Below are 130,143 nucleotides of genomic sequence, written 5' to 3'. Positions count from 1 at the left end.
ATTTTGTAGATCAACTATTCACACTAAGGACTGTGTAGATTAATAGGCCATTTTTGGTAATTAATGGAAAAACCACTTTAGTATAATTAATTTTAGGGCTTTTAAATATCTATCTAGGAATTCCCTTTGATTTTAATGAAGTTATTTGCATGCAGGTAAGAATGAAAAAAATAATGACCAATCATGATAGGGTAGCAATGCGTTTCTTTCATTTAGAAATACAATGTATCCACAGTTTGGCAATCATAATTCTAGTTATACTGCAATGCATTAAATGTGTACTTTAACTGAAGTTAAAGGATAAACACTGGATCCTTCAACATTGTAGTCAAAGGAAGGTCCTATATTTACTAAGTACTTTAAGTAAAATTAATGGGGAACCAAGGATTTTTTTAATCTTGTGCACACAGAATACTTTGGAGATGAATAGCCAGATTTTTACTACTGTTCTCAGTCATACAATCAATTTCAACATCAGTTAACTAGCTTGGACCTCTTAATTATACCATTTAAAGTGCAGGTGGAGGCCACATTGGTGAATGCTGGGCATACCCAAAGCTAGCCTTCTGACATAGTTTTCTAATTCACTTCTTAATTTCCCTTTATTTTCTTTCTTTCTTTCTTTCTTTCTCTTTCTTTCTTTCTTTCTTTCTTTCTTTCTTTCTTTCTTTCTTTCTTTCTTTCTTTCTTTCTTTCTTTCTTTCTTTCTTTCTCTCTTTCTCTCTCTCTCTCTCTCTCTCTCTCTCTCTCTTTCTTTCTTTCTTTCTTTCTTTCTTTCTTTCTTTCTTTCTTCTTGGCATTCAGAATTTGATCCTCTATCTAACAAAATATGTGTTTTATATTTCATGGCATTCTTGGGGAATTTCTTCAGTTCCTTTCCCAAAAGCTTGCTTTCTTCTGTAGCAAATGACTTACTGAACCAATTCTTCCAGTGTTAAAATGCACAGTACATGAAAAACTTCCCCTGAAATTGGAGTTTGGCCAGGGACTAAATACATAGGATCTGATCAACCTTTGTAAACTATACACAGTTCTCAGAAGCTCCCAAAGTCTAACCTTAGGGAGCTAGTCTTCATAATTTACACAGGGCTATCAGGATGCATATTTATATACAAAAAGTTGTGTGTGTGTTTTTAAATAATTCATGAGTTTCTGATCATGCCAAATAAAAAAAAGATTGTTGAAAATAATGGGAGCTATAGACTAAAACCTCAGAAAAATACAGTACTTGCTTCACGAGCAATATGCAAGTCTTCCAATTTAGTACAATAAATGGAGAAAGAGGGAAAGTTCAAAAATAACTGTAAGTAATCGTTAATTGGTTATAATGGGAACAGTATACCCAAACCAGTGGCACAAAGGCAACAATATACCCTGTTCAAATAACAATGTCACACTGACGTTTCTGTGCTAGAAAAATGCTACATGATCTAAGAAGATATTTTCATTTTCTCATAAATTTTCCATCCAAAAGAAAAGTAGCCCCAAATCCCCAGGGATGGAATAGTGTTGATTTGCAAGGTTACAGAAAACATAATCATATAGTGTAAGTAGAAAGAAACAAAAGAGAATTTTAAAAGTGTGATTGCAAGGAAACTGAATACGAAGTAAATAGAAATGGTATGTATTTTATCAAATTATTAATATGGATAGCAATACATACAATTTATATCATTACAGAGACTAGCATTCCCCTTTAAAGGAAAAGTGATTGAACCAGGGAATGCTTAATTGGTTTAAGTCAGTGTTACTGCTCAAGGAAGAAAGGCAGGCAGGCAGGAAGGGAGTCTGAAAGAATTTATGAATGCATTGTGTCATTTCTTGTATTTCACAAAGTACCTGAATTTAATGCCCCAAATGCAACAATTAAATCATATTTATATTTTCCAAAAGAAATATGCTTTTTATGGGATGGGTGGGGAGGTTTTTGTTGTCTTTTTTGAATGGTCTGTAAATACGGTTTATTTCTATGTGTCTATTGATGGCTGATTTGTCTGAATGCCAGGCTTCCAGGAATTCCCCAGCATTTTTGGATTTGGCTTGGTCTAGAATGCTCACAGTTTCCCAGTTGAAATTGTGGTTGAGTCTGTCCATGTGTTGCGAGATTAGGGAGTTTTCATCATGTCTTCTGACTATTAAATGGTGTTCATGGATGCACTCTGCTAGTCTTCTGCCTGTCTGTCCTACGTAGTGGCTGTTACAGTCCTTACATTGTATGTTGTAGATTACTTTTTTTAACTCTTGGGCTACTGGGTCTTTTGATTTACTTAAGATGTTTTGGAGGACTTTAGTTGGTTTGTGTGCTGTAGTGATGCCATGTGGTTGTAATAGTCTGTTGGTCCTATTCCATGTCCAAATTTGTGGCTTAGGACCAAGTATTCGAAACACTTATCCTCATATGAATGTATTTTCCATAAAGATCTTCAGTGGAGACTGTTTTAAAGGAATCACTGTCATCTGCGAGACCTATTTGATAGTCTAATTTTGAAACTGTCTTCTTGTACAGACTTCTTGCCACTCATGATGGACTTTCTAGGACCAGATAGGTGCAGCTTTGACTGTTCTGTTTTATGCTCGGTAGATAATTCTGAGTGGTGTACTGCTCTCTCACTATTTCATTTGTCTTATTCTGATAAGCCACCTTGGAATATAACTGAGCAGCAGTATAAAATACCTACAGAAATAACAGATATAAAGTGCATCCTACTGCTGACTGTATTAAAAGATGGACATGCATCACAGACTTGCTATACATCACAGGAAGAACTGCTAGCTTCTTATATTTTCTTCTCTGTGTTTTTTCATTACTATCAGTTGCATCTGTTGATTCTATTGTTTCCATGGCATTTCCTATTTTGGGTACTTTGTTCATTGCAAAGTGAAATACGGCTTCATTAATCAACCAATTTCATAGCAGGAAGGGAGAGATAGAAAACTTCCATAAGGATAGCCAACTGTGTTTGCAAATTTGCAGAGGTCTGGAGGAAAGAAATGTAGGAATGCCAGTTCTTGAAATAACAATAACACTAAAGCAGATTGAGTCTGGGGGTGGGAATCAGGGTGCTTAGCCCAATAATTTTTGGCAAATCTGAGTCAATTCCCATTATAAAACCTGCCTATTTATTTAAACTCTACAGTCTGAAATGGTTATGGGAATAAAAACAGCCTTATTTTTTTATAAAAGCTGGCTCAAAACCTAGGCTTATCCCCCTCACAACTCCTTTCTACTGGCACCAGGGAGAACAAAAACAATTAGAGAAATTAATTCTTAATCATCTTAATCCATTTTATTTACGTTTTTTTTTTTTTTTTTGCAGATTCTCCTGTTGCTTATAAACTATTTCAAATTTAGAGACCTACTTATCTGATCCAAACAGATTTTCAGTATAAATCTTGTATCATGTCTGACTGTTAATATACAGTAAAACTGGTCAAGTAGGGATGAAAATGTCATTTATGGGTCCACTGTCTTTTCGTGGGAATGTATAACTGCATAAAATCTGGTATACATATATAGCTAACCATACTGAACTCCAGTACACTTTTCACATGTTTTAGTAGAATAGAACTGCACCTTAAAGCTGTGAACTAAAGAATCTCTCCATAGAGCAAGCATGCCCAAATTAGCAAAGGCTTCCCCACTTTTTCCACAAGGCCTGTGAGCTATAAATGTACTTCTAATATGGGGAAGTAACTTGGTTATTGAAATGTTATCATAAATGTTGAGCCATTCTATGTTGGGGTATGAAACCAAACAGCAAACTACCTTGCAGAAACAGGAGTAGGCCTAAAAACAGTTTTCTGACAAACATTTAAATAATCTTTGCCAAAAGAAAGGTTAGCAGCTACACGTACTTACAGAAAACATCAATATGTAAACAAGAACAATTTGGACATAGGCCTGACAGCCACTTGATTAAATGAGGCTGCCATCTGACCCAGTTTCACCGATCATTGATAACTGATGTGCTACATTATTAATGAAGTGCACACAGCTGTTAGACATCAAAGAAAGAAGGCAGAAGTAGTAAATTTAGATCATAGTACAGGAGATAATTTTCTGTCTTAAAGGTAAGGACCTGGGATTAATGCATTGTCACAACAGCACATATAAGGGAAAGCCATAAAGCCTCTTTGCCCCAGCACAAGGACAAGTCACTAACCATTTCCTGACTACATGTCTGTACCTCTCCACCTATATAGAATCATAGGGTTGGAAGGGACCTTGGAGGTCCCTTGTCCAACTCCCTGCCCAAGGCAGGAGTCCTCATACCATCTTGGACAAATGGTTGTCCAATCTTTTCTTGAAAACCTCCAGCAACGGGGCACCCACACCTCCAGGAGGCAAGCTGTTCCACTGCCCAACAGTTCTCACTGTCAGGAAATTCCTCCTTGAGGTACCCCACTGCATACTTCCCTCCACATAGATGTAGTTCCATTAAGGACCACACACTGAGTCCAGTTGGTCAGCCAACTGCAAATCCATGTGGTAGTGGTACTGTCTATCCCACATTGTTCTATCTTACCAAGAAGTAAGCTATGGTCTACTTTATCAAATGCCTTACTAAAATCTAAGTATACTATATCCACAGCATTTCTTTGGTCCACTAATTTAGTCACTTTATCAAAGAAGGTAATAAGATTTGTTTGGCATGACCTATTGTTAACAAACCCATGCTGGCTTCTAATAATCTTCTTGTTCATTTCTAGGTGCTCATAAACCCACTGCTTGATTACCTTTTCCAGGATTTCCCCAGGTATTGATGTCAAGCTGATTTGATCCACTTTTTCCCCCTTTTTAAAGATTGGAATCACATCAGCATTTTTCCAGTCCTCTGGCAGTTCCCCCAAGCTCCAGGAGCTCTCAAAGATTAATTTAGTGGTTCTGAGATCACATCTGCCTGCTCCTTCAGTACGCTGGGGTGTAAACCATCCAGTCCAGAGACCTGAACTTGTTCAGAGCAGCTGGGTGTTCTCTAACCAATTTCTTACCTATTTTGCCCTGCATCCCTCTTCTGTCTCCCACGGTGCTGATTTTGGCAGGTTGGACTATGTTTTCCTTTTGCATAAAGACAGATGCAAAAAAAGGAATTAAGCAGTTCCGCCTTCTCCCTGCTGCCCATCATCTTCTTGCCATCTTCTTCTACTAGTGGACCAACCATTTCTTTGTGTTTCCTCTTGCTTCTTACACACTGTATCGAAAGAAACTTTTTTTGTTATTTTTGGCATTAGTTGCAAGTTTTAGCTCATTCTGAGCCTTGGTCTTCCTGACTTCATACTTGCAGATTCAGGCTATATGCTGGTATTCTTCTCTAGTTATAAGCCCCTCTTTCCATTTTTTATACTTGTTCTTTTTGTCAGCTTGACAGAGAGCTCTTTTTGCAACCACACTGGTCTCATCAGGCATCTCCTGTTTTTCTTTCTTTGTGATATTGTTTTTGTTTGGGCCTTTATTATGTTGTTTTTCAGAGTTTCCCAAGCATCCTGGACTGTTTTTCCCTCTAGGATTTCCATCCATGGGATCCTTCCTATTCTTTCTCTTAGTTTGTTGAAGTCAGCTCTCTTAAAATCTAGAACTCTAGTCTGACTTTGTTCAGTTACCCTTGCCTGCATTATGGTGAATTTTAGGATGACATGGTCACTCCCTCCCAAAATTTCCTACAACTGCCACTCCCTGAACCATTTCATCCCTATTAGTAAGTATCAAGTCCAGTATAGCTGATCCTTTAGTTGCCCTCCTTCACCTTTTAGATGACAAAGTTGTCAGCTAGGCACATTAGGAACCTGTTCGATCTCCCACTTGCTGCAGAGTTTGTTTCCAGTTGATGTCAGGGTAGTTAAAATCCCCCAGTACTACAGTGGTGTGTTTCCTGGACACCTCAGCTAATTGATTTACAAAAAGTTCATATTTTTCCTCTGCTTTGTTGGGTGGTGTGACCTATAGCAATGTCTTTTTTCCCCCTTAATATTCACCCAAATACTTTCAGTAAGGCTTTCCTCCTTGGTATCATGCATCTCTGTACAGGTGTAGTAATCCTTTATATCTCAGCATCCTTTCACAGATGAGGCAGCAGAAAGATTGCTTGAGGTACTAGAGTTTGGAAGTGTGTTTTCGCTCTTATCCTGCCTCAATATGCTGTATGCAGGCAGTGTAGGGCATGTTGATAAGCACTGGGGATGTGGCATGAAATGATGTGCTTTGTGGTGACAGACTTGTGGCTCCAATTGGTTCTACCTGTTTTGTATGGGACTACTCTCTTCAATTTGATCCCTTTGCTTAACCATCAGTCCTGTGTCACTCTGCATTTCTCCTTCCACTGTTGGGGGCAGGTGGGTGTATGAGTTATTTCTAGTAGGAATAGTGACGTTGTAGAAGATAATATTTGATATTACTACTGGTAAGCTCTACCAACCCCCATGTGACAAAACCTACCACTAGCTCTGTGGGGTAGCAGCGCTCATGCTCTCCTGCTGTCATCAGGGATGGCACTGATACTCTTCAGCAAGCACAGAAGTAAGTGCAGAGATTGTGGTGGTAGAAAGTGTCAAGGGACCGATGCCTTTGGGTAGAAAGGCAAACAGCAGAAAAGAGGAACAATCTTCCTACTTCTCACTCTCCCAGCAGCAGCAGCAGAAACCACACCCTGGCCTTTGTGGGAAGTATTGGTCCTGTTTCCAAGATGTTACAAAATGACCACTGTGGTCCTTTCCTCTCAACTTAAGTCTGGGAAGAAAGCACATCACCTGAAGTATGGGGAAGAGCCCGTTGTCTTCCATAGGCAACCTTCCCATGCTTTACCACTGTTTCTCCCACCTTTTCTTTTTTCTCTGTTTCTCTTTTTTAATCCATGAAGAAGAAGAAAAAACTGGAGAACAGTCGGTCTTTGTCTTTTGAGTGGTAGTATTAGGAGCCCTCTAGCTGGAAACACCTTAACTGTACTTGCTTCTTGCTGTTCCTAATATTGATCGCTATTTTCAAAAGGTTACAAGGCTACAAGGAGGATCTGATTTTGCTTCACCCCAATAAGCTGCTGCTGAAGGGTGAACGGTTGTAGCTGGAAAAGAAAATCAGCAATGTCCATCTAGGTATACATGGAAAGCCTTTCTGCTCATCCACAGGAATTTTGATCTCAGCCAATACAAACAAGGGATTGTGGTTGTAACTGAAGTGCTTTTCATTATCCTTTAAAAAAAAAAGATGAGTTTAATGGATTGAAATTTGGCACAACCTTCTGAAAACTCGCATACTTGTATGTAGTTGTCTAAGTTTTATACCAGGAACATACAGCCTCTGTGTCTTTCCCCCAAAGCCTTCATTGTATCCACTACTCCCAATTACAAGTGAATTGGAATTTTTATGGTGACAAAAAATGAAAGTTATTATCAACTACATTTAATTTATCAAATTAAATGTTAGATTCAAATTTAGTTTTTGGCCTCGCCCCTTTTCCTAGGCCCTATTGAGAGTATATGTCATACATACCATGCAAGTGTGGCCTAAGACTTGAAAAACTATCTACCCTATTTCAAATAATCAGAACCCAGTAGAATTTTCTGGAAACCAGTTTAATTGGGTTTCTTCCCAGTAAATAGACTGTTTCTTATTTATTTTTCCCATGAATTTGCAGAATTCTATGCTATTCTTAGCATCTTCCCTGCTCATTTTCTTGATTTCATCTTTGCATTTGTTTATGGAATTTCCACCTGAGATAAAACACTGAGAAGATTTCTTTAAGCATCAGATGTTGATATTTTAAGAATCAAGAATTCAGCACAATTAGCTAAAGTAGCTATTTTTCAGCCTGAACTCTTAAGTGCAGAGATAGAAATAAAAACGTGTCCAATCGTCAGAGTTGGTTTATACCTTAGGTACATGAATACATTGCTCCACATGGATACAGGAACTTTGTTTAGATTGTAGCTATTCATCTGATACTGCCTGTATAAAGAATATAGATAATCTGACCCTTTCAGTATGAAATGGGATCTCCTCATATTTGTAGTTTGCCAATAAAGTATGTGCACCATTCTGAAGAATTTGTCTAGATAGCACAAAACACAGTTGATTATAAACATCTTGTGATCATTTTTAGACGTGATTGTTAGACATGCAACACTGTCACGTCAAAAAATGTTTTTGCATATGCACAAAGATGATAACACAAAGAAAATTGTGATGTGAGCAACTTTTACAGGTGCAATTTTTAAAAAATCATATACAAAGTGTGCTGTGGTGCTTAAGTGCTGTCATTCATAAGATATTGGACTAGAACTGGGAAATTCAGGTCAGCTATGGAATAATTTCTATATTTTTTGTGTTAGATTTATATGTTGGAGTTCCAAATCCCATGCACTACTTCTTCTGTCTCTCATGGCCACAAAGGGGCAGTAGGGTGTAGACAGAGCATTAAGGATTCAACTCTTTGTCTGCCTTCTTACTGCCCCTTTCCTAAGAGATTGCTAATCTGAGTACACTTCTTTCTGCCTTTCTTCCCAGGCACACATATACATAACTGCTCTCCTGGTAAGATGTAGCTATTTACAGTAGGTGCTAAATGTTTGCCTACCCTGTAATGTATTTCTTGTAAATAAATTTCCTTCCTGTTATAGTTATAAAACCTGCTTCACTAAACCTTGTTCAGATTAGATTCTCCCTATCAGGAATGTTCACATGCATGCACAGAACATTTCAACCTCCAACACGTACCTCACCCTTGCTTCATGGGCAAGGCAACTGACATGGGGATTTTCTTTCATTCAATCCCAAAACAATTTTGCAGTGTTGTAGGATGAGGTGAGAGTGGTGGCCCAAAGTCCCTCTGTGAGTTTGTCTGACTGATAACAGGATTAAATTGGGCCTCCCAGCATTAGTTCAACACTTTGACCTGTATGCCATATCAGATCTCCTTCCAGCGGACTAATCCACCAGGATCCACTACCTGCTTTTTTAAGGGCTCCTAGTTAGTTGGCTCTTGGGTAACCCTGGGAGTCCAAGAAAGAAGAGGATGCCAAGCAAGTGATCCCAAACCTTTTCTAAAATTAGTAAATTTGTGAGTCAGATAAGAATAGGGATCAAAGTTCCATTTACTGCCTAATTTCCAAATTCCTTATTACTTAGCAGTAGACCTGATGAAACTCTGTAAGGCTTCCTTCTGAATAAACATAATCTGCCAAATGATCCTTTCAATGAAGTTGTAGTAGAAGTTCAGTTGCTCTGGATATTGTCAAACCCATTACCCCTATGAAATTCTCTCTCATCTCTCCTTTCCAGGGAACTTGAGACATTGCTTTATATTTCTAAGTAATTATGGTCCACGTTGTCTTCCCATGTGGTTTACAAATATTCTTTAGCTGAATAACATCCTTTGGTGTCCTAGAAATCATGCTAAGATTCAAGAATCATGTTACCAAAATATCCCATTACCTATCCATTTCACATTCGTTGGACAGAATGGTCAACACATGTCCATGGTTTTGGCAATGTGTTAAATTATTTAAGAGTTCCACTGAAGTTGTTAGCTGTGTTCTGCTTTTAACGTGAGATGAGAAAAGGAAGGAAAACAAAAATTATATTACCACCCACATTATTTCATATACATGAGACCATATCTAGTGAATGGCATGAACAGAATTTCTAGGCCATCCCTCACTGAAATGTCTGCATATGTTTATTGCGCTGATAATTCTTTTTTTTTTTTTTTATGGAATGCACAAATTATATCTGCTCAAAGTCCTGGGTATAATTTTAATATGACAAAAGGAGAACATTCTTAACTATATGGCAAGTAAGACTGTTTTGATTAGTCTAATTTAAATAACAATGATATCGGTGGGATTGCTTCATTTTTATCTTTACACAATAGGCATGATTACACAAGTTACACAATGGGCTATTTTTCCATTACATACAAGGCAGAATTCCTGTTTTAGGTTGTTGTCTCCAAATTTATGCAGAACTCTGAATCCACACACCCTCAAGCCAACACTTTATCTGCTACACAACAGAAAGTAAGATTCAGGCTGAATATTCAGATATGAGAGCAAAAATACATGCAGAGGTTCCCAAGATGCCAACGAATTTGGAATGGGAGTTGACACTCTTCTACTGATTTACTATAGAAAATACTTCAGTGAGTGCTGAGAATATTTCAGATATTATTTACTTGATAAATTAACTAGGTAATTGTGTGGATGACTTATGTGGCGATTCTTATATTTCTAGTAATAATGAGACATGTTCCATCTGTACTAAGATAATATTATTAGGTGAAAAAATATAGATGAAAAATGTGGTATGAAAAATGTGATTTTTTTATAGGAGGCAGCCATTGTGCTTTGGAAAATAAAATAAAACTCATCTACATAAATATTCTGGTCCAAGATTCTGCACTGTAAGCAAGTAATACTAAGGGAACAGTACTAGGTTGTCTTAGAGGATAATTGACAGGCCATGGGATTTTGTAGAACAAAAATAAGCCAACTACGTCACCAACCTCATGACGTTTCAAAGTCCATTTTTTTCTGTAGCCTCTGGAACCCTTTTAGATGGTGCTGTCAAAGTGGTTGCCAAGTATTGGTAGAGGTGCTTCCCATTATTTTGAGATGATAAATGCACAAACGATAAACGCTAATCCTAAAATATGCGTGCATCAAAATATATAAGTAAATGCCCGGGTGACATGGCCCCCACCAACTTTGTCTTGTTCCCTTGCATTACAGACCTCATTTCTCCCATAAAATATTAAATTGGACTTTCAGCCTAAAAAGTTACCTGCTCATCTTGCAGACCTCTTTTTCTGTCGGCTACAAATGGAACTCATTAAAGATTTTTTAGGGCAGGAGAGAACATCTTTGCAATTTTTGCTCTATTACACACTGTGATCTATTAATGGATCCACTGATCTGTAGGATTCCAAGCTTTTCCAATTATAGAAAAACTTCCAACAGCAGAAGTTTTTATTTTAAGTCCTGCCCCTCCCCCATGTCTATCAATCAAAGATAAGAACACAGAACACTAAATATGCCACTTTAATATTTTGCCCTGAACTCTCCCACAGTCACTGCAACTCTAGTCTTACACTACTTAAAGATGCAATTAACATGTTTTAGCTTTCTAAAATTAGCCAGAAAACATATTCAACTTTTGTACATATTGATCTGTGGCAGATACAATAAGGACCATAGTCACCCATCCTCTGTCGTAACTATCACAGGAATGTCTGATCTAACTGTAGAGCTTGTTCTGAAGCACTGAAGACATTAAGGTCAAGAAAGGACACTTTACAACCCAAGCTGCTATAATTCTGTCTCCTCCATTGCCAGCTACCAGAAGAAGGGAGTGTAAATATTTAAATTAACTGACAAGGTCACTCTCCCTGCAAAATTCCATACTTCATGAAACTATTCAGCCTTAGGTCCAGGCCTATGAAAGCTGCCCATATGCCTCCTGAGGATTTTAAGCTAAGACCTGATCCCAAACCTGCATGCAGTTATTTGTGACACGATGGGCAACAGCTAAGGTGACAGCAAATCCTGCTATTCAGCAATAGGTAGAGCTTTGCTTTTAAGGTCCAGAGATGTTCAGGAAACTCCAATGCAGTGATACACATATTGCTATTACCATACCAGCTTAAATTCCTATGACATTGTAAAATAATGCACTTGAACACTCTAGGGGCTTCCATTGTACCATTCCTATTTTATGTGAAACAGCTGTTTGAGCAACAATGAATGTCTATTAGTAGTCAGGAAAAGAGAAAGATTTCGCTGAGCTGAACTGGACTTCCAATATATTTTCCAGACAAAAATACAGAACTGGCTTGCCACCACCTTCTTCTGGGATGTTTTCAAACTTCCAAGTCTAGTCAACAGCCTTGGGATCTCCTGGCAACGTTCCACCCAAGTACTACCCAGGTTTAACCCTGAATCGCTTTTTCAAGATCAGCTAAGGTCAGCTACTTGAGCTGTGCTGGGAGTCAGAACTGTAGCATTAAAAATTCAGTTGAAGATGCTCAGTGAACTCCAGTACTTTATTTATTCATTCTATACCTATGTGTATTCCAGGCTCAAGAGTATTTTTTTTTCCAGATATCTTCTTTAAGATCTTTTTTTTTTTTCGTTCTTGGGTAGATTGTTTAAATTCCAAAATCCTTTATGCATGGCCATGCTTCCCACAACTCTTGCTTTGCTGAGAACAAGGAAAGCATTAACTACTCAGTGTGTCAATTTCCACTTCAGTTGAGCCAAATGTAAGCAAATGTTTCTTTTTTTCCACACTGAGATCTGAAAGGCTTGGGTTTTTTTTTTTTCCTTTACTTTTGTGCATGCCAGAAATAAACAGGTAAACAGATCAGCTTTCCCCAAATTGGTGTCCTCCAGATGTGTCAGACTTTAACTCCAACATCCCTGGCCAGCAGATCATCAACTGGAGAAGGCCAGGATATCTTATGATACGTCAAAGCAAATGGGGAATTAAGATCAAGCTACACAATATGCTAATAATATAATAATAAACATAATCATCATAATCATTTCTGCTCTTTTCTATGTTTATTTATACATAAATAAATGTAGATGGCATGTTTGGCATCAAAATATCCAGAAGATTTGGGAATATCCCTATAATGTGTTTAGCACACTGGTTTTTAGAATTTCAAATATTTCTACTTCTGCAGGCAGACACTGAGAGTCTTAAGTCACCAACACTGCCTAGAATTGTCATAATGGTAACCAATCTCTGTGATAATTTGTATATACACTTTGTATATAATTTGTATATACACTTTGAAAGGTACTTGGTTTCACATAGGCAATTTTCACACAGAGGAAAAACACACAGCAGCATGCTAATTAAAATAAATTTGGAATAAAAGTGCCTTGAAGATGTCTTTCTGAGTTTTAAAGCCCTGTTGTGTCCCCCTGATTTCAAAGGAAGTATTAAGCAATTTTTTTTTTTACTGAACTATATGTGCTTTCCTTCACAAAACCCTTCAAGCAATTTTGCCAAGCAGCAAAATCAAGCCACAGTGTCTCTTTGTTCCAAATTTTCAAGCAAACTTCCAAAATAACATACCACTTTTCCCCACATATTTCTAGGGTGTGTGAGAAAGGTGATTCCCTCTTCCACACCCTGAACTAAAACATTTACCCAGATCATTTCTGCAATTACTTCCAAGAGAATTTTTCTATGACTATTTCAGACTTGCCACAGTAGGGAAAAAAGAAATAAGGGGGAAAAAAAAGAACCTGAAATGCTTTCCTTGACATTTTTGGCTGTGATCATCTTGGTTTGGTCTGGCATGTGCAGCTGGTTTTACATAATACATACACAGCCCCACAGCAACTCCAGTTACTCAGAAATGACTTGGTCTTCACAATGTACCTCTCTGTTTTGTGTCCAGAATATCTTGGGAAAAAGGAGGGGAGCGGGGAAACGCGAGAGAGAAGACACAATTTGAACCCTGGAGAGCTTTCTTAAATGAATCTCATGCCTTCCCTGCCTGATGAGTTAAAAATGGCCAGGATAAAGGAGATTTTCCCAACCTGGTGTTTTCCAGATGCATTGAACTGACCACCCACAATTCCCAGCCAGGATACCAGGTTGAAGAAGAGTGGGATAGAAAGAAAATGCTGTAAGTCAAAGAAAATGCAAACATGTATAAATGGTAGTAGGGAGAGAGAAGAATATAACTGTACATAAGGAAACACATATTTGCATAACTAGAAATCTTTATTTGATTATAAAGTACATTTACAACATATTAGCAGTTCAGTTCTGCCTGGATTTTTTAGTTCTTGCACAACAGTGAAAGAAAACTCTAGTGCTAAGTAAGTATGGCAAGATGCTTAAAACATCTGCCACTCTACCTCTTATTGCTCATGTAGTCATTGGCTATTTTGGAACTGAAAAACATGGAAAATGAATCCAACACGAGTTGCTTGTTCTGAATAGGGCTGAATGGAAAGATGTTACATTTTCTGAATATCATCAGCGTACTGATGATCAGCATTTCTTTCTTCACCTTATATGGCAAAAATCATCAGAGGGAGATGTTCAGAACATCAGCCTGAGACAAGAATATAAGAACCTTTTCCTCCAATTTTCTAGACTAGGACTGAAGCATACATTTCATAATACAGGCTACAATCCCATATATATTTGCCTGAGTTACCTTGTGGAGCTGGTATAGCTTACATGCATTGGCAAGGTATTTCTTTCATTATCAGTTATAAACATAATAACTGATCTTAAAATACTGTATGCTCCGATTCCTGCTCCTCCTTTTCACTGTTAGGTAAAAACAATATTGTTTTTCTATATAATGTAAATATATTATACTATATAATAGCGTCTAAAGCAGTGTTTCTCAACCTTGGCAGCTTTAAGATGTGTGGACTTCAACTCCCAGCACACTGGCTGGGGAATTCTGGGAGTTGAAGTGCACGCATCTTAAAGTTGCCAAGGTTGAGAAACAGTGATCTAAAGCCTGGATTTCTGAACACAAACTGTATGGAAATCATTGCTATGCCTCTTCATTGGCTAAAAACATGGAAAATCATAGGGGTAGACCTGTCTTACAAAACAAAAGAGCATTTCACATTTTGCCTTACATCTTGGCTTGTAGAAATACTGATGATAACCCAGACATCTGGAAATTATGGTCATGGAGAAGCTACTGATACCATAAATTCTCACAATTCTATTTATATGATCATAGGATCATAAACATGATAAGAGTAATGGGCTTAGTCCTGGGGTTTTTTTTAGATCAGGCAGGAAAATAAGGAACTTCCCTGCAAATATATTTCCTTAGCTGAGTTGATGTCTGAAGTGCCAGCCATAATGCAGACGTATTCTCTACCCACATCTCATAGACAGTGTTATTATTCTTAGAATGTCAGACTCCCAGTTCGTATTCATCCATTCTGAATTATTGATTAGAATAAAAAGCTATTTAATAAGTTTACTTGACAGAAATTGTTTGGTCATGCCCATGGGGAAAAGACTATTAAGGCTTCATTCTCTTCTCTTCAATCAGATGATAGATGCATAACCTTTTAATATACAGATATAAGACTTCTGCCTAAAGGTTACACACAATCAGTAATGGGATCCTTCTTCTGCATATTTATATGAAGGTTATGCCCAACCACACACAATTAAATTTATGTTACCTATTTTATTATCTTATGCTAGACCATACAAAAGAATAAAATTGTACCCCACTTTGAACTGACACTTTTAATTTGTCTCCATATACTGTACATTCTAATTCACCTCACAGAATTAGTTTTGACTCAGATGTTGTTACAATACATATTTCATTTTGGAAAATGACATGCCTTCTTCACCATAGTCCATTGGAAACAGAATGACTAGGAAGCTTCTTTAAAAGGGTAGAAACGGAAATAAGTTTTTAGCTCTGTCTGCTTTTAACTTGAGGAATCAAATTTTCAGTTCATTTAGATGCCATAGGCACTGGAGCACACTTTAGTTTTATTTTACTATTAATACTCAAAGATAGATGACACCCAACATTTAGATATCTAGAGCTCTCTTCTGTTTTCTATCAGGCAAGGAATCTTTTTATTTCATACAAGATAGGGACAGTTTTTATGTTAACAGCTAAAATATACGTTTCTAAAAATGGGAAACTCTCACTTAACAAAAATGTGTTTGTCTCTTCTTTCCAGTGATATTCAGAAGAGCTTCTAATGCAGCCTAACAATATTTTGTATCTGATAAGACCCAATGTGCATCTCTGGATGGTTCCTCTTATTCTGTCCAGAACTGTAAATTGGTACGGAAATGGTTTGAAGATAATATATGGTTTTCTTTCCCCCTGCTCTATGTTCCTTTTTTTCTGATTTCTAACCATCTTGCATGATGATGATACTTTTTTTTTTTTTTACAAAAGTATGATAGAAATCCAAGAAAAAGCAGTAATTATAACATTCCATCATGTAAAGTAGTTCACAAGAGCTAAAACCAATAAATATTGACATTAGAACAAACAAGTAAAACACATGTTTAAAAGAGCCTCTATGATACAACAAAGAATGTCTACATCCGTAATAAAAATAAAACACATATTAACCTAGGAGCTACCAAGCTTACTGAGGGTAAGTTGGGATAACTCAGTGTTACACTAATCCACTCATCAAATAAAAAAAGTCTTTAAAGCCATTTAAAAGGGATTGCACACAAACGAAGGAGGGACTGATTCCAGAGTTGCTGGACTGGGTCTCCAAAAACCCGGAACCTGAGGAGCGTGAGTTAGAATAGAAAGCAAGCGCAGCTCCTCAGAGAATTCCCCTACACAAGTGTAGGGAGAAATAATGGCAGAAAAAAAATGGCTGTGTGAATATCTAAGCACAAGCACCAGTAGTTTAAAATGGACTCTGGATTGAAAATGAAGAGTCTTGCCCTTTAACGAGACAAAAAAGTAGTGTGGAAGATTCAGAACATCCCATCCACCTCTTTTCTGGACTAAGATCAGGGGGCAGAGAGAGGAAGCAAGAACAATTGCCAGAAGACTATTGAAATCTAGCCATGAAACAATTGAGGCATGCACAATTTCCTCTGTCAGAACCACCAAGATCATCTGAATGTTCATCAAATAAAAAATTGTCTTCACTCATTGCAACTGCCTAGACAAGTCCCTGCAGCTTTCTTGGCAAGTGGTTTGCCATTGCCTGCTTCGTAGGGCTGAGAGAGAATGACTGGCCCAAAGTCACCCAGTTGGGTTTGTGCCTAAAGCAGGACTGGAACTTGCTATCTCCCCGTTTCTAGCCTGATGCCTTAACCACTACACCAAACTGGCTCTCTCTATATTCTATATTGCTTTTCTTTGAAGTTCAGAAGCTTGCAACTCTTTTGTAGAACTTTGGCCTAATAAATGAACTGCTTCTATGGTTTATGGTGTTTTTTTCCCTTGTAGCTGACATGGGAACTACTGCTTTTCCTGTTACCATTCTTCTTCATGCAGCCGAAAAAGGCTGATCTTCAACTACCAAATGCTGATCAAATAGAATCAATACAACATAGGCCTCCTGTGCCTGACATCTAGTGGTAGCTTGATCAAATTACAGAGGACAGAAGAAATCCCATCAGATGGGCTCAAAATCGCTTAAAGGAGAAAGGAACCAGGCAGTTGATCTGTTTACCATCTTTTCCTTGGATCTTCATAATATGCTTCTCTCTCTCTCTCTCTCTCTCTCTCTCTCTCTCTCTCTCTCTCCCTCCCTCTCTCTCTCTTTTTTTACAAAACTATACATCTGTGTGTAACTAGAAAGCAGCTGGTTATGCCAAAACTCATTTCTTGTTCTTTGAAAGAGCTGAATTCTTTTATCACCCATACAAACATCTAAATGAGCACAGCTATTATTTCAAAAGGAGAATTCAGCAGATGACAGCTTTTTAAATCACTGTATGAGAAATTGTTTTTGCTAAAAGATGCCTTTCTTTACACAACTTTGCATCTTTACAAATTCTACTTCCCAAGCAGAAATTAACAGAAAATTTGCTCAGTTTCCATTTTACTAGAAAGTGTCAAGAAATCCACAAATCCATGCATCTTGATTAGCAATGATATGGAAGTAGTTTTCTACTGCTTCATCTAAGATGTTTTTTTGACCTCTCAGCCTTTCCTACAGCTCTAATATCAGTTCAAAGATTAATCAGGGCCAGCCCTGCTTAACTTTTGAATCCAGCCAAAGTTGGTCAGGTACTGCCATCTGCTGAGTCAATTTTTATTATATATAAATTAAACAAACTTATACATCAATACTTGCATTTTTGAACACATTTTGTGTACTTGGCCTATTTTAAAAAGTTCATGTGTTTCAGGAAAATGAGCACAAAATACATTGTGGAAAGTACTTATTAAAACAAAAAACAAAAAACAACCCACGTGCACACAAAAATATGCATAATATAAATAATGAGTGCCAAAAAAATAATAGAGTGTGAATAATGTCTACAAAAATATGTATGACTTAAGAACAAAAACAAAAAGCAAACCAAGGCAGAAAAAAAGCTAGTATAAACTTAAGAGCGGCAGTGTTTGTGGGGAGGTGGGGTGGGGGTGGTAGGTGAGTGTCAAAAAAGTCAAGATGGCAGTTGTTGGAGCACAATCAAAGCTTCATCCCTTTGAAGGTGGGAGCGATGCTAACACATCCACGAAAGGGCAGAGCTTTGATTGCACTTCCATAACTACCACTCTTGACTTTTTTTTTACCCCACTTGTGAAAGCCACTGCTTGAGGTTTGAAAGCAGAAACAGTGAAATTAAGCCTGTCAGATTTCTCCATGTGTGCTCCTGAGAACACTGCAAACCCCCCGCAACACTTCTCCAGAAATTAGAGGGGATTCTCATTTCTAGAAAATGTGCAGCCACCTTGGAGAAAAGAAAGACCTTGGTTGAGGCAGAGGCACTGCTTTTATTCTGTTTCAAGGTCATGTCCTGGCAGGAGATGGTCCCCTAACCACCTTTCTTTTAACAATGGTTCAATGGCTGATCCCAGTTAGCTCTGAGGCATCATTTCGGCAGTGCACGTCTTTAAACGCTTAACAACATCCACATGTTATGATGTTTCTTGGCTTTTATTCTTTTCCTTGGATGTGTTTCGAAAAGATTTTGGCTCCGTAAATCAAGTAGTTATCTCAAGCCATCAAGTTTTTTTTTAAAACTTCCTTATTAATTTTGGCTTTTTGCCCTCATTGCAACAGAGTTAACCTTTAAAAAAATGATACCATTTATTTTCCCAAATTGTATTTCTGACTGAAAAACAATGTCACTGTTTTATTCAGCTATATTAGCATATTTTATGTATTCTGGTGATTTAAGGAATGAAGTACACAGCTAATAGGCATGTAACGAATCTTAGTTTTTGCCTGAAGTGGTGGAAGAATGTTTAATAATTTAATGTGCAGGACTACGGCTCAGTGGTGGTATCCGTATTACATTTTTAGATAAGACTGAGGCCATCTCTGCCCGAAGGGCTGGTGAAGCCCCCAGTCTGACTGGGTTCACTCATCGTATTAAACCATAGCTAACTATAGCTAACTGAATAAGCCATAACTGGCTGGATTCGCAAAGTACAGCATGCCATTAACTATGGTTTACAATTCACAAGGGTTGATTAAAACCACACTGTATGCATTTACTTAGTTTAGCATGTGAATCCAGCCTCTGTATAAATCAGGAATAGATTATCTTTTGGGACTGAAGGAGAATTTGGAATCTTAAAACACTCTGAAAAACATTCATTTATGAGAAGACAAACAGTGAAGTTGCCCTTTGTCTGTCTGGAATTTTTCTGGGCAGGTTGACTAATTTGCAACCAAAGCTTGCATTCATCCATGTTGGGGTTCTACGTTAGTGTGGAAGGGCTTCTGTTGCTTTTTCCCCATTTAGCATTGCCGCCCCATTAAGACTTCAGGCCATACTCTTCCATATAATGAATAGTTCACTGGAAAGAACATAACTATGCAAGAAATAGATCAGGCCAGTAGCTAATTTAGATTCCCACACTGGCCAGCTTAGTGCCTCTGGTAAACTCATAAGCAGAATGAGCAGTCTCTTTGTACTTCTGTTCAAAGCAGCCTGCTTTAGATTTTGGATGTAGTTTATAATTGTGATTAGTAACCATTTATGGCTCATCCGCCAGGAATTGCACTAATCCTCTTTTCTGCATCACTTCTTCCAAGGGGCCCTAGTCTTCCAGGTACTTTTTCTGATCTCCTATCAACAATCCTTAATTTGACTAAGTTAATACATTGCATGCCAAAATATGGTTTCCTCTGTTTTGGCATAAATGATGTGTGAATCCAAGTTTCACAGTTTGTAAATCATGGTTTGCAGATGCATGTTGTATGAACTCAACCAACTGGTTATTCAGTACACCATGTTTTAGCAAACCATGGTTTAGTTCAGTATGTTAACCAGCTTACACTGAACTATGGTCTTTCTGCATTAATGCTTGTGCTTTAAAGCTGAACTATGAGTTTGGGTAATACAAACACCAGAGATGAACCACTCATACTAGAAACCACAACTCCTAACATTGCAGGCAGATGATCTTACAAGTCAGCTTTTCCCTCAAAGATTACTTTGAGCTCTGGCAGATAACCACTCAGCAAGCTAGAAAAGAGCAATCAAACAGAAATTAATGTCCTACAAGCTTTTGATAGAATTCCTTATACTTACTGTGTATGAACAGGCTAAATAGGTTTTGTCCCAGGGCTAAATGATACAGAGTATCAGAATGAGGTTAATAGAGTCTTGCAATGTAGGAACATGTAAGTTATGAAATTTACCTGGAAACCTGCAAATTACTTGAATATACTTACTTTCCTCAGATTGAGCAATTAATTTTTAGGGCTAGGCACAATGTTCTCCTTTCTGCATTTTTACAAAGTAGATAATTTTAAACCCCATTGAGCTGAACGTTCATGGGAGATTAAAACAGTACAGCACATTCTATTATACTCTGCTTTGCAGTACTTGACTGTACACACCAATATCCACCAATATCCAAAATGGGCAAGTTGCTGCTTCTTTTTGACACAAAGTATTGTGATCTGCACGATAACAAAACTTTGCATAGCTGCAGCAGAAATGAAGGCAACAGATAATGCAAACGTGACCAAGCATTATTTGACTGATGTATTTTTGTAATGTTGCTGGTTATTGATCCTAAATACCCATACATTCATATATATAAAGTGCACATATGTGTATGAGAGAATGAAGAATAAATCCAGTACATATTACAATTTTCTACTATTTTCAGATATATCATGGTCCTTTTTTAAGGGAAATAATTCTTCCTGGAACCTCAAATGAAAAGGCTTGTGTGAATTTGCAACCAAAGCTTGCATTCATCCATGTTGGGGTTCTACGTTAGTGTGGAAGGGCTTCTGTTGCTTTTTCCCCATTTAGCATTGCCGCCCCATTAAGACTTCAGGCCATACTCTTCCATATAATGAATAGTTCACTGGAAAGAACATAACTATGCAAGAAATAGATCAGGCCAGTAGCTAATTTAGATTCCCACACTTTGAGCTCTGGCAGATAACCTAGATAATTCCTAGAAAGAATTAGTCATTCTGAGAACCTGTGCTCTTCAATAGACCAGGGTTCTTGACATTTATGTCTTTCACTGATGTGTATAAAACTGAACATTTAAGCAAAGAGCTGACTTTGGATTGTTTCCATGTTTTTCAACATATAGAAAAAGTGCACATTAATTTCTGCCAGGAAAATTTCATGGACATGTTGATGAAGACAGCGAAGTCAAGAGGAACTCATAGGACACTTTAAAAAAAATGAAATGTGCAATGAAATATGGACATCTTGAATATCATCTTCAGATCACATGCCAGCATAAAGGTTCTCACAAGTCTTTTTTATTTATTTATTTATTTGTTTGTTTGTTTGTTTGTTTATACTTTTATGACTCAGGTGCCTGGAGTTCATCCTCCTGTTGAAAGAGATTCCAAACAAAAGCCAAAGGTCAGATTTAGCCTATCCAATGCAGCACTTTTGGGAACCATTTGCCAAAGATAGGAGTACAGTAGCTTAATGTTTGAATATCCTTCTTTCTGCTGAAACTCAAAGACAATTTAAAGCTCCTGGTTTAGGGCTCAGAAAGACCACTTCTTCCTGTGCTGATGTTTGAGTGTAGGAATTTGCTCTTTCCTTATAGCTAATTTTTTAAAAAATCATAATTATTTTACAATTGCTGTATTAATGAACGAGTGGTGATTGTATTAGGATCATAACAGGGAATCTGAATATTGACCCAGTAAGTAGAAACAAAAGAATAAGGAGCGTTCAATGCCCCACCACCGACACAGTGGCACAAACTGAGTCATGTTCCCACTGAGAAGCAGCAGTCTCTAATATTTAGAATCCCCTTTCTCTATTAGGTAGCTTTAACGGGCCACTGAGGGGAAAGTGAAACAGCTTGAAGGCAGCTGTATGCACAAAAAGCATTGATCTTTTGCACTTGCTTACAATATATCTGGTCATTTGAGATAGGAACGTAGAGGCGTTTATGAATCCCAAATAATTTCCTTGAAGCAAGATGAGCAAAGGGAGGAGCAAGGAAGGAGAACGTGCCTGCTTGTGGTCCTACACATGAGTTTTCATCCAGGTCATGAAGAGTACAAATGGCAAGGTTATGATGCAGACGGTAAAAAGAAGTTGAGGTATACATTCTCTTGTTCATTGCCTGAATCAGTATGGCAAAGAAAGAAAATGTATTTCTTCATTTGGCCCAAGGTTCAGTTAGCTTCTTTTAAAATATAGTGCAAATAGATGTTTCTGTTGCATTGTCACATCTCTTTGTAAGAAACTTTGCAATTATTGGGTTAGGTCAAAATTCAGTATTTTCATTTCCCTATTTTTCACTTACCTTCACTTGATTTCTGGCCTAACAAGTATGAATTGTGTGCTAATATAAAACAAAGTACAAAGGGTGTATTTCAGTACAAATACTGAAAAACAGTGATAAAACCTACTCTGAGTATTTTTGTACAAAACAGTACAAAGTATACTGTTTATTGAGAATAAACTCAGTTTATACAACATTCATTACATATACATGATATATTATAAAACAGATTTAATGAATCATTATCTAATTCTTGTGGTCTAATTTTTCATTAAAGGTTTATTGACTTGGGTTAATCAGCTAAAAAGTTATTATTAAATTGTAAGAAAAAAAATATGAAAATGCTTGCATATCTCAGTATTTGTTGTTCTTAATTATCTGACTTCAGTCTTCAGCAGAAATTGACCTTACGCTGACTTAAATTTCAAGGCCATGCAATAAGCAGGAGAAATCACAGTGGAACAAAATAAGATTTCTTTGGCGAGCCAGAAACATGTGTGTGTGTGTTTGTGTGTGTGTGTGTGTAACAAAGTTTCTAGATTCTGTTTCACAAAATTGAAAGATTCACATTATACACTATATAAAACAGAATATAAATAGTGAAAAAAGGAACTTTATAGAAAACCAGGAAATATACACATTTTTAAAAGTGATATTTTTTTATGAGAGACTACGACAGATCAAAATAATCAGGCACAGCCTGCTTTTTCTGAGCAATTTCACATTTCATAAAACTGGTTGAAATTATTTCAATTCATGGAGTATTTTAGCAAGAGTGTGTGCAGCAAAATCCAAAGATAAAGATTGTGATATACTCATTCTAATTCAATGCCAGCCCAACCACCATAAGACCACTGTTTCAAAGAATGATAGTTCAGATTTTCCCCACAATTTAATTTAGTTTAAATTAATTTAATGAGTTTAATTTCTGCTCATCAATACAATGGGGGATTCATCCACTGTGTTACTGTGTGTTTTCATTATAGCATTATGAATGCATTAATTCAGCTAAATGATACTATATAGGAATTATACCATATACAGAAGACACTCACCAAACTAGAATTAGCTCTTATAAATCTATACTGCTTGAGATTGCGTTCAAAGGAAATATTTCCTACAAAAAACTGATGTACAAAGCTATGCATTGATCCAGGTCCAGTTTGTTGACCATACACATAGAATCTACTCATAACTTTTCTGAAGATTTTGGAAGCTGTAAAGACAAGCTAGATGGGTGAAAATGCAGTCTTATATTGGATAGGTTTCACAATAAATATCATCAGAGATTTTAAAAGCATTCTTTTCTATAGCTATTATCCTACTAGACTGCGTGAGGATGAGTATTGAAGAAAAGATAATTCCTCTCTTCCTCACTTGAATGTACTATGAAGAAAAAACGTACAATATGTTTATGGGCACATAATTATTTTTCAAAGGCAAAGACTGGGATTGTATACAAGTCATACACCTATCGCTCATCTTACCACAAACAAATGATCTGATTTATTAGATTTTTTTCCCCTCAAGTAGAAATACATTTGAAGCCAACTCTTGTTCTTCCTAATGCACCAGATGAGTTTGACAGCTGTCAAGATAGAAAGAACATCCAATAAATTATATCTGTATGGCTTACTTCATTTATTTATGTACGCTTCACAGCTGCAGCATTCATACACAAACATTCATTACTTTATAAAAAGATTAAAAATGGTTATATAGATTTTATATACAAAATTATTTACTTTTTTTAAATTTTATTTTACAAAACGTAGGTCTATATATCTCCATCTTAAAATGCAGAGAGCTGTAACATAGACCCATGATTAGTGTTGGAAAAGCTGTATTTTTAAAAAATGTCCCTGGTTGAGAATTAATGTATTAGCCTTTATTACTATTATTATTAATATTAATCCTACAGGCCCTCCTTGTCAACTTTTCTTTAAGAGTCCTCAAGTCCTTCTTGATCAGTACCAAAGCTGGAAAGGACAAAAGTCAAGTTCCATATTGCAGTCATTTCTTCCAAGTTTTCATGCTCCTTGTGAAAGCTTTTCATTCCATAGATTCTACGGCCCTCCATTAGGAAATAGCTATGTTTCTTAAGCAAAATACTACTTTCACAGTACATCTTCAGCTTGTAATAGCTGCTTCTCCCATGTTTACAAAATGAGAGCAGATAACAATTTAAAATTATTTCCAGCCTTGTGAAGTACCTCCAAGACAAGCAACATAAATGATTAAAGATCTCTGAAGCCAAATGGTCATAAATAAGCCTGAACTTAGTTTGACATCTCATTGTATATACAGTTTTTTTTTTTAAAATACAACACACTTAAACACTATTAAATCATCTTATTTACATTATCATTGGTGCTAAAATGGAAGAGTTTAATTACTACAGGTGCTGGGGTAAAGAATCAAATAATCCCTCACCAATGACATATAGAAATTAACATACTAGATAGGCTGGAAATGGTTCCCTTTTCAATATTTTCATTTGTAGCCATCACTGATATGTGTTGTAAGTACTCAGGTCCATAAGCATTCCAAAATGCTGAGTAATCCTTTTTTTTTTTTTTTTTTTTTTTAAGGCACAGTAAATTAGGGCATTCTGGCATGGCAAATGTCCCACTTTCACCAGAGTGGGTTCAGCGCCTTGAATCCTGCCATGTCCTGATCCAACGATGAAAATGTTTTGATGAATTTAATGAGTTTACCTTTCCTGGTGAAGAATTTTTATAATAATATTTCTTAGAATAAGTCCTTTGGAATGAGGATGCTGAAAATAAAAGAAAAAAAGAAAAGCTTTGTAAATGTGCTAACAGAAGTATAAGCAGGAGGAAGGAATGCAATGTGTAATATATACAATCAGATTCAGACATTGTCTACTGTCCTATAGTCTCTTCCAATAGTAATAGTAACTTTTCTCCTCCTAAGCATCAAATCATTCAGTTGCCCAATTCACCCAATTCTTTTAACTCATAAAATAAAGAGATTGAATAAAGGAAGTTCAGTGGTCAGATAGCCATATAGAGTAACGACTGAAGATACTTTATGGGAAAGAACAGAAAAGTTGTCTTTCCTTCATCTTGTGGAAACTTTCACCAGGATGGTAAATGTCTGATTTAAACATAATCAATCACATTTTCCTTCATATAATCTACTCACGATTCATGCAAGTAATTTTAGGTAAATCCCATCGTCCATTTCCTTGGCATCTGATTATTGGAACATGGCGCTGGATGAAACCATCTTTACAGTGGTATCTGATCAATGAGTTAATTTCATAACGGGGCTTCATCTTTCCAAAAGTCTTTGCATTTTCTACCACTGGGGGCTGACCACAGGCAACTGAAATTACAAATTACAACTTTTATAAATTGTATATTTTTTTTTATATCAATCAAGCTCAACCTTCACTTCATCAAGCCCAGCTACTCATCTATCTATGGATTTTCGGCCCATAGATTTTAATGAGCCTGATTACAAGAAATCTATAAACATTAAACCAATCATAAAACTAGAAACTATGGAAAAATATATCCTCAGGTTTAAGTGCATTTTTTGTACAATTCCAGTATAAATTGTTTGATTTTTTTTGGGGGGGGGGGTATATTGTTTCACTAGAAAACAACTAGTTTAGAAACTTTTTAGAAAGTTTCTAAAAAGCTGCATTGGATATATTATACTGCATTACATTACATATTTGAATATAGCTAGTACTTCACTCTACTGTAAAGATTGTTATTTGCCACATTATACAAACGATTAACTGCTCATACATATCTATACTCCACTACCACATGAAACTTCCACTAATTAGCCCAATGTACAAGCAATTCAGGAATTCAAAAAAAATTACTTAATGGTGCTGATATAGCACCTCCAGTGGCCAAAATACAGTATATGAATATATAATGGTTCCAGGTTTTGGTAGGGAAGCTAGGATAAATTGCTCAATGTGTATCACATGTGCTTATATCGAATGTCATATGCCATTTCAATACATATTCCTTCAGGCTGGAAAAATAACAGAGCTCTTTGATATTCCTTTATGTTATGAGCACACTAAATAATTTGGTGTCATCAACAAACTTGGCTATCAGCTTCTCAGCTTTAAATGATTTATGAAGACATAGTGTTTCTTGGCCAGGCTTATTCCTCATCACATCTTCCACCATTACACCTTTCAGTTGCACATAGACCATTCTTTTTCTCCATTTTCTGTTCTTTAAGCAACAAAGGAACCATAAGTTATTTCCATGATTACTATGTTGACCCAAACTGGTGAATAATTTTGCTCAAAATCTTTTGAAATTTCAAGTAAACAATGTTCACATGCTTACTTAACTGTAAGAATTGGAAAAGGTTGGTAAGGCAAAGCTTAGTTTTATAGAACCCAGGTTGATTCTTCTTCAGGAAAATCTTTTTATCTTTAATAATGCTTTCCATCAATTTACTTATAATAGAAATTTAACTAGCTATGTTTTTCTGACTCCTCCTTATCCATTCCAATCTTCTGGTACAGAAACCAATTCTAATTACATTACTTTTTAAAAACAAGGTAAGTAATTTCATATTTATATTCTTTAAGAGCTCTTGGGTGGGTAATCTAAGTTCCTATATCTATTCTTTTTCACAGTGCTGCCAGAGCTCAACTTGTAACAAGTTGCCTGCTCTTCAAACATCAAAATCTTGCAGTCATACATTTGCTGAAACTTTAAAAGCAACAGTGCAACATTTATTGTATAGATCTAAACTGGAATTCTTTACCTGTTCCTTTCTTGCATGTGTAAGTAAGGTGATAATTGCATGGTACATCATTCCACTGACCATTTTCATGCCAAATTATAACAACACAGTCTTCTCCAGAAGAAAAGAAACTATCTGGCTGCTTTGGTCTCCAGTTTTCATATTGCTGCAGAAGACAAAAAACAAAACATCAGAATGTGAACCCTGACAAAGTTTATATTTGAATAAAATAAACTGAGCCACAGGAAGTCAGACTGAGAATGTTGTAAATATTCAGAAGGGAATATTTAGGTCTGCTACAGACATACTTTTTAATCATTTAAAGGAGAGGCTGAAAATCACTTTTACCACAATAGAAGGAGAATGTAATCCTTTCTATTCCTGTTAAGTCAAAATTAACTTAATCAACCACTGCTGATATTGAAAAGCAAAGAAGAGCTTGTCCTAGATAATACTTTCATGAGACCTCAGATAAAACCCCAGGCTGCTAGGTTAAACTGGGAGCCAGAAAAGCAAGCTACAGTGGATGGCTTTCAGATTGTTGCCAGTAAAACATGGACATGCCCATAAAAACTACCAAAATTTGAGTGGACTCAAGGGAGAGTCTACATTTCTCTATTTAAGCTACTGAACATTATCTTTAAACATAATGGGAGTCCTCCCACTGGCATCAAGAGCAGCTTTACTCCCAATGCAAAATGCAGCTCCAAAGGAAGAGTTTATTTTAGTAACCCAGGATCAGAGAGATTATTCCCATTTGCTGCCAGTCCTCCTAAAATAGATAGGTAGCTACCTAATTTAAAAAGTAAAGTCCTTAAATACAAAAATTAACTCTTTAAATTAAAGCAGTTTTCAAATCAGTACATTTTAGGTTTGATTTATTAGGCTTTTGGTTTTTAAGCATTTGAGATTTTTGCCTTCATCTTTTCAAGTCTTTTCTATGAAATGATAATATAGTTACAGCAAAATAAATGTAGATTCTCCAGGTTCTTATCAAGACAAATCTGCCACGAATGGCCACATAAACATGCTGTACTATCTTGTTTATAATGTTAAAATACTAAAGTTTAACCCTACCCCGCTCCATCCCCAAAAAAGAGTTTGCCTTACAAAAGTAACCCCTTCATAATTCTGGTTGGGTGCATATTTCCAGATAATGTTCTTGACTTTTACTCTAATAGTTATCAAGAGCCTTTCTTAATGGCAGAGCTGCAGTATATTATTTTTGCCTTGATTCTTCTTTTAAGAAAAATGATCAGGAAAGGAAATAAAGAAAAGGAATTCTGGGGAATTCTGGGAGTTGAAGTCCACTCATCTTAAAGTGGCCAAGTTTGGACAACACTGTCTTAGGATGTTGTATTTTTTTCCTTTACTACTTGAAATTAATGGAGATAAAAATAAATTTCAAGCAAAGCAACCATCTCTATAAATGCCAGGCACTTATCTACCAACCCATCCCATAAATGGATAAAATGACAAGGATTTCAAGTGCTTTTATTTCATTTCAGGGCTTATGACTTGGAGTTGTTCCATTTACGCACTTGTAAAAGGTTCAAATTGTTTTAATTCTTTATATAGTAAGCCAAACACAGCATTTTTCTAAGTACATTTTTTAATAAAGTTAATGACCTAAATGTGCTCTTTACTTACTGGAACCACCAAACATCTTTACGTATACATATTCCTTGTTTATGTTCTTTTTTCCAACACTAAATCAGCTTATCAATTACAGTGTTTTAATTATCTAAGCAAGTTAATTGCGGCATTCTAATTTGGGACACATTAAGCTTATTGCCAGTGCCAGGTAATAAACCACTGTAAAAAGATCAAGCTGTTTTCTCCAAGACTTGATCAAACCTCAGGCTGACTGGGCTTTGAAGTTGCAGCTGAACACCCTGGAAGACACTAGATTTGGAAAGGCTGGTTTACAGCTGTATCCATTTGCTACTTATGTGGTTCTTTGAGTTCATAGCATTTAATGACACATTACTTCATATTGCAAATCTTGTTCAGGACTGAGTTCTAGTTGTTTCTTTTAAGATAGAGCTACCCATTTATTTTTCAGGTTCTTTGCTTGACTTGCATTCTCTATATTTTTAGCTCAACCTCAGCTTTAGCTCAAGAGAGCTAAATCATTGTCTCCCACAGAGTTATCTCCAAGGTATGATTTTCTTCAGACCCATATAAACTGTATTAGAGTGAGCATCTAACAGTGTTTCTCAACCTTGGCAACTTTCAGATGTGTGGATTTCAACTCCCAGAATTCCCCAGCCAGCAAGGCTCTAACATCATGTTTCTAAGAGTAGTCAGTCCCACTGCTTCAAATAAATTTTCATCCCAGATATACTATCTCTAAGCAGGAAGGATTCATCAGCAGAACAACCCTAAGTAGAGCTGTGGACAATTAAAAGGGCAGACCATCACTAACAAAACCTTGGCATTTTGTGTCAGTCAGAAGGGGCATCTGCGTGACTTTTCATTTTCTTTCTGCTTTCATAACAATATAATATCAATAACAATTCAGCGGCATGAGATGTGCCTATGTAATACCACTACTTTATAAGCTGCCCTTGCTTCCTACAGGTATCCAAATACAATTCAAGGTGCCGATTATCACATATACAGGAGGAAACATATCAACTCTGGTTTACTTGGAATAGACAAGAGGTCCAATTCAGGGGCCCCCTGAGTGCCAACTCCATATTCCCAGAATGCAGCATTTTGTAGTTTACTACTGACAGAAACAACAGCAGCAGATGTTGTTGCTCATTGAGTTAACAAGATGTCATTGTAGTAAATGTGGCTTCCAATATAGGAACTTTGTTCCACTATCAGGAAAAGAAAAACTTTTAAAATAGGAAGCTTATCCACATCCCACCCCTTTTGTTTAGTTTTATAGTCTGTTGCTTCCAATTCTTCCTGACCTGGCATCATTTTGCCAGGGTTATCTTTTCAATGATTCTTGTCTTCACATTTTGTGTCCAAAATATTTAAGCTTTATTTTTTTTCTTCCTCCAGTGAGAAGTTTGGTTTTCCTTCTTATAGCACTGAAGGATTTGTTCTTCCTGTAGTCCGTGGTATTCTGAATGCTCTTCTCCAGCATCACTATCCACAGGCATCAATTTTCTGATCGTCCAGCTTTCCCAGCTATATATTACAATTGGGAAGACATCATCTTGACAGTACATATCTTTGTATCAGTATGACATGTCTGCACTTCAGAATTTTGTCTGAATCTGTCACAGTTTTTCTCACAAGTACCAGTATCTTTATTTCACTTTCTCTTGGAATTTTTGAGCTTAGAAATATATCACTTCCTAGGCCTAAGATACCACTTCAGTTTCATCTCCACTTATGTGTGTTGATTGGTAGTTTTGCCTGTTGACTGACTGACTGATTGATATATACAGCAGACTAGTTCTTGCATTCTTTCATCAAGAGATTCCTTAAGTTTTTTTTGTTTCCAACCATCAAAGTGGTATCATCAGCATATCTGAGGTTATAGATGCTCTTCCCAGGAATTTTATGTATTCTATATATAAGTTAAATTAATAAGGTCATATTATATAACCTTAGCACACTTCCTTCCAAATGCTGAACAATTTAGTTGCTTGTACATCCTATAGCTCGCATTCTGTATATTGTTGAAGTCTGGATTCTAACATAAGGAGCATTTTCTTACTAGAATGTGACATTAGAGCAATTGTTTGATAGTTTCAGCATTCCTTAATGTACTCCTTTTTTTGTACTGGGGTACAAACTGATATTGCCCAGCGTTTTCTATACCTGCTTACAAACCACACTTTTGTGGCACTTCATTATCTTGTAAAGTTTTAAATAATTCTGTTGGGTTTTCATTAATTCCTGCAATTCTGCTGTTAGTATTTTTTAGGGTTCATTTAATTCACTTTCAGAATGTTGGTATCAAACCTCCTTTATAGTCCATACTATCCAAAATTTAGGGAACAGCTGAAAAAAGTGGTAAGATACTGATTTACTGTATATTATTTCAACCATACCTTTCCAGTTGCACAAATTGCTTTGGTTGTGGAACTGTGTTGACTGTATTTATGAAGTGGGGTTTGTGTAAAGGCCTGAAGTACTATAACATTTAAGTTCCAGGCATATCTCAGAGAGTACTTTGCAGAAATGCTATAGCACAACAAGCATAGTGAAGCTGGCAAAGCTTTCCAAAAAACATTGCCTCATATTTGACATCATCACTATGCACATTTGCTTTGGCTTTCTAATTCTCACACTGCTCTTACTAATGCCAGACCCACTTAATACAGGCTCCTTAACTGCTTTCTTAACTCCTCACCCTTGATACAAACTACTTTTTTTCTTACCTTATTTGGGCAAATAAGCTTCAAAAACAGTTACTTCAGCTTCAAGTAGAGCATGGTATAATACAAATTCATTCAATATTTTAAAATATGGGCCAAGTCTTTGTGAGAGAACTAGATCTGATTCTCTTTTTATAAGTAAAAATGAAAATCAAATTTACTGACAGAGACCAATTTGTTGAAGGATCTGCGCATACCAGGTAGGAAGATTGTAAGCAACAGTAACAATCCATATAAACCCAGCTTTTAAATTCTCCCACTGTCTGAGAAATAGATCACACAAGATAATGTGAGGAAAATGAAGAGAGGTGAATAACATTCTTTGATGACAAGATAGCATCTCTTAAACTGCAGAGCTGCAATCCTGCCACATGACAAGTCTGGGTTTGATTAAAGAAAAAAAAAAGTACAAATGCAATACAAAATCTATGGTGTTAAAGTCAGCTTGCATTTAATTGGGGTTGCTACCAAGCAATATGAAAAGCAAAAGATCCTATATTCATAACTCTGTTCCTAAGTCTTTCTGAAGGCATAGATACTGTGACAACAGTAGGCAAAGTAGAAATGGATAGTTTCCATGGATTGTCCAAAACAAAGTAAAAATGAATGCCCCACAATCTGTTAATTACTTCATTCAATGAGTCAAAATATCTATAGATGTGTGGAAACTCAAATCAGCTATTCCACATTCATTACAAATTTGACTCAGGTCTTCTCAACCCTGACATAACTGTTAAAAGTATCAGTCATGCACCAATGCACCAGCAGCTAAAAACATTAGGACCTCTTGCATTATTCTAATTATTTAAAATATTGTTATACCAACTTTGATCTTACAATGAAACATAATCAAACCCTATTTTACATTAAAATCAATAAAACATTATCAAGCACAATAACAGGAATTATATAAAACAAGATAACTCACACCAACTGCTTTAAGATAAATTAATGTAAAATGCTAGAGCCATTAAATTAAATTAGTTTTTGACCCCGGAATGATGAAATACTGATGCCAGTCACATCTCCATTTGAGGTGGGGGAGTTCCACAGCAGAAGTTTTTTGTCATTATAATTGTTTGAGAATGTTTCCAGAGCCCACATCTTCTGAATACCATTCCATTATTTTTTCAACATATTGCTTGCATTAGCAATAATGGTCAAGCTAGAGACTCTAGTCCCTGGTCCTCTATGACGAACCCAGGCTTTCTGTAACACAAGACTGGTATGCTTTGGCATTCATTTAAATCTAACCCTCCCTCCCCCCTCCCAAAAGTAATAATCAGCACTCCTGTCCAATTTTTAAAAAGTAATGTAAGATACTTAGGTTGCTAAAGCTAATTCAGGCTGATTAGGAAATCATCCAAGAGGTTGTGGGACAGATGGATCATTTCAAAAGAATAGCTACAATAGGTATGGACCAGGGAAGGCTAGAGACTGGAGGAGGGATGGATATCCCTTCAAAAGACAGTAAAAATAATTTCCTTTTGATGTTTCAAACACAGGAAAATATGCCCCACAAAGAACCAATAATAAACTATAATTGGAAGTGTTGATTAGGATACTTCCAGAGTCACGGAATGGAAATTATATTCCAATTATATTCTAATTATATTTCCCCAGATTACCCTTTTTCAAAAGAACTAAAAACTGTGTGCATGTTTCTTTCTCCATTTTATCAACCCTAAATGATAAATTATGCTGAGAAACCCTGACTAGTTTAAGAAACACAATAAATTATATGCTTTAGTAGAGATCTGAATCTTGGGCTTTCTAGTCCAAGTCTAGTTCCATATGTTATATTTTTTCCACTATACTGTAATACTATTTATTAGGCAAACTCTTTGTTAGTTATATGACTATATTCCTATTTTTATCCACTTTGTATTCAGTTAACTCATTTTCAATAAGTCTGCCGTTTTAACAGTTTAGTTATTTGATAATTAATAAGTAATCCTCATAGTTGTTCAAACTTTGAATATTGCCCAAGTCACAACTGGTATCTAAACAATGGAAAACCATTGAATGATAACAAAAATCCTTTTGATCTCTAAAATGCCCAACAAGTACCTGGGATTGCTGCCAGAATTTCACATTCAATATAGCCCTGCAGGATATAGTGAAGCTCAATTTAACTGCTGCTGCAAAAACATAAATACTTACTCATTGTGTGAAAAGCAAATAAATCCACTTTACAATTAAAGTCAACAATGAATTTATTATACATTTTATATATACAGTGGTACCTCAGGATACGAACTTAATCCATTCCGTGACTCTGGACGTATCCCGAGTTGGTCGTAACCCGAAGCAAATGTTCCCATAGGGTTCAATGTAAATCCGGTTAATCCGTTCCGCCCTCCACCCGAATTTGGTCGCAACCCGAGGCAATTTTCTCTTCAGAGCCTTACTCCTGCCAAGCCTGCATTTTCTTTGGAGCCATGCTAACACGCACACCAAAAACCTTCGCAAAACACCGCAAAACACACCACAAGCCTCACCGAACGTCTCCTTGCTACTGCGACCTCGCCCAAAGGAAGCCGCAACCGCGTGGCAGCAGGGAAAATGGCCGCGGATCTGGTTCGTAAGTAGAGGCAAGTTCATAACCCGAGGTAAATTTTTCCTGCCAAAGCTGGTCGTAACCCAAAATGTTCGTTAGTAGAGGCGTTCGTATCCCAAGGTACCACTGTAGATATAGATGGGTGACTTAGCTTTCAATATGCATCATTGAGAAAAATAAGGTTTCCGTTCTCTTCCTTCAACTTTTTCTTGTAGGGGCAAAATATAAGATAAGCCTGCCATAAAGCTCAGGGAAGAATATTTTAGGAACTAGTTAAACAATTTATCAGCTGAGTAAATTAAAACTAAGCCATTGTTAAATAGAGTTTATTAGTAGCAGGTTTAAAACATGGTATCAGCAACCTTAATTATATGGTGCGACCGACTAGTGTTTCCTTTTCCATAATCCTCTCTATAACCTGAAAAACACTCTTCCATTGTAGCAGAAAAACTTCTGGAGCTGGTTATCTAAACAGTGGATTTCCTATGCTGACAACGTGTTCTATAATTTAGTTACAGTGAACAAATATCTTCCACTGACCACATTCCATCTATTAGACAAGCAACCTGCCGAGATTACCACAATCCAAGGTCTTTCTTAAATTTGTTTTCTTGCATCTCTTATTATCACTTTTGGACTATTTAGGGCTCCCACTCCACCAGTTCCATTTTAATTTTTGCTCTTCAGTGAACATCCATCCATATATATATATATATATGTAGTATATTTTAAGGGCCATTCCCATACTGCACAGCAACCAATCCAGGTTTACACAAAAAATATTACATCTTACTTAACTCTTTAATGGAAAATTGTCTCCTCTGAAGCAAGTCCCATTCTTTTTAGGTAACGACACATACAACTTCAATCTTTTAGAACAACGTTATATAGAAACAAGAGATGGCTTCATGTAAAAGGATAAGCAGAGTTAACAGTCTGCACCTGGAAATCAGTTCGAATACACAAATCTATTTTCTCTTGAAAACTAAGGAATCTCCTTAATCAGCGCCATTGAAACTAGCCAGTAGATGGTGCTGTTTAATCATTACTAATCTAGGATAAGCAATGTCCTTGATTAAATCAGGTTAAGAACTTCATTATACTGGAAAGATACCATTCCTTTGCTGTTAAGTAAAAAGTCCACAGACATTAACCATATGATACCTTGTGCCTTATGTGAATGTTCTTATGCTTAATAGTATCTTTTGCTAACTGTGCACAGGATAATCAATAAGGGAAGCAAACAAACAAAACACAAAAATAATTGATAGGCAAGTTGTAATTAGTCCAAGTGTTAATAATTCATACATTTATATAATGTTTTCATTGTTCTTCTTTCTTTCTTTCTTTCTTTCTTTCTTTCTTTCTTTTCTTTCTTTCTTTCTTTCTTTCTTTCTTTCTTTCTTTCCTTCCTTCCTTCCTTCCTTCCTTCCTTCCTTCCTTCCTTCCTTCCTTCCTTCCTTCCTTCCTTCCTTCCTTCCTTCCTTCCTTCCTTCCTTCCTTCCTTCCTTCCTCCCTCACATTTCTATGGCTGCCCATCTCGCAAAAAGTGACCCTGGGTGGCATACAACAATTGTTGGGCTGGTAGTTTGCACAAAATATTTAGAACATAGTCTTAGAATTCTCATTTGCATTATTTCCTACCTTATAAGTGCTAAGAATGAATGGACACTTTATTTTTCTGTATAATGTAATAATAAAGATGCTTATGAGTCAAGTTCAAATTCTGGAGACTTAATGGGCACACCCATACAGTTTTCCTGGGCACTGTACAAAACACAGTTGCCACTGCCTTCTGCAAGTTTTTTTCCATCTACAGTATCTTCCAAACCCACATGCCAGCAAGTTGCAGAAGCATTTCATGCAACTTTGGAGTCCTAACAAGGGTACCAAAATCAATTTGCAAAATAGGACAACATATATTATTACCCCAAACATGAAAAACTAAGACCATAAAATTAAAAGGAACAGAATTAAAACATTATATCACATATTAAAAAAAGAATAGTAAATGGAATATTTTCACTGTCCGTCAAAAGGCAACCAAGATGGTGTTAGGCTAAAAGGAAATTCCATAAATTACTTTTACTAGAGATATCTGTCTGTCTGTCTGTCTGTCTATCCTTGCATTTAGATTATTATCATCAACTTTGCAAAAAAAAAAAAACTTATAGATTAGTTTTGTCTATGCAATCTCTAAAGTTCTGCCTGTGGCATACAGTAATATGAATAAAACCAATACTAATTAACACAATGAAAATAGCACAATAAAAAAAAAAGCTAATCCCAGTATAACTGTACAGATATAAAACACACGGGAAAAGAAAAATGAGTGGTACCAACATATGATGCCTGAGAAGGCACCCACAGCCAAACAGCCATTTCCTTTGTGACTCCCTACTTAATTTTATTCATATCACATAGAAACAATAAAATGAAATCTTGCAATGTTTCCTAAAAATAAGACAGGCAGGACAGAGAAATCAGTTCCACAATCTCAGTATAAAAGCCTTATTTTTATACCAGACAATCTTATACAGCACAGCTTGATTTGAGAGACAATTAAAAATAGGACCTTGGACTGGCTCAGAAGCACATGAAGAAAATGTAATTGGTGTATTTCAGGCAGGAGGTGTCTATGCTTCCCAACATTAATTAAGAGACAAGTAGCACCATTTTCTATAATTCAGAACTTCTGAATTAAATTCAGTCCAGTATCACATAGAATACAGTATGAAAGTCGATAACAAAACTTATAAAAACATGGGTCAGGATGGCCAGACCCTGGAACCTTGATGAAGTTGAAGTACTTCCCTTGGTAACAGCCTTCTTACTTATCAGAAAGCAGTCACATCCAAACTATGACTGTGCCAAAATAAATCATCTGCCATTTCATAGCCACTAAAATTTGGTTGAACTCTGTAGATTCAAGTTAGGTTTAGGACCAAATTCATTCTGGAATGGCCTTTGGCTATTCTTCTTGTGCATGGCAGTTGGTGGCTACTGTTATTTTCCAGAACCCCTCCTGCATGTGATTGCTAAGAGTGCTAGTGGGACTAATGAGTGATCGGCTGTATTAAATCAAATAAACAAATAAATAATGTTGCTACAAAGGCACAGAGGGAGGGAGGGAGGGAGGGAGGAAGGAAGGAAGGAAGGGTTATGTATGTCTCAAATCATCTGCATAATGCTTCCAAATTCAACTGCATATAAACTGAATTTTCAGATTACTATTCATCAAAATCAAAATCTCATTAGTCACAGGCATATTTTTTCTATAACTAATCCACTAATTTATTAATCTATCCTTTATTCTCCAAACAGCTTAACTACATGGTGTATATAAATTTAAGATCATAGTTAGGCAACAGAGTATCCCCATATAGGGATTATGGAACTATAGTTTCCATAATCCCTAATCACTGGTTGGGCTAGTTGGCAGTGGATGGAATTATATCTTCAACATCTGAAAGGCAGTAGGTTGCCAAGTTATATTTTAGAATATGAATTAGAATATTTAATCTTGCCTTTATCATTAAATTGCTATAGGATCTTAGACTTTGCTTGTTTTCTAAAACTAAGCCCAACCCATGTTCCACACAGGGAAAAATACTGATTTCCTTTACAGTATTATGGAAGGATTACAAATATATAACACTACAACTTCCAAGGCTGGTCCTTTGCATTAATGTGCATTTCAGCCCTCACTGTAGAATGACACTGTGCTTCTTAAATCAACACGATCATTTCCAGACCTGGTCACTATCTAGATATGCAGGTGTCATCTCCCAGAAGTCTCCAGACAGCATAGCCATTGTGGAAAATTCTGGGAGTTTATTGTATGTCCACATATCTGGAAATTGCACAGGTTGGGAAATATTGTTTTATGCAAACCACTGGATCCCAAACGTTGCTTTCTCCTGGCAGTATCTCCCTCATTTTTAGCACTATTGTAGAAAACAAAGCTCAGGTACCAGTAAATAAAATGCACCTGTTCTTGATTCTCATTCCTGATTCTCAATGTTTTTCGTAGTTCTATTTTTTCTATTCGTACATCTATTTTTTCTCACAGGTACAGGAGAAAGATTTGGTACTGTTGTAATTTTTTTTTATTTTTACTGTCCTGCCTTGAGATTCCTTTGAGATTAAGATGGGAACCTGAAAATATTGGATCACCTAAAAAACAGAAATCCTGGTCTCTCCTATGAAATCATTATAAAAATTAAATAAATATCAATGTTACATCATTGCAATTGCTAGGGTGTTATATTACAGTTAGATGAGTTGCATATTTGAGAAGTATTGCTCATGCATAATAAAAGTCATAGATTAATCTCTGTTTTCTGTGGAGAATATTGAGATGATTGCCAAAACAACACATGTAACTTGAGAATTTCATTAAGAAGGTTGATAAAAAGGCTGCTCTCTGTTTAAAAATAAATAAAAATGAAAGATTGCTGTATACAGGTGTTCCTTGCTTAAAGACCACTCATTCAGCAACTGTCCAAAGTTACAATGGCACTGAATGTAACTTTCATCAGTACTTACGACAGGTCCTCGTAGTTGCGGCCATCGCCAAGTCCCTGTGGTCATGTGATCGTGATCCAGGCACTTGGCAACCAGTTCACAATTACAACATTGCAGCATCCCATGGTCACGTGGATGCCATTTTCAACCTTCACTGCCAGCTTCCAACAAACAATGTCAATGGGGAAGCTGGCAGGAGGCTGCAAATGGCAACCACATGACATTGTGCTTAATGACAGCACAAGATTTGCTTAACAATGACAACCAGAAGTGCTGGAACTGCCATTGCTAAACAGTGCAGTCTTGTGATGTCACACTTTATAACTGTGTCTTTTAGCGATGGAAATTCCTGTCCCAATTCCTGTCATTATCCAAGGAATACCTGTACCCACACAGATATGTTAAAAAATGCTTCCTCTCAAAATTGCTCTCATTTTTTAATTTCTTCTCATGGGTATTGCAGTTTTAAAAAACAAGTTCCAGGCCAAAACTATTTGTAATGCCTCTTGAAGATAAGGGCCTACCTTGTTTCACTAAGCAAAAAATACAAACAAAAGCCTATGAGCCGGGGACATGATTTCGGCATTAAATAATGTATTTTAAGTAATTAGAGCAATAGGTTTTCACCCTTTTCAGAGGAAGTCAAATGAGTTATTTTAAATACCTCTATCTTTTGAAGACCAAATTTTCTGTTAAGTTTTCAAAATCCCTTTGTTAAAGGATCCCAAGAATCTCTGGCACAACAGGCCTTTTGTGTGCAATCTGTCCACAGTACTCTCAAGCTCGTTTATTTGTTTTATTTAATTCTCATGGGCAACTTTCCTCTACAGCAAGCTTAGAGGTTCTCTCAACCCCTCCTTTATGCTCTCTCTGAAAGAAACACATGCACTGATTTGCCAAGGGAGAAAGAAAGAAAGAAAGAAAGAAAGAAAGAAAGAAAGAAAGAAAGAAAGAAAGAAAGAAAGAAAGAAAGAAAGAAAGAAAGAAAGAAAGAAAGAAAGACTCAGTTTTAACATATTTTTGTTTTAATGTTGCCTCTTTCTATTGGCACACTGAAGTCCCATGTTACAAACATGTTAAATGTGTCTACGTTGAAAAGGAAGGCAAATCAGCAGAGGTCTCTGGACAGCTTTAAAGTGGCAACTAGCCTGTTTACTGGCTGCCAGCAAGCCAGAAGTGAGACGCTATCTGGCTGCAGAAGCTGGCTTGTTCATTTAATAAAGCCCTAATCTTGTGTAATGTGAGTGAGCTCACCACCATACAAAGTACTAATTATCAGCAGCATTTTCCAGAGGATATGAATAACTCCCTCCTGTGAGAAAGAGGCCCAAGGCACAACTCTGAGTAGCTCTAAGTGCTTAATCCAAAACATGAATGGCTCCGGTGGACTCTTAGACTGCCATGCTTGCTTGCAAAGGTCCTGAATAATGAAACAAGTTCAGTGGGAAATGCATCAGAAACAATACCTGTGGGGGGTTTCCCCCTCTTTACATAGTTAAGCGTTGCTGGTATCAGCGTTGGCACTCAGCAAACTTACTGCATTATTTGAAATTCAGTTTCCCAACAAAGTTTTTGAACACATTCTAATGATGTCTGAAGGGTTGCACTGATTCAGGGTATACATATATTATTCTGCTTTTAAAGATGCCTAAGCCACTGGAAACCAGCTTCAGGAAAACTTCAGGAAAACATACTTGCCTATCCCACCCCTATATGCTCGTGTAGTAGTGGAATTCCCCTGGTTTTGGCAAGAATCCAGGTTTGTCAAGATTTGAAGCATAGTTCTTTCCTATGCTTCTAATGAAGCAATGAGAAACTCGGCAAAAATAAAAAGGTAGCAACTCATTAGGTTGCATGTAAACCTGAAGAGACTTTATGTCTTTAGCTATAATAGAAACTCATAATTTTTAGCGGCCTGTTTCTAAAGTAGAATTTAGGCTACATCCATAATCTCAGATGAGCCAGCTGAAATATCAGGCTCAATGCTTCCTTCTCATTGTCTGCAGTCCTAAGATTTCTACTGAGTTTAGTTTCAGTTTTCAGGAAAGTTTCTGTTGTTATACCAAAATCAAATATAGTTGCTTAAAATAAACTTTAATCAGTAAACAAACTGACCAAAAAAATACTTTGTAAATTAGTTCCCAATCTCTGAGGCTTTTGACTATAACAAGCTGGTTTTTGTTAAAATCAAAATCGGCTTGGCTGTTTCTTCTGTTTGGAAGCATGACCTGATTCTATTTCAAAATCATTTCCACTGGATATTAGGGTCTGCCCTTCACACCACTACAGAGCTCCAGAGAACAGCCAGGTGGGTTCATACTGGTGGTCTTTACCTAGATAAATTGAAATCTCCACCTGTCCTGCTGTACTGAATTCCAAACACCTACAGAATGGAAGACACTGTAAAATTCTCTCTGTTTCTCTCTTTCTTGGGTGGTTTCCTCAGTCTAAAAACATGTTGAGAGGCATTATTGGGCAGAGAGATACAAATAATCTTGCTTAACCCACCTGCTTTTTTCTTAATGAACATCTTTTACTATTTTACTTTTTAAAATGATTGCTGTTATTACTTAACACACAAAAAATCAGTGTGATGGCTTGTGGTTGGCTCTGGAATGACCTAAGCATTTTTACCCTCCAAAGCTTTGCTTGCTAATCAGTCCTTATTCCACTTGCTGGAACTATTTTTGGTACAGTGCACTCTATAAAAAAATGCATTGCCAACTGCTATTTTTATTTCAATTCTGGTATATTGCCAACAGCTGATTATTTCCCTGAGAAAATATAACCTGTAAATTCTAAAAATGAACAGATAGATAACACTTAAGAGTGTTATACTTCATTGTTGTATGAAGTATTACTTTGATCATACTCTAATCCTCTTATATGTACAAAAGCATTTCAGACTGAACCTTACTTAATGAGGAAAACAGATGTTCTCCTGTGTCAGCTGTCTCTAATCTGAAGTGTCCCAGATGTGTTGGAACTGCAACTTCCAGAATTCTCTGCAATTTGGAGAGCACTTTATTGGGAAATACTGTGCTACTTATTTGCTTAGGTGCACTCTCAGAATTTGAATGCAGTTACTAGCACAATATGATGGTAACAGAACAGCAATGAATAGCTAATAAATAAAATTGTTTCTAACATTGAATGAAAATGCTAAAATGAAAAACAAATCCATTTTCCCACTGCAAAAGGAATTATATTTTAATTTCACTGTTCAAAATTCAAATTGTAATTTTGCTGATGTTCATATGCCTACATTTGATTTTATCATTTTAAATCACAGACATCAACTTCTTTCACAAAAACTAAGGTTCATCTCTCTTAAAATGTATGCCAATTCTAGTTAAAATATCATCAGTTTTGAATCTTACAAGAAATAAATTTAATTTCCAATATCCTGTAATTAAAATACAGTTATCTGGCCTATATGTTGGGAAGACCACCCCTCACTACCGATTATACATTTTGATTTTCATGAATCTTTAATTCTACACTTGTACTGATAATCAGGAACAGATAAGCAAGAAGTGAGACATTGGCACCATCCTCACCAGTAATGGAAGCTAGTCCTGCAGTACACAGATGTCTACAAGTTCATCATCCCTTATTTAAGTGATGATGGATGGATCACAGCAAGCTTCTGCATCCATACTTTCACTCTCCTTCCTTGTATACTTTAGGACAAATGAGAATTATGCACAAATTTCAAGGACAGCAATTTGTCTAACCTTAGTTAATTACCCAATGTATGAACCCATAAGACTGTATTATATTGTTTGCATAACTTTTCCTTATCGTATACTGAAAAACCAGTGTCCCAGGTTTTAAGAAACATCAAGCATATTAATTTTGATTTAAAAACTATGCTAGTCACTTGCAGTTTTAATTGTGAAATTATATTTTATACATCCTAATATAATGTTACATACAACTCCCCCAATCACCAGCAATTAACAGCAGTTTATGAAGTGAAATAATTGTAATGATTTTTTGTGCAAACGTATGTTGTTCAAATATAGGTTACATTTTATTTCATTAAAATTTAATGACACTAGATATTATTTCCATGGAACAAATTATAAGACGGAGGGTTGTCTCTCAATCAGTTAGGGTTAGGGTTAGAATTTCTCCAAGTGTTAGTATTCTTGGTTTTCCCACTTCCCTCTTTTAATAGGAATAAAAGCTTTAACCCAGGTTCAGAATTCTTGACTTCTCAAGGTATTAAAGTCCTTGGACTTAATAAAGAACTTGAGTACACATAGTACCATTCAGAAACTCATACTTGCAAAAAAATGCCCTATATGGACAAAAATGAAAATGTTAGGGTTTCCAATTACATCATGAAAAAATAATGCACTGAGCCCTCAGTGCTTATTGTTTAACTTGCCATTGTAATTTTCCAAGTTCGCATTAAGTTGTCTAAAAAACAAAAACAGAAGCAATAGAACTAGAGCCATAAACTGTTGAGTCCAGCTACTTTTACTCTTGCATTGTAGAACTGAAAAAAAGACTGGTTCTTGGTGTAAACCTAATACACCAATGTGTTTCAGTGATTAATCTAGTATGGAACATGTAATAGTTCATTTTGACCCAGTCAAAAGAATGGAAAGAACAATAGCTTGTGGAAAAGAACAAACATAAAGAACACTTTACCATATAAAGCTATTGAAAAATCAGTACAAATGAAAATGGAGAGAAATTGTTGAAAAAGCATGAAAAAAGTGGGATGGAAATCAATCAGAAAAATGTCTGTTGGCAGATAGCCATATCCTTCTCACAAAATGCCTTTTCTTCTTCATCTCAAGCTTAAACTAAAATTTAACACCCGAGGTTTTCTACAAGCTTGAATTAACATTTCATTTCCTGGAGTCTGGAAGTTATTGTCATGTGGTTCTTGGCTCCCTAACACTGGGATTTATCACATGTTTAATATTGACTAGTCTAAGGACAGAATGCTCTTCTGAATAAAATATTAAAGAGAGATAACATACATTTGATCATGAAAGGGTGGAGTGGAAAACAAGGTTAATCGAGTCCACAAGAATGGTGATAGAATGATGGGAGGGTGTGCTGGGTAGTAACAGCTCCCCTCTCCCACATTCCAAAAGAAACTGTGCCTTGAGACATAATAAAGCATATTAGTTCTGGCCATAAAATATCCCAGCACATGAGAGAGTAAAGCATGCTTGCCTTTTTCATTTTCCACAGTCATCTACAACAAGTAGCAGCTCTTCAAAAAACATGAACGAAAACCTTGCTCCCATGAAAAAAGTCAACACAACTCAACCCAAACTAAAATACATTACTCTTAGATTAATCCAGTGTTTCTCAAACTTGGCAACTTTAAGATGTGTGGACTTCAACTCCCAGAATTCCCCAGCCAGCATGGAACTAGCATGGCTGGCTAGGGAATTCTGGGACCTGAAGTCCACACATCTTAAAGTTGCCAAATTTGAGAAACACTGGATTAAACTTTATGTGGAAATCAATCAAACCAGATTTTTTAATAACGTATTTCTAAAGCTGACATGTGATATGCAGAAGTGAGCCATTCTTATATGCCTGAATCACAAGAACCAGATGTTTCCTTCGATGCTTAATGAGAGAAGGCAAATATTAAGCATAGCCTTTCAACGGTACACATTCAACTCCTATAAAGCATCTGTTTTCTGTCTGGAAGGGCGTGTTCTGATTGGGATAAAAATGAGCCTACATATTAAAATGAAAAGGACCACTGAATGCATTGAAGTCTTGTTCTCTTTACTTTTATATTCTGTTTTATGCTGTGTAAAGCAAAGTAATGTTTTATTTTAAAGTCTCTGTATTTACGGTAGTGATGAAACTTCATCTATTCAGTTCAAACTGTGAATGCTGCACACCAACCAACTGAACTAGAATAAAAAAAATCCCATTTTCCAAAGCAGAACATGTGCAATACAGCTGTGGTAGGATTACACAATGAATCCCTGTCCCTAGAACTATAGGTAGACAATTTTTATACAATGCAGTTGTGTGCTTCATCAGTGATACTTGGCCTGGGAAGCAGCTCTCCATTAAAAGCCCAAACAAGTGATTGCACAGGAAATAATGCAAAATAGTGCCCCTCTAGAGCTTGCTTTCACCAGGATGCAAAAGAATGCATTCAGGCTGGTGTCTGTGATAGAAAAATGTTGGATTAAGGTTTTTATTGAAACTGCAACTGATTATATTTTAGGTTCACTTACAAAAAACAAGATTAAAGTGACTAAGTGAATGTTCTAAAGTACCGTGTAAAAGATATCAATGGAACCATGTTGACTATTTTTAAAGAGTTCAAGGAAAGAGTTACTGTCATTATTCTTATTTGATATTATCATGTAAGTTAAAATTGTCTCCAGGGCTACACCATCCAGTTTAGATGGGTAGGACAACAGAGACTAGCAAGGTAAGAGAATGCAAAGAAGAGGTGGATTTGATCAGGATATGTTCTTGCCCTTTCTTTTAACACAGGAATTATATTCCCATTTTGGGGGCTGGGGGGCTGGGGAGGCAAGCTCCATTTAAATCAAGAGAACTTACATAGTTTAAAGAAGCATGTTCAGCTAGAATTTGAAGAAGAAAATCAAAGTTTGAACTAACAAAATGGACCAGGAAAGAGGAAGGTTTGTACAAACCTCTCAAATCTAAAATGGTCTGTACATTATTATCTGACAACATAAATTACAGTAAGAACAAACAATCATGTTATATCACACCTGGTTAATATACTACAGCCAGTAATATCACAATCATTAAAATATTTTCCAGAACTGATCTCTTACCAGCACGCTGCCATCTGTCCAGCGGAAGTCATTCTCATACATCTTATCATTTAGGCCAATCCACTGATAGTCATGTCCTATACCTACAGTGAAAATTTACTTTAGTAACTTTTTACCATTAAAGGGAATTATCTGAAAATGAAAGTAATGTCATAGTCTGAATCAGCTTTCCCATTGTTTTGGTAAAAATCATTTTTATTGTTTCTCTTAGAAGAGTTTTCTCGTTCTTCTAAGAGCTGGGAATATTTATAGAAGACATTCTTACTAACTATATTTTAACTGATCTATTTTTCTTGCTGACTGCCGTAAATGACAAGATAGTTGCAAAAAGCAGTACACCACCCCAAAATACAAGGCGGTAACAATTACTTGAAAAAGCTTTAAATAAATGTAACATTTGCCTTGCTACATAAATCAAAGTTTCTCTATAGACTTTTAGGTATTTAAACCATAGCGATCTCCCATCCTAGCACTGACCAATCCCACACGTACCTGCTTAGATTTCATTAGATGGCTACTTCATGTCTCTACAGATTATGCCTGTTTTAATCACGGCTATACTTGCTTATTTTTGTTGTCACTGATGTTGTCCTTTGCTCACATTGTGACATAGCACCTTCAGCACATATACAGCTGTGCTGATATTCGAAGCCTTTCTTGCTGTCTTTGCAATAGTGAATGCTATATGTGTGATAGAAATTCCTTCTGTAAATAAAGCATTCACTGCTGCGGATAAAAACACACAGATGTCTAGGTTGATTTGTATGTTCAGTGCAGAAACGGAAAAGCAGCCATCATAATATCCTCAGCTTGATTTCCTAATTAATTTGTTGCTCTGCTATGGTGTATGCACTGTTCTTTTCAAGCATGTATTGCTAATATGAAGCAGTTTCCAGGGATATGGATACGCCAAATGGCTTGGCAGAAAATCAAATCATCGCTTCTCAAAAGAGAAGTCAGACTTGATACTGAGAACAAATACATGTTTCTTCTGAGAAAACACTTAGACTGAATATCTTACCCGAACATTAACACAGCTAATGAAGAGTATTTAGAAACAAAGCTTATGTGCATTAGGTTTTCAGACAGGACTTGTGACTGTAATAAATGCCAGTTATTTGCAACAGGATATAAAGTGACCCATAGTACCTGGCCTCTGAGGGTCAGTATTTTTAAAGTGCCTGATGATGAAATTGTCTAAGTGACAAGATCAAAATAAAAGTTTCATAATGAACTGCCTCACTCAAGTTTTCTACTATTTTTTTTTCTCATGAACTAAATTATTCAGGAGAGTAAAGAATATTTCCCTCAGGTATCAGCAAATTCTACAGTCCAGCTATTAGAGAGCTGGAATGAAAAGAACAGATCAGCAATCAATGATAAAATGTATCTTTTAGGGATAAAAACGATAATGAAAATGTTCGGAGTCCTGTGGGTTATTTTACAGCCATTTAGTCCCTCTGCACTGCAACCAAGGCACCTACGGTTTACAAACAGCTGTTCTTCATGAGACAGGATGCTGGTTAGATGGGCGCCCTGCAGGCGGCACTCTCTCTCAGCTGCATCCCACGTCCGGCGATGGGCGAAGTATTTGTAGCATTGCCCTTGAAACTTATGCCATCCATAATCGCAGGTCTCAGTGTCTGCAACAAACAAGCATAAAAACTTACAGCAAACATGGATAGACTATGACCAGGATTGCCCGTTAGCCATGTAAACATTTAAATAAATCAAACAGAAATACCCAGTGACCAGCGTTAGCATACTTGTTACAGTGTATTTGAGATTTCTTTCCACCTAAAGAAATCTCAAATGCACTATAAAAAAGAATATGGAAGTAGCACATGCTAATTTTGTAAGAAATGTGTGTCATTTATGCATTTTATTTAACATCAGAATGTACTATTTGATGCCTGGCTTTCAACAAGATATAATAGGGTAGAAAGACAGAACGTTCTGGAAAAGAGATTTTTATTGTGGCCTGGAAATTAAAAGGCACATTGCAGATCATTGTGGTCTGGCAGATAATCTTACCATCTAGAACAGACTTCTCCAACCTGATGCCCTCCAGATGTGTTGGAATAATGGCAACTGAAATTCAGCATATCTGCAGCACACCAGGTTGAGGAAGACTGGCCTAGAAACTCCAAGCCATGTATATAAAAGCCTGTGGAGAACAAGATGTTTTTATATAAGTACTGCTATTTCTGGAGCCAAAACTGTAAGCTCTCGATTTAGAAGCAGAAAGTTTCCCAGTTTTAAAAGGAAATGGATTGCCTTTTCAACAGAGTTGCTGTTGCAATGAAATGTGTAAGGAAAGCAATGTTCACGTACAGCTTTTTGCCTTTTTATCTTCCAAATGTATATCCTTCTATCCTGTGGTAGAAAATTTTACACCAGGTACCAGACATTCTATTTTGTGTATTGTTGTTGGGTGGGGTGGAGGGAGAGCATAACCCTAGCAAAAATTAAGAGTATCACCATACAGTGATTTAAACTTTCATTGCTGGGCAGGAACAGAAATAAAACTGTAAACCTTGAAAATATTCCACAGTTTAATTGTAAAATTCTACTTTAATTCCAATTAAACATTATTTTTTCATACATTATTCTGTCTTATGTATAGAGGATGGAATTAAACTCTCTGGGTCAAATTCCTACATTAAGGCACCTATCATACTACCAGATTAATACCAACAGCAACCACAGGATAGCATATTTACTTTGTGAGAATGCTGAAAAACAGTAAGGCTGAAAGTATAGATGATACAGCTGGAAAAATGTTAAAATATAGATGTAAAATAAAATAAAATAAAATAAAATAAAATAAAATAAAATAAAATAAAATAAAATAAAATAAAATAAAATACAATACAATACAATACAATACAATACAATACAATACAATAAAATAAAATAAAATAAAATAATGTGTGATTTGTTTAAGGAATGTGTGATTATCTATACATGACAACTGGAAGACTGCTATTACTGTTGCTTTATTAAAAAAGGAAAGTAGCAAGAATGAATCTAAAAGTTGTAACAGAATTAGTTGCTAAGTGTGCCCAAGAAGGTGCTTGGCAGAACTCTGACTAAAACTGAAAAAGAAGTGACCATGAGCAAAATGTGTGATGCAACTTTATGTTGGGTAGGAGACACACAAACTTTTGTTCTTCAGCAAGTCACCACATTTTTTTCTTCAGCAATGTATGAATGTGAGAAAGAAAGTCTATTATGTAGTATCGCATTGTTTGTTGATTTAGAGTAACTATATAAAACAATGAATAGGTTTTAATAATAGGTTATAAATATTTTATGTAAATATGTATTGAAGGTTAATTGCTAAATACAGTATATTAGTATATGATAAAAGGAATGCATGCATGAGAATGGAATGCTTAGAGAATGGTTCAACACTGCAAGAAGACAGACAAGGATGTTATTGTTTCTTGTATTCATGGTAAATATATAAGAAATGCTTATAATGATGCTAGAGGTGTTTCAGTCAAGGATGTGAATATGTATGTGCTTTTGTATGCAGATTGTGCTGTGTTGTTGGCCAAGAACCCAAGTGATTTCTAGTGAATGTTAAGAACAAGGAGCATCAACCTGAAAATAAGGTCATGTTTGACAGGGAAAACTGAGTCAACTATTCCAAATTACAAACAAATGGAGAAAAATTAGACCAAGTAGATGAATTTGTGTAACCTGGCAGAATGTTTACTAAAGAGAACATAGATTAGGACATTTTAATACATACAAATCCTGGTAAAAAGATATTGCATAGTACAAAGTCTGTGGCAAGCTTTGAATATTTGTTGAAAAAAGCAAAAGTGGGTGTGTCTCTCTCCTATGGACACGCCAGAGTCAGAGAGCTATTCAACTCAAACCACTGGTACATAATCAAAAAATGTTGCATTAAATGAGATAGCTGTAACCATTGCAGCACTTCTTCCAAAAAAAAAAAAACACCTTTACCAAGAGCCAAAAAACAAAGCAAAGGGTTAATTTCAATAACTATCAACGTCAGAGTCTAAATCTGGAATAAGGAAACTTGAGTTCAAATTGTCCTCAACTGTGAAATTTACTAGGTGGCCATGGATATTCATTCCATCTAATCTACATCACAGGACTGTTCAAAATATTAAAGATTATGTATCCCATCTTGTATCACTAATAGCATTATAATACATGATATTAAAATGCAATAAATACCGTTAAAAGTTTTGATGGAAAAATCTGAATGTCAAGCTTTCTTTTTATTTATGAGGCCTCTGAGCCTTATTATAAACTCCATAGGTATTCTTAGGAAAGAAAATACTTTGTCAAATATGCCCATTTGTCCAGGGACAAAAACCACATCTGGCTCAGCAGAGATGATGCTGAAAGACTAGAACAGGAAACATCACCAGCTGCTCATTCGCTCATCTAGCAAATGATATTTTTTTTACCAAACTACCATGTGACTGTCAATCACGTTTTCAAAATTCCAGATATGTCCACCTATTCAAAAAGGTTGTTGATCCCTTCTGTTGATGAAAGCAGGACTCATCCTAACCTATATTTATTCAAATGTGCAATTTTTATGTACAAAGACCTCTCCATGGGAACAGGAACCATCATTTCTGCTCCATGTTACAGGACATGAACAAGAAAAAAGATCTAAACTGGGCATGAGAAAAAATTTTCTGACAATAAAAGTTGTCCATCAATGGGCTTCCTTGAAAGTGATGGATCCTCTCTTGAAAATACTGAATGGTATGATTTCCAACTTCATAATTCTCTAGGTGTGTTCCAGTGGACAATTTAGGTGGTTGTTTGATTGTTCCTTAGTCAGGAACATTGCCTACATGCCCATCATATCTGATTACACTATCCATCTAAGGAGCAGAGTTACTAAGAAACTGCTACTGATATCTGCAGTTTGAGATAAAATGCCTCTGCATATCTACAGTGCAAGATCTTGTAACACCTTTAAAAATCGGCATGGTTTTCTCCCAACCTCTGCATACAATCCTTCTCAGCAAGAAATTGAAATAAAGTAATGAAGAGAACTGCCTTTTCTTTCCCAAACACCAATAACTTTCAAAATTAAGCCCATAGGCAGAGACAGTAATTGCAAATATTTTGAAGGGTAACACTTTAAATAAAAGGTATTGCTTTTTAAATGAAGAACAGAACAAAAAAATAAATGAAATTAAATGGTTGTGTTTAGCTACAGTGTCTCAGGAAGATTTGTCTTCTTGCAGTTACATCTGTGTAGTTGAGCCTAGCAGCTTCAGCTCCGTATCTGCATTCAATAAACACTATAAACTACTCTAAGTCAAATTTTCTTAGACTGCCAGGAAAAAATGACACACACACACACACAAAATCAAACTACAGAAGCAAAGTGAAAAGGATGAAAAGAGAGAGAAAGAGACAGAGAGATTCTAATTTAAACTGCGTTTTCTATTCTGGTTCAGAAATTCTTGAATAATTATACAGAGCATACCACTTTTCTTCAGGGTATGAAGTTACTTTTTCCAAAAATTGCCATCTAAAGTCAAGTACATACATTTAACCAGTAATGCAAATGTAAAGAAATAACAGCTATAAGCCAGATTATATGTCCCTTCATTTCTTGTCCTATTAGGAAATTTAGAGATGCCGTCACTCTTGCTCCAGAGTTCTTGATAGTTTGCACATGTTCCAAGAAACTACCCATAATGGAAGTACATGCAAAATAAACATGATTATTCAACTGTCTACCACCACCTTTGCTGGTAATATCTTTCTCTTTTCATGCTTTTGAAGAACATACTGGGGAGGAGCAAGGTGCTAACAGGAGACCTTCAATCCTTTGGCAAAACACCCTTCAGATCTCTCCTCACACAAATAATAGGGAAAACTGCTACCTGGTGCCCCAATAACCCTCCTTGACACAAAAGTCAGTGCCTACTAAGGAGCTGCAGCTTCCACAATGCATTGCAGCCATCTTTCTCGGTGGAGCTTACTGCCAAAAAGGCCGCAATCATTGTAATGCTTTTAAAGGCAAGGCTATTACGGGCACCACTCCCAATAGCTATAATTACTGTACTGCCAGCATTGGGGCAATGTGATTTTTAGAATTAGCTGCTGCAGAAAAGCAGAAAAACATTAGTGTGTATATCCTGCCTGAGAGTTTCTATGGTCAGCAGGCTGATCATTGTGGGATTGGAAGTGTGGACAGGAACTCTGGCCAAGACTCTGACCTGATTCAATAGTACCCTCAGCATGTTCTTAAGGGAAAGACAGCTGTTACTTCAGTGAGATGACTGAACATGTGTAAGTAGGATCAGCTACAATGTCATTCCGACACAGGGGATCTATTCACACGCTGCCATGTAGCACTACTGAAAGCATTCACTGCTTGTGTCTTATGCTGGCTGGAGATAATGGGAAAAGTTGTAACAGAAAGCTTCCTTTTAGCATCAGCAAATCTCTTAAAGGAACCCATGACATAGCCACTGCTACTGAGTAGTAACCAAAGATGACTTAGGATTGAATTTGACTAAACAGCAAAAATGACCAGACTGGGGAAGTAAAGTAGTATTGCAAACTGGAATACAAACAAGTTTAGGCACTACCAAGTACCAGTCATGAAGTTTACTGTCATGTAATCGACCCTAGTAATACTATCATCTTCCCTTCTACCAATTTGATTAATAACAAGGGATTTGGTCAGCTGATTCACATTACCACCCGCCTGTAAAATTTGATTCTCTATGTCAGTGTTTCTCACACTCAGCCACTTTAACGTGCGTGGACTTCAACTCCCAGAATTCCCCAGCCAGTTGACGTACATACATCTTAAAGTTGCCAAGTTTGAGAAATGCTGTTCTAAGTTATGGGAACTTAATACAGAGACTTATCTCTCTTTGCGCTTAACATCTGGGCTGTGTGGGTTGAAAGCCACAGTGGGTTGGGGTCATGATCCAGAAGAGAAAGCATATATCATACATATATGCAGCACTGGGATTTTAATTTTGCTAAGGTTTTGTGGGGACGAAGGTTCTCTGGAGTGTATAAAACTAGTCTTCAGCCAATGTTAGATATTTCATGGTTTACTTCAGTGTTTCTCAACCTTGGCAACTTTAAGATGTGGAGTTCAACTCCCAGAATTCCCAGCCAGTGTTGTGGCTGGGGAATTCTGGGAGTTGAAGTACACATATCTTAAAGTTGCTAAGGTTGAGAAACACCAGTGTAGTGATTTCCATTTCAGAATTACAGAAAAATGTTAAATTTGAAGCCACAGCAATGGAATCTGGGGGCCTGATTGGCCAAGTGTGAATATACAGAATCCAGTATTATTCATACTTAATATCCAACACCGCCTACTGCAATAGGTGGGAAAAGCATGTTTTGAAAAATACAATAAATTACAGCAGAGTGTGAAATTTCCTTGAGTCAGTTCTTCCATCTTTCTAACACGGAAATCAGGATTAATTAGCTCTTGCCTCATAGTCCAGGTTAATGGCATGGAAAACATTAAAACTGACTCATAGCCCTGCATATAATTATTTCACGTGTTTTAATACATGTAAAAATTAGTTGTGAAGATCTAGAAGATCAAAACTTTGTAAAGTCATTTTTAGATCCCTTTGCATAGCATGAATTCTGAAGAACAGAGCAGTTCAAGTTGCAAAAAACCAGTCATTAACAGCAAGCTTCATTGCACCCTTTCTGTAAAACAGAATTATATGTTCTGCACTTTTTTGGCTTTAGCTATAATGAGACCAGGTTCAATGACGTGACATTGGGACTGCTTGGCAACAATGATTTCATTAACAAATGCATCCTTTAAATTACTTTGAGGAATGGAAGAGTTGGCATTTGAGATCCTCCAGAGCTTCCAACCCATGGATGGAAGAAATTATCCCAATGTAGATTGCACAAAGGTCCTTGAACAAACTAGGAAATATACTAAGTATCTCACATGAACCCCTCAGTCAGTAATTGTGAATGGAGTTCTTCATCAACAAGCACAACTCAGGTATTCCTCAAATGCATCCCCTTAGGTAGATATCTCAATCCATATCTGCACAAGGGACAGTTGCCTGCTCTGAATCATGTACAAAGTCAGATTACCCAAATTCCTCTATTTCTGTTAGTAAGGAAAAATTATTTTTTGTTATTTTCTATTAAGCACAGAAATTGTTCAATGAGAGGTTGAAAACATTTAACATCTTGCCTCAGCCTCAGATTTAAGCAGGAATTTGCAGGAGGGATAACTGTCCAGGTAACAAATTGTATTCCAGGGGTCATCTAGTCTCTAGAGAAATGGGAAAACATTATCTAAGGCTTGTGCTAAGTTTAATTTCTACATCTGCTAATCAATGCTTTATTGTCTCTGGCATCTTTGTTTTTATACAGGCTTGGCCATTGCATGTTTTTTTGTGCAGCTTGGGACCTCTTTGTATCAGAGTTGCCTGTGGTCTGTCATATCTTTATCTTTTCCTGTATATTTCTCCATTAAAGATTCTTCTAAGATGCTTTCTGTGAATTTGCTGTGGTCCATCCAGTTAACCCTGACTCCTGGTGACTCAAAAACAAGACCATGCAGTTTTCTTGGCAACATTTTTCAAAGTGACTTGCCAGGACCTTCTTCATAGGGCTGGAGACAGTGACTGGCTTTCATGCCTAAGACAGGACTAGAACTCATAGTCTCCTGGCTTCTAAGCCAGCACTTTAACCACTACACCAAACTGGCTTTTGTCTACAATTTTAGCAGCTTTATATTTTTAGCTCCTCCACCGCAGAATGTCTTGCGTGTGACTATTTAAAGGTGTGTTTTTTTACCTTCCTTTTTTTTCAGTTTTATTTTAGAACAAAGCTTGATTCTATGTATACCTTATGACACTGACCCATCTCCTAAAGGGGAGGGGATGATCTCCCTAATCATGCACCTAAACTCACAAGGCCAGAATTTGTCCCTTGTATCATTTTTTCCCTTTTAATCTCCCAATAAAACACACCAGCTATGGTAGCCCCATTTCTCTCACATGCTGAGATGGGGGGAGGAGCCATCCCCCAAAAGACTGATGGTGGCAGCCATAATTACCGAGCTGCTATACAAAGTAAGAGGCAGACTGAAGGTGTTAGACCCACAGGGCTTCTGAAGACAAATCCAAAACTTCCAAACTTTCACCTACGCACTCAGCCCTGTCCCTGTAGTCATAAAGTAGAATTTAAAGCTATAATGATTTCAGACCTTTTTGGATTTTTTTACAGAAATGTATTTTCGAAATATCTACTACGAAAAAAACTGTTGTCAATGTATGGTCTTACATTAAAGAGCTGAATTCAGAATTATTTCCATTCTTAACAAGACTACTAAAAATGAATTGCAAATAATCTAATCCTTTGCCTTAAATTTAAAAATTAATATATCACAAAAGTACTTTCAGCCTCATGAATTTTTTTCCCCCCAAAAAGCACTTTCAAATTCACAGCCTTTCACCCAGTGGGCTTAGGATGAAAGACTAGCCTGAAATCTGCCAGTATGCAATTATACATGGAAAATACTTTGTTCTAGAGAGAATAAATCCAGGCAGAGATGGAAAAATAAGACACTGTTTTCCTACATTTGCAATTATGAGCAAAGGAGTACAATTTACAGAGCTAGAATTTTCATTCCGTTCTACTTTTTGGAACTTTCTTTATCACCTTTGGACAGGACTTCAACCTATGCTAAGAAACTTGTAATTATTCTGTAATGTCATCTTGACAAAAATAAATCAGGGAGATATTTCTTATAACTAGAGGAGTTAAGATTTAGAAGGAAAAGAAACATTGTGTCAACCCAGAAATGTTCTTTTGTTTTGTTTGGGATTCAATTAAGTGATAAATTTGCAGAGTGGAAATATTATATTTATCATGGGTACACAGTATAGAAACATCACATGGGGTACCACTATTAAAATTTCACAAAGTCATTGTTAACAGCTTTTGAAAATTTAACATGGCATTTGGGACAAAAAGGTGTGATTATTTTGATCATCCTCCTTATGTTGAACTTTATATCAGCATCCTGTAAAAATCCCCAAAAGACGCAAACTCCAGATCTCATTAAGCCTTATCAACATTCTTGATTAAATACCTCACAGTATTTAGTGAAGGTTTGTAAAATAAGCTACTCTCTTCTCTAAACTAATTGTCAGCAACAATAACAGTTAGAACACAAAAACAAGAAAATAAAGCCTACCATAAAGAATGAGTCATTTTTATTTACCCTGTTGTATACAGTTGTGAAATCTGGTTCAACAAAGGCAATATTAAATATTTAGATTAAATAATATAATAAACAAAGAAAATGCATTCATTCCATCCCTGTGGCAAATGGATTCTCTTTGCCACATTTGTGTAGATTACTTTGAAAATAGGATTGAGTTAACTATACATTTCAAACTGATCTCTCACCTTTTTCACAAAGAGCTCCAACATAGCTTGGGAGACAAAGACAAGTAAATGTGCTGACGCCATCAATGCACGTGGCACCATTTCTGCAAGGACTGGATTGACATTCGTCAACATCTATCCAAGAAAATTACAAATAAATAATAATGATTTACAACAGTTGTTCTCACTTGCAAGTTAAAGGCTTCTGTATGCATATTAATTGTAGCAAGTAGAAGAATTCATTCATGGATTTTAGGCATCCTGATATAGTGTGGGGCTGAATTGTGATTGTGGGGCTATAAAACAAACTATAGTGACAAGAGTGCCAAAACAAAGCCTATAATGAAGATTTTGTTGATTTCCTGGTTGTGACAAATGAAGTAAAAAATTATATTTGTAATCTAGACATACGTTTATAATTTTATAGTTTATATTTTGTATTTTATCTCTTGTGTTTTTATTCTACTGACTTGTGATATGAATGTGCCATATGATAAATAAATAAAATCCTAATATATAAGTTTAACAATTTCCTTCAACATTTGAATATATATCCCACACTGAGAACTCTTCTAAATACAATACACAAACCTGCACTTGTTAAAAATTATCCTTGATCTCTAACCTGCATCCTCAGTTTACCTGTCACCACTTGTACTGCTAGGGGAAAAGACATTGCAGCAATTCCTTTTTTGAAAAAGAAAATCTGGATAATTATTGCTGCAAAGAGTCCAACTTGTTCTAACTTGTCACTGTGAAACACTGAACTTCTGTATCCTTTAGTGGCTGTAGGCATTATCATTCATACCATTTATTTCTTCTTTATCATGCTGTCCATTCAAAGAAGTCCATAATTTATGAAATAATATGTAACAATTTTCCAAAAGAAGAAATCCAGGTGATATTGACTAATTAAATAGCTGGAAATGAGCTTCAAAACCCATCAGAATAAGGAGATCTATTATTACCACAATTGCTTCATGCCTTTGGCTGAATCAATCCAACAAACAAAAAGACCAATTTTTTCATTAATTCAATGAACACTCTCATAATATGTCTTCAAAAGCCACTCTTGAGTTTTTAATAGATCTTCATTAAATAAGGATGACATAGAAAAATTCTGAGTAGAAATGGGAAGGGATGGGCATTTTTGAAGTATCTTTCCTCATTTGGTACCCACTAGATATATTAGATTAAAATTTCAGAATTTCTACCTAGGATATATTCCATTATATCTGCAGAGCACCAACTGAGAGGATTGTTTCAGAAAAACATAAAATTTATCCTCCTGTTTCCAAGGCTCTACTAACCTGAAGCTATGTTTGGAAGCAAATTGTGTGGAACTATTGATGGCATGCATAAATTTGAAATGGGTCAGTAATTTTTCCTTACGGTACCCATTTATCAAAACCAGATATTAACATGACTATATTTTACTTCTGTATCATTTACACCTGATCACCTAAAAGTCTTTTATTTATTTAAACAGCAAAACACAGATAAGATTTCTTAATGTGCAACACTGTTATATAGAAAGTGAACAGAAAAGTACAGTGAATAATGCATGTTTTATAAACATAATGAATATCATTTTTTAGATAACTCATTTGTATACATACTGTATAAATTGCATTTGCTGAATGGTTAGGTAAGTGTCCATCAAACTGATTAGTCTCAGTCTTCTCTGAACCTTAAGGTACATTATTGAATTTCTTCTGCATGATAAAAAATTAGTCAAAAACAACGAAACGTTTGTTTCTTACCTACTTCACACCGATCACCACTGAAACCTGGCATACAAGTGCAGATATAGAAAGAGTCGCGTGGGTAACAAGTGCCCCCATGCAAGCATGGATTGCTTTTACATAGATCTTGGCCTGTAAAAATGAGTTCATTGAAAATAGCTGTATTTTTTTTAAAAAAAATGTTTGTTGGGTCAGTTCTCTCTAAGTAGCAAACTGTTTCCTAATTTATCCCTAGTGCTGTCAATCTGCTAAAGTTACAGATTAAACACCATTAACGTGCAAGCACATATAATCAATTTAGCACAGTATGTGGCAGTAACAATAAATCAATGATCAGTCTTTCATAATAGTAATGAAACTAAACTACACCAGGGGAAATTATTTTCAGCAGTATTTTGTTTACTTCAGTGATACTTTGTGTTGATTTTGGCAGTCTTAATATTCTGTTCGGGATTTAGCTGATATGATATGACAATTAATTATAGCCAAAAACAGTTAAAACATGTACATGGTGAATGAAACATGTATTATCTGAACAAAGTTAGTTTATGTGCAATGACTGGGTATACAGAACAACCATTCTTACAGCATACATTTTGTTTGTTATCTTCCCAATAAGACTTGTGACCTTGGATAAATGCAATCATTTAGTTACTATTTTTAATCAATTTATAAGCACATTTTATTTCTTTAAATTTATCACCCAAAAGAACAAGTCAAATCACTATTTGAATCTTTTGTCTTGGCAAAGAAAAGTTCTACGATTTAATTCAGGTTTCTTTTTGTTTTTGTAAGTGAAGGTTACATATATGTAAAACTATCACTCATTACTAGAATATGACACCCACATATTAAGTAATTATATGAATCTGCTGTGTCCGAAAGTAGTACATCAGCCCCAAATTGCCTCTTTTAAGTTTTTAAATGCAACTACTGAACAAAGATTCTATCCCTTGACTTATTTTGTGCAAAACCTTCAACAGAAAACTATGAGAAATCTTAAGTTTACAAATTCTTACCATAGGGAAAAAGAATCTAAGCTAAACATGGTGGATGTCCACAGATAATAAGCAAAAAAAAAAAAATCAAATTCCACATACTTTGAATATCCTACAGAACTAGCTATGCAATTCATGAATACTTTATCCATAGTAACACTGGTTTCACATATACAAACTCACCCTGAATCACATTGTACATGGGCACAATAGTAAATAAGAGAATTAGTGCAAATCCAGGGGAAGGGAAGGCAGACAAGGAGAACTGCTATTCATATCTGCTGAATATGTATTGAATAGCTTTCATCCTAAGATCTGGATACGAAAGCGAATTCCATCAAAATGACTAAATGTTTCTCTTTCATATTTAGCTAGACATGGATCGCTCCATCTCTCAATATCATTACAATTCCATGAATTCCAAACATCTGCTAACATTATATTAATAATCATTTTTCTATCCCAAAATATTGACAAATATTTCACATATAACTCATGCAATATCTTTTTTTTTTTCCTTCATGCAATCAGTCCTGAATTTTTCTGGACACACATCTGAATGCACAAGTGTACCAGATAAACTAGACAACTAATACCAGCAATAATACCTGAGAAAGAGCTATCATAATATAAACCGCTATCACCATCCCAATGATGGACAGTTCACATACTACAGTTGTTCATATAATGCGACATGTATGATTATCTTCATAGTATCTTCAGGCAAGCATTTTCAGATAAATGATAAAAATAAATAATTGTGACAGAGGAAAGGATGCCGTTAAACCATTTTTCCCTTACCTGAGATCTGAACTGCTGAGCCTTCAACTGAACCTTCACCTGGACCAATCAGGAAATCTGATCCTTTAGTAACATCCAAAAGTAAAAATGGTGGGGTTACAAGTTCATTTGCATTTACGTCTTCTGTATTTATTGTCTGTCTGTTATAATCAGAAATGCTTTCAAGACCTGTATATTGATTTACAACGTTAGAAGAAATAGTTGTTGACTCTGGCTGAACAGTTTGGGCTTCTGCAATTTTATCTGTAGATGGCGGGGGTGAAATTGGCCACGCACTGGCTTCATCATCAGCACCAAATACTCCACCTGTTTTACTCTCATGTGGAACCGAAGAAGGTATGCTATGCATCCACAGCAAACTTCCATCAGCACTACTTCCATCTAACTGATTTAGCTCCTTTACCTTCTCAGAAGTTTCTTCTTCTAAACGATCTTCTAAAATTTCAGCACCTGAATGTATAAAGCTTGATGGTACCACTCCGTTTGAAACAGATTCTTCAAAAATAGTTGTTTCTTCTGTAGTAGTTTTTGATGTTTCTATTATATGCCCATCAGATGTAGGTACACTTTCAAGGAATCTGTTCTCCAATTCCACTTTAGGAAAAGCTGTTTCACTGGAAGAATCTTTCAAAGCAGGTTTGTAAGTTACTGTTGTGTCAGCACTAGCTTCTCTAAAAGTTTCTGACACTGGCAAACTATGTTTGTTAGAATCAGTTGATGATGATGTACTTTTCATGGTTTCTTCTGGGTATTCAGAAACATCATTGAGTAAATGCACAGTCACAGGCAGTTTTGGTGTTTGTGTTGTAAGAAGCAAGTTTTTCATAACTGTTTCTATGGATTGTGTGGGTGCAGTTTTCATTCCTTCAAACACCTTGTCGCTTGTTTCTTCAGACTTTGTTACATTTTGTGAAACAAGCTGACCTGAAGCAGTATTTTCTTCAGGTTTATGTGTTGTCAAAGTTTGTTGTGTTTTTATAGGCATGTATGCTGGAGTTGAAGAAAGAACCAGATGTTTCTGTTTATCCATCTGTACTTGTTTTTCTCCTGAAAATGTAATTTCATTTTCCTCAGCTACTATTTGATTGTCTGACAGTGTTGGTTGTTCAGATATGGGTTGTATTGTTTCTTCAGATTCTGTATGTTCAGTTTCATACCCTAATTCAGTGGCCTTTTCTTCAGAACTCATTGGAGACAATATGGTAGAACTGACAAGAGGAGCCATGGTTGGAAGTAGAGTGGATATTTTAGGCAGGTCCTGAGAAATTGCAGTTTCTATTGTGAAAAATGCAACATCTCCTGAACCCACATCTGATGTTGGGGTATGTTCAGATAATATAGGTTCACTATGTATGAATTTACTACCCACAGAACTTCCTTGATTATCTATACTGTTATCATCAATTAACATTTCAGGTGTTATATTTTGAATTTTCATTGCTGATGTATAAATATCATAAGTTGAGTGTCTGTCGGGCTTTACAGTTGTATAATCTCTAATGTCTTCAACATTTGCACTTGATTTCAAATAATCAACATCAATAATTGTTGTTTCATCAGATATTACTTCATGCCCTGTTCCAATAATATCAATAAAGCTAGAAATATCCTCAGAATAATTTCTTTTGAAACCAACTACAGGGATAAGATCTTCATAATCCTTTATGTTGTTTGTGGAATTCTCATATGAAAAGCTCTCTGAAATGTCACTTTCAGATGTTGCTGTGTCTTCCTGTTTCTCTGAGTAGATGAGTAGTTCTTTTGGAGATCCATTCACTGTGGCACTTGTGTTCTCAATCTCTGAATAAGGGAGGGTGTGTGTTATAGGTGGCATTTCCCAATTGGGCAACTGGGTAGATGATTCAGATTTTTTCCCCATTACATCCTGCCAGCCAGATCCTTCCCCAGAACCATCATGGCTTGCAACACTCAACACTTTGGGTAATAAGGTGATTTTTGGTGTTTCTATTGTTCCAGCAGTAAGGGGTTCAATAAATAATTCTGAAATAGGAGTTTCATTTTCATGCCCTGTCAACACCCAGGCTTGCCCTTGGGAAGTTCCATCTGTTGCAGCTAGTATATTTTCTTCCTCTTGGGAGGTGTTTTCTTTGTTCTGATCATCTTCAGGAATGAACCAATTTATAGAAGATGTTTCAGTATCTACAATAGGTAACAGTGGAACTATTTCATCACTGGCTTCAGACAAATTGTCTTCTATAGTGGGTGGATATTTAAATTCATATCTAGAATAGTCAGTGTGCCTTTCAAATTCTTGTTTTTCCTCTGAAAAAAGTTCTTCTGAACTTTTAGGATGAAGAGTATCAAGTTTTAACATGTTGGAGCTTTCTTTTAATATAGCAGAACTCCCAGGTGCAGTGGTAGTCTGAACCATAAAGAATGCATTTTCCAAGTCTTGTTTTGACAAAAATGGAACATTAATTGCTGTGTTTATTGGTCTATACATTGTAGATGGGGGGGAAAGTGTGTGACCACCTTCAGTAGGTTTACTATTTTCTTCCAGCCATTCTTCTTTCTCTACAGTTCTACGTGTTTGATCATACGAAGGGGGATATTTCTGTAAAGATTCAGTAACAGAATTAATATCAAATTTTATTTCTTCTACATGTGGATTAAATGTAGAAGTACCAGAAATTCTTGGCTGTTCTGTTACAGATTCTGTTTGTGTAATTTTTCTTCTTTCTTCATAATACATGTCTGCCTCCAAATGGGAGGTTGTATCAGAAGCTCTTGTTTCCAATATATTTGACACTTCCTCTTCCATTTTTGATTTGTTAATGGACTCTCCTGTAATACTTGGGTTCACTAATGTGACTATAGTAGTACTACTTATGTCTAACGTTGCAGCTACATCTGTAACTAGTGGATACTGAGATGTCACGCTGCGTTCTTCACTTTCATTTATTTGAATTCTAGGTCCTTGTACCAATAATTCAGATGAAACTGGGTTTTTTGTAGGAGAATATGTAAAAGAGTCTATGTCTCCAGAACCAGGTTCAATCAATGGAAATTTACTATTATTTTCTTTTTCTGTGGGAGTATAATGCTCCAGTACCATGCTACTTGTGTCATTAACTGATTCTTCTCCAGAGCCTACATCCACAAGATCCATTTTTTGGGCAAAGGTAGTTGGAGAAATGTTTTTTCTATCTTCCAGCTGAAGAGATTCCATTGCTTCATTTACTATGTATTCAGAACTTCCTTTCTGCAGAGTTATGTTATTTGCCACTAATGTGGAATACTGTGGAGTACTGGTGGAATGTTCTACAGTGTTTCCAGTTTCACTTGATTCTGTTACTAAGTTCATTCTTACACTGATGTCAGGAGAAATGTTTGCTGAAGGTTCCAGAGTCACTGTCATACTAGATGTTTCAAACAAGTCTGTTTGCTCTTGTACTGCTATAGATGTTATTACTTCTTCATTTGTCTCCACAACAGACTTGTCATTAAATGGCAATAACATACTTGCATCTGATTCATCTTGTAGTGCTCCTTGGCTATAAGTTGCATTTTTTGATACTTGACTTTCTATTCTAGTGTCTGTAGCCCCCCCATGCAATTCAGCATCCAACACATCTACTGTATGATTAGTAAGAATTGCATGATTCACTGGTGGTTTACTTGAAACACCACCTATTTCCTTTCCTTCACTGCTTCCATATTCAGACCTCACTGGAAATGAAGTCAGGGTAGTAGCTTGAGTCATACTATCAATTCCTCCAAAACCTGGATCTAGAAATTGGGAGTCTATACTTACCACTTTGCTGGTAGGACCCCCCAAAAGTATTTCTCTATTAGGTTTCCTCCAAAATTCTGTGGATCCATCACCAGATTCTTCATTAATGGGCAATCTATTTCCTGTGACCTCTTTGGTTTTGAGAGGGGGAACATCTGTTACAGAAATTGTTTTGGTGAGAGTTATCGATCCTTCACTCACAGCTCTGATGTTATCACTGAAGTACTCAGTGTTACTAAACAATTTTTCTGTATTGATGGCAGTTGAATTCTCCATATTTAAAGAAACAGTGTTTGTACTTTCTTTCTTCTCCTCCATATTAACTGGATTTTCAGTAGTGCTCAAAATTATTTCAGTAGAAGAGTCAGTAGTAAAGGATTCTACAAAACTATGTTCAGTAATAAACATAGTCTCTTTATACAAAGAAGCAGGAGATTGTGAAGCAGAAGGGATAGCTTTAGGTGGAACTGGCTTTTCATCAACTGAGAAAATTTCCTGAATAGGATCTTTTTCTTGTCCTCCTGGTTTTATTAATGCACTAGTTGGTTTAAAACCATCTTCTTGAACATCTCCAGACCCTTCTGGCATATTCAATAAATTAGTACTTGTAGTTGTTGCCAATGAATTTATATAAGAACTAAGTATATTATGTCTACTTGTTGTATTATAATTTCCTTGCACAACAGAAGTGTCATGTTGAGCTGCTATGTCATCTCCAGTGGCTAAGGGTATAGTGGTAGAATGAGGTAACCAACCTTGAGTAGAAGCTGTTATGGTTAACTGTTCAGAGTCTTCTTTTAGCTCTGTGTTCATTGTGTGGGGAGAAACAGAACTTATTAATTCAGGCTTGGCAGTTAAATCTTCTAAGTGTTCTGTTTCAGACTGTATCAATTTCTCAGTATTGTCTGATAAAGACTGGCCATGGAGAAATATTGTTTCATGAATTTTATGTGTAGTTGAAACTTCTAAATCTCCACTAAAGACCTCTTCTATCATGTCAAATTCTGCCATTAACTTTTGTGTAACAGCAGTATCCACAGTTGATTCATTTGGCTGTATTGTGGCCAAGAACTCATTCTCAGACACCATGTTAGTTTCATTGATATGCAGAAAATTTACATTTTTGGAATGTGCTAAAATTTGGTCACTCCTTGCTTCTTCCGCTTTTATATCTTTAGGTGCAGTGGTCACTTGCTGCTTTCCATTAATAAACTGCAAAGGTGGGGGAGTTGTGATAGCAGTAGTATTCTCACAGTCAACTTCTTCACTATCATCTTCTTCCAGATGATATATTTCAGGATAGAAATGGTCAACAATTAGGATATCTTCAGGAACATCATCAGGGCTTGCTGTACAGGGTTCATCAGTTGTTGATTCACCATCTAGTGGGGGTTCATCTATTTCATGATGGATTTGGTAACCAAATACATTCCAAACTCCAGGCAATGAATCTGTAGAAAAAAAAGAGCTTTTAATAGTAATTTTAAATTTTTGATTTGCCATTGGTAGTAATTAATATCACAATAATATAAAATGCATTGAAAAGAGATATATATCAAATCATGTCCATCCACTAAAATCCAATAGCCTCAAAATACTATAAAATTTTCAGTATCAGATTTTTAGAAAAACTCAAACTTTGTTTTCTGGTATTATTGAATAAAAATAAAATTGCTATTTTAAGGCACATTTTCCATCAAATATATTGAATAAAAAGATTTAATAAAAGATTTAATAAATGGAATAAACTGTTTCTTATTATATCTGCTGACAACACATATAGACCAATACAGAACATTACATATATTTTATCATAAATCAATCTCCCCTAGAAAGTAGATGATAAAGATAAAAATGTAGACATAATCCAGCATTATAACATCTTATTGAAAAGATCAAGCAGCTTTTCATATACATATTTTATTTTTCAACCAGTCATTATTTTATCACATTCAGATGGAAACAAGTTTAAGAAAGTCTTTATTGACTTTCACAAACAACAAGTTCTCCCTGAAAGCAAAATTTAGTGCCCTGTCCATTTTGAAAGTATCATGGGGACCTTGATATGTTAAGTTCTTTAAAAGAGATCACCACCATCCAACCATTGTTGAGATTTGTACATGAACATCCCTGTAAGCAAATAAGAAGGAACCCAACACAATGCATATTTTTGGAGAATAGGTCTACAGTCACCCATGAAAAAGTGGCAGGATAGAAACTAGAAAAAATATTTCATATACACATCATACAATTGCCTTCTCTTGCTCCCACACCATTCCAATCACATTCTATTTTGTCCACTCTTCTTCTCCATTTGGGGTACTGACAATGTAAAACTGTTCAGCCTGCCAAGCTGAACCAACTTTAAAAGATTTTCATAGAAAATTAAAAGTTGTAGGAAAGTCTCCATAATAGACAAAATAAATTGTTTCATTACCTGATGCAATGGCAACAAAACAGATTGTGATATAAAAATGGGAGGGGGGGGAATCAATATTTATTAAGCTTTTTATTCAACTGTCTAGTCTTGTGATTATGTAGACTTACAGCCACTCAAAAATAAGTCTCACTGACTTAAATAGGGCTTACTTACAGGGGACTGCAGGATTTCAACAATAATGACTAAAATTAGAAATTGTAAACTCAGCCCCGTCTGAATATGTAAAAACATGTAAGGTGGTAGCAAAATGAATATTTTGACTATTTTTATAACAATGCCTGCAAAAGAAATTCATTGGGAGCTACTTTGGCATAAACCCGGCCTATACAACACGCAGCACACCAAGTGGCCTTGGGCGGCCCACCAGCATTTTTGGAAAAATAATCATCACTGCTGCCAAATGTTGCAGGAAGGCTCCACTGATGCCTCTTTGCAGCCACTTCTGCTCTGAAAGACACACTGCTGAGCACCTCCAAGACCTCCAGACCTCACAGACACTGCCAGCTCCAAGGCCACCACTGTGCCACAGGTCTTCCTCTGCAGCCACAATTACTTTTAAGATATCAGTCTGGCCCTTTTCCCTCTATCAGTTGCGCAGACCTGGTCTAAACATTAATAGTCGGCAATAAAAACTTCCATTTTAGACATCTGCAGAAGATCTAAACTTTCAAGAAGGTATCAAAGATCTATCTACAACAAGCTGGCATTTATTTTTCCTAGCCTTTATCATACTGAATTTGTAAAAAATGCAATTTCCACATATAAACTGGTCTCGGTTGATGTTTCCTTTGTTTTAGACAAACTTACAGCCATGTTTTCTTTTGTAATATTAAAATAATTCTTCTTCACAGGTCTCCTATAAAGAAATGTTGATATATAACAGGCATGATTATAGTATCACCTGGGGCACCTTTTGCTTTTGAGTTTGCACGTAAAGGAACAAAATTCTTTAGAATTCTAATTTATACTACTAGTGAATATCTGATTTACAGTACACTAGGGATTCTCAAACTTTGCAATACCATGGTCTCTAAAATGATAAACATACCATCAATGACCTTATTTGCTAAAATATGGTTTCTTACACTGCTTTTAATCAAAGAATTTTGTTTCTTGGGAGGGAGGGAGGGAGGGACAAAACTGATAATGAGATAAGCATCCAGTCTCTTAAACACTGTATGTAGATATATTGTTCCAAAAATAAGTTCTCGTTTTGACAGCGGCATATATAACTATAAAATAAGGAAATCAGGGTTCTTGTTAGCTCAGCATCTTTTATACGGCATTAAGTCTTGACCTAAAATGTTCAGCAGAATTTCCCAGACAGTTCAGCATTGCATATTATGGGTGGTGAGTGAGATAAATCTAAGAATCCATTCTCCATGGAAGCAGTTAACACTTCAATGACACTTAAAGGATCAGTGAACTCAATAGCAGATTTGAATCTTTACAAACATTTTTTACTAAAGCATATGAAATCCTTTACATTCAGCAACCTTAGTAAAGGTTTCTAGATATTTTCCCCCTTTAGTTAATCATCTATCAAATACATTCATGGTTTAAGTCAAAATGACATTTAGGAATATCAAGCATCTAAGCACTTATTACACTTAGAATCGCTCGTGGAAATGGTGTTCAAAGCAGCCACTTCTATATTTATTTTAGATTGAAAGTTGAAAGTCATTTAAAATTCCCAAAGCTGAAAAAAAAGCTTAATGTTGCTCGTCAGGTTAATAAAGAATCCTGAACAGCTGGTTATCTGCTAAAGTCACAGGAAGGAATCCAAAATCCATTGCTTCTTCAAAGAAGCCTGTTGTTAATATATCACAGAAGTCAAGGATCTGGAAAATATTAAGGAAATTAAGTGTCTTCATCTCAAAAGCTGCAAACCTGTGCCTACGTGTTTGGAAGTAATTCATTCAATTCAGTGGGACCTACATCTGAAAAGACATACATAGAATTAAGTGGCAGTTAATCTAGTAAACTAAAATGACATTAAAATGTTGATTTACATTCTAATAATATAAAGCAACACTTTATAACATGACTTGGAAACTGCTGGTGGTCCACGAAAATAGCACCCTTGGTTCTGGTGTGGGTTAAAATAAAGTAGCACTATACATATGTTCTGCAATACTTCAGAGCATAATGTAGCACACCTCTATAATTCTTTAAACCATGGATAGTTTAAAATCTTATGCAATTACCAAATATCTCAAGTTTTTGGCATTCTTGACCAAATCTCACAATATTTTTGGCAGGGATACTAAAAAATCATGACACTTGGCAATCCCATGAGAGTTGTATCCTTTTTAAAAAAATTGAAAGTAGAGTTTTTGTCTTCTATATTCACCTTTGGGGGCTCCACTGCTTTGCCTGCATTGTTATCTATCTATATACTACTAAAACTCTCATTGTTTTATCCGTTTGTCTGTTTGTACCCTCAAATTAGCCCAAACGGCACATTATACATTAAACGGCAACAATTTTTGAATCAAGGTACCTAGAATCCACTAATTTAAAGAATGCATAAAAAATATGGGACCCATTACTCCTATGGAATTGAAATGTCCACAATGTCCACACCAGTATTATTCGCAAAGTTGTGGCCATTGGAATATCCCTACAGTCATGTGATTGTGATTTCCGATGTTCCCTGCCAGCTTCTTGCAAGCAAAGTCAATGGGGAAGCCAGCAGGAAGTCAGAAGTCACTCCCACTGCTTTTATTGAAGTTTGTTTGCCGCTACAATTATTTTTCTATTTATGATATATACTCTTCTTAGATGACCATGGACCATCCAGCATTGGGGTAAAAAATATGGTCAGCCTAAAATTTAATGTTCATTCTGGCCACATCAGATTGCACTACCTTTCTCTCAAAGGATGACCCAACAGGTCACAAGGTTGTCTAGTAGTTCTTAAAAATCTTTCAATGACTGTGTATTGGTTTATATAAGGAAAGGTTTGAAACTGTTGATATAATACAAAATTAAAAGTACAAAAACTAGTCTGAACCCTAAATAATGGAAATATATTTCTTATTTTGAACTATTGGCACAGTCAATAACTTCACAGAAAAAGTAAGGATGGAAACCATAATATATTCAGTAACAGGTAAGCTCATGTAGCACATGCAATATGCAATTCATAAATATGCATATTACTGTATTGCACATATCTAGGTTCTGTTTATTATTTAAATTGAGTAAAAATTATTTATTTTTTCACTAAGCATTACCTGTTATGCAATCAATCAAGCCAAAAAGTTAGAATTGTTTCAGGTCAGGTTGAGATATTTGTCTCAAACTCATAAAGTCATATCAAAGAAAAGCCTGAGAAATTCATCCTTTCTGAATCAGGAAAAAGCAGGTTCCGTGTTTTTAATACAAGAACATTACTCTGTTATAATGAAATGATACCTACCCCTATGAAAATTAGGTGGCAAAATTTCAAATAAAGTTGTGGTTGAAATAGTTATATTTTATCAAAGCCAAAGCCTAAAATAGCTTATCAAAGTTAAACATCCCATTGTAAATTGACAATATTAGACATCCTAGTAAATTAAAAAGAAAAAGAAAAGACAAGGGTTGTGCCATATATAGTTCACCAGTTCAACTATGATTTTGATTGCTGGCTGTAAAACCAAAGGCTTTCTAAGGTTAATATCTGAATTTAATATAAATAGTTCAGAAAACCCTTAGGTCACGAAATGCTGAAAAAGTTCTAACAACTCTTCACAGCACATGAAATAATCAGAGTTTCAATATTATAGGATTAAATAAACAAAAAAAAGGAATATTACAGTGGGTTGTAATGATAGGCCGCATTTTTGTATTTGCATTCTTAATCTATTACTCTTGATTTTCTTTTCTTGCCATGCATGTCAGAAACTACATTTTTCAGTTAGTTAGAAGTAATTTGTCAATGAGCCACCACGCTGACTCCTAATATTTGCCATACTAAATATAAGCTCTATAAAAGTTGATAATTTCCTAGAACAGAAAAAAATTACTCTTACTACTTCAAATGTGTTCATATACATTTTTACAATATTCAGAATGGTAACTGATTTATATCTAGATTTTTAAAAACCTAGGTCCCAAATAACAGACCATACTTTTCTTTTTTAAAAAATTACTGTGCTATTGTGATGATCCTCGCAAATAGAATAGACCAGATTAAAATGGACAGATAATATTTCCACTTTCATATAGCCATTTCCCTGTAATAGGAAGCATTTTGAAAGGATTACTAAAAGTAGAGTTAACCTCTTTAGATCCCTTTTAGTTCTTTCTTGCACTGCTTAACTGTCATCACAAAATTTGGCAGGAATGACTGAAACTTTCCCCTTGTGTCTGGAGGAGTTGGATATTCCCATATACACTGTATGATGGCAAGAAGCCTTACTACAAAGTTAACTTGAGAAAGAATTCTGAGATATAACTCTGTTCTAAATGTTTATACCTATATTGAGTCAGAACTTCAAAGTAATAAAAAGCATGGCTGTATAAATTAAATCACATAAATAAAATAAATAAAAATAAAATAGCCATTTGATCTATTGATGACTCCCTGATCCTACCACTCACTAATTGAGCTTCCCAGCTAAAACAAGCACTGTTGTCACTCCTGACCCATAATACTCTCTTCAGCTGCTCAAAACAGTTGAACAACAACTCTTCCAAGCTCAGAAAATCTGAGTTATTCAAATTATGATTTCTCTGGGAATGGAAGGTGTTTCATTTTACTACTTCTCCTAAGATATTGATATACCAACCAAAAAAAGGTTGATTTATACCAATACACTATCTATATAATAAACAATCCTGTATCTTAGAAGTATTTCTTTTAATTTTATTCTTAAATAAGTTAAGCATTTATTTCTCAAACGATGCTTCTCAAGCAAATTTTAAAAATAGCTTATTAAATTTTGTTTGAAAAGCACTGTTTAATAATCATTTAAGTATTTGTACTGCATAACCTTATTTGCATTTATAGCGCCACACAGAACATTTGCTCTGAATTTGGTTTAATGAGCACTGACCCATATCTGCACTGCCTCGGGATATGATTAGCTGGCATTGTTTGTGTCAGACCTCTTTGGTTCACAAGACAAAATGCTGCAAGAATGCATTTCCCAGGACACAAGGGTTCAGGTAGCAAGACTATGAAGTCATTACAAAAGAATTCCAGGGACTGCTATTATCAAATGTGAGCACTATTTATAATCATTTTCATATTTCTTGTGTCTCCTTCTCTTGCTCACCTTATAAGATAATTTAGTTTGGACAGGGATGGAAGATACAGTTTCCCTCTATTCCTTGATTTGGTAACATCTTGCTCTAGTATCAGGTTGTTTACCTTTGACCATGTTTTTGCACAGTTCATAATATGCAAAAACAATAGAACATTTGTGTTGTAATAATGTCTGAAAGGAGAAATGTCTTGTTCAAGTTACAACTTTCCCACAGTGGAAAACAATATTAAGAGTTATCTTAATTATCTTATTAATCAGGTGAAAGGAATGACTCTTAAAAGTAGTATGGTTTTATGAATTATTTGTATTTTTTTAAAAATAGAAGTGTTCTACTATTAATTATATGCTTGTTTTTGGAACCTATCCAGAGTCATCTGGGTGGTGGTATGTAAAGTTGTAAAATTTAGAGTCATTATTATTTAATAATCATAATGAGTTATTGGGTTGGCTGGTATGGGTCTTCCGGGCTGTGTGGCCGTGTTCTTGAAGTTTTGTTTCCTAACGTTTCGCCAGTACCTGTGACCAGCATCTTCAGAGTGCAGGAACACAGACAGGAGCACTCCTGCCCTCTGAAGATGCCGGTCACAGGTGCTGGCGAAATGTTAGGAAACAAAACTTCAAGAACCCGGCCACACAGCCCGGAAGACCCACACCAGCCATCGTATGCCGGCCGTAAAAGCCTTCGACAATACAGTTATTGGGTTCATGAATACCTAAAAAGCTATAAGGAAACCACTAGTATTTCTATATAACAGTCATGTTTTCTTGGCAACAGTGCAAACTCCAACATGAAATATGTATATACATTATAACATGTTACATAACAATGTAGTTTCATAATTACTATCAGTAACCTGAAAGAATATGAACATAATCATTTTATAATATGCTTCTCAAAAGCAACTTACAGTGGAAGGTAATGGGTTATTTAGTCAATTATTAAACCTTAAAAACCTACTGCTTACAGTTGCATGAAAAATGGGAACAATAAATTCTCCAACAGACATAATTTCTCTGTCTCTCTCACACACAGAGATATATGCGTGGATGGCTTGGTCCTAAGTCTAATAAGCAAATAATAAATTGGTATGTTGGATTCATATAATCACAATGTATCTGTTATTAAAATATTGATATCACCAACCACACTATCCTGAAATAAGACAACACTTCTGGATACATAGACTATGTACTTTAGTATTAAAGGCCTCAACCTGATAGGTAATATCTGGCATCTTACATAAACAAAAAAAAATGTCCCAATTTGGAATATTCCATTTCAAAAGATTACATGTCTGTTATAGCCACTAGGAAGAAATCCAACTAGATTCTTTAATACATCTTTTTCAGTTTCCCAAACGCATTTCTAACCCTGTTATAGCCTTTAACTAGAGACTGAGTTGTCCAAAATTAAAGCTAACGTTTGGTTATTCTGACAGCTTGGCTAATGCTTAGCCTGACACCAATTGGATTGCCTTTGTTAATATGATCTGACAACCTTAGATTCCCATGGTGGAAAAGCATCACAAGCAAATCGCCTTGTGACAAGTATCTATTATCTCTAGAATCAGAAAAGTTTAAAGGGGTTATCAAACAGAGGATCCAGCACACAGAATTCCAGAATGATTTAAGTTCTTTAGGTGTTTTTGATTGGCACTCTAATATACTCTGTGTCTATGTGATTCCTTTCTTTTCTCAAGAACTGTAAGTATCAACTCTTATTTTTTTAGAATTTTGCTCATGATTACTAACAGAGTATTTGAAAAACTTTCGTATTAAATATGAATGAAAGAGAATAGAGTGATATTCAACTGAATGTTAGATGAAATTCAGTCCTTACAATAGTAATGAACTTTCCAGGGTTAGTTCATAAGTGTGCTTTCAGAAACAGTCCAGAACTGTATTTGGGCAAGTCTGTATGTCTGGCCATGGTACCCAACCTTTGGAACATCACCCTGCCTCCCCCTGCACTGAGGTTAGCTCCAACCCTACTAACCTTACAGAAATCCCTCAAAACATTGTTTTTTCAACAGGCTGGGGATCCCCTGGTATCTGGAGCTATGTATTTGTATCTGTATCTGTATTTGTATTTGTTTGTATTGGTTTTAACTGTTTTTATGATTGTTCACTGCCAAGTCACTTATTTGGGATGAGCTGCTTATAGAAATTGAATAAAATAAAATAAATAAAATAAAGTAATTATCTTAGAACCAGAAACAACAAAACAGCTGCATTCAGCCTCAAAGACCTTGGCTTTCTAAGTTATGTATGAGACAGTTCTGTTCTGGCACCAAAATTATGGAATTAACTTTAAATTTTATATGTTCTGGTCACCTTTTAAAATTTTCAGTTAACATTTAACTTATCAAACACACACACATCACACACATACACACACCAGTATTGGTGATGCTGTTTTCCCTGTTGTCAGTTTTAACGTACTCCTTTTAATTTTAACTACGTTCTTAAGTACTACCATTTCGGATTCTTTAACCAAAAAAGTGATAAATACTTTTATAACTACATAAATAGTAACTAGGAGGAAGGCAGCTTCTGTGCTGAACCCGGAAGACCCACACCAGCCACCTTCAAACTAGAGTTGGAAGAGGTGTTTCAAAATGCACAGGACCCACAAACACAACACCCCTCCTTGATTCTGCTGCAATGGAAAGGGTTCTTCTGCATATTCACCATCCTGGAAGCAAATATAACTTTCCAGGGCATTGGATATACAGAGGAACCCTTTCCACAACAGCCACGCATCCTGGAAAGACATTTCTGCTTGATGAACTGTAACGGGGTATGTTCACACTCCCACATGTTCTGAAGCACCTTTTCCAAATCAAATCTGAAGCACTGCACAGCCCTAATTCTGACTCATTCCTCTCCTGATAATTCATGAAAAAAATTGTGCTTTTGAAATACATTTTTCCCCAATGATTCTCGAACTCCAATTTGTTCTTATAAAATAATGCACTTATTTTCTCACTAGACTGGACAGATTTAAAATGAATTGTTGGATCTGGAGAAGAATATATTTTTGTATAAATTTGGATCCAGATTATGGATTATGCTTTAATCGTATTATAATCAATGAACCTTGAAACAAAATAACCTTATTATGACTAAATGAATATTATTCATCATGTAGATCAATTTATAACATCTCTTTTAATGGAACTAAATTGTAATTAACTTAGTCATGATCTAGCTGTAAGGTTCACACCGATACTACTCACCCACAAACACAGAGGTGCAGTTCACACAATCTGTTAAATGTTAATGTGGTTTGTTTGGATTTGCCCTAATCTGTTTACGGGCATGGCTAAATGTGGTTTATTGAACAAACCATAGTTTAGCACAATGTGTGAATTCCAGTTACTTGTATACTCACACACATACATAAACACAGACCCATAAAATACTGAGACTCTTTAACTACTTGAAAAATATCTACGTTCCTTGTGGCAATACCTTAGCATAAAAGATTGTAAACATTTTAATGTAGTCTATCATACCAGCTCATCTAATTACAGTTATCAAGACATATTTACCATATATACTCAAAACCAGTGTTGAAAATGTATCATAAAACAGAAACACAGCAGCATAAAAATAGTTACTACTTTATACTACAATTAAATTACCATGAAATCATATTTTCCAACAGCTCTGTTCACCAATAATGGCAAAAAAAAAAAAATGCTGGAAGAATCTTCATTAAAAAAAAGTAAAGATGTTTTCATATCAAATACAACTCTGATGAAGCATCAATACAGCTTTCTTGACAGTGTCACAGAGGTGGTATGTCATTTGCCATCTTCCAGGATATTTTAAGTTCCTAGTCTAGCTTACAACTACTGATAAAATTTTATGCTAACTACTATATAAACCATGATGATGTTGACATCTTCAACTGGATGCATTTCATATCATTGGGAAGATGTAAGAAACTCTTTACTGAAGAGTGGGAAAGGCACTTAGGGATTCCAGGGGCAACAAACTAATCCAGTTCAGTTGAGACTTTCAACTGAATTATAATTAAACTAATATAAATTAGTGCTTAAAGTAATTCTTGGTTAAGCCAATCAACTCACATTCACTATGAAGAACAATAGACATAGCTAACAGTAGATTTTCTATTTATGGAATAATCAGAAAGGAATATTCAAGTGAATTTTACAAAGGTAATGTACTGCTTAGGAAACAAAAGATGAAAAGGATATAATGTATGGCAATTGTACAAAACAACATCACTAATATTTTTTTCTAATAATGTTAGATATATTCACCTTTTCTCTTAAAGCAGAAGAAATCACCATATTAATTCAGAGTCTGATGACATCTCTGTTCTGAATACCCAGATTAAAGCTGCACAAACAGTGCCCTCAGCTAAAACTGAATAAATAAGAGGTCTGATTATAACCTTCCAATTTACATAATATTATTTTCTTTCCCCAAATTTCATAGTATATTTGGGTGTAAACAAACAAACAAAAGAGGACCTATCATTTGTTTAGCTGATAGCACTGCAAATGCTATGGTTAATAGCTAAAGACTAATGGAATGTTAACATATGGCAATGCTACACTCAGTAGTAATGCATGGTGTGGAAGCCATGAAATTATAATGTCTTGTTCCACAGGTAATGAATGTCAATCAAATGATATGGTAACATTAAGCAATAAGATCAAATAATATTATTGTATCAATATCAAACAATGGTGATAATTTCCATATTCACTTAATATCCAATTATGCAGTATTTTCAACATTTGAGATAAAAGATGCATAAAATACTTGAAGACTAGCTTATATATATAATTTCTCATATATTTTCAATATGTCGCTGAGCCAAAGATCCATGTTATGTTGAACATCCAGCTTCATAAACAAAATCTTACCTGTATCATTGTCTGGGATAGCAACAACAAATAGGTGTATGTCAGGTTGGTTTTCCAACCCTGTATCAACCTCTGAAGTAGCTGGGGGCTCTTCTGGAAACTCTAAAACCTCTGTGGGTGGCCCTGTGGGCTGGGCAACTGCAGTGATAGTTGATGAGGTAAAATATTCAGTATCAATTTCTGGCTCTACCGTTTTGCCTGTAAAATCATCATCAATAGTGGTTTTAATGGGGGAAACAGATTCATCAATTATCAGCACATCCTTACTCGTATCCTCATCAGGTTCCCTATCAATCAAAGGTGGCTGTGTTTTGGTAATTAAAGGTTTGGATGCTGAAGTTGGTGGGATTTTGTCTACTGCAGTATCGACAGCGGTGGCAATGCCAGTTACTGCCATTGGTTTGCTTGTTGCACTAACTGAAAATGAAATGGGTCCCATTCCTACGTCCTCTTCTTTTGTTCCTGATCCTTCTGGGCTATGAGTTGTTGAAGTATCTACTTTCCCCACATCAAACTTTCTAGTGACAGGAGCAACTGTTTCTGTAGAGATGGGAACTACCAATTTGTCCAAGGATGACCTGTGTTCACTTTTGGTACTTGGTTCTATGGGAGGAACACCTGTTGCTTTCAGCTTGGGATCAATGATTCCAGGAAAAAATTCAGACTGTGTGACTGTTTCATAATCTTTTATTTTTATACCAGGACTCGATCTTTCTGTAGTGGTATAATTTATTTCATATGCGGATCCTTCAGCAGCTACATCATGTTCAGGTAACGAATGTAATTCTGGAACAACGGTGGGAGAACCTGGGTCAATGACAAATTTTTGCACGATTTGATCTCCTGTAACAGATTCCTGCTGAATCGTTGGTATAACTTCTGTTACAGTTTCTGTGAGCCCTGCATGAACAGTAACTGTAACCGAGCCTTTAGAAATTTCATCTTCTATGGTAACTGGAACCAAAGAAATGCTAGATTCTTTCTCTGAAATTGCAACAGGAGTTGCCATCTTTGTGGCTTCTGTAAATATAAAAGATTCTTTTATTTCATTGTCTTCAGTGACCATTGCTGGGGAACTTTCTCTTGAAATGTCTGGTTGCTGTTCAGTTGTTTTCTCATTAGTCCAATCATATTTTGCATCTGTTTCAATTGTCTCTTGTTGCAACTCTGGTGTAGCTGTTATTAGACGATGACTTGACACCTCAGCTCCATATTTGGTAAAGAGCCCTTCTACTTCATTTACATCTGTGACAACAGGTATGAGCCCTGTGGCAAACTCAGACCCAGACATGCTTTCAACTGCTGCTGTGTGCTCTTCTTTCTCTACTGTTGAGTGTACCACTCTAATTGTGTCAGATGTTGTAAGCACTGGTATTTCATAGCCCTTTGAATAAGTCGGGGTAGATATTTTTTTGCTTTCAAATGAAGTTACTATTGAATCTGGTGTATCTGTAGCAATATCATCTAAGATTGTCTTAGAAGAAGATACAATTTTATCTGGTTTAGGAATGGTACTAGGTGTTAGCTTCTGATCAGGCAAAACAGCCTTTTCAGGTTCATAAACACTAGTGAGCAATTCTTTTGGAATGACAACAGTTGTGAGTTCATTATCACTTTTTGCTTCCACTGATGTTTTGGTGGGTTGGGTGCCAAGATCTGTTTCTTCCTTTCTTAGAACCTCTGTTCCTAAATGTACACTCAGGTTATTCCTTGACGGAGCATCTACAGAAGTTCTTATTGGAGCCACTTCTATTTGTTCAGTTGGACTTTCAGAACTTGCTTCAATGAAATCAGAGATACCTTGTCTAGGTGTAATCTCCACTAAGCCACTTAGCACAGTCTCTGGTTGTTTCATTTTTGACAAATCAGAAATGTCTGTAACAGTTTGAGGTAGAGGGGTGGATAAATTAATGATCGGAGGTGCCTTCTTTTCTAGTTTTACCTTAACCATTTCTGATGTGACTGAAGATACATAAGGATGAAGTGTAGCTTTTGGAGATATTACATTCAGTTCAGTTAACGATTTGGCAGATCCACTTTCCAAAGGAATATTCAGTTCAACAGTTGCAGAATCAGATATATTCTCTTTACCTAACAAAACAATGATAAAAAATTAGAAATATTTAAAACTATAGTTTTGCATTTTTTCATTGCAGTATCTTGAATCCAAAATGTATTTTAGAAATAGATACTGAACACACATCCTTTATCTTAGCCAATAACCCTAAAACATTATTTGTTGAGCATGCTTTGAAAAAAATAATAATTAAATGAATCCATTTACTGCAAATGTAAAGCAATAAAGCAATCTGTATCCTATTTGACTTAGATGACTTATGGAATGGGTTTTTAACCTTCTTAGGTCACAAAATCAGAATGGAGTTATCAATACATTGTATCATCATCATCACCATCATCATCATCATCGTCCCTACTAGAGGAAACTCAACAAAGCAGCTTTTTTCATACTATAATAAATGGTACTTAAATAATTGATATTTAGGCCTTTTTTAAAACTTACTAGTCTGAAAAACTGAATTTATAAACTTAAATTCAGTTATATTCAGCCATGAAGCTCTTTGATTGGTTTAGTCTACACAAGTTTCAAATCTACACAACTGTTATGAGAACAAAATTAATTAAATTCATACACATTGCCCATTATTCTTTGGACACAAATTTTATACAAGACTGACATATAAAGCTGCTGCCCTTAAAGTTCTATGAACTGGTGGTTATTCTTGCTCATCTGAAGTCCATGTGTTTCTCCTACTATTTAATAGAAGCTTTAATTATTTGTATTACATAAGGTTCAGAGCAGGGATAGAATGAGTTGAGATGCTATCCACCTCTTTGCAGAGGGACCTATTACTGTCTCACTTTTTTTTAGTGGGCATAAATAACCTTGAACTAAGCTCTTTGTTCTGTACTTTAACAATACTGAACACAAAAGCAAAAAAGCAGAAAAATAAAAATAAAAAATCAGGAATTCTGCATTAATAAGCAATTTGTGTTTTATAGACAGAACACTAAAATTATTGGTTATAGCCAGCACATTAAGAACTTGGAGAAAGATTTGAAGGCTGGATGCTTTGCTGAATAAACAGTTCTGCTTCAAGGTTTTAGAAATTAATGTAATAAACCCTCCTACAGTTGGTAGAAGCAGTCTAAACAAGTTTGTTATGAGACCTTTCACTTTATTTCAAAGGAATGGCTATCTTAACAGTATCTTCCACTGTAAGGATGCACATACTGTAAGTAGGGATTTCATTGACTTTGGAGAATGTCCAGTTTAGGACACTGTAACCAGCACTAATTCTAATAGGACACTGCACCTTGCACTAAGTCCTAATCATGGTTTACAGAATAGTTTCATGCAACATGCTATACAAAAACCATATAAACTATAGCACGATGTATATAGACAGTGCCCTCAAACCAAAGAATGACTCAGAAGCAAAGGTATATAGAAATAGAGCCAAATAATTTTCTTCCCTGACTAGTTTGCCTCACTATTCCTCTTTGCACAAATTTGCAGTAGTTAGGTGGCAGACACAGTGCTGTAAACCAAGCCCCGCCCTTTTGTACACCCGTGTCATATCAGCTGAGCTTGCATCGCAACACTGCATCCAGCGTCTTGCCTATTTTGAACACCTTCCACTTGGACACTGCTGGCAATAAAAGATATATAACATGGATAATGCCCTATTCCAGTGTTTCTCAATCGTGGTGGCTGGGAAATTCTGGGAGTTGAAGTCCACACATGTTAAAGTCGCTAAGGTTGAGAAACACTGCTCTATTCTGTTAATAGCTTACGTTTTTTGTTTTTTCCTTTATTTCCTCCTGCTAAATTTCTCACTACACTACACTAAATTTTCCACAGGGACTCCATATTTGGAACTTGGCTTATTACTCTTATTTATCCTTAATATTCATGAATTTTTTTTTTTTTTTTTAGAGAAAGTGATAAGTTGGAACACAAAATGGATTTATTTAAGGTTAAATATATATGTTATTTCTGGTAGTTCTTAATGGGCTTTTGGTGATTAGGGCTGAATGACAAATTTTTCCAATTTGTTTACTGAAATATATACATTTTGGGGTTTCTGGTGGCTATTCATGGAATTTTTTTTTTACTAGGACTGAATGACGAGGCCTCAAAGTTTTGTTTATAAACAACAGATAAGATATGGGGAGATATTTCTTTTGCTTTATTTTTCAGAGAAGGTGATAAGGAGGGAGTGGGAAGTCATTTCTTTATATATCTTTTTCTTTTTGTTCATTTTATTATTCTTTTTTCTTTTCCTCTGCACCTTTTATTTTTTCTTTACTTTTTATATTCTTCTTAGTTTGTAATAGTCTTTTATCTTTGCATTTGTAAACTTTAATAAAAATATTATAAATAAAAAGAAAATGTTTAACAAAACCCAAAATTTCACATTACAAGTCCATTATGAGAAAAACTCCTTTAATTTACATTTTTTTAAAAATAAAAAGTGCCACATTCCTGTTGGCCCAGCAATCCAAATAGTAAAATAAATTCCAGTCTTTAACTTTTCAAATAATATTCAGCTAGGACAGAATTTAGTTTATTCCAGCTTAGCCAGATGGTTGGGTGGATTTCAGCCGATTTTTGCCAATTTGTAAAAAAGATTTTAATCCAGGTTTCTTTCTCTATCGTTACACAGTGTTTCACCAACAGCATTATTCAGAAAACAGAATTTTATGTTTGTGAGCTAAAAAGGGTTTATGTTAAAGCTGTTTCTTCTCAGAGGAGACATCCACTACAATTAATCTGCCTTTTGTCTAAAAGATGATCTACACAGAGGTTCTTTGTTTCTTTTTTTTAAGGGTTTACTCCAGCTTTAACCAACTTGCTCTTGTACAGATGTTTTGCATTACTGAATTCCTTAATTCATGTGTTCAGGAGGATATCTTTTTGTGCTCCTTCTGATGCAGTGCATGAGACACTTGTTCCTAATAAAATATCCAGATTGTTTAGAGCAAGAAATCAGATTATCTTACTAACAATTTGTTACATCAAAGACTGTCCTGAATTTATATACTTTTTTTTACAACCTGCAAAAAGCTGGTTTGGGATTAAGTCTTTTGGAACTGGAAGAGGCAGTCCTGCATTTCCTTTAGAAACTTAATGTAGCATACAAAATGCAATATCCTCTCATTTTTTCCCATGACAAAAACTTGGTAATGTAGGCTGGGTTGAGCAACCATTTTCTGTACCAGCCAGTTCCACACCAAGACAATTATTTTGTGAGAGCATCCACAACATGCTCTTAAAATCCGAGATGTGCTTCAACCCCAAATAGTTGTCTATTCTAGTACCATCTAATCTGTTTTAACAATATCCTATGCTGCAATATTCAGGTTTCATGATTCTTTTCCAACTCTCCTTCAAGGCATGATGAAGTCAATCTGAGACCCTTTACATGTGAAAAATATATTTTGCCATTAAATCTGGCCTTCCTTTGAATATACTGAGAAGCTAGGACTGTTTCTTTTCTAATATGACAGGGATTCACCTAATGTTTGCCTATTGTATAATCTGTTTAAAAAAGGTTTTTTATGATGTTTTATTATGATTTTCCTCTAAGCCATAGAGCAAGAGCTCATGGCTGAAAATCAACTTATTAAAAAACCAAAGTAAAAAAAAAATTTTTTTTAACTTTGTTTTACTACAATTCAGTGAAAATTTACAAACTCAATGAACAGACTATTATTTTCTTCAGAAAGAAAAAGGAAATGTTATAAAATAGTCCTGTATAACGCAGGGCCCATTAAGAATGTACTGTTTTGCCCTAAAGTAATGTTTTGTTTTACAGTAATGAAAATTAATGAGTAGCCATTACAAGGTCTTATACAATTATTTCATTAATGCTTCTACGTTCACCAGAGAAATGTCTTTGAGAGGTTCACATACATGTGAGATACTTTAAACAACTGCCCAGATTCAACACAAGTTCAATGCAGTTTGTTTCCTACTGAGTTTAGCTTAGCTCATATTACAATTTTTGAAAATGAAGATAGGTTTTTTTGTAACCCTGAATGAGCAACAATGAAATACATAGTGATGGGTCAGGAGATGAACATAAGTTCATATACTTACACATGCACCTATCAAGACATTCTGATTCCTAATACTTTTATGTATATACACACACCCATATATATGTGGTGTGTGTGCATGCATGTATATTCTTACTCCTTTTCCCTACAACTCCAGATATGCTCATATATTTCAAGAGGAAAGTAGGGCCTTTGTCAACAGTCATTCTAATGGACTCTATGACTGATCATAAACCCTCTAAGAGCAAAGCTAACAGCCACAACAACTAAATATGGCACGCATGGGTGTTTGAGAGAGATTAGTGAGTGTGAACCATTTAAAAGGTTGGAGAGGGGGAAGTATGGGCAGAGGAAAACACGGACAGTAGAAACATAAAAAGAGACATGAACAAGGGGGACTGGCAACTGGGGAAGGGTAGAGACAGTGGGAGAGGATGATGGCTGCATTGGCTATTGGCAGCTAAGGAGTGTCGTGCCAAAAAATCAGTGGTGATGGCTGAAGGCAGCTCTGAAAATGAGTAATACCTACATATTTCATTGTACCATATATTGTTCAGAAAGCCTTGCTGTGGAATAGTATGTAAATCCAAAAAATGCACAAATGTGAAGAGTTCACTCATATCCTTCATGAGTTACAAACGCATCTGGACTGCATTTTTCTTCACAGTATGATACTCAAGTTTTCATTGATCTTACCAGGAAGCATGAGATGTGTAAACCAAAAGCTTTCATGCATATTTGTTCTTATTACTATGCAAAAAAAATTAAGAAACTGTGACTCTTTTTTTCTTGCTTGCTTTCCTTGCTTTCTGCCTTCCAGTCAATACTGACTCCTGGCAACTGCTTCGACAAGTCCCTGCAGTTTTCTTGGCAAGGTTTTTTGGAATTGGTTTGCCACTGCCTCCTTCCAAGGGCTGAGAGAATGAGCCCAGGCTTTGTACCTAAGGCAGCACTAGAATTCATGGTCTCCTGGTTTCTGTAATGTTTTTTTAATTAATAATTTCTATAGAAATCTACTTTTTCCTTGGAAATCTTTCCTGGCCACTGAATGGAAGAGGAACAAAGTGGAATGCATGTCTAATTTAAGCTTGCCAGGTGTCACTCTAAAAGACAGCAGCTTCTGAAACACCGGACTCAGGGTGGAAAAAGGCATGGCAGTTTACATTTCAAAACAAAGTGCTTCAATTGTGCTTTTGTGCATTCTGAAAAATATTTTTCAAAGAATTAGCACAGCTCTAGAAATAGGTGTGCTATAAAGCCGAGTATCAGCCTCTTGCTGTTCTCTTTAATTCTATAGAATCGTAACCTTACATAGGCCCTCTTAAAAAAATAGAAATGAACAATGGGTAGCTACAATCCAGTGCTAAATGTCAGAGGTGGGCAGTCAGTGTGCAATGAATGGCCCCCAAGACATTATTTGTACTGCTCAAATGCCAGATTTGGGTTGAATGTTTTTTAAAAATCATAACTCAGGGTGAGAATGAGAGCAAGAGGCCTTTGGGAGAGAAAATGCTCCCATTTTCATTTTTAACCATCACTCAGAAAAGGTCCAAACATTGTTATCCTCCTCTTTCAGTGACACCCTCTAAGGATTTGGGGGAATAAATTGTGGGCCCTAACCCAAGGAAAGTTGTCCAATCCTGCTTCATTTTGGAATGGTACCCATATGCCCAGGAAAAAAAGAAAGAGAAGGGTACGCTAGAAAGCACACTACCCTCACTGATGTCCTATATGATACTTCTGTAATCAGCGACACCTTCGTAGGAGAAATTTTGTGGAAAAGGACCCCATTCATAGCAGACATTTTATGAAAACACCTATGCAGTGGTTTCAAATTCAAAATTCCCACAAGAGACACCTATTCCTGATCTATTTTAGCACTAGGAAAATAAAGCAGCCATGACAGAGTTTGTTTGCTAGTATCTTTTCCTATGCAGCTGACATGCACAGTATTTGAACATTTATTTTTATATTTGCATGCATATATAGAAATTAGCATATGCATTTTTGAGTAATTCTGTATTTTCTTTAGTTCTTTTTTTGAGCATGATTTTTCTTTTTTTCTTTTTGGTGCTACATAAACAGTTATTCTATTCTCCCTTAGTAAATATTAATTCCATCATTTAGGAAGCAATCAAGGAATGTATTTAAGTTCTAGGAATAGAGAGCAAGTGTTTGAGAACTAAGAATGTGACTGTGATAACAAAATAATTTTCAAAGCTAAAAGTACTATTTTTAAGATATCTTAAATCAGCATATAAAATCATACTGGAACAATTAAGTTGGCTAGCCATAAAAAATAAACATTTTCTCTGGGCTTTAAGTGAGTGGGATTTAGGAATTGGGTCCATAACCAACAGTGAACAGTGAAACAAATTATTAGCATTTTAGAAAGGATATGGTTTCAGTAGAAATAAATTCATGATCAAAATGATTAAGGTGGTCATTGCTGTGGGCTTCTGTTTTGAAAACTGTTTGATTAGGGCACTAAATATCCAGAAGACCAAGTAGTATGAACACATGTACTTGGACTTAACTTGGCACAGCAGCTCTCAACTCACTATATAAAATTTATTTTTTTGCTTATTGGTTTGGTTGGAGAGTAATTATTAGCTGATTATGGCATGTCTGTAAATTGTTATTTTCTTTTTGCCCATATGCTCCGAACCACCTAATCTTGTATAATTGGGGCAATATGCAAAGATTATTAAATAAATAAACTCCTTTTAACAGGTTCACTGGAAGCAGTGGCAGTCTTGGAATCAAAAAAGTTAAGGCAGAATTAGGGCCATAAAAATAATCCAGAATCCTTACTGGGAGGTGCCTGGAAGGAGAGCAAAAGGGAAAATAACATCACATATGACATGGCATGATTACGTAAATGATGCAAATTATGATTTTATGAAATTACATCATTTTCATAATTATGACATAGGCAACATCACTGCAGTAATCAGGGATTAATTAGAAGCATAATCTAGAAAAAACAGCTATCCATGAAAAATCATTGGGACAATTAGTCACATGAACCCCAACTATCAATCAAGGAGGAACATCTAAATTTTAGGGTTTTTTTACATTTTTATTTTACATGAATAACTTCTACTTTACATTAATTTGTTCATGTTCTGTAGAGTTAATGACAATTATTTTTACTTTCCAAATCTTTAGAAAATAAATTGTAATAGGTTTTAGTACTATTTTCTATAAATAGAATTTATACGCTTTATAAAAGCTTCCAGAATTAACAGAAATTAACAGTGTCTTTGTTGACACTGTGTGTGTGTCTTTATTAAAACAGATGCCTTTCTGCTAAAGATTTGTTGCTTGACTCAGGGGCAGGTCACCATCATCTAGATAATTTCTCAGAGGTCTAATTCACTTCTGCTGCATCAGCACCCTTCCTCATTTCCTAATTTTGCTGCTAGTGGCACAGAAAAGTATATTAATAGAATGAGATGATTCCTGGAGTACCAAGCTAAAATTTGAGCTCTTCACATTTTACTACATATGTAACATGTAGCTTAGAAATTCAAAGGTTGAGTAAATAAGAACTTCTACTTCAAGGTAAGAGGTAAGCGGAGCCAGTAAAAGGATGATACCAATGCATTTTTACTGTACAAACATGCAACCTACATACTCCAAACATTGCTCCTCGCAAGTTCTCTTAGCTAGATTTTGTCTTTCCTGCAACTGAATGTACATCTTCGATCCCACCCCCACCCCACAATTAACCATTTCTAAATTACTATAATTATAAACTGTGCTTTGTTTTGTATCCTAAATATATTCTTTTCAACAGAGGAATCCAAATTTATTCCTTATAATCAGGAGTTTCTTTTTTTAAAATACTTGAGTATGGTGATGGGAACCAAGAGTAACAGCCGCAGCAATCCAAGAAATGCTCTCTTAACCCCAGTTTTCAAAGCTCCCGTTCAGATGTAAAAAGACTATGCTGTCTTTGGATACTGGTTAACCTTTGATCAAGCTGTTTCTTAACAATGTTTTATTCAGGGTCGTATACTCAAAATTCTGTCTCCCCACCTAAAGTAAAAGGCTAGAAGGGTTGAAGTCAAATTAAATATATAGTGATACTATCCATATTTTAGATAGGTGAGACATTGATGGCAGGTGCCAGTCCTGATGGTTTTTGCTACTAGTCATATGGCAGATGAGAAATGGAGCAACAGAATAGGAAAACAAGATAGCAGAGGAAAAGGTGGATTTGTATTCAAAATCACCAGCAGTATGGCTAGTTCTATTTCTATGTAAACAAGAAGCAATCTGTGTCCTTCTAAACAAGCTTTCCCCAATCCATGGCCAGATTCCACTAGGCTTCAATAAGAATTGTGTGAGTTGAAATCCATCACATTTGGAGCACATCAGATTGGAAAAGGTTGCACAATCATTGGAAATAGTCAAGGTTTTCCTTGGATATGCATAGAAACAAGGTTCAGTTCAACTTGTGTATTCTGTAGTCTAATCATAGAAAATTGTACTCAATTTGTGGGAAAATGATGTAAACATTTTTCCTAAAAGTCAGGGAAGTAGAGATGAGATTCTCCAAACAGAGATAAAAAAAGTAGATCAGCTCCTTTCCTTTGCACGCAACAATTCAGTCATGAGCTGCTTTTATTACAAGAAAGAAAATTCAGTAAATTAGAATCAATATGACAATTAAAATGTGTTGTAGGAACGTATTTTTAAAGCAAGTATCAAATATGCTTACGTTTAAAGCAATAGGCATCAAATTTGCTGTCTGGGTAAGGAAAGGCAGTTTGATTCTCATAGCGATATAGGGTCCGCACTCCAAGTAAACCTCCACCACATTGGATTCTTGCCACAGAAACAGGGTGACGCACACTGCCATCTGCCAGCCAGCCATAATCACACTGGTCAAAACCATTCCTCCAGGCAGCATGCAGATCACCAACTGAAGCAAGAACTGCCCCTTGTTCCTCACACAGATGTCTGGCTTCTTCAAAGGTTAGCTTGTTGGGAGAAGTTGTGTGGAAGACATCACCTATAAAAATAGGAACAAATCAGGTTTTTTAAAGAGGAATGCATTCCACAAATGATTTAAATGGAAAACTTGTATTTAACACTATTGTTATAACAAAATTAAACTATTGTTGTATTACTGCTCCAATTTGGTGGTCTTGATGAACTTTACCTTGAGCAAAATGTGGTACAGTGGTATATAAACAGAAATCAAGTTTGATTTGAAAGAACAAATTCAGTGTTAGAGTGAGTTTCTGTTAAGACCTGATTTGCCTCTGTACATAACGGCTCTTGTTGAAGTTGCACCATCATACAATCTAGATTTGGAAAGGGCCATTCGGACCACTGAGTCCAATCACTGCTGAAATCAATATGAAAGCTATTCTAACTGGTGAATTTCCAATTGATCCTTACCCCTGAAAACCACTTCCTATACTATAAATGGGCAGCTCACAACAATAAAACCAAGAAACGATAAAAACCATAAAACATAAAACAAAATTCAAGGGCTTCAGTCATCCTCCTTGGATGCCTCCAACAAACCATCCACTGGCTCCCATCTCACCCTATCCCAGCACCTGGGGGAAAAGGGAGCTTTTCTGGCACTCCAAAAGGCTGAAAGGATGGGGACCTGCCAGATCCCAAAGGGAACCTAGGTTCCTAGGTCCCACTAGATGGTAACGTTGAAGGGAAGGAACCTGAAGCATGCCATTCTATCTGACCTGGTGGGGTGGGCAGACACCCTCAGGGAGAGGCAGCCCTGAAAATAACCTGGCCTTATGCCATGCAGGACTTTAAAAGTGATAACCAGCACCTTGAAGTGCACCTGGAAAGAAACTGGGAACCAGTCCAGGTCATGCAACAGTAGTGTATTATGAACAAACACTGTGTGCACTACTGCATTCTGGACAAGCTGTATCTTCTGGGTGGTGTTCAAGAGTAGCCCCATGTAGAGCGCATTGAAATAGTCCAACCAAGAAGCGACCAAGGCATGAGTGACCATAAGCAAAACCTTCCTGTCCATGAATGGGTGCAATTGGCACACAAGATGAAGCTGTGCAAAGCCCCACCACCACCACCCTCCTGGCCATGGCTGCCATCTGTTCCTAGAGCAGGAGTTGAGAGTCCAGGAATATCCCCAAACTGTGCACTGACTCTGTCTGGGAAATGGAGCCCCACTGAGGATCAAACATAACACATCACCAGACCCCGGGGAGGGGGGAGGGAAGGCAAAAAAAAAAAAAAAAGCCACTCCACCTTGCTAAGATTGAGTTGGAGCTGGTTGTTTCCCATCCAGACCCTCACAGCTTCCAGGCACTGGGTCAGCACCTGAACAGGCATCACTGTTGTAACTAAGACATGTTGTTCTACATATCACTACTCTTTTCTGTCTCTGCCTAATATCTTCCATTCATCATTTAGACTTCCTATTGTCACACTTCAGATATTATGCTTCTTGGTTTAGCAATCTTTCACTTTTGTAAAGCATATTCTAATTCAGGAAACTGCATATATCAGCAAATGGCACTCTATAAATATGATAATCATATCCTTGTCCTATATAAAGGAATTCCTAATAGTTCAAGATTATTAGAGATGAGTGTGCAGATTTAATGTTTAATAGCTCCACATACAATTTCTTCCATAGAATCTAATTTCTATCATACCTGCTTCGGGAAAAAAAGAAAACAATCTACTTGTGATTCGCTGTGAGATAACAGCCTCAGTCCTCAACTCTAAGGTATTCGGTCTTCCCTAAAGACGTCATTTCAAGGGAACACAGCATTCCTCAGAGTCCTTGCAATTTATAGTCTCTTCCTCTGAAAACTCTACTCATCATGATGATTATGCTTTTTCTATAATTGGACATAAGTAAATGACTAGAGATATCCACATTTTGTTAGAATGGCTGAATTGGGGGGATGAGTAATTTCAAAAAGCATTGTGTAGATCAAAGTTTATGTACTGTGAAGACAGAAGTGCTGGCTTTCCTGCCAGAACACCTGAATATACACTCATCACCTTTGATAACAGGATACTATTTATGTAGATGATTAAATCACAGTAGAACTTTCCAATAAAACAATAAAAATGCCAAGAACTTCAACACTATGTTTACACTGCTATTCTGTCAAGTATTTTGTGCTCATAAACCTTCTCCTGGGCATCCAATATGCACTCACTAGTTCTTTTTTTTAAAAAAGTTAAATGTGAAGCTAGCATTCTGCAAAGCAAAGTTATCACCATCAAGCTTTCTATTTCCAGAAATGAGAGTGCTGACAACATGCTCTCCAAAATCTTAAATACAACCTGATTCAGGAAAGTTGGGAACCTTTACTTTTATTCCATTGAATTCATCAAATTATAACAACTGTTAGCAAAATCAACAAAGGCATTCAAAGGATAAACTCTCCGCTTAGATCTGTAAGTACTACAATCCATAGTGATGTGGGAATTTACTTCCATTGTGGAAACGGAGATGCTGAATAATGTATCAGCAAGTGCCAAGGAAAGTTTCCCAAACAAAACAGCTTAAATGTATTTTTTCCACATGTTCCAGGAAAACACAGAGAAAATCCATCTGGCAAACTTGTGAATGACATAGCCACAAACATTATTGCAATGAAAAGTAGCTAGAAAGAAGGGAGTGGGATTTGAGAGTGATCTCCAATGTTTTGATAGCTGGAAGCCACGCTGAGAGTAACTCAGCAAAATTATCAAGGCAAACACCAGAGCCAGGAGCAAGATAGAAGGGAGCTTAGCTGTCACTGTGCCCTGCAATAACAACAGTGACATGGAAACCAATATATATCATTGGGATATAGAGAGCAATGTCTATTGGTTTGGATCCCTAATCAGGCAACCTTTAATTGCCTTTGTCAAAGCACTGTTAAGAAACTTCAAATTTTCTGGTTGGGTATATTTGGACTGTATTATTTTGTTGTATGTGGGAAAAAACCCAAATGTTTAGTTTATTAATAATAAAATTATTTGTGATTTTCAGCTCAGACCAAACATAGTCCCAAAGGTGATATTCAAAATTAAAATATATAAATCACAACAACAAATTAGCATGGTGAACAAATTAAAAGGAGAGATTTAAGAACACGTTTTATTTAATTTAAATTTAAGATTATGTAACTTTAAGATCATTTAAATTAAATTTAAGACCTTAAGATCACTCCTATTTTAAGGTGTGTTTAAAACTAAAAAAGGAAAGAGACGATCAAAACACTTTGGGAAGGAAATTGCATAAAGAAAGTGCTGTCACAGAGAAGGCTCTGCCCCATGCCCCCCCCCCCATCATGATCTCTTTTCTGGGTGGGACAAATTATAGAAATTGCAAAGCACACCTTAAGCTATGGTCAAGCTTATGTGAGAGGAGGCAGAGCTTCAACAGCTGTACTCTTATCTCAAGCAACTCCAGGTGCCTTTCGCCATAGTGACTAAACACTATCCAGCCTGAACCACTTGGAGACATCAGCGAAAGACATTTTGCTGCAGAGGCAGATCAGAAATATCCTGCCACGCATCCAGCTCCAACTTAAGGGTACCCAGTGGTAGCCAAATTATGCTGGGATGTAAAGCAGAAAATCCCAATAGCAGCTCTCTGCTCCAAGGAAAAACACAGTAGACAAAATGTAATAGTTAGCAATCTGCTGACATTTCAAGAACAAAAACTGGCTTCCTGGGACAGTTATCTCACTTTACTCAATGGTAGGGATGACCCAGTGGATACGAACAACTTTTCCATTCCATACTGATAATTTCTGCCAATATCAGGCATTCTACTTCAGAGCATGTAATACTCATCATCCACAGAAGGATTTCTCCAATCTTTGTTGATATATAATGGTTTGGTTGTAGAGCAGTCTTATGGCTTGTTTATGTTATGTTTATGTGTAGGAAGATGGCACCTGTCCCTGATGTTTGGAAGACAGCTTGTTATAATTCCCTTATACAAAGGGAAAGATAACATTAATTCAAAAATTTCCTATTCTCTCTCTCCACACACACACAAACACAAACTAAAACCATAGGTTGTTTTTATGTCTCTCTCATTCTCTCGCTAATTTATATTAATTAGATTATACTGATGGTATCAAAAGCTGCCAAAAAGTTCAGAAGGATTAGCAGGCTAGGATTCCTACCATCCAATTTCCAATAGAGGCGACTCACCAGTACAACTCAGACAGTCTAGTACTATATCCTGGCTGAAACCCCAACTGAAATATCCTTCGGGGAAGCGTAGCCCCATTCAGCACATGTTGTACACCATTTCCTAGACTCAAGAACCATCAACGGACAATACTGTCAAGATTCACTTTCAATTTAGTTGTCCTTTACTGCATTCAGACAGTGATTCAGCACTTCCACAGCCTGTCCTGAATGTTAGCTATCATGCACAGTGCTAAAAAGAAAAAAGAAGATGTGTTGCTTACCATCTATGTTTCCAACATAGCAATAGACATCATAAGTTTCATTAGGAAGGCGATATCCATAGGATCTAACACCTTCTTTTCCCATCATGTCACCATAACAGCCAACTCTAGGTTGCCTAATAGGATATCTGCAATACAGTAAGTGAAAGATAGAGAACATCACATTTGACTTGCTACTGTAAATGTAATCAAGCGATTAGATGCACCATCAAAAAGGTACTTGATCATCTTACCTAACAGTTTGATCAGACAACCAGCCAGCATCACATTGTTCAAATCCATCTTCATACGCAGCTTTCAGTTGTTCAGGATTTGCTATTACAGCACCGTTCTTCAAACAGGTGTCCTGAGCCTGCTTGAAATTCAGGGTGTACCTGCTGGTAGCTGCTCGATAGTGGAACACCACACCTGCAAAGACAGTCATCTTAGATCACATCCACTTTTATTTAGAGCCAAATTATCCTTGGCATCAAGGTCAGAAAGAACATTTAGGAAGGTTCTCAGATTGTATACTATGCCTCTATAAACATTAAAGAGATTTTTGAGGCCTATCTTTTCCTCAGTTTACAAACCCGCAAGGTACAGGATCCATCATTATTCATTTTTGGCATCATACTTCTACATTTCTCCAATAGCCTCTGGCCAATATGGAAATAAAACTGAGCCAAACTAAAATATCATCCTGGGATTTCATGAGAAATAAATAATAGTAATGAGTAGAATTTATATCTTCCTGCCCTATTTCTATTCTTACGTTTTTTTAAAAAAAAAATTAAAAAGCAACAGAATGGCGGCTAAATCACTTATATATGGTTTGTGGCTTTATTACAGAATTTTAAAAAATATGACCAAGTGTCATATTCTTTTCTTCTGCATTTTTCATCATGTGTCTTTTTTTCTGCACTTTTCGTGTGTCTTTTTAATAACTTTGTGTCTCATATTATATGAAGCATCAAGAGTTCTAACTCAAGCATTTCAACACGATTAACTAGAAGTACGATTATAACCCAAATCATGTTCAAATCAATGGAACAAAAATGTTAATGGGAAAATTAGCTTATGACATTTCACTTGTAATGAGATGGGGTACCTAAAGAGTAAATGTAGGTATATAATTAATCTACTGTACATTGCATATTAGTCTGCTAAGATTTCCTAAACAGTATTTGGAAGGAACCTAGATTCTGGCATGTTCTTAGCATTATGAGAAAAAAACAAATATATTAAAAATGTATGTACTGCTATGGAATTTGCCACATGATATTATCCAGTGTAAACAGTTTTATAATTTATTTTGCTGCTAGCACAGTAATTCCTATATCTGCAACTACAGAATGTTGCTATTAATTTTGTATCGAAATATGTATACCTGTAACTGTGTCATAACTATTTCAAGTGACTTCTTGTAAGGGGTTTAGAAACTTTGTCTTGTCCTTTGAGTTTGAAGGTTTATGATTCAATGGGCCCCAGATTCAGATGACTACCTCCAGCAATAAAAGAGCCTGGTCCATTCTCACTAAACCTAGTGTCAGCTACTTGGGCACAACAGACCATAACATTTCCTATCTAAGTTAATGAACTGGAAAATAGTTTCAGATGCACTTTAGTCACAGACAGATGAAGCTATTGATCTGGCCAGCATACTTCTTGATTTTTGTTAAAATGTAATAGCTAGGTCAATTTAGTGTTATGACTTTGGGGCACCATTGCTTCTCACAAATTCCCAGCTGTTGCAATCTAATTTCAGAGATCTCCACAACTGTATGGGCAGAATAATTAGAACAAACAATGGCTTTTTTCTGTTTCCTCTTCCCCAGTCATCGCAACACAAGATGGTTTCAAAGGACCTATGCAGCATCTTTTTAAAATCAAAATACAAAGATTAAAGTGTTGCAACAGGAAAACACAGAATTAAATATAAAAATTGGGAACATTATCCTGATAGATTGTAAACACATTTATTTAAGTACAAATTTCACTCATTTTAAGGATCTGGTGAGTTAACTTTAAGTAACAGACAATCTACTATTGACTAGGAGGTAGGAACATGGTACTTTAAGCTTCTCTGATCCAGAACATACATTTCATCTATCCATACAATTCAACACTTTCTTGTGATGAAGTAATAACTTTCTGCAATAACCACTGGACAAATTCTACCACATTCAATGGCTGCAGTGGTTAGAAGATTCTGCTTGAAGCTAAAATGAGATTAGTCAAAGACTTTTGCTATTTATACGTGATGTGATTTTTAAAACATCTTTCCCTCTTGCCTGTTTTAATAATTTCACAAGAGAATACACAAATAAAAGAAATCAAAAGCAAACAATAGTGGTGTAAGAGTTTTACTATAATTTGGGCAAATAAAATATTTGAGAAAACTAAGAGCAATTTTAAGGCAAATTATAATAATAGCCTGAGAGTGCCAAATTTTCTAAGAACTTGTGGGGCTATGGCTTGTTTTATATTACATCAATATGCAGATACAAAAATACTGAATCATTAGGATATATCTGAAAGTACAGTTTACTCTCAAAAAGTGAACTTATTTGATCTGTACCAGTAATGATAACATATTTTAATCTTTATATCTTATGAAAGCTTTATAAACAAATAAAGAGGCTTGCTAGAGAATTCATAGAACTGCTTTTTAATATCAAATGGTTATTTACAAGATCTTTTAATCTGTATATATACAAATGGCTGGGAACAGCTAGGTAACAAGAAACTGTTACTCAGTTAATGATTTTAAGTGGTACATATTATTCTTTCTTCGATCATTTTAATCAATGACATGCCAAAAATGGCCTTCACTTTTTTTTTCCTGTTGAAATGCCCCCAGAATAAACCACAATGAGAAATGTTCAACAACTTAATGTTGTGGTAACAGAAATACAGTGAGAAAAAAGGGCTGAAGTTTGATTAAAACAATTGTTTTCATTCTATTATCCATGAACCCCACTGGTGGCCATGAGGGTATTTCAGGAAAGTTTTTTAAAAAGTGGTTATTTAAAAAAAAAAAAATCATATTAAGTCACATTTTTAAAAATTCCTACAGGCTATTGTCCCTATTTTTAGCAGCACATTAAGAAAACAAACAAATTGAAATGAAGGAAGCTTTCCAAAATTGAAATAAATGGAAGATGTTCACTTTTTACCTTTTCTCTCCCTTTTTCAATATCTATTTCCTCTTTTCGCTACTTAATCCTTCCCACGTGCTGGTAATTCAAATACAAGGAGGCAGATTTCCATGAAAACAGCCCAACCCCTTACATTTGTCAGGGAGACACAGAAAGGTTGATATATTGCTGACAATCTGACTTAATGAGGTTGTAAAAGAGAAAAGAAAAGCTATACATAAAGATGTCACCTGCCACCCCCTGGCAGTCTAGACCTGCACAAATCTTTTGAAGTTTTCCTGAAAGTCTTGAGTTTCCAAAGGACGTTTCTTTTAATTTTGTGTTCTACTTGGCTTAAAGGACAGATTAAGTGTTGCAACTCATGGCAGGGGAAGGTTGATTTAACAAAAGCAACTGGAATTGAAATGGAGCTGCTCTGCCAATTGATAAAGATGGGAAAAGAAACTTAGTTTGGGTTTCAATACATCTAACAGGAAACATAACAAGGAACAGACATTCCTGGGGAGAGCAGGATCAGGTGGTTTTCTGTATTTCCCTAGTTCAATAATATCTATGTGAGACTGCTCCACTGCTTCTCAACTAGTGGTGCAGGTATTACCGAAGAGATGCCACATTCATTGCAATGATTAAAGAACCGTTTTCCCACAAGTCTCAGGTCAACCTACAAATAGGATGTGCAAACCCAACAATTTCTGGTTTCTCCATATGCTGATGCTTCTGAGCAGTTTCAGAAACTGAATGCTGGAACAGCCTTCTTAGCAGAGAATAATGGTCTTGGAAGCGAAAAGGATTGTTATATGGGATCTATCAGCTTTGCTAATGGGTAATTCTTTACCAAGATTCTTCCCTTGATCCTGATTTTTCCCTTCAGTTTCTCAGTTGCTTGCTCAGATACAGTATTGATTCTTCGCTTCCTGTTTTGCTGTATGAGGCTTTTGCTGTTTGCAGGAAGCAATGAAAATATCTATACTTAACATACAGATCTGTTTTGTTTTGTTTTGGGTTGTTTTTGTTATGTTTAGTTCATTTAAGCATCATATTTCAGGTTTTTTTCTTCTTTATTGTATTATCACTATTCAATGGAGGCTTTTTTCTTTTGTATTTCACTCTTTTAATAAAAATAAAAAATCACCTTTCTTCATAACACACTCTGATGATCAGAATCCCATCCCCCAAACGTTCATATTGCTTCACGAGTACAATAGTAATAGATACCGTAGCATTACAAGCAAATAACTGAATAATTTTACTGCAAAATAAATTAGGGGGATATGAACCAGATTTAGTTCAAAATGAAGGAAAAGGCTCTAAACTGCCTGTGCCAGAGTTCCATTCAGATTGGTTTCCTATTCTTACTTCTGAACAGCAATGGGCAACTTCTGGGGCCTGTGTCCCACAGGGCTGAGGCTCACAGTGATTTGGATAGCAGTGGACAAGGCTGGGTTTTCCTTTTTTCCTGTGGTGGTGGGGGTGGTCTATTTCCTCTTTTAAATTGTTCTAAAACTATTTTAAAGCTTACAATGCCATGTTCATATACTTCCCAAGGCAAGAAACCAAGGTATCAATTTCCTGCAATTGTATCCTTGACATTCAACAATGCAGCTGACAAATAGGACCTTGGGTTTGACAGTTGCATCACTGCTCTTTGGAGAACAACAAACAAAAAATGTTACTACTAACTCTATCTTTAAACCAAAATGTGGTTTTGATTTAATTTGACCTGGTTTGTGATACTTCTCCTAATGAGATCCTACCGTCTACTCTTTAGCTATACAGTTTTCCCCATTAGATAGTGAGGCCATGGTGTTTTACAAATGCCAGCTGTTTTGGTTGGTTGGTTGAGGTTTTTTGCCTTCACGTTAGTCTTGACTCCTGGAGACTGCCTACACAAGTATAAGCAGTTTTCTTTACAACATTTATGGAAGTGGCTTGCCATTGCCTTTGTCCCAGGGCTGAGAGTGATTAGCCCCAAGTCACCCAGCTGGCTTCAAGCCTAGGGCAGGACTAGAACTCATGGTCTCCCAGTTTCTAGCCTGGTGCCTTTAAACACTACACTGGCTCTCATTTTTGGTTTTGCAAAAACCTCAAACAAGTATGATATGAAATTCCATTAAAAGTTAAGGCAGGTAAGAATTAGTTCAGACATAGTGAGAGCAGAGTTTAGGTTCAGTGACTACATGAAGCTCCAGTCAGAGCTGTTAGTGGAAACCTAACTTGTGGGAACTACAGATAGTCCCCAGGTTAAGAACGAGTTCCGTTTCCAAGATCTATCCTTAAGTCAAATTTGCATGTAAGCCAGAACAGTATTAATTTATAATACTGTATAAGTAGTATTGTGTAATTAACTCGAAACATTGTGTATTTAACTCAAACTTTGCTACAATAGGCTCCATTCTTAACTATGGGTCATCTGTAACCCAGGTGTTCTTAACCCAGGGACTACCTGTATCTAGATAGGAGAACAAGAATGTAAACATGCAGCTATAAACATGGATGGGATAAGGGGACAGAAAAGAGGAAGGCCAAAACTTTGCTTCATGAGGAAGGCACTGTAAGTGGTGTGCAGGATTTGAGGTATTTAGGCTTTAGGCATTTAGGCTTTAAAATCTGCAATATCTCTCCTACCCAGTCAAAGATTATGAACTGTCTGATATGGCTATCATATCCTGTACAATAAACAAATGCCTCCTAGGCAAGTAGTCCTTGTCTCAGGAGGAGGTCTGACAACTCTTTAGAATTCAGTGGGAAAACATTATTCAATGGGAATACAAAGAGGAAAAAAAAAAAGCAAGAGTACAGAATCTGAGAAGCCTCTATCACATAGATCATCAGTTGGAGGTATCATGGTCATTCGTGGTCCAATTAGAAACTTCAGCTGCCTCCCCAATCTCTTGCCATCTTAGAGGAATATCCTGTGAAGCCTTCTTCAATCTGTTGCTTTCTATTTGCATTAGACTGCTTCACATCCTCCAGGATGTCAGGTTGGGGAAGGCTGGACTACTGATTATGCCAGTGGACTTACTGGAGGTCCTCAAAGCAACAGAAGGAAAGGTCTGAAAAATCACATTCTTACTGACCCTAAGTGAAACTATTAGAAAGAAAGAAAAGTGACATTGCTGGCAAATTAGTATGTCTCTGTGAAGAATATTAAAATTGTTAATTCATTTTCATTTAACAACTGAAGTTATTTGTAGTTTAAATTTCACAAAAGAAATACAACAGTATGGTAAATGGAATTCTTACCATCAACAGCCAGTGAGACAATGTCTTGGGTATCTTCAATTCCATACATTACATCACAGCGGTAAACCCCAGCATCACTTGCACGTAACTTCACCATAGTCAATGATGCATCGCCAATGTCTTCTGGATGGCTTGGAACTGACACTCTTCCCTTGTAGCCTTGTCCAATCTTGATATTCCCATTCTGGGCCACCAACACTGTAGTTTCTTTGAGATCTTTTCCACCTTTGTCCTGTTCAATCTTTGACCACTTAATCCGGAGAAACTCACTTGTATTGTGATAGCTTGGAGGCAAAGTAGGCAGAGTTGAAAAGAAGCATGGAAGGGTGGCTCTTCCAGAGAGTGAGCCCTTCACTGGTGGGCTTTTTTCCACTTTAACTGAAAGAGATAATTGCATATGTGAGCTAACAAAAGTTAATTGCATTCAATCCACAAGGCAGGGATAGTAGTATTAGCCCTTCTCTTCACAACTCAGAGCCCAAGCAGTAGTGAAAGTGAGAAGGAATTCAGAGACATGAAATGCAACAAGGCATTCTGATGTTATAATTGTAAACTAAAAATCATGAACAAATGTAAGATTATGAAAGCTTCAGGAAAACATACTTGACTCTAAACACTGGCTCAAACCACGTTTCAAAACTTTTCCAGGACCTAATAAGGTCAACATTCAACAAGGCTATTCAAACTGATGGAGCTCTGGAGATAGCAAATAGGATACATACTCCTCACTGTTGTCTCTTTAAAAGCTGTACAGTAATAATGGCCAACATTTCTTTTAATATACAGGCATTTAAGGAAAGAGGTGATTATAAGGATAAAGGCCTTCCCTTAAACTTTCTTCATAGCTATAGTAACTGCTACGCAAAACACAACCACTCTTCAGCAAGGAAAAAGTTTTGTGTTGGTATGCTGATAACACGTTTGAACTGCAAAGGGACAAGTTTATCCAGATGGTATACCATGAAGAGACTTGCCCACATAGCTTCATTCTAAGCAGCCACTGAACTAGATCAGGGTTGGGCAATCCACAGACTGTATCACTCCCCTTTCCCGCCCCGCCTGCCCATCAACTCCAGACATATTTTTTTGCTGTTTCTGGGATCTTTGAAGATTCTGATGGCAAAATTCACTGGCAAAATGATAGTTTCCAATGGTGTGACTTTCCCCCTTATTTTAAAAATCAACTAAGCCCTAAAATGACCTCTTGTAAGTTTCACAGATCTGTTTTGAGTTTAACTTGTCTATTCCCTGGCCAAAAATTAAGCCCTGTTCTAGTGGCATCACCACATCACTGCAATACCAAAGCAAGGCAGTTCCACGTTCACTCTGCATGATGAGCATAATCACATAAATTTCAAAGTTGAAAAAGTATCATTATACTGACAATGGAAACTCCCAGTTTCTTTATATGGGGTGCTTTTATACAAAGGAATTCTAAAAATGTATAAATTGGTGTTGATGTTGCTGTTCCCTGATCACATTCATTTAAATAGATTAAATGACTCTCCCACACATATTGGAAGAACATAATAGGCCTCCTTAAGAAAGGGCTAATGCCTATGATATGAACAGATATTCCATATGAGAAATAAGCCCATTCATGTCACCAGCCTGCCGCTAATGGAAGGTTTAGGTGCATGGTTGGAACTAATCTGTGCAGGACTAAGTTTCTCTTGTGTATTTTAAACAAGGCAAGAGGCTTTATCTGAACCCCCTTCATGATTTCAGCGTAAAAGAAAACAGTTGAAATTCAGTGATCCCAGTACAAATTTATAATCTGGCTCTTTCTCTATGCTGAACAGCTGGCTTGGTACAAATCCATTCCATGCTTGCATCCTGCCGATACTACATAAATTCAATATTTAAATCTGAGGCATGAAGAACATTTGCCAAAAACAAATGAAAAAAAAAATACCCAATAACATCTGTGAACCAAGAATATTGTTGAGTTGGTTTGTGTTATAGCAAAATAAATGATTGACTAATTCTAAGCAAGAGTTAATTTATATTTACCATGTATCTTAAGGAAAGAGGAATTTTTTCTTTCTTTCCAGAAAAATATTTCAGGCAGCCAGTTGTTCCCTTTTAATTATTTCCTTTCCAACCTCAGGGCTTAACATATCACTCAAATAAAATATTCCTCAGTAGTTGGGAGGGAAGGAGGGGGAAGAATAAGAAATATGGGTGGCTCCTACATGATTAAAGAACTTTTACCATAGTTTTATATCTCTCCAGCTGCAAACACTTTACAGAAGACTGTTTCCATCCAATATTAGTATACAGTTAAGGACAGTGCTGGCTGTTGTTCATATAACCTGCCTGCTATGTGTCTGGAACTACATATTTGCTAGTTCTCCTGTACCAATCCTTAATCCCTCATGAACTTACTCAATGTGGCTTGACAGACTAAGATATAAAAGCAGGCTCTGTCCTTATTTTCCTTTAAGCAATAGGCTTCTAACAATGTATTAATTCAGAGTAACTGAGAAACACACATATATAAATAAATCCTGCCCATCTATAGCACAAAGTGAACATTGCTTATATACAAAAAGGTTTTGTTTTCATTTTTTTAATCTATATGCTTAGAAATAGAGTATATGAGGAAGGTAACTTTTATTAGATTAATATACATAGGTGAGAATTAAAAAAAAAAACCTAAATGCTGAGGGAGGGAATTAAAAGAAAGTTACAATGAACCTTCTATCCAATGAATAAGGAAAGGTACTGCAAAGGTTGTGTATGGGGCATCCATGGTTGGGGGGTGTCAAAAAAGTCAAGGTGATGGCTGTAATCATGCAGTAGTAGTCACCATTTTTACTTTTCTGACACCCGCTCTCCCTGCAGAGGTGCCTGGTTATGCAGTATTGATCATGACTGTCCCAAAACAGTTTAAGTGAAGGGCAAGATTTTGTCTTCTCCAAAAACAGGTAAAACACTGAACACTGAATCATATTTTAATACTGGCAACAGAATAGTAATCTCCACTGTATCTGAAGGTTGCAGGTCATGTATGAGACCCAACTTCTAATGATATCTGGCATGATTAAACATAATATGCACCATGATAGCATAACAAAATAGCCTGTTACCTAATACACAGCTCTGTCCCATCTATTCCCCTTAGCAGCTGCCTCCTTCTGCCAGATCTGATCTGCTAAAACTGTACCACCAGCCAACCTTTTGCTGCTGTGGCTGTCTAGTGGCTGCCCAGATTTTTGTAGTCCAGATCTACTAGCCCTTATATAACCAGTCTGTAGGGTTAATAATAAGCACTTTTCTAACATTGTAAGAGATGTTAGTCTGAGAAAAATGGAAAGCCAATTCTATAGAGGACAGGCAGAACAGGGATACAGGGATGGATGGATGGATGGATGGATGGATGGATGGATGGATGGAAGGAAGGAAGGAAGGAAGGAAGGAAGGAAGGAAGGAAGGAAGGAAGGAAGGAAGGAAGGAAGGACATTCTACTTCTTCCCAGCTTAGGTGATCCTGATAATCCTGGTGTCTGACCTATGTTATTTAAAAATGCTGTCATTGAATGTACCTCTACAGCTTCTCTTTGGAACCAAAAGCAACAACAGAGGCATACTGTACAGACCATATGCTGAAAATATATGTGGGAATCCAGAAGAGGTCCCTCTCATGATCATGCGCAAAAAGTTAAAGCACTGGATTAGAATGTCATAGATCCAGGCTCAAATCTTCCTTCAACCATATAAGCTGACTCTCTCTCAGGCCAAACTTAATTGTTGGTAGAGAAAGAACCAGAAGAGGGAGTTCTATGTATGCCATCTTGATCTACTTCAGGAAACATAGGCAATAAATCTAATAAATAAATACAATCCAAATACGCAAACACAATAGAGCAAATACATTATATAAGATTCGTAATTAATACAGATTCATTAATGGCTTTAACTGCAAATGAACCGTCTCCAAAAGAAAGTGTGTTGAGGCAGCAGGGCAACATCAGAATATGCAAGAGAGAGAGAGTTTACCCAGAGAGTGGTTGCATATCTGTGTCACAGCAAAACACATGCCAAAGGAGATTCTCTGGCAGGTCATGTGGGAGAAAAGAGAAAAAGTCAAAGCTTGCCGTGTGACAAAGTTACATCACAAGGAATCAAAATTACAGAGCATAAGAATATGTGAAATACAGTTAGTTGAACTGCTTCTGTTCAACAGGAGCTGCTGATAGGTTAAGTGAATTCAGGTATTTGCAATCATGTTAAAATCATGTCCAAGGCAAGCAGGAATACTGATAACAATAAACTAGAAGCTCAGGAAGCAAAATCACCCAGACAGGCCTGACAGGCCTTGGAAAGCCAGACAACTGCAGTAACCTCACCTGGCCGCAGGTCTGCTAGGACCTAATCACACATCAGAGTGTGAATTAATAATTGAGGCTGCTGAAAATGAGTGCATGAGAGACAAGAGCTGGGAGCCTCAACAGACTTTCCCTTGCAAAGAGCATTTTTATAATATGCAAGTTGGCTGATACCTGGACCACTGAAGTATAATCAATAGCTACAGGATCTGACTTTTTAGATTAGGCAGAAAACATAGGGAGACACCAAATGAAAACAGAAGAGAAATAACAGATGATGATGATGATGATGATGATGATGATGATGATAAAATATTTATTAATCAAATTTATATGGCTGCCCATCTCCCAAAAGGTGACCCTGGAATATTGATTGAATATCTCCAAAATATTCATTGGTTATTGCTCAGTATGATTCAGTACTAATCCTTCAGGATAACTTTGGTTGCTTCGGTCTAACAAGGTCAAATGACCTTTCTTCTTCAGCTATCCTGGGCAATGTACATGGATCTGAACTTTTAAATAATCTTGCATTTCCAGTTTCAAATAATCTATTTATGAGATTATGGAATTCTACATCTTGAGAATTCTGAGCTGGCGAAAGATGGTGTTTAAAAAAAATAGGGAGAAAAGGATAAGAGTTTTACAAAACAAGCACTGGAGGAGCAAATTAATAGAACGTTTTTCTCTGTAGTAATACTAGATGCTGGGATCAACTACCAAAGCTGAAAGGTGGCAAATTTTGTTCATATAAAAATAAGCAACTTAGTGGTTCCTACATAGTTAAGCTATAGAAACCATTGCCATGAAATGATGACAAGCCAGCTCTACGCCTAATTATGAGCAGTGTCCTTATGTTTTAGGGCTCCAAAGGTGCTATATACAGAGACAATTACAACATATAACCCTAAGAAGTCACCAAAATATTTACCAACTAGTATATCCTTGTAGAAATCATTATAATTTTTTTTTCACCATGAATGATGGTCACTAAATAATAGCTGCACATATGTGTCTGGTAACCACGCACATAACCACTCCAATTTTAAAGATATCACAATATCAAACTTATTCCTGGAATCATTTTTCCATTTATATGCTTGTATGTCAATGCTGCAGTACATGCTGGTGGGATAAAGTGAGGTGCCAAAGCTCTTAGTTTTTAACTATAAATTCTCTCTGATAATAGCAAAAGATCAATGATCCTGTTCTTCAGTTAATGCGCACAGATAGAACACACTGCAGAACAAGAGTTTCTTGGACATCTAGTCCTTCTCCAAAAAAGCCTATGTATTCAATTCCTAGGCTATTGAAACAGCTGTTCAGCTGTTTAACTTAAAGAGAAATAGTTATATATCCAGGGAGTCCAGAAAGGAACTCTACATTTTACTGTACATCCCACATCCTGGAAATCAAGGCTAGAATTTTTATCTGCTTTGAATGAAATCTGTTATTCCTTCTGATGTTAATCAGAATTCCAGCTTCCCCTTTTAGGAGACTTCAACCCCTAGCCCTTCTTGTTCAAAGCCTATGCTTTTAAACATTGTACCCTCATTTTTAAAAATGTGATATTTCCTTTCACAGAAATGTGAAGTTTCCACCAAAACATTTACTAAGGATTTGAGAGGGAAAAAAAGCTTTCCCTAGAAAGTGTTACAAAATTGTTGTGACCTTAGGGCAGAGGTTTAACAACCTACTGAATTCAGCCTAGAACAGATTTCTGGTGTGACCAGCAGTGTGTGATTACTGCTACTTTGCCTACTCAGACCACTCCTGGAAATGTCAGATTTGACTATTAGTTACATCCAAACTGCATTAGTATAGCATACTGCACACAGATCTATCTGTACTCAGAATTCAGCTGGTTCAGAATGCTATAGCCAGATATCTGATTATAAGGTAGATGTGATTCATTTATTTTGTGTTTGTCTCTTCTTTCTAAATTTTACTGGCCATATCTTCCAGGGACAATTCAAAGGGTTGGTTATGACCTATAAAACCTTAAATGATTTGGTACAAAGTCTTTCCATAATTCGAGAGAAGCCTCCTGGGAATGCAAGAGAGGGTCAGCTCCCTGGCTTTGGAATTCCCTCCCAAAAAGATCAGTCTAGTTCCATCTCTATTCCCCTTCAGCCTGTAGGCAAAACTATTTTTCTTTAGTCTAATCTTAACTAAGCAGGCGTCAACTGATTAAGCTAGGGGCATGTTGACTGTTTCTGCTGTCTTATGGTTGTGATTTTAACATGTGTTACTTAGAAATGAATGAATGAAATGTGTGACAATTGAGAGGTACCTGTACTTCCAATTCTACAAGGTGCGACAAGCAGCCAGACCACCAATACCATCTATTATATATTTCTGGGAAAGGTATGCTGCCACTGTTCATATGATTTACAATTACAAAATTGCAACTTGAACATTCAAAAATCTAACGGGTCCACTTCTAAGAAAAATGGGCCCTTTTCCTGAGCGTTCCTTTTCTCTCCTTAAGACAGTCTACACATAGGTAAGAATCCTCTCTAACTAAAAAAAACTCCAATTCCCAAACCAGTAATGTATTAAAGAATCTAGCAGAGGTGCGTAAAAAAAAAAGGCCAACTGACCTTTAAACTAAACAAAACATAAACATTACTAACCAAAGTTAGCTACCTCAAATTATTAAGAATCTTAAACCAGGATTATTCTTACAGGGCAATTTCCTAGAATGACATAGCAAGCTCTGGTCTTTACTCTCTAGCAGCCTCTCAAAGACAAAGCAGGGTTTCTCAAAAGAGGGCTTCTGGATGGAGAAAATAGTTTCCAAGGAAGGATATTCAAACCAATCCATCAATGCTTGGATATCCTGATCAGGTGACTTCCAGGTGATTCCTGTACTATCTGCTTAGTATAAGGCTATGTCATTAAGAAAAGCAGCATGGAATGTGGATTCAGACAGATTTTAGTCTGGGTATGTCTGGACATGTCTCTTAAATAAAGAAATGGTCTAGCAAATGGAAGAAGCAGCTGTCATCGATCGTCTAAAAAAAAATAAATCTAAAATCTGTCAGCAGCATTTGCACTGCAGCTTTTCACTGCTGAATTGCTAGCAAAAGTCTAAATTGTTCTATAGCTGAACCTCAATTTAAAATCTGCTATAAAACCAAAACATAAAGTAGAAAAATATTAAAAAGTATAAGATAAAGATCAGTTCACCCTCAAAATCAGATGAACTCCTAGTGTCTACACCAGTATCTCTCAACCTTGGCCATCTAAAGTTGTATGGGGAGCTGGGGAATTCTGAGAGTTGAAGTCCACACATCTTCAAGTGGCCAAGGTTGAGAAACATTGGTCTGCACAAACAGTTCTGCTTTCCTGGCAAATATGAAAGTGATTTGTGACCACCTTCTTCCAAGATTTTTAAAAACTTATTTTTACCAACCTACTCTGCAGCTCTGGAATTTCACTGTGGTCTCCCATCTGAGTAGTAACCAAGTCTTACTCTGCTTGGCTTTTTGAGATCAGCAGTGCTGCCAACTTATGTCACATAAAAAACATACATCTCTGCTTTCAGCCCCCCTTTTATTCCGACATTCTGTCCAACAAGCCATACCAAGCAATTATAATGAATAGTATTTTTTTAAAAAGATCTTGTATTTGCCACCAAACAGGACATATATATCAGTCAAATTCAACAATAGCGGATATAAACAATATGCAACAGAACAGGTATGCCTATACAAGTTAAATGTGTATTGCATGAACTGAAAATACAAACAAACTTCAAAATTCTATGCTACTTTATTTTATTTACAAGGGTCTAACAAAGTTCCAGGAATAATATGAATTGCAAATACATTGTTCAGAAAGGGCAAAAGGCACCACATTCAGCCACTTTATTGTTTGTGAAATACCATTATTGCTTAAAAGCACCTACTGTACATATATTATATTTCAAAGGTCTGATAACACATGTTCCTAAAATAATTTGAGTTTTTAAAATGCCATCTTGTATGTATTCAAGTCCCTTCCACTTTTTTGTAAATCATATTCTACAACACACAGTGAGAAGAAATGTTCCCTACAAGCCACCCTGAAACATTAGGGGCTCCCAGAGTGGTACTGTACTATCAAAAATGGCCTATATGAAGATGTAAGAATATTCTGTTTGAGGTCAACTTGTTTATGTACAGATTGATAAAGCAGATATTCCATGTACCTGCAAAAACTTGCTCAGAGCTTGTCAGAGAAGGCAATAAATTGAATCTTAACAAACCCCCTTTTTGTTCTACCAGATGGCTTACAGTCTGAGTTACTACATAACGGGGGGCGGGGGGTAAATCAGGCATAGTGATGGATCAGTTACTCTTTAAATTCTCACTGTAAATCATGGAACGCTAGCCAAATGTCCATTTCATCTGCAGCAGTAGCATTTAAAATAGCATATACATGAAATAGCACTCACATGCATATGTAAGACTACGAAACATTTCAGGGCATTCTTTGGTTATTCAATAAAACTCACCAGCCTTCTACAATTTCAAAGAGCTAGCCCCTCTACAATTAAGACTTCTAGGAATCCTCTGAAACTACTTTCCTTAAGCTCTGTATGTGCATATGTACAGAAGAAGGGAAAGAACAAATTTCACCTGGTATTCCTATCAACTTATCAGTCAAACTAATTGTGATGGAAAGTCCATATGCACATATGCCTATTTACATAAAAGCCAATGTATGTTGACTATAAACTTGGTACTTGTATTGCTGACTATATTAATGTACAACTAAGAAACAATCAAGTCCAATACCATCAAGTGATTAGACTATATAATGACATGATCCATTAGAGTTTTGCTAATAATTCATAGGGGTCCTTAAGTCATAGAAATACTGTAATTTATTTATTTATTTTACATTTCAGTAATCAAAGGTAGCAGGGTAATAAGAAAAATATGCTACCAGTTAGGAAAAATGAGAAAGCATATGTGTAATCAAATTATTACTTCTCCTATAAGAAAAAATGTTATTCCTATTCTATATTATCACAGGCATTACTCCCACTTGCAAATAATTTAGTGATGGCATCATACTCAGATTTTGCCTGTTATTAAACCTAACATGCTAACTACAGAGCAAACCTTTATAGAAATCTCTATCCCAACAGAACAGTTAATCGTCTAAAAGTGTCCTAATCTATTAACGCAAAATGAGGTAAAAATCCCTTACACAAAAAATACTGTTCTTTAACACTCAGCAGCCAATCTGTGAAGGTATGCATGTAACAGAAAGTACTTACGTGTCATCACAAGTTGCATAAAAAGTCACCTAACAATTTTGTAATCACTACAGGGACCATAAATTAAAGGCTTATAAATTCTATCCAACTTACCACATGTAAGCCCTACTCAGACAGTTAGACCTGCTTCTACTATACTATAAATGTAGGTATCTGGAGTTAGTTGCTATGGTCAATGATGCATGCAATGCTAGCCTTAATTGAACCAAAATAAGAGATCTGGCTGATGTGCTTGTTTTACATAATCAGCATGTGAAGGTTTTCATACAAGATCATATCCAACACATTCCTGCTCTATTATGCATTCACACATTGCTTGCTCTCTCTTTCCCAACAGGTGTTCTTGGATCCTAAAATGTTTAACAGGTGTTGCCTTTTTATTCCAGGCTAATGATAGCAAGCACAGCAAAGCACAGCACTTTTTCTCAGCCCTCAATTTACCTCTCACCTTTATGCTGTTGATATTTGGAGACCCTTCTTTTTAATAAAAGTAAGAAGCAAAATGTGTGCATTAAATCCACCCCTAAACATATGTAGCCCTGCCATCTCTACTGATGTCACTATAGTACTATCATGCCCTTTGCAGTCCTCATACCCTTTTTAAAAAAAAAAAACATGGAAGCCACCTCCAGCCGACAAGTTTTGCCCACTGCTGCATTAAAGAGACACGTGTAACTTCATCAGAAAATCAACTGGCAGCCCTCATGATATAAAACAGGTTTCCTTCTTTTCTGTAACTCAAAACAAAGGGAATATTTTTTTTAATGATGCATATATTAATGTTAGAGCTCTCCAATTAGTGACTACAGAATAACTGATGCATTTTGACTACCAAAAATCATCAAATTTTCTCAGAATTCACTTTCAACATGTCAACATCCCATATATATTTTGCTCTTACCTTTGTGGAATGCATTTGTTATGGCTAAAGTCCAATACATCCATAAGATATTTTTTAACATCTTGACCTAAAAACAAAACAGAAAATAATCACAATGAATATTTTCATAATCTTAGAAAACAGTCGAAGTACATATCTTGGTAATTATAAAGATTTATTAAAATGGAACTATTTTCTTCACTGTAGGCAAGATGTCACTGTCTAAAGCATAATAAAGTTTGACAAATCACTTTTTGCAAAATGAATTTGACTGTGTCCCTTAATTATGACCCATATTATGAAATATTTCAACATTTTTGAAGCCTGCAACATTTATACAAAAGGTAGAATAACAAATCTGGCTTACAGACTGGCTTGATCTCTAGACTGCACATGTAGGGCTGGATGACACCAGAGAGGGGTTCAAGAATGTCAAGAAAGAGCCACTATCCCTCCTCAGGAATGTCTTTCTCCAGGCAGAAAAAAGTAATGGGCAACCTCTTTGTCTATCTCTCTCACACTCTGCAGTTCCTTCTTCAAGAAGAAGAAGGCAACAAGTATTCGTTGGAGAGAAATCAATGAACTAATTGCCAGGAATACTGTACAGTATTCTTTGCTTAATGACCACAATTGGGACCAGAATTTAAGTCATTAAGTGATGTGGTCATTAAGTGAATCATCACGTGACTGGACCCCATTTTATGACCCTTTTTACAGCAGTCATTAAGCAAACCACGTGATCATTAAGTGAATCACATACTTTCCCATTGATTTTGCTTGCCAGAAGGCGGCTGAGAAGGTTGCAAATGGTGATTATGTGACCCCAGGATGCTCAATCATCGTAAGTGTGAGCTGGAAAGTATCCAGATCGTGATCATGTGACTGCAGGGGCACTGTGACAGTTGTAACTTTGGGCCCCAGTCATAAGTCACTTTTTAGCACTGTTGCAACTTCAAACAGTCACTAAACAAACATTTGTTAAGCAAGGACTACCCGTATTTCTCAGTCTTAGGCAGTGGATTCTCTGAGTGTCCAGAAAAGGATTGAGAAAGAAGAATTATTGAGGCCTGTGAAGAGGAAAAAGAAGTTGGCAGGCCAGAATGAAATCTCTGTGTCTTATAGTTAAGTGGAGGTTCCCTATATCTGACTTAATCACTTAGCCAACAGAATTAATCAATGCTAAAAGTATCTCCAGTTTAGCAGGGTTTTTATTAACCAGATTGTATATAAGGATTCACAAATGTGTGTGTATGCACACATATGATTAGGCAACCTGAGGCATGTATTTGCTTCAAAACCACATTTTAACTTGCTTTTATCCATTATTACAAAAGTTTCATAGAAGTTTGCTGGAAATGTATCAGACATAAAGGGACTATGTATGTATGTATGTCCCAAACTCCACTCTATAGCAGACAGTCTGGGCTTCATTCTACTCTGGGAAAATGATACAAAGAAACTTAACTCAGATTAGTCCTTTTTGAGGTGACTAAAATTATAACTGTACCACACAACCTCCATTTAAAGGAGCCAGAAAATGATGTGATCTATTCAAGTCAATGGGATTTCATAATTGACTTCAACACATGACATGGCAACCATATTTACTTTTTTCCATCATGTGGAAAACAGAAAGAGTAAATTGCACAAATACTGAATAAACTGCCAAACCATATTTGGATAAAAAATGTGCTGACACATTTATATATGGCTAAGTTCCATTAGCCATAAGAATCCTGAAGCTCAAAATCAAGTTCAGTCTCAAAATATTTTGCAGTGCGTGCACTCTTGGCCAGATATGCTTGATATGGGCAATTACTCATGCTGCGTAGTCACTTGCCATTGGGAATGATTAGGATGATAAAATAATCAAAGATATTTTAATTATTAATGGGAGTTTGAGTGAATTAATGAATTAATCATTAAAGTTCTATACACTTCCAAAGGATAAAAATAATAGTAGGAAGCATACTTATCTTTGCTCTAAACTCTTCGGCAGCAAGTATAATTTTAAAAAAGATAGTCTGTCCTTTTGAGGAAGAAAGAGTCTAAGCCTCTTTTAAAATGATGTTTGCCATCTATAATTTTTATATCAACATTTTAAAATTTTTAAAAAGAAGCATGCTGCCTTTTAATTAGTGGCATCTATTCTGATTCTTAAAAGACTTTGAATATAATCATCTAAATATGTGCTCGGCAATCATGCACCTATACTTCTGTCATATCCTCTTGATGGTCCCACAAAGGATTTTTCAAAAGAAATCTAGCGTTATATGGCTGTTTCAGGTAATTATGAGCATATAGTCAGTGTTTTTAATGGAAAGTCAGCTCAGCGTGAACCTCCTATGAAAAAGACAATTCACACTGAGAACAGAAAAGGAATGAAAAATAACACTTCTGATAGAAAGGACTTGTGATCTATAGTAAAACACAGATTCTGGTGAAGCATATCGTACAGCTGGGAAATGTTCAGAAAAGGATTATGAAAATGTTCAGTGGGCTGTCTAAGAAAAGGTTACCACATGGGGAAGAGTTGCCTTGGGATGAGGGGAGGACAAACAAGGGGATGATAGAAGCACATACAATAATATAGTGTGGAGATTCACACATAGTTCATCTGTGTAAGTTGCTACTCAAGATGGTATCTTTTAAAAATACTGCTCTAAGTGGCTACAAATGATTATGGCTATATATTACTTCTCAGGTTGGAGACAACAGTGTCTCTTGATACCAGTTTCTGGGAATGCGATGGAAGGATGTTGTGGACTTATGTCCTGCTTGTGGGCTTCTCTGAGGCATCTGACTGACCACTGTGGGAGCAGAATGCTAGGCTGAGGGTTTAAGATATGGGACACTGGCCTAAAATGATGGGGCTTCAAAAAGCATTTTATTCACATTTATTGCTAAACTAAGAATTCCAGTATAATATGCCTTCTATTATAGTAAATATATCATGTACATTCATCTTTTACAGGTAGCATTGATAATTCATGTTAAGGGAGGCATGGAAACCAAACTCATGCCAGTAACAAAGAACTTAGTATTATCTATAACCAATTTTCTTAACTGCTGTTTCCTAAAGTCCAGTACTATGACTTTAAAACTTAAGCCAGTTGGCTGATTTTCCTGCTAATTTCAGTCTCCTATGAATCAATCCTGGCTCTCTTCAGAAAACTGTAATGCTGGTAAAGGTGAAAAGAGAGAGAAGAGGTCAACCAGCAGAAGATGGATAGACTCAATTACAGCAGTAATGGGTACACTGCAGGAAGACTTGAAGGGTCATGTTGAGGACAGATAATTCTGGAGAAAATCTAACTATGTAGTCACTATGTAGTCACTAAAGGTTGACAGCACATAATCATGGATCAACCCAAATACATTCTTTTCTGGTAAAACAAGTCTAGAATTTTCCCTAAATTCTATACAGATTTCATAACTTTAGATACTTGCATAATTCTGAATTTATTAAATGCTAAAACTTCTTGAAGGCTGAGTTATTTTTGTATTTGTTAGGAATACAAAGGAAACTTTTCTCTTGGATGATCTGACAATTTTTCCTATGAACATTTACCATAACAAAATATTTCTGGATCTGAAATTTGTACCTAAAATGGGAAAGGAAAGGGAATGGACCTACCCTGGTTTACCAATTCGTAAGCATATAACAGTCTTTGAACAGATTCTTTAGGCAGAGATAAGATCAGCTAAGAGAGACCTAGAACTCTGATCCAAGCTAATTGAGTCCATATTACATTCTTGCCAAAAATATGTCAAGTTTTCACCACTTCAGAATTGCCTAGTGTTTTCTTATTCCACATCATTGCTCTTGGCCAGAACAGGAGAAGAGACAGATAAATAATTAAATGTTACCAACAGGATAAGGTAAAATTAGCCTAAAACTGCAGCTTCTGTAATTAATTTCATGTTATGTTTTCATCCTCAGAAGTGTTCTGCTTTAAAGTAAATATGAGAATAAATGGAGGGAAATAGGTATTCATTATATATGTATATTTTATGACAGATTTATTTATTTACTACTGTTTAAATGATACTGAATCCAACTAGACTCAAAGTGGCTTTCAATATAAATGCTGGAATAACCAATACTCCTTTTAATCCAAAATAGCAAAGTGCCTTCTAAGACCATTCTTATATTTTCCTTAAAGCAATACACTGTGCAAGTCAGAAGGCCTCTAGTTATATACAGTTTTCTTCCTTTTCTCCATCATATTGTTGGCTGGATCCAAACACAAAAGTCACCTATGACATTTCCTAAAATATTCCTTATTTCAAGGAGCATTAAGGCAATATAGTTGTATACTAATTTCAATATTATTAAGAATAATGTTCACTCCCTCTAGTAAGTGTAAAACATAACAGATGTCTCCAGACTTACTCCTTTAAGAGTAAGAAAAAGGAAAAGAAAATATGCACAAGAGCATTAAAGGATCAACCCAACCTCAAAATTGATAAGCATAGAAATGAAAAAGGGGAAAGAAAAAAATCTAGGAAATTATTTTATAAACAGAGTACTGTATCTCCAAAAACCTGGACCATATTGCTCAAAACTCTTTACTTTTTGTAAAAAAAAAAAAAAAAATCAAATATCATCAAGCAGTATCAATGACCAACTGATGCAAATCAGATGTAGATTTCTACTTCTAGCATTGCAGAATAATTCTTTTAGCCACCCTTAGGCCTGAGGAATCCACAGTTCTTCATAACTGGATAGATACTGATAATATACCCAAGAGGATCACATGTATCTTTAACATACAGTGATTGAGCCAGAATCATGTTAACAATCCTGCTGACATCAACCCCAAAATACAATAATAGCTTAAAACAAAATCAATAGTTAGCCTTTGAATTAGATCTTCAGCAGCATGAAGACCATAATCTAACTAACCTTACTAAACACTCTCTGTGGCATTCAAACATACAGAAAGCAACATTTTCGTGCTTATTAAACTTAGTATCATAAGAAATTAATTTCACATTGTTTAATGCAATCCTCCTTTTGTTCACCAGGACAAGACATTCAAGTTTCTACTTCCAAAGGTCATACAAATAATTAATATCATCAGCTAGTACCAGTTATATCTGGATGACACAGCTTTAGTTGTACCTATTTCAATCCAATTTCCACACAAAGTTCTAGACTAAGATTGCCTTTGTTCAGTCTCCCCAATTTGTTTCCTCTAGATCTGTTGTCCTCATAAGTGTTGGACTATAAATCCCAGACTCTCCAGCTGTTGGTTATATTAACTGAGAAGTAATCCAATGCATCTGGAAGACCTTAGGGTAATAAGAGTTTCTTAGATGATGACTGCCACTAGGCAAAAAACAGACTAATTTTTTTTTCTTGGATCTTATGCTGCAATATTTTTACTGTTTTCCTCACATGCATATATGAATCCAGCTGTTTTGGATTTACAACTTAGGGGAAACAGAATAAAGTTTGACATACATAGAGAATGAACAAGCACTCTCTATGTAGTTCAGATGCAGAAAAACTAAAACACCATCCATATCAAGTCAATGTAAATCAAAGAGGTTCATGAAAGCATACAAGCCTACACCATGAATATCTCAGAAGAAAGTTTTGTCTGTGCCTTACGCCTTCTCCCATTTTTCAAAGACTTCTTATTGTGAACTATACATTTAATATTGTAGATCCTTGCTGCTTGAATGAGTTTGTCAGTGAAGCTGGCCTCCTTGTCTTCAGCTATCATGGTTGCTAAAAGAAAAACATTAGAGATCTCCTTTCAACTGGAAAAGTCTTGTTTGTTTTTTAAATAAAAACTCTAATGTTGTTCTTGCCAAAATATAAAAATGTATTAATGCCTAAATCTTATTCTTAAGTGTTAAGAAGTAGAAATGGTGTAATTAGCAGCTGCTTTCATTACTGGTATCAAAAGAAACAATCATAGCTTACTGCATTAAGAGAAGGGGACGATTATGACATCCTTTGCCATCCTGTACTCCAATAAATATTTTGATTCCATGTTTCATACACATTTAACACTCTCAGGATTTATTTTGCAATACTAATTCAGAAGCTGTTGTTTCTTGTAAAGATTTAGCTCCCATAAATGGTGTAGTTCAAAGCATATTTATGCAGTTCCATTAAACTTGCTCCCAAGTAAATACACTTAAAACTGCAATCCAGTTTTAAGACTGAAAATGCTTCTCTGATTTTATGCCTTCAGAGAAGCTGGGGGAAAAAAAAACATTTTAGATCCTGTACATAATGGGAACAGATTCCAAGGAACCACTTTCCAACTGTATTCAGCTAATAAGCTACTGGAGTACTGTACCATCTAATATACTCATACAGTCTATTATTCATCATCACTCATTTCAATCATTTTAGATTATCAATGGTTAATTGCCTAACACTGATTAGCTTCATTATTGCACTGCTTAAATATTCTATCTACCATTTAATTAACTTTGCCAGTTTTACCACATTACTGCCAGTTGATTAATTGCAGTTGCTCACAGTTGGTTAATTTGGGCTATATTCAATTAATCACTGTCCCTTGATTAACTCATTATCACATGTAGTGATCCAAGTACTACATGGCAGAATCTCCAAAAGATTACACCACCATTCCCCCAAAAGCATCATTTTGTTCCTCGCTTCTGTTTCTTTGCATCAATGTATATTATTTGTATTCCATTGATTTAAAAAAAAGGGGATTGTCTCACACTATGGAAGCCTATGAGTGTTATATACATGTAGTTATAAAGCAAATCACAGTTTTTAACTCAACAAGTCACATACAGCCCACCAACCAGGTATTGCTGTCCATTAGTTCTGCTTATCTGGGTCTGCATAAATGAGGTGTGTTCTTAACAAGCTACCACTGGTAGTCCATGGTGGATCATATATTGGCATAAGCTGGCCTCATACACTGCACAAAACTAAAATCAAACCACAGTATGATTCAGTGCAATGTATAAACTCACTCCTAGAATGCACTTTAGATATAATTATATTGAATGAATTAGGCAATGTTTGTTGAAGAGAAAGTTGGCTCAGGCTGAGAAGAAAAATATGCTAGTTCAAAGTTGGTATTTAAGAGGGGGGGAGGTTCTTTCAAATTTCTAAAAAGAGTTCTACTATAAAAAGTCCTTTTCTACAAATAAAAATCTATTTCACTTTATGTAGAAGCTATTTGGGTCTGTGGGTTGTCTGCAGGATGATGTAAATTTGATGTGGTTTTCACACTTACATACCTACAGAGACCAGGACCTAATCTGACACTTCTCTTTAATACAGCAATGTTTGGGCAATCTCCAGGCAGCAACAGAAAAGTGAGACTTGGCCAATTAATGAAAGAAGTAGCAGAGCACAAGCACAATTTTCATTTAACTTTATCTCCAGCTTCACACCTGTTTTTCAACTAGCAATCCAGCCTCCACCATTTTTTTTTTAAATCAATCATTTCTAAGAAAGCCACACACTTGGAAATATATTAGCAAAGAGAATTTAAATGGGTCATTGCATAAAATCTCAATAATTGTGCAAATTTAGAAAGAATTGCTGTAATTTAAGTAGAAAAGGCAGCACAGCACATGATATTAGGAAAAACATTGACTGCATGAGCCCTGTGGTTGTTCTGACTGCAGGCCAAGTGGTAACAGGTAATGTGTCACTTCAAGGTTTTCTAGTCTCTTGATTCTTGATCTTTACAGAGACGGGGACAGTATCATGAATACATGACTACCTTTTTCAAAATAGGACACCTGACCATCCTATTAATAACTAAGGTCTTTTCTTAACAGTAATGCCCATTGGTTCCTGGATATGAATCTCAATACTGCTATGATTGTTTCTTTTTTTGGTTAAACATTGCTAATTGCTGAATGATACTGGAAGTATATTATTCCCATGCTCAAACCATCATATTGTTTTCCAGGCACAATTTAAGATGTTGATTTTAACCTTTGAATCCTCAGTAGTTTGAGGTCTGGCTACCTAAAGAATGACCTTTCTCACTATAAGCCTGTGCAGACTTTAAAGTCAGCAGAAGAGGCTCTCTTAAAGATGTTCTCCCTTTCCAAATCCATTTGCTGGCACACAGGAGAGAATTTTTTGTGTTGCTCCCAGCTATGGAAGACATCCACTTGGGAACTGCACTTCAGCTCCTGGACTTTCCACTTTTGAGAAAAAAGACAGGACTTTTCTCTTTAGCCAGGATGTTTCAGTTTGAATTAGATAATAGTTTATTGTAATTGTTTTCCTCAGATTTTAACAGACTGTTTGATTGGTAGGTGCCTTGAGTATTCTCTGGGCAGAAAGGCAAGATACAAATCAAATTTATCATCATCCTCACCATTATTAGTCATTCTGGTTTTACTGTATTTTATGCCAACTTCTGGAGCCCTAACTGAACAAAGGCTACAATCTGAGAAATGAATGAATAGGTATACCCAAATTTAGCAAATATTAGTTGAGTGTATCCTAACAAATACTAGTATTTTAAAGAAAGCTTTTAAACCCTTCCTTGCTTATGCTTTTCCCAACCCACAATACTTGTGAGTATTGAGAAGAAGAGAATCATATGAAGACCTTCTTGTAGGAATAAATATTCATAAAAAATCACAAAGATATACATTATTTTCTGAATGATATACCAATACATGAAGACCGGTAGCTACATAAGTGCTTAAGTATGTATCTTGGACTGGACAGAGAGGAAAGCCATGTCAGAATCCTATTCTAATAAGGCTGGCATGCATCTTCAAGTTATGGGGAGCTTACAGTGTTGTGAAAGAATGAGATGACGACATCTTGTTACACTACCCATTGGGAGAGGCCCACAAAAAATTAGGACCAGTGATGCTCTTCCTCTCTTTAAGTGTTAAAGAAACAGAAAAGAGGAAACTACTGTTTGTCAATCTCTGCAAAGGCTATAATGCTTTAACATCAAATAACAAGCCATTGTCTGCATACAATTCACAATGGCTGGGTTCATGAATTGTGCTAAATCAAAATCAAGCAGACCACATTATGCTTAACACAGTATGGAAGCAAAACCAACACATGAGAGACAATATGGTGCAAAAGTTAAGGTGTTAGACAAGGACCAGGGAAACCCAGGTTTCCATCCACCCTTGGCCATGGAAGCTCTTTGGTTGACTTTGGTCCAGTCAAAAATTCTCTCTCAACCTACTTCACAAGGTTGCTGTTATGAAGGTAAAATGAAGGAGAATCCCCTGCACTGGGGTGGCATTTAATTTCATTGTACGAGAAGTACAATGACAATAAAGATTACTTTGACTTTGACTTTGACTTTGACTTTAAGCTATTGGAGGAAAGGCAAGATGTACAGACCCCAACTCTGTCCCCATGTCCATTTAGGCAACAAACATGGTCTATGTAAGTGTTCATCTTCCATGGCAACAGAAGTTCTGTATCTTGTCTATCTTCCTATGTGATATAAGTCATCATATACTGAAATAGACAGATACAAATCTGACAACCAAAATAGTACCAAATAAAAACAGGGAAAACAGTGATATGTCCTCAATGTTCACTAATGAGGTGCTCTTGAACAAAGCAACTTCAAAGTCTGTTATAATTTTTCTGTTTTTCTGTATTTCATTTCAACCGGAGTCACTATTTACAGCTCCAGCCATGTGTTTGTGTCTGTGTAATCTATCACATAACATGTTTTTTGCATGTTACAAATAGTAACACCATGAAAGTTATACCACAATTAATATGCTAATCTTTAAGGTACTATAAAACAGTTTTGGTAATGAAAAGAGTGACACCTCTTGTATTTCCTGTTGGTCTACCTACTAATCACTCATTGTGGAACAGAGATGAAAGTGTACCTATGCTTATATTCAATAGTGAAAAAATGCTATCAAATTGCAGAGAAATGTTTTATCTCTAGGAGATGCATATGTGATGACAACAGATTATTTACTGCCATCACTTTTCCTGCTACAGTAGCCTTCCTAATCTATCAGTGCTGGTTGGAGATGAAGAAAAGTAGACCATTTGAAGGGCATGAGGTTGGAAGAAAATGATGCTACAAGATGCAGTCAAGGTTATTAATTTGGATGACTTATTTTAAAAGATAGAACCTAGCTGGAACTGCCAGACTCAGAGGCATATACTTTAGAAAGCCAGATAGTGTTGCAAACAGAGTTATGACCTCCCAAATGCAAGTCCCACTTGATCAAGAGTTCAGTGGGTGAATTTGAGCCAATCACTCTCTTACCCACTTTAGAAAATATAAATAATGGGAAAGATATCTCCCCCCCCCCCCCGGCTGCCCTCTGTAATAGGATGCGGTGCCAGACAGACCCTTACTCTGTGCTGACTCAGAAGCATTTGGCTTGCCTCCGTATTCAGTAATACATATGTGAAATTGAATTTTGGTGGTCTGAGGAGGTTGAGGCCATATGAAACCACTGATGCCCCAAGGCCTCTTTATAGAGACAGCCCAGTTCATCCTGGAATGTCACCAAGGGACAGAATACCCCATTTTATCTTAGGAGCTTCTCCTTGCTAGAGTTTCCTGCCAGTCTTTGCCCTTTTCCTTCTTGGCACCGTTTACTTAAGAAGGTGCTTACTAATAAAGCAATGGCTAGAAATCCCCTCACTGCACCGTTCCATCGCCTTTCGTCCCCCGGCGCTACTGCTGATGGCTGGCATGACCTTACTGTATTCCTTAAGTCGCCGGGGTGCCAACTCCCAGGACCTCCCCCGCCCCCGCTTCTTTCAAATCTCTCTCCCACCACCTCCCTCTCGCGCGCGCTCACTGTTCGTCTTCGTCAAACAAAAGGCGCCAGGCCAATGGCTCAGGGCTTCCCAACTTCACACACCAAGAGGAGGAGGAAGGACAAAGGAGCCAGCCTCCCTCCCAGATGAAATGATCCGTCCACGTGGCTGTTGGAGAACCAGACCTCCCAAGCTCCCTTTCTCAGCCCCGGGATGCGCCAGTTGGGAGTGCCCCGCGCCCAGCTTTGCTGCGAGCGCGCTGGGCAATGGGCGGGGGGCGGGGGGGGGGAGCAGAAGGAATAAGTGCTGGCGGGGAGATTAGTTCCGAAGGCGCCGCCGCCTCCTAAACCCGCGCTGGGATGTCCTTTGGGCATCAGCCGTGGCAAATGTATACTCCTGCTGCTCTCGCCGATCGCCGGGGGAAGCCTCGATTCATTTGCCAAACGACATTTTCACCCAGAGCAAGACGTGGAGTGGGCGCGCTCCTCCCTCTCCCCTGCCCCCCCCCCACACCCCGTTTCCTCACCCCCGCGATGGGCGAAAATGGGAACAGGCTTTTCTTTCTCTTGGAGAGGAAACGTGGCTCTTGGAACATAATCTTCCCCATCACTCACTGCGGAGGCAGCTGAAGGAGCCATTCAGCCTAACCCTTTATATGAGGAGAGCCATGCCTTGGTTAGGTTCCCACATACTTTTTTTATAAAAAGATCGAGGAGTTCGTTGAGGACACAGGCCCGTAACGTGGTAGGTCAGGGAGCTTAAACTCCAGCAAGTTGCTGTTTTAACAAATGGCAAGAAAATCAGGGCAGGTAAGCGAGTCAGTGAACAGAGCGCGGAAGTTCTCCGTCTCTGAAATTACAACCGCGGAGCTGCTACATACCTGTTAAGTTATCTGTGCAACTCGAGGATCGTGTGGACGGGCGCAGCGCCCAAAGTTTGCCAGAAAGAGAAGCCTATCTTTGTGAATGGGCTGTTTCTGGAACTGACTAGAAGAGAAGGGAGATAAACGCAAACTCCTGCCCGTGCCGCGCAGAATCGTTTCCCACATGCGTGAAGAGAATAGCAGCTCTTTTCCCGCCAACGCTGGTTTTGTAGCCCAGGGCGAGGACAGAGAGACCACCTTAAAAACGTTTCGTGGTATGTGGGCTCAAGTAAATCCCAAATTGGCAACAGATTAGTCCAGAACTGCACCACAACTTGAATGTAGCTTTCACATGATTAAGGTTTGAGCTTAGTATATAGATTCTGGGAATCGGGGTTTGCTCCTTACGTCAAAACAGACGTGCTCATAAGGGAACTGAATGATGCTAACCTGATGAATTAACCCATAATTGGGGGTTATGCAATATTTGGAACCACAAACCAACCAAAAGGTCTGTGTTTGCACAATGGGCTAAGCATTAAGAGACAGATTAAGGTTAAACTAACCAAGCATAATCTGTTGTGCGAATGCAACTGCTAGGTCATTCACTGAATTAGTTAAACGGTCGTGTGAACACAGCCATTGAGTTTACCGTAAAACTAGTACCTCCTGGTTTCTTCTGCATGATAATACTCTTTTAACTTTAAAAAAAAAAAGCCGAGGAAAAGGAGGCAGGAACAAACGTTGTGGAGGAAGCAGAAGAAAGAGCTGCAAGGGGATCATTAGCCATTCACTGCTGATACCTTTGCGTTAAGTAACCTAGAGTAGCACTGCACACGCAAAGTCAAAAACTTTTCCCTCTTCTGAGAAATTTCCCAAGATGCTGATTGCCTATGTGATTGAACTTCCTTCACGCCTTCGACATTCACAGTTTCTCCAGCAGAGGGAGCCGAGGAACTGCGCAAAGACGCACCATCCCCTAACTTAAAGACTCGGGAGCAAGACGCGCAAACGCCTGTTCTTCCCGGTTCCCCGTTTAAAGCACCGCCGACGGGAGCGCCAGCAGCTGCTTGACCGGGGAGACTGCGCGCGCTGTGTTCCTCCAAGCACCAATTCATTCATTGCTCCTCAGGAGAAGGTTCCGCGGCGAAGTCCTTCGTAGACCTCTTTTGGGGTGGCAGGATTGATCTTGCCTGTTTCCAAAGGAAGAGAGTGTGTCACACCCGCTGGGCGGGGCAGGATAGGAGCTTATTCTCCAGTTTGCTTTAAAGCGGGGAGGAAGCAGAAAGAAGAAAGAAAGAAAGAAAAAGAAAGAAAAGCAGGGTTTCTCAGTGTTCGGGGAAGGGGAGAGTCTGCCTAGAAGAAAGCAGCTGGGATGGAGGAAGACGATTAGTTGACGATGACATAGACTTTTCCTGTAGAACACCCTGACACTCCCCCCTGCACCGCCCCCGTAACATTTTGGAGCCCGCCAAGGAGATTGAGCCAGAACTCCTTGGCTGCCGCCACGTACAGGAAGACAGAGATAAACGTACCGAAAGAAAAGACGAAAGGGGAGATTCTCCCCTCTTCCCGCCCCCCACCCGACTCAGCAGCAACATGCCGAGACAGACAAAACAATGCTCCATCTTCCAACACATTTGGATTCACAAGAAACACAGCCCTTCTTTCCCCCGTTCCCACCCCACCCGCCATCACCACACCCACCCCAATTTTTCCATGTTGCATTCATTGCTAGCTTGCCAAGTCTTACTCATTTTGGGACGAAGCGACTGCTCTCTCTCGGGATGTCGCCTTTTGCAATCTGGATCAGTAGGTCAGTTAAACAATATTAGCTTTTGTAACCACGATAGATAGATAGATAGATAGATAGATAGATAGATAGATAGATAGATAGATAGATAGATAGATAGATAGATAGATATTTTCCGTTCTAACTTATTTCAAACAACTGTTCTCGGAACTCTGCCTGAAGCCAAATAGAATGGCGGGGGGCGGGGTGGATACTCAAACCCTATCCTTGCAGGAAAGCCTTGCAGGGAGCTCACAGAGGTGCGAAAGTTTGTCACAACAGCGATTTACTTCCCAAACGCTTCTTTTTCCCTGAACTTTCTTAATCCATGGGTTACTTTCTCCGCAAGTTAAAAACCCCCACTCTTAAAACACACCAAAAAAGTGGTCGATGGCAGTGCTCCCCCCAAGACCGGCAGGGGGTGCGCCGGGAGGCGAACGAAGCAAGGAAGGGATTGGGAAAGTTGGGCATCCGTGACGCCTTTTCTTCTCTGACCTTTGTGATCTTCCCCACCACCTCCTACCCTCTGGCCAGTATGGCTAGAAGAGACCGACCCCCACTCCCCGCCCCGTGACTTTCTGCCAGGAAATCTCCCGCGGCCAGCCTGGAAAGGAGAAAACGGCTCTCCAGGAATCCCCCAAACCAACCCAGCGGACCACAGCTTCCGCCGCCCAGCTCAGCCCCCGCAGCCGAACCTGGTCGCCAAGCCCGCCGCTTCCCACCACCTCCTTCGCTCCAGAGCCGCTTTGTGTCTTCCAGACCCTAAAAGACGCTTCCTCCCAGCCATTAACCGTTTCCGAGCCGCCCAACTCCACTACCTTGCCTCCCATTCAAGAACTCCTGTCTGGCCACACACACACACACACACGCACACACTTCCCCCATTCTTTCCACTTTTCTTTGTTCTCTTCCCCCCATCAATATTGTACATTACACTCATCCTCTCGGCGAAAAGCTTTGGCCTTCTCCAAAGGTGAATGAAAGGAAGACTGAAAGAGCCGGTGGCTTCAAAATCATCCTCATCAGGTTTTTTTTCCCCCCCCAACCCCTTAGCTTTTACCAAACTCTTTGTCTTACAGGTAACCCCCCCACCCACCCACCCACCCACTCACCCAAGGGCAGATCTAAGTGTTTCTTTTCTCGCGCCCCCCATTCACCAGCAGAAAATGCGGGGGGGGGGGAATGGTATAGTTACCTTTCAGAGCAGTTTATTGCAGAGGCTGCCAAAAAGAAAAAGAGGGGGGAAAGAGAAGGGAGGGGGAGGAAAAAAAGCAGAAGAGGAGCCCCAATCAGAGATGGCTGGTAATCCAGAGGCTCCCTCGGGCGCGACGTCCCCTGTCTAGTAGCCGCTGAGAAACGGGGTCCTTCGGGTGCTTCGCCTGGCGCCCCCTCCCCTAAGGCGGCGAGCACCTGATCCCACCAGGGCGCGAGAAGCGCGGCAGCTCCCGGCAGAACGAAGCACCCAGCGCGCTTTGCCTGCAAGTTCAAATGCGGACTCCACCACCCATCATGATTATATCGGGTCCCGTCAGCGTTTCAAGAGGAGGGGCCCTGCCTTGCCTCTCCGAGAGGAGGGCTCTTCTGGCTGCACACCCGCCGAGGTTCGCCAAGACCGAGCCCAGAGCCAACGAGGGGCAGGAGAAGAGCGGCGGCGGTGGCGGCTTCCTCCTCTCCCACCCCTCCCCACTCTCCTCAGCCCCAAATCTCCCGAGAGGCTCTGCAGACCCCCGCCGCCGCCGCCGCCGCCGCCTCCTTCGGCACCACTTGGTGGGGGGGAATAGGAGGCTGTCGGGGCTCCCCTCCCCTCCCCTCCCCTCCCCAGGGAGAACAAGAGGCTTCAGATGGCGAAATTGGGACGGGAGGAAACCGGGGCAAACACTGTGGTTGGCGGTTTCCTCCTTGTGACTGCCGGAAAAAAAATGTGCGAGGTGAGAGGGACTGTGTGTGCAGAGCGTGCCAGGGTCCTTTTTAAGCCTCCCCACTAACTCTCCAAAGTGTTTGAAAGCCGCCGTTCCCCTGAGGCCGGGCTAATGGAAGTGAAGCCAGGGCCAAGCAGTCTAGCAGGCCAGTAGTCAGGGGCAAATGATGGTCGCCTACCCTGATTATTTTTGAAACAAAAAAAAATAGTATGGTGGTGACCGCAGGCAGGGTGAAAGTAAAAGCGACCATAACAAGAGTGCTCGGATCCTGAAAGACATTTGGCCAAAGGCTCCCTCAAGCCTGAAGTCTCTGTTAGAAAATGCCGCTTCTCTTCCTCTCTATAAGAACTTTGTAACTTGACTCCCAACATCCCTCTGTCCCATGTTGGAGCCTGGTTGATTACAAGGTTGGTTTTGCTTTCTCTACAACATTGTCCTTCAGGAGCAATGCTTTCTTTCATTTCAATTGTATTTATCCTGGGAACAAGTAGCAGCAATGGCTTTATAAGGAAGAAGAAGGCATGGCCTTGAGGATAACATCTGAAGATGCTTTTCCTTTGCTCCAAACTTGGGTTAAGAGCAGGCTTGCAGGCAGCAGAGGAGGGCTTCCTGTCATGGTGATGGCCGCAGAACATCATCACTAGCTATCACTACTGAAAGAAGCAGGACCATCCATATGGTTAGGCAGGGTGAGACAGGCCACTCAGACAGGAGAAACTAAGGAGTAAGGAACAACAGCAAGGCATGGAGGACATGAGCTAGACTGCTTCATTGTGGTCTAGAAAAGGATCCTGCCAGTTTCCAGTGTAGATATAACATTTAATTGCCACCACAGATGGGATGGAGTACAAGCCAGCAAGAGGACCAGAGTGGTTTCTGTGCATAGAATAGGATGCATCAGCACTACCTCATCAGGCGATACAATATCTTGAGCCACTTCATTTAGAAAGTGGAGAAGGTGACAACCAGAACTGGTTCAGTCAGAAAATGAGATTTAGACACTAAAAGCCTTGTCTGTCTCATCCCCCCTGCCACATGTTTTATATCCAAAACCATTGGATTCTCCTCCCACCACTATCTCAACCCTGTTTCACCATTTGGAAACAATTAAACATCATGGAGATTTGAATTCAAGACAGCTCCAGTCCCAGCTGCATCAAACAAAGCATAATATTCAATTGCCTCCTTAATTTCAACCCAGATGGTAGCTCACCTATCATGTAGTTCAACTGTCTCCCTTTCAGCATAAATCCCCACTTTGAGCATTTTATATGATCATGGAATACCCTTCCCTACTGCCTACCTTCCAGGTGAATTCTTACCCCATCATCCTGAGAACAGGGAATGACTGGCCCTCTAAAAGTGTATGTTAGCTGACTACCACAGATTAAAAGATGTCTATCTCTACCTATCATCTATCTCATATATCGATCCTGTTGACATAGTTACAGACATTGCTTTTTTTTCTTTATCCATGCTGTACTGATTTTTCACAATTCTTCCATTGACTACATCACTCAGATAATGATTGGTAGAGTGTTTGAGTTATAGGCATAAGGTTACAAATTTAGTTACCAGTCAGATGACTGAGCTGACAAGGGCTCCAATTGTGGTAGGAGCTCGTATTGTTATACAGGTAGTCCTTGTTTAGTGACTGCCTTGTTTAGCGACTGTTCACAGTTACAACAGTGATGAAAAAGTAACTTTGCCACCAATTCTCACATTTAAAACCTTTGCAGATCTGTAAAGCAAAGGAAAGCTGAAGTAAGATTGTAAGTACAGTTGCGGTTTCACTTAGCAACTGCTTCGCTCAACGACCAAGTTGCCAGTCCCAACTGTGGTTGCTAATAATTGCAAGACAGATAATCAATACAACAATGCAATAGAAAGCAATCAGTACAACACAAAACAAATATTCAACACAGTAAACAATTCAAATCATTACAAATACAAATCATTATACAAATAATAAAAACAAAAATTTCAAAGCCCGACCAAGACACTGAATTTAACACCATGTTTATTCAGAGGAAGATACAAGTGTGAATGTATTAATATGCTCAAGCTAGAATTCCTAGAATTTTTAAAATCATATTACAGTGCTTCCAGGATTTTTTTTTTTTGGTCCCATTGCATCTCAAGAAAATAGATAATAAGGAGAAAATTCCATTTTTCAGGTATATGTTGAATGTATCTACTGCTCATCCCAAGATATTCTTTGAGCAGGAACATATACTGCTAACTTGCTAAGCTAAGCAGTTATATATCTGGTTGGGAACTCTATGTATTCTTTGTTGGCCCTTTGTTGGATGGAAAAAAGCTATGTATAAAAATGCTGCATAAATGACAGTGTCTTCATAGTAACTTGTGACGATGATGATGATGATGATGATGATGATGATGATGATGATGATGATGATGATGGTGATGATTATGATTTTCAGTGCCTTGAAGTCAGTGTTGACTCCTGGCGATTGCTTGGACTAGTCCCTGTAGTTTTCTTGGCAAGATTTCAGGAGTGGTTTGCCATTGCCTGCCTCCTAGGGCTGAGAGAGAGTGACTGGCCCAAGGTCACCCAGCTGGCTTTGTGCCTAGGCAGGACTAGAACTCATGGTCTACTGGTTTCTAGCCTGATGCCATAACCACTACACCAAACTGGTGCCTTCTAGCCTGATGCCTTAACCACTACACCAAACTTTAAAAGTGCCCATTTTATAAATGAGGCTGATATAAATTTGCCTAATATCATTCAGTAAGTTTGTCTCTCCAGGCTAAAATCTGAAGGCTACTTTTATAATCACAGGCATGTTTGCTGTATTTACAATGGCCTCCCTTGCACAATTTATATAAAGGGAAGGTGAACATTTTCCAGTCTATGAGCACTGCCTGGTAAATCCACCACTCTTGGCTGCAGTCCTCTGTTGCAAATCTACTCCATATTGAAAGCATATTCTTCCTAATTGACGTGCACATATCTGGCAAAGCCAGTGCAATTGCAGCAAACACATGTTTGATGTATGTTTGTGTGCTTAGAAATATTTTTTGTTTATCCTGTGTCAGACTTACATTGCCGAAATGTGCACTTGGTTTTTAAAAAGTATATTTTTCTATTCTGCCTTAATAAAATGTATATGTAAACTCAGATAGTACAGAAATATTAAACAAAGCTTCGGTTGTGTGTGAAAATTTAGCCATGCTGAGCTATTCATCTTTCTTATATACAACCCGAGCATCATATCTGAAAATATCTTGATGAGTAGTATTAAAAGTTTCTCTATGAGATTAAAGAGGGCTAGAATTTCAATATACTTAATATAGTTATTTACCTGTAGTAACATGTAATCTGTAAAATTTAAAAAGTAGTGATTTGTTATGCCAGCTGCTTTAAATTCAGTGAGAATATTAAGTATTCATTTACCTGAAGACAAATCTAGAAATACAGATGTGTAGATAAATATACACAATTGTAAACCACCAAGGCTATCATTCAGTTATCAAAATCAATATCTCAAAATTCTGTCACATATCGGAGAGGACAATGGAAGAATGGTGAAGTATCAGAAATATTTTTTTTTATTTCTTCTTAAACCTGGTGACCTCCAGATGTGTAAGACTATCACCCAAGTATTACAATTCCCAATAAAATATATCTCAAAAACAACCTGGGAAGGTGAATATGTATGTATGTGTACATCTAAATATAAAACTGCTTTCATAGGCCATAAGTTAATGCCTATTCATTTATAACAATATGCCTATATTATAAATATGAAGATGGAGTACTCTAATCAGCTCCATTTCAATATGTACTCTCTGTTTCTGTCAATAATACACACTCAGCAGATCATCAGAAGAGAGTAACTTGCTACTTGTTAGAAGTGTTTGTAAGAAAAGACTTAAAAGTTGGCTAATATAATACAAGACAGCACTAAAAAGTGGACTTCAGCCCTTCCAAGGGATACATTCACATGGACATGAGCTATTGGTAGGCACAATAAAAGCATGTGAATTAATAATAGCTACCACAAATCCTTGCATATATGGTTTAGACCAGTGTTTCTCAACCTTGGCAACTTTGAGATGTGTGGACTTCAACTCCCAGAATTCCCCACCCAGCACACTACACTTCTGAGAGTTGAAGTCCACACATCTTAAAGTTGCCAAGGTTGAGAAACATTGGTTTAGATCCTTTTTATAAAGTAAGATGTAGTTGTTCCCAAATTGATTCTAGTCTAATATTGTAGACACAGATAGGCTTGAGAGTTTACTCTTTTCTGTAAAGTACCTTTTAGCCTACTTAATACACAAAACTTACAATTAACTGGTTGGTGAATAAATGATCTCCTGAGTTTCCATATAGTGCTTACCTGTCAGGAAACAAAGTGGGGGAGAGAAGTTAGGAAAGGAACCTCCCTAATCTTTCTCCTGCTTGCAGAAGGTCTACAGAAGAATACATTTGTAATTGTTAACTTCATCCCTTTCTCTGCCAGACTCATTTATAGCTTTTCTAGCCAGGGGTGTTTCCCCTCTGAGATTTAGCAATGTTCAGCCCTTAAACAGTAGGACAGGGGAAGTGCAATTATTAGCTGAAATGCAAGCTTTTTCCCACAAATCTGTCACCTTTATGAATGCCTGTGGAATCAAGCCATTGAACAGGGACTCAGCTCTCCTTCATAATATCCTAATCTTATATCTCATAGTCCCACAATGATGCTTATTGTGAAAGCTGGCAATCAGTCTTTCCTTGCCAGTATGCCATCCCACTCTTGTCTATCTCCAAGCACATCATGCTCCTTAATTTTTCCAGTGATTCATTTGGCCTTGTGTTTGGATTAGGTTTTGTTTGTTTTCCTTTCATTATACTTGGAAGGTTCTCACTTTTTGTTTCTTGGCTAGAGTGACTTTGTTTACAGCAAAGGTTGAAGACTTCTGTTTTAAATCATTCCACTCTGCCCTTTTAGGTTTTGGGATAAATTCTAATTCTTCCTTTAAAAAGAACAACCTTATGGGAATTGTTCCCCGGTGGTGGCTACCTTTGTAACTCCAGCAGAGTTAGAATGGCAAGTCTTTCAGGAAGGGCTGATAAAGGGGAGCTTTGTATGGCTGGAGGGAGGCTGGTGTGGAATGACCATCTCCATCATTCCAATAGGTTAATATCAGTAGATATTGTAGGAAAACCATGTTGGTCTGTGATGGTTGATCTGTACTGTGTGAATAACTAGATCCCCCAATATAGATATAATTACTGAAGCCACATAGGAAATTATCTGTTAATACCTCCATGCACAAGACTGCACTTGATTATTTGGAGTGGAAACAAAAAGAGTTAAGTCTAATATCTATATACTACTAAAACTCTTATTCTGTTTATCAGTTTATCTGTTTGTATCCTCATGTTAGCCCAAATGGTGCATTATACCACGATTTTTTTAATCAAATCTGCTAACTTAAAGAATGCATAAAAAATATGGGACCCATTACTCCTGTGGAATTGAAATTTCCATGATGTTCAGACCAGTTTTATTCGCAAGGTTGTAACCATTGCAGCATCCCCACAGTCATGATTCTGATGTTCCCTGCCAGCTTTCCACAAGAAAGTCAATGGGGAAGCCAGCAGGAAGTCAGAAGTTGCTCTTCCTCCCACTTTTTTGTCCAACCATGGTCATTCTGTTTATCTGTTTAGCTAAGTAAATATTGACTTTTTATTGAACTTATTCTAAACTTCTGCACGTTTACCACTACAATTATTTTTCTATTTATAATATATTCTCTTCTTAGATGATCATGGGACCATCCAGTACTGGGGTAAAAAAAATATGGTCAGCCTAAAATTTAATGTTCATTCTGGTCACACTACCTTTCTCTCAAAGTATGACCCAATAGGTCACAGGATTGTCTAGTTGTTTTTTAGAATTGGTTTTTCTGCCTGTCCCTGAGTATTCTTTAAGTTCATCCCTCATCCCCCATAGCGCATGTAGTGTACATTATATCTTACATATACTGTACATAGGCATTATTCAAGATGGAATGTCATATTTCTATCACTGTGTGTTCACTGGTCCCTCTTCCAGGAAGTTAACAGAGATTGGGCTGAAGAGATGGAACATATTCTTCATTTGCCTTGCCATTGCCCTCTGGATGGCTCTGCAGGCAGGGCCAGTGAAAAATGGCAAGCAGTTGGGTAGAAGTGGTACAGCAGCCAAATGATGAGGCTTGTTGAAGTCATCTGGCTAAAGAATGCCTCCTTCATTAAATATCTGAAACCAGCACTGTACTCATGATTTTGTGAAGAGTACTGGAACAGTCTATACTATTCTTGAATTCTGGTATTTCAAGAATGCTCCCAACAATGTAAAAGTAACATTTTGACACTGAACAACACCAAAGAAGCATAAACCAAAGGACACATTTTGCAGAAAATACCCACTTTCAGAAGCCCTAGTTTTCAAGCCACAATGGCAAGATCTGTATAATGAGCTAAACCAAAACCAAACCTTTTAACTGAACATGATGTGTAAACTTATTCTTCTATTTAGTATAAAATACTAAAATTAGTATTTATTTCATTTTGTCTGACTAAAATATTGTCATGATTTCAAAGATTGCTGAAGGTAACCCATACTTGTCAATTGGAGAACCACTTTGGGGTAACATTTAATAGTCACCAAAAGTAGGCTAACCAAATTCCAAGCTGTCATCACACAAGACTGTTTAAAGT

General features: G+C 36.9%; 1 protein-coding gene across 1 annotated transcript; it reads right to left on the bottom strand.

The window, feature by feature from the left end:
- Positions 1-22,995: 22,995 nt before the first annotated feature.
- VCAN (versican) lies at positions 22,996-123,097 on the bottom strand. Its single transcript, XM_088129950.1, has 15 exons — positions 122,702-123,097; positions 108,127-108,193; positions 97,624-98,001; positions 91,474-91,648; positions 91,241-91,368; positions 86,527-86,820; positions 75,714-77,804; positions 59,358-64,562; positions 57,577-57,690; positions 55,835-55,948; positions 46,879-47,037; positions 45,395-45,477; positions 27,174-27,318; positions 25,569-25,751; positions 22,996-25,179 (listed from the first exon to the last, which is right to left on the bottom strand). Exons 2-15 carry the CDS (start codon positions 108,185-108,187, stop codon positions 25,049-25,051), a joined length of 9,261 nt encoding a protein of 3,086 aa, XP_087986076.1. The 5' UTR covers positions 108,188-108,193; positions 122,702-123,097; the 3' UTR covers positions 22,996-25,048.
- Positions 123,098-130,143: the final 7,046 nt, after the last annotated feature.

Source organism: Python bivittatus, unplaced genomic scaffold (genome assembly GCF_059951505.1).
Source record: "Python bivittatus isolate LINGU-HERP-01145 unplaced genomic scaffold, Pbiv_v1 ctg000850_np1212, whole genome shotgun sequence".
Classification (NCBI taxonomy): domain Eukaryota; kingdom Metazoa; phylum Chordata; class Lepidosauria; order Squamata; family Pythonidae; genus Python; species Python bivittatus.
The sequence above is the reverse complement of the archived record's forward strand: the minus strand, read 5'-3'. Positions and strand labels throughout refer to the sequence as shown.

What these genes read in the sequence shown, in the direction of transcription:
- VCAN (XM_088129950.1), bottom strand. Translation starts at nt 108,187, where the DNA reads ATGTTAAAAAATATCTTATGGATGTATTGGACTTTAGCCATAACAAAT. An exon ending in CTATGTTGGAAACATAGATG is followed by an intron (nt 86,821 to 91,240) that starts GTAAGCAACACA and finishes CTATTTTTATAG; the next exon opens with GTGATGTCTTCCACACAACT. An exon ending in TGGAGCTCTTTGTGAAAAAG is followed by an intron (nt 47,038 to 55,834) that starts GTGAGAGATCAG and finishes TGTTTGTTGCAG; the next exon opens with ACACTGAGACCTGCGATTAT.